Below are 121896 nucleotides of genomic sequence, written 5' to 3' on the forward strand. Positions count from 1 at the left end.
CAGATATCTTGGCCTTTCGATTGATGAATCCATCTTTAATTCCTCACATTCAGCAGCTGCTAAAAAGGCTAAGACTGAAACTAGGTTTCTATTTCAGGATTTCAGGATTTCAGAATCCCACCTTTCTTTTGAGTCCAAAAAGAGACTGGTTGCTGCAACTTTTATGTCAGAGTTGGAGTATGCTGATGTTTTTTATGCACACGCCTTGTCTCAGTCTACATGCTCTGGATGCTGTATCATGAAACTTTGAGGTTCATCACTAACTTAAAAGCCCTCACCCGTATGAATGTGTGGGATAGTCTTCTTTGTCTACATGTAGCCTAAAACACTGGCAATCCTCCATCTTCTTCCTTCACATCCTCTAACCTACATCAATCAGAGGAGCTCTGGAACCCCCTTATTCGTTCTCAGATGCTCTCTTATGGTCTGTCCCAAGGGTCAGAACGGAACTTGGGAAAAAGGTGTTTAAATTTGCTGGAATGGAGTACAAAAGGACCTCAAACTTCATAACTTGGTCTCACTGGACGCTTTCAAGAAGAAAAGCAAAAAACAAGAAGATTTGGAGGCAGACACATCTGTTTGTAGATGTTCTTTTTGATCTTTGGGGTTTTCATGACTCTTGTCCAGTTTTAACAAATATATTATTTATTTCTTGTTTTTTCCTTTGCTATTATGCTTGTACATAAGTGTGCTGCTAGCTATCTTGGCCAAGACAATCTTGAAAAGTTTTTTTTTTTATCTCAGCGAGGTATAATAAAATAAAATAAATAAAACTGGGATTAAAAAAAAAAGTATTACCTTATTAAGTGTTCTTAGATCTTCCATTATTTGTTCATCTGTTAACAAATAATTTAGCTGAGGTTTGAAGAGTCAAGGCAGACTTTGTTTTCAACATAGCAATATGGATAATGACAGAAGCTGATGTGGACAGCTGAACAATGCCAGTGACAAACTTTGGCCAATCAGAGACAGCCAGTAAAGGATATCTGGTGCAGGTTTTCGCCGCTTGTCTGGGATTGGAACTGGGTCATTTGGACGTCTCCTCAGCTTCCGAGTCATAATAGGTTTTACCTCCATCGAGTCTGTATACGACACAATAATGACAAACTGAGCACTAATAGTGACATCATACAATGCAATTTTTCCCAGAGCAAAACAATTTTGTTAAAACACAGTATAAATGTGAAGAATTCTCAAACTGAATGTTCTGAAAAAGTCCGGCTTTAATCAGACAGCTTAATATTAAAATATGAGGAGGGAAAACTCACACTTCCACCCACATACTTTTAAAGCTATTTTTTTTTTCTCTTCTGCTTAGTCCCTGATTAATAATCCTGCTCTGACTCCCTTACCGCCTGTAAGCTCCATTGTTAGTTTTTCGTTCTCAATCATCTTCTTCTTCTCCTCAAGCTCTGCAATTAGGTTTTCCTTCAGTTCAACCTTTTTGTCGTCAAACTCTTTCACCGCTGCCTTCTTCTCCTTGATGTAGTTCCTCTCCACCTGCTCGGTCTGCAGAGAATTCAAAACAGGAAATGAAAAAGGAAAAGGTTCTTCTAGTATACTAAAAAAAAGGAAGCAACAGTCCATAAAATGATTATATTCACCTCAAGCTGGAGAAACAGATCTGTAAAGGGGAGAGAAACACTGGTAAGTTAAGTATACTATTAACAACTTTCAAACACATCTATGAACTTTCTAAAGAGGAGGAAATTATGTTCCCTATGTTCCCAGAGAATGCATGTCTCACAGTTTTTACCCATCTAAAATGTTTTTGTTAGCTTATTATCCATCATTTGTCACAGCAATCACTAAACTCCACTTTTGAGGGTTTATTACCACAGAACACGATGGACTTGTCCTTGCAGTGAATTCTGGACAAAAGCAAAATAGTAATTTTATTTCAAAAAAAAAAAAAAAAGGAAAAAAAAGAAAAAACACATCAATTTTTTTAAGCCAGGAAAAGGAAAACTCTGATCACACACAAAAAATGGAGTCAAGAAAAAAAAAAAAAAAAACAGAACAATGTTCTTCTCTGTCGAAATTCTTTTCATTTACTGTTATAATAAAAGAATTTTCAGCTCAGTGACAGAAGTTTGCAATCTCCATGAAATCAGCTGAGTCACCCAGCAGTTAAGCTAAAGATGAGTTATGAAGTGCTAAATAAACACACATAAATAATAAGTTGAGTCAAATTGAAATTAATTGACATTCATATATATTCAGCTGCAGTATTAGTATTTTTGCCACAGCATTTCAACAACATATTTATGCTGCGTTCGATTTGTCGTCGTAACTCGTATTCCAACTTGTTTTCCAACTTCCGGCCAGAGTTGGCATTTGGAATGTCTCCCGAAGTCGTATTTACAACTCGTTCTTTCACAGAGCACACAGACGACACAATATAGTGGCACAAAGCATGAAGTGTAATAAAAGCTGTGGTTTTGACCTGTTTTTGGAACTTTATCTTTAGAAATTGTAGGCACAGCACTACCCTGCGGTTGCCTGTAGTCTGTAGCAATAGTCTTGTAATGCATAAAGTACAGTGCAATGTATTGTTTTATTTGCTCTTTGGCTAGTAAATGGTCAATTTTGCTAAAAACAATGACTGGCAAATGCAAGACCGACATCCATCGTTTTTCCAACTCATCGTGGTTGTGACAAAAAGAACTCAAACAACTAGGAAATACGTTTTTTCAGATGAACATGACGTCATTCCCAGTTCCGAGATCTGACTTACGAGGCGAATAGAAAGCATTAGCTTTCTTGTTTGGGAGAGAGCTTGTTAGGTGCAGCACTGAATGTCATCCAAAATTACGCAGAGAGATGGCATGGTTCATGGAGCATAAAGGAATGCCAGGGGGATTCAGATAGTACACGGACATGCAGAAGATTGACTGTAGGGGCTCATACGAGTTACAAAGTCCAGGTTTCATTCAGCAGAAGTGCTTAGAACTCTGATCAGGCTCCAGATTGTATGCTGTGAGCGAACTCTCCGTTATGAACCACTTTCTCCCTCTCCTCACTGGACTATGAATAGTTAACGTAGCTACTGATCCCAGGTCAGGTGAAATAACCCCGGTGTCAGATCAGATATCGTATAAATCGGTTGCTATTATATAAAAATAATACTTATGCATAATGAGTCATCAACACATATAAATTCATCAATGGTGGATGCTTCATGTGATGACGTCGACGTGTGACGTATCTGTGCTCAGGCCTGGATGCATTGAGCAGTGTGAGTGCGTGCCAAAGGGGGGACAGGAGAGGGGTCAAAAAGGCTTTAGGACGGTTAGAATATGGCACAGTACGGATGGCCTAGTGTGAGTGCGCCCTAAAATAAACTTGACTGCTTTTTCTGTACATTTATTAAACACAATATCTTAAATAGGGGAAATTTCATTGATACCCCAGCCTTATCGCTCCCTATCCATCAATGAAAGGTGTTCCTGGGGTATAGCAGCTGTAAGATGTGCAAGATACAAGATTGCTCTTATTGCAAAGTAGTAAGAAAAGTTGTAGCAATACTAAACAAACATTCTTAAGTCGGTGTAATACAAATCTGTGGACAGCAGTCAGATGACAGATTGAACCATGCATTAGCAAGAAAGCAAACCAAAATTCCCTACATGCCAAAACTAATTTCAGTCATTGCTAATGCATTCTCCATAGAACATAAACAACTTTAATTTAAACATCAGGTAGTTCTCATCTTTCTTGGAAATAGGGCTGAGCAATTAATTGAAATTTTGATGTAAGTGCAATATGGCCTGCTGCAATTTTCAAATCACAGAGAGAGCAATATTTCTTTAACCTGATATATGTGTTAAAACATCAGTTTAACACAACTTTTACAGCAGAGGTGTTATGCTCTACAGATCATGCAAAAATTCTTGTGTAATTTTTTACATAGTTTCCAAAAAAATCTTAATTTCTTTATTTTTGTATGTTTTTCTTAATCAAAATAATTCCCTTCAATACAACAATTTATATCAAATTTGCAGATATTTTAGTTAATCTAGTACTGTGTTGTTTATAACACAGAATCATTCATTGCTTGTGTTTGTTGAAAAATAAATCAGATGAGAAACTTAAAAAATACTTGCATATTAAATCGCAATCACAATGTAAAAAAAAAAAAAAAATGCAATTAGATCATTTTTCCAAATCAATCAGCCTAACTTGGAAAAGTATCAACATAGCATTATTCACACCATTGGTGGACCAGCTTTGCTGTTCATACTACAAAACGACATGTGCACGGGCATGCATTCACACCACTGATGCTCACGTTTTGTACCCAAAATGGCCTTCATAATACCAGTACTTTAATCTTGAATATGATACTAAATGTGTATGAAATCAAATGAAATTGTACTGTTATTGAGACAATATTTGGTATTTATATAATTTATCTATAATGAGAAAAGTGGGACAATCAAAAATAAGTAGAACCATTTCTGTCATTTGTTTTAAGGCATCATTAGACTGTGTAAAAAATCAGGAGTGAAACTGAAACTCGAGTTATTGCCCAGCACTAACCTCCATCGCAGCTGCTGCAGATGCATTTAAAGTTAAACAGAAGTGTGTTTGTTCTCTAATATGCCTCAACTTGCCTGCATTTCGAAGTCTCTCTTTGTACTGCTGATCTAACTTCTTCATCCTCTTCTGATATTCCTGCAGCGTACCTGTGAGGTGATGTCATCAACAAAAAGATCAGATGTATGAAATAACATTTTTTATTACTGTTTAATGGTGATTTACATGGTTGTGTGGCTAGAGCAACTTCATTCTTAACTCCATCACAAGCTTTTTCTTTTAAATCTGTCAATGTTTTCAGACAGCTCACCAGACTTGCTGCTTTCATCACCTTCCATCACCAAGTCCATACCAAATTAGACTAACACTGAGTCCACATTAGAGTTAACAAAGTGCTCCCAACATGTCTGTCAACATCAGTCTGAGAAATCAAGAGCTCATGTGACACACGGGCTACAGTACTTTAAAACAGCCCACCCAGACAGTGTTGAGATGGTCAATTTCAGTAAACAGTCAGACTAAACAGTAAAATAAGAGTTATGCTTGAGATCAGTAATCACTCATTTAAAATGGTTTTAAGGCAGTGATGATGGCTGCCTCTGAAACAAGCTTTAACTACCTGATGATGTAATCCCAAACCACAACCATTATGAGTAAGCAAGTTAATGTCTGTGTCCTTCAGAAGTCTCAAATGAGTCCTTTTCCCACTTCAGCAGCAGTTATTCAAGTTTCAGTCAAAAAGAACAAAGTGAATACCTTCTTGTAATTGCTGCAACTGTCGTTTCAGAGAGGCCAGTTTGTCTTGGTACATTCTGCAATGAAATAATAAACCAGAGCTTAAAATATCTTACTCAGGGTCACTGGGTACAGCAGGCATACATTCAAAAGTTTCACCTTCACTGATTTATTTTAGGTCAATGCAGCTGATTCATGAGTGGCGTAACACTTACTGTTCTTTGATTTCAACATAGTCATCCTCGTCATGCTTGGCAAGGTCTGTTTCACTGGCATCTTCAGTGTCTGGAAAAAGGGGTAACACAGGAGGAGAATTCCCCCAAATTTCACAAACTGTATCTAGACTTATAGTAAGAAGTAAATTTCACTTTTATCATTTTTGAATTTTGTACCTGGATATGATATCTAAGTTTTCTCTCTATTTTTTAACATTGTAACCAAGACCTGACAGACGGCAGTAGGGCTAAAGGACGTGGCACCGGTAAGGTAATGGTTAACACCCTGCTTAGGAATGCTCCCCTGTGTGTTAGATTGTGAAAGTAAGGAGCATCCAATTGTACCAGGAAAGATCATACAATATACACTAGTCTCGAGATCAGGAAAGAGTTCATGAAGGCAAAGTGAAGGTTTGGAGACTAATACAAAGCATATAAAATAGCGATCAAGATAATATTAAATACTCTGACTGGCAAGCATTTGCCGCATGGTGGGATTAACCAGTCTTGGGCTACCTTGATGTCAGCACACCTCTCTCCAAACAAAGCTAACATGTCCATGCTAACGCGATGTGGCAAACTTTGAAGAAGTTTATTGGCACCGACAGACCCTAGTAAGGTCAGTCAGCTTTCCATTCAACACCGGACAAATGAAAGAGACAAGGCCCAGCGATTAGAGCTGAATCAGCAGCTTTCATTTTCGGTTAGCATTTAAGTGTTAGCATTAGTTAGCTCAGCCTGTAGTTTAAAGAGTGACCCGACTCCAGCCCAAGTAGTTTAACACGTACAGAGCCGTCAAAACCTCCGAAGCACAAGAAACGTATCTTGTTGTGCGTTTAGAAATCAATATCACAAAACTAGCCAACCTTGTAGAGCTGTCATCTCCTTGTTCTCTCGTCTTTCTTTTCTTCCACTGCAACCCGTCCTGTCTCACTGAATAGAGTAAAAAGGGCAGTGCAGTGGACACAGCACGCAAGGGTTCGCTTCCCTGCCGACCTGTCAATACTAGGAGCTAGCGCTGCGTGGCTAACATTAGCCAATATACGAACAATGTGGTAACGCAATTTGAAATAAAAATGAACAAATGCGGTCTCAATGATATTGCAAACATTGTAATTTGTATGCTGCTACTCCTATAACAATTCTCACAAGTAATGTGGTGTAAGCGGGTTGATGTGTATCGCAACATTACGTTAGCTAGTTGGCACGTAAACAAATACCATTGTTCATATGACACTGTAACCCATGGACTCAGTTAACTGCACATAATAAAGACGTTTACCCAGTGTTAGACGTTTAAGGCGACTAAATCAGCAGCCCATTCGCTGTTTAATACGGCAACAACTTTGCCGATGATGGTGAACCGCCGTGAGCTAACGTATTATTGAGCTAGCAGGCTAATAACGTGTGGCTACTGCTAGCCTCCCACCATCGGAAGCAGTCAGTGATTGCTTTGGGAGGTTCTATAAAATGTGCGCCACACTTAAGAGGGAAACTGCGCTTGTACTCTAATTTAATATTTTAATAGCGAGATAAAGTGAGTCCTGGATTTAGAAATATTTCTGCAATAATTGCTCGCTTCCTCTCCAACAAGTAGACCGAGCCTGAGTTTTGGCCAATCCGTTACGTTACCTTCTTCCGAATCTCGTCCCCTGAAACTTCGATCGTCGTCTTCATCCACGCTATCAAGTTCTTCTTCATCGTTGTAATAATCCACCATAGGTGATAGTAAAGTCGAAGCCATTTGTCCACAGAGGAAATGTAAACAAACACAAAATAAACAATGGATTTGTGTTTTGCAGCTTGCTTGGAACAGCGCCTACAATTGGCAGGACCTCTAAGCATCGAGGTGGCTGGGATTGCGCCTGTATACAATTTCTGCAGTATTACCTCGTAAATATAAAAATAAACACAATAAATCCGTTATTTTTTACATTTTAACACGAGGTGGCAAAGAAAATAAGCAGCGTCTAGAAACCAGAGTATTTTTGAGATACAATTAAAACATTATAAAACAACATGTAAACAGGCAAATTTCCCAAGCTTTAGCGGTTCCTTATTTTGGCTCGCAATCGGTTTGCTTTCCATGAACTTTTTTTGCGTACACTGAAAGAGGTACCGCAATCATAACAGCATAAAATGTACAAAAATATCGTGTGATATTAAGTGTGAACAACGAATAACCCGGTAGGCGAATTCAGTAATTGATGAACTCTTCAAGATCTCAAATCAAATTTATCTTCTCAAAAATATTGAAAAGTTTTGCTGCTGTTTACATATCCAAGTACTGCTTTAGTTTAGCAATAAAATCAGGGTTTATATTGAGACAATTATAATATGTAAATCTGGAATTTTTCAAGAATTAAAATGAGTAAAATTATATAATTTGGATTAACAGACAACCTGTTTGAAACAAAATATAACATCAGATCTGGGCCATAAAATATACCCCCGCAGTCCCCGCGGTGAGGGGGCCCCGCTGCCCAAAGAGCCGCGCCATGGCCTGACGTATGGGATGTAAGAACCGCTGGCGCGGTGCATTTGGCCTCTGCAGGGCAGTGGTACAGGCATTTAATCTGACACACCGGATGGAATTGTTTCACACATCCGCTGGATTCTCCAGTGAAAAACAAGCAAACGGGCGTATCCATCTGCTTTGCAAGGTTAACGGGCATTATATGCATGTGAAATTATACAGAGTAACCAGTTACAGTAGATCAAAGATGTAGATCGCCCATGACAGAATACCAAAAGGATTTTAGTCTTCTATGGGCGATCTACAGTGGAAGGCCAAAAGCACTTTGCTGCAGGAGGTGTAGGCTAATACAGTTCAAAGCATTCCCAATAACTGCATGGCTTATTTCTAATACCAGTATCTCAGACAAACATGGTTGATCTTTAAGAATGCTCTCTTCTGTAAGATTGATGTTTCTCAAAAACTGTTTAGAACACTTGGGTAGGCTATTGCATCTTTGAAAATACAGTAGCATAACTTTAGGTGAGACTGACATCTCACATTTTTGACACTGTCCACTAACTAACTTTTTTAAACACTTGTGGGGACTTATGGTCAACAGAAAAGTTTTGTCTTTCAAGAAAGCCCCCCCATGTAGGCTATATGATCAGTAAAATGTGTGTGCTTCCCTACACTTTTATATGTGGCTCAGCAGCAGACTTGTTTTGGGTTTTTGTAATCTTCCAGAAATGATTTATGATTGTTTAGAAGACCTTGGAGTAAAAGTTTAGGTTAGGATACCACTCAGTCCATGACATCTACATTGCATTCCGGAAGTATTCAGACCCCTGTCACTTTGTTCTTTGTTGTTATGTTGCAGCCTGATTCTACAGTTAAAAAAGTTTTTTTTTCTCATTAATCTACTCTCAGTACTCCATGACAAAGTGAAAATAGAATTTTAGAAATGTTTGCAAATGTATAAAATATAGAAAACTAAAATATCACATTGACATAAGTACTCAGACCTTTGCAAAAACATTTGAAGTTTAGCTCAGTTTCCTCCTGTTTCTCGTAATTTTTGCTGAGATGTTTCTATGTCGAGTTTAGAGTCCACCGGTGATAAATTAAACTGATTAGGCATGATTATGAAAAGCACAGACCTCTAGAGCTCAGAGACAGGATTGTTGCAAAGCACAGATCTGGGAAGGCTACAAAAAAAAAGGGTTGCACTTACAGTGCCCAAGAGCACGGTGGCCTCCACAATGGAAGAACCAGGACTCTTCCAAGAGCTGGTCATCCAGCCAAATTAAGCAATCAGGGGAGAAGGGCTTAAAGAGAGGTGAAAAAAGACCCCACTTAGCTTTTAAATAGAGCTTTTTTCTTGCAAATTCCAATGGGGTTTTAGTCTATTACCTACTACGGAGAGGGTTCCATGCTGCCACTCTGCCATAAGCTCATATCAGTGGAAGGCTGCAGTGATATTTGTTTTTCTGGAACTTTGTCCCAATGCTACATTGGATCTCTGGATCTCCTGGTTCTGGATGTGCCAAAGTTCTTCTATTCGAGAATTATGGAGGCCACTGTGCTCTTGAGAACTTTCAGTGCAGCTGATTTTTTTTTGTAGACTTCCCCAGGTCTGTGCCTCGCAACAATTTTGTCTCTGAGCTCTGCAGGCAGTTGTTTTACCTCATGGCTTGGTTTTACTGTGATGTACATTGTCAGTTGTGTGGCCTTCTATAGAGGGGCGTGTGCCTTTCCAAATCATGTCCGATCAATTTACCACAGATGGACTCCATCAAGGTATAGAAACATCTCAGCAAAGATAAAAAGAAATGGGAGGCACCTGAGCTAAATTTTCAAGTGTTTTTGCAAAGGGGCTGAATACTTATGTCAGGGTGAAATATGCTTATTATTATTTTTTAATACTTTTGCAAACATTTCTAAAATTCTGTTTTCATTTGGTCATTATGGTGATGATTGTGATTGTTTCTTTTTTTTTTTTAACTGTAGCATCAGACAAAGCCCATACTAAAAAAAAGTAAGACAATGTAAGATATAAAGAGAGCAAACTGTAGTTTATGGCACCTCTATGAGTGCTGTGACCCCCAGTAACTCATCTTCAAGGTGAAGTCAGAGGACAAGGTGGCCTAATGGCTAAGGTCTGACCTGCTAAACAAGAATGCAGGTTTAAAATGGACTGAGGTTTGACCAGTTTTATTCAGGGGTAGGGTATATAAATGTGATTACTGGACATATATGACTCAGAGGAACTTTTTCCATGAACAGGATGCAAGTGGTTAAATTTGTGAAGGTGCCCATAAGACTAAAATAAGGCCTTTCTCTGTTAATGTACGATTATGCTATACAGTAAATTCATTAAAATGTTAAACTCCCAGCTTGAATGCAAATGCTTCATTTTGTTTTCCACTAAATGACTCAGTAAGGTATTTTATCAATTAACTTATTTCCTTGCATGAATACAGCAATAGTTATAGAACTGCAAAATACAAATGTACTCAAGCACCTGAGGCAGTGCGTTTTAGTGGTCATAGCCTATGTAATGTTTAAAAACAACTATCCATTTAACTTTTAAAGTTAAAAAGGTAGAGAAAGACTAAAAAAGGGAAAATATGTAAAGAAAAACACAGTTGTGTCTTCATGATAGTTTCATGTGAACACTACCTCCTTGTAGCTACATCCTACTCGTGGCTTTTGATGTAACCTTTATTAATGCATAATTGTACTTTTTAGAATCAAAGCCAGCACTCAAATCCAACAGCAGATGGCAGCATTGTAATGTATACATCTAGGTGGCTCACTGACATGCTGTCGCTGAAGTTGCAACGGAATCGGGATGACTCAGTCCATACATGTTTAATGATTTGCCAAGGGAAAAAAGGTGAGGGATTGTTGGTCATTTACTTCATCAGCACTTGTTATTTAAAGAAGCATTGTGAAAGAAATATCTGGTTATTTAGCCAGGATTTGGCAACCTCAATTTAGCACGGGGCACTTACGAGATACCCAGTAGTGGTTATTTTTTGATGAAAATACCTTCTTCAAATGCACATCCTCCAGCGGACACTCAAAGGCACGAGGCAACTTTATTTCCGCCTGTCTGTCAAACTAGCTGTCAAACACGGGCGCGAGGGGTTGTGCTCCCGCTGCTCCGTCATTCAGGAAGTCTAGACCAACTGACAGCACTTCACAAAGTCACATCGACATCTTTAGAGTCGGACTAAATATTCCCGAAGTGCTTTTCAACCACGACGACTTTTACAAAAGGTGAGTAGCTTTTTGTCCCCCTTCTGTGGTCGTGTTGCTGTCACTGTTAGTGTCCTCATAACGGTTAACGGCTCGCTCCATAGCCTCGCGCACTCAAACTGAAATGACACTTCCTCTTGTCTCAACGGCTAAGCTACCGTAGCTAAAGTCAAAGCAGTAAAAGTGGATATAAAGAAGTAGGGGTGCTTCATAGGTTGCACCTGAAGTTGTAAATAACCACCATTGTCTGGTTTCGACGTTGTTCGGCTTCTTGTTTGAACGCCACTGCATTTAGAGGTGGTGAGTATTGAAACAAGCGTATCAGTCCGCTGGGGTTAAGTGCGTAGGTTTGCTTTAAAAAGGTCTTTAAGCGAAGTGCTTGTTTGTTGATTGATGTGTTTCTGCACCTGCTACAAATCTACGCTGATATTTGGATACGTACGCTGTGAACTGACGGAGGAGACGCTTTGCTGTTTGGTTTGTTCCTTAGGGGGTGAGTATGGAGAGCAAACGGATGACAGGTTGTAATAAGGTGTACAGCTGAGGGGGTTTAATGCCGACGAAGCGGCTGCACGCTATGTAAACTTGCCCTATGTGTTATTTTAGCATTGTCATGCAATGTGGGCCACACGTCTGCCTGTGTGTCTCATGAAAAATGACTGTGGTACCTTCCATTGCATCCTACATTGTTGTGAGTGAGACTTTACTATCAACGTACAGTCACAATGGCATCGATTGAGGCGCTGTAATGTCCACTACACATGACCCGAACCACATTTTTACGACGATTACTACGTCTCTCTGTGCTCTTCCTTACCAATCAAAAGACCCCTTTCACTTTAGTGTTAGGATTCAATATTTGCCTGCACTCTTTGAATGCACAGACAGTAGGGTTACCACGTATTGTTTTATTATCTTGTATTTTTCTTGTTTTGATGCTACGTGAGAGCATCGCATGCATGGGGAATCGTGCTTGATGAAATTACCACCGTTATTAAAGTAAATGTAGGCTAACGTGACGCGCTCGAAATGGCAGATGCACATTGCAAGCTGAGCACTAAAACCCAAGCTGACCCAACATGATGTCATCTCTTGTGAGTACAGCGCATGAGTGAGGGGAGGCAGACGTGTGTCTAACTGCTGGTGTTTATTTGTCAAAGATCAATTGTCAAATGCATTTAATTCCGTATTATGGCGTTGTTTCAACTGTGAATCATTCATATCGATTTTACGTTAGACAAGACAAGAAATTATGTTATTTAGAGTTACCAGCAGGGGGGACTGCTTGGGTCAGATCAGTTTTAAAATAATTTTACACATATTTATTTGCAGGTTTTGTCTTTACATTACTCTGGGGAGGCCTTCTGATGGCAGTAGAGAATAACACTTTTTTACTTGATGCTGTTAAGAAATTCTCACTTCTTTCCAAAGTTTTCAGTATTGCATCTCAGTTCCAGAGGGTTTAGAGCCCTGCTTACTGTCATGCTCCTGTTCAAAGGGCACTGAAGTGTTGTGCAAGACACTCCCTTGTTGACATATCTGCTATTGCAAACTTATGGCCATACATTCAAGGGCAGAAAGAGACACATTTTGTTGTTAGTAAAATAGTAAAGCTTTTATGATTGCAATTTGACTCAACAGTTTGCAAATAAATATTTTACTCATGATATGCAAGTATAACATTTTTGCTAAATTTTTCCTTTTTCCAGTCTTTGACCTACATGAGACCACAAACATCTTGATAGTTTTTAGTACTGAGTATTATCATGGTTGTTTTTTTCCCCCAGCCTATTATACCAGACTTTCAGATTGCAAGTAAAAAGGAAGGAAATGGGAGAGACTCGATTTTTAAGTTTAAGAATCTTGCTCATTCAATACACTAAGTTTGGATGATTCAAACAAAAATCACACATTTTTATGTTTCTGCTCTGCCTTTTTCTGGCTTTTGTATGACGCAGGTCCCTGTATGTAATGTCACAACAAACCTCCCTCAGACAGACAGAGGCAGTCATAAGCATACTGCTAACACTCATGTCTTTTTATAGAGCTGTGTGAGAGATTATTGAGACACTAGCCAGGGGTCTTCTCATGAATTTGCACAAATCCCATTGGTGTTGTGTGTGGCTGTGTGTGTGCTGATGGATGCACTGGGAAAGGACACATCAGCTGCTCTTGACAATTGGCTGAAATTGCTGTCAGACCTAGGGGGTGGGGTCTTCTTGTAGCAGGAAGCAGGACTGGTTTAAATGGTGCTCAAGATTAGGCTTACGTCAAGTTGTCAGAATTCATTTACTTAGAGGGTGCAAACATGTTAGGAAAAAAGGTATCCAATTTTTCCTACATTATAATGCTTTCGGCACATTATGTTGTTCTAGCAGCTTAAACAAACCCAAACTTTTAAAACACACATTCTCATTAATTTCAGCAGTCTATAATGTCGTGGTTGTGTTGGCCAGCAATAGCCAAACATGTAAGCAGTACAATGCAAGGGCATTTTCATTTTCTTATTCTACAACCCTGACTATTTCTATAGCTATTATTTAGATGGACACTATTTAAAGTCCAGCTTATGATTCATTGTCAGACTGTTCCAGTTTTTCCCACAGTCTCAGACTACCCTCACATCTGTGATGCTCTGCCATGTGTGCTGCAGACAGTGATGAGAGTATGGCATACTATGGAGTTGAGACACCATCTTTTAGGCAACTGGTCACTCTGTTTCTAAACCACTCAAGCTTTGCTCTACATAGAATGCCCAGCATTGGAGTTATTTCATGTTTACTCTTCCAAATACATGATGATGCAAAATGATAATTGCCATTCATCTCTACATTTCTGTAGGGCAAGTAAAGACTCTGAAGTGCAAAAAATGTAGTGTAAGTTGCCTGATTCAGCAGTGATTGTCTTTAAAAAAAACAATTTTCTGCAATTAGAAAAGGAAAAGAAGACGTTCGCACCATAGGGCTACCTAACCTTTCAAAGCAGATAGATACGCCCTTTTCCTTGTTTTTCACTGGCGAATCCATCTTGTTAAGCTCCAATCTCAACAATTTGATCCCGGTTTGAAAGTGATAGGACCAATCAACGACGAGGTAGGACGAGGCAGTACTTTCAGGCAGGCAGAGTTGTGACGTAAACAAGCAGCAGCAAGGGGCCGGTGCAGTTATGGCACAAGAGCTTAGCATGGATGCTGCTAAAGCACCAGTTTTATCAGAACTTGACAACAATTCTTTGTTAAAAGAAGAACCAAGAACAGCAGAGAGTTGTTTTCTTTTCAAAAACGACAAAAGTCGAGTACTTACATGTCTATAGTCGCCATGTTTCATATTATTCCTCGGTGGCTGCGCACATGCAGCTTGAAAGTGGCTAAGTCACATGTTTTGTTGTTCTTATTGGCCTGTACAGATGTGACAGAGTGTTCATTCAATCACACTCCGAGTTTTTTTTTCAAAGCCTCTGCCTTTTCTCAAATGTTTCCTATTGAAGCTTTCCCAGATGGATGTGTGAAACAAATCCATCTGGCGTGTCAGGTTACTTACAGCAACTACCAGACTGTCTTCTTCCCTGCTCCTCTCTCAGCTCTGCTAGACTCAGCCTGTCTTTGCACAAAAGACACTTGGTGTTAGTTAATTAAAATTAAAAATACTGTAGTGTATATATTGGCTTTGGTATCAAATAAAATAAGTTTGGAAACATCAGCATTTTCGAAATTGGCAAAAATCCGATGTTCTGCATCCCTTCCTAAAACTATATTGAAAAATGCGAAAAAAAAAATCTTCCAATAAATTATCATAAGAGATGCACAGATGCATTAGTTTAATATCACTATTGGCAACAGCCATTGGCTTAATGATGTGCAGGTTTCAGTTACCAGTGTTTATCTGCTGTGTCCAATGCTGGCTTAATGCTGGCTAGCATAGTTAGTTCCTGAATCAAAGGAGAGATTTGTAACTGGACAGAAGAAGTGACCAGTTCAACAAACTCTGATGTGTTTTTATGGCTACAGTAAATGTGAGAGAAAATGCATAGTGAGTCTTACACCAAAAGAAGTGATGAAAGACACATTCAGATGACTGAAGGTCAGAGCAGCCAAGCAGCATGCTGGTTTGCATACAGCTTAATACCATCAGATGAAGGTGGATATCCAGGTATTTTTGGCATAGTGCATTTGACATGTGAGATTTGGGACTTAGTAAATCTTTTTCTGGCACACTAAATAGTATCAAGTATGGGTATTCAAACACAGACCCACTCTTTTCAGATTACTTTGAAGGGCATGACTAGGGGTGTGTATCGCCAAGAATGTTACGATACGATACGTATCCCGATACAGGGGTGCCAATATCAATATACTGCGATACTATAAGCAGGGCGATATATTGCGGTATATATATTTATATATATGTTTTATAATATATAGCAACTATGCGATTTTAAGTTAATATGGAATTTAACATAATTAATCTATTAACAAAAATGTATTAAAATTATATGTATAGTATATGAATACAAAATATATGTAATATATAAGGGTCTTATATAATATATTGTCCTGAATGCAATCTGATTTTTCCCATTTGTTGTAGTGAATTAAAATGCTTTCAGGATTTTAATGTGAAAATTGGAAAAAATAAATCAATATAGAGTAAATGTATTCAAATCGTTTATATTTCACTGTAGGCTATATCAGCTTGTATGTCTTTACATAATGACAAGGTGCTTGTGGAGGGAGACTATAGGACATAAGCTGATCCTCATGTCAAGCTTTAAGTACTGATGGACTGTGTGGTGAGGAGGACATGATGAAGTGACGGGCCAGTGTTTTGATTGTATTACAGAAGCCGTCATTACTAACATTCACTACACGGCGCACATCCTTACAAATAAAACAAAGTATTGACTGTATTTATGTTTGCATGAGTAAAAACCAGCGGTAGCTTCTGCAGGCTTCTTTCATGCTAGCTGTTAGCCGCTAAGTTATCGCTATGTTGTCAGGGCCGTCGTGTTGTCTGAGTACTTCACTCTGGCGTGCAAATGACTTGACTCCTGTCTGTGTTTTGGAAGCCAAAATAAATCCACATATCTGCTACTGAATGAATGCAGCAGAAGCTGCACTGCTGAATAGGCACAAGCAACTGGCTCGCTTAGACCGGAAGTCTCACGTGATCTCGTCTAGGCAGAGGAGAAGAGTGAAGAGTCAACTGCCTGCTGCCAGCTGGCGGTGCCTGCTCTCAACAAGTGGCCTGGGGGTAGAATTACACCACAAACTATTGCACCAACAAAGTAAATTATTAATTGAAAAAAATATCGATACTGCATTATAAAATATTGATACAGTATTGCGCCACAAAATATCGTGACGTGTTAGTGCATCAATATTTTCTTACACCGCTAGGCATGACCAATAGGCACAATCTTTGCTCAGAAACAAGACTAGCTTTAAACTTATATTCCCTGCAAATAAAGAAGTGCAAAATGTTTAAGCAGCGTTCTCTTAACAATGCAATGCGGAGATTTTAACATTTATTTGTTCCCCATAAACATATAGTACTAAGGGAATATTTACTTAATATTTTTTAACATAGCACACACCCCTGGCTCATGCAGGCGACAAAGAGACACACAGCTGGAGTGCACACACAGCTCTAACACGCTGGTCCTCCGTGGTCAGAGAGGAGCTTTAAGAGGAGAAAGTTCTGCTGTTTATCCTCCAGTATCCTGAAGCTTTTGCCCTCAATAGATAGAAGCCTGAAGTCTACACTACTGACATGTTAGCGTGCGTTTCAGTGTAGGTATGTGCGTGAGAGTTGTGTTTGTGTCACTCTTATGCAGCACGAAAGCAGACGAGGGTGAGAGGAGAGCAGCCGACGCTTCTGCGTAAAAGACGCATGAACTGTTAAAGAGAAAGGGACGATAGGAGAAAGAGTGACAGGGGGACAGGAGATCATGATGGAAAAATTAAAAAACAAAGGTTGTGCAGGAGTCTCAAATCACGAGTCTGAATCAAGTACAAGAACAGTGGTCCAGTTTGGAGTAAAAGGCAGTGGTCCTACAGCAACATCCAAGCTAACAGCTAACGCTGGACAATGCGGGACAAGCCCACCCCCATGATTGTAAAGTCATGCTGAAAGTAGAGAGTAGAGCGGGAGTAGAGCGAGAACATTTTTTTCTGTCACAGAACGCTTTCAGTGTTGCTCTCTGCACTTGTTTGGATTTAGACACGTCTGGTTCAGACAAAAGCGCCACTGCGGCTCAGTCCCAGCTAATGACTAGCAAGCCTGCTGGTGGAATCGTTAGCTGGGACACAACAACTCATTAGCTATATACAACAACTAACCATTTCCCTGTAACTATCATATAATCATGCCAAAGCGGGGCAGCACAAAAGCGATAACATCGTTTCCTGTCATAAAAAGGTTTCCGTGTTGCTCTCAGTGCTAACTGTAATGAAGAAATGAGTTGGTCTGGCTAAGGCCGAGCTAACGTTTGGCTAGCAGCCGTTGTATACAAGCACAACAAGCAACCCTTTCCCGCTTTAACTATCACACACTCACGCTGAAGCGGTTTGGCAGAAGAGCAAAAACATCCTTTCTGTTACAAAAAAGCTTTTAGTGACACTGTCTTCACTTTTAATGAAGAAATTTCCAGTTTTGACTGAAGTGCTGCTGTGACCAATTCAGAGCTAATCGCTCCAAGCAGCCAGCGTACAGAAGCATTTACACAAGTTACCTTTCCCCCTCAACTATCACAGTCATGCCAAAGCAGAGGGGTATCGCACAAAACCAGGATAAGGGATTAACCCGGTAAATATTGGTTATCCTGGATTAACTTAGCCTCAAGTCGGTTGCACGAAAGCAGGTCAAGTTTATTCCGGACAAGTAAATATGGTGATTTATTCTCCGCAGCTAGCCTGCTCCAGACCAGGCTAACAACCAGGATAAGAGTAATCCTGTGGTGGCTCTGCTGTCAGTACTGTGAGAAATGAGTGTGGTTTACAGCATTTCCATTGTTTTTCTACACGTTACATCATTTAATCATCCTGCATCAAAATATTATGACTGTAGTCATTTCATTTGCCGGTTGATTTTCAGTTTTAGTGTTATTTATTTGCACAGATTATATAAAGACAAAAAGCACAAATAAAAAGACAAAATATTTGAGCAATAAAAGTAAGAGGCTAGATGGTTTATTTGGAATCCTTTCCTTATTAATACAACACCAACATTGAAAGGTTCAAAAAGATTAAAAAAAAATCTGACCTTACTCAAATAGGTACAGCACAATACAGATGTTAAAAAAAAAAAAAAAGGACCCCATTATTTTTTGTAATTTATTTGGCAATCACCGTTTCTCAGCTTTGAGTCTGGAGTGGACAGAGCAAAAGTCACAAGGATTAACACACTCAATCACAAATATGGTTACAGTGTGCACTGCAATACTCACCTCCCGTTCCAATTTCTGGATGTCTAGTTCCAGTTTTCTTTGCTTTGTCCTTTTGATTTCAATGTCCAGCTCAATAGGATTTCGTTTCCCTCTCTGGATTTGGAGTTCTGCCAGCTCTGCCTGTTTCTGCAGGTGCTGGGCATACATGATTCTGATGGTTTGTGAATTCTGTAGAAGAATTGTCAATTAGCACAACAGGATTGTGCATCACATAGATTTACTTCAGTATACAGTATACTCACAATGCTACTAGCTCGCTTTTGAGGCGGTGCAGTCTCTAGGTCCTGTCACACATTTTTATTAGCACCACATCACTGACTTTCTATTCATTTGGACTAAGAATATATCTCCACAAGTTTGACATGATACCTCAAGCCTTCTTGAGTCCAGTGACAGCGTTTCCTCATCTGCAGAGGTACACTCCACAGCTGTAAATGTTCCTTCCCCCTGCCTTAAACAGACATGAATCAAGAGAACTTGTATTCACATTTGAAAAGACATGCCAAGCCTTTAATTTCAATAAAATGTACAGTACTAACTGGATCATCTTCTGGTGGCTCCAAAAGCACAACTGTGTCCATTTTCCATCGGTGATTCTGTGATCGATCTCGCGGTCTTCCTAAGAATGCCGTGAACACGCAGTTGTCCCAACGATCTACACCTGGCTTGACTAAACCGCGTCTTTTCATCCTGGCTCGGCAAACGTGCAACCAGTTAATCCAAGAAAGCGCAGACAAGGCTTGGTCAAGCCGCGCCTGCCCATTTATCCTGGATGTCTTTATCCTACTTTTGTGCAATACCCCCCAGGTCAGGAGAAAAGTGAAAACATCTTTCCCAACATGGAAAGCTTATAGAGTTGTTTTTATTCTTTGTCATACAGAAATGTGGCCCAGTTCTGGTTAAACAGAGGCCCTGCTAAACCTATATCTGAGTATTTACAGCAGTGGAGGCAGCCATTAGAGGGCTTTCAGCACAAGTAAACCCCGCCCATAGTGCAACTCTGTATGTATGGCTCTAGTTAACACAGGGTCATGAATGAAATATTTCAGATTCTAGCAAGAATAAAGCTCCATCATTCACACAGTCTGATGTTGCTGAAAGGTGAACCTTTAGATTACAGGGATGTGGTCTATTTTTTTCAAAAGGTGTTCACTTTTAATTTTTACACATTTTTGTTTGTGAGTTCATCCACCATAAAAATTTGACCTTTTAAGACCATTCACTGACATGGAGAACACAGTTTAAGGGATAAAGCTGCTTCTATGACCTGTTGATTCCTGACTGTATGATGATGAACTTTGACCTATTTAGTCTCAGTCATTGTCTGTGGCAGTAGCGGGTTTCTATTTAATTGGTGTCAATTTATTATCAGTATAAGTCTTATCAAATAATTCAGGATGCTAAAACTTTTTGAAAAATGTGCTGAACTTTAGATAATTTATTGTTAAATGTATAACGTGTGCACGCGGAAGATGGAGAGAGAGAGAGGGGAAAAGCACCAAAACAGGAATTGGATCGTGAAGCCTGACTGTCTTCTGTAAAACCAAAACTATGAAATTCCCTGAAGTCAACCGACTCAAACTGAGCGCTGTCTCACACCAACAAGTCATGCAGGTGGCGTGTAAACTTGGCAATCTGTGTGGGTTCACTGGTGCAGGCATAGGGCCATATCTGCTATGAAGCCACGGCCAGTGGATGTGTAAAAACGCAGGACGTGTGCCTGCCAACATCAATGCATCACTTTCTTCCCTCGTGATTTTCACGCCTCACATCAAAGGCTACATGTTACGTTATAGTAACAGCGAAAACAAGTGCATTGTGCCACACAAATAGCCGTGCAGCTCACAACGCGATGACCAAGACTACAGCGTGGATGTATATGGATACATGAGTGATTTAAGTGAAGCCTCAAGGCAGATAATTTGCCTCGAAGAATTTTTTGAATAGAATCACCCAGATAATTTGAGCAATCGTTTCAGCCCTATATAGAAATCTTATTGTGGGCTTGTCTCAACAATGTCAGTATGCTTTACATTGGCTTGAGGAGGTTTGAACCCCCAGCAATGGGATAAATACATGCAAGGCTCTATAAAGGATTTGGATTATGTTGGTGTTAAATTCAAGACCCAAACAGAAAGTACACTTGGCCTCTTTGCTCCAACTCAACACCACTGCTCAATTTTTCAGGAGGGCTCTTCTACAATAGTTTCAGTACTTAAAGAAATATTTTTTTTATGACAGCTGCACTTTTTACCCAATATTTGTAATCAGAAAAGTGATTGGTAGATTTGCTCATTTGCTCAAAGTAAATCCACTAGAAGCTTTGAAATTGCCTTTGACAGAAGGCAGAGAAGCATGGTATAGAAGAAGGAAGGACATCCATAAGTTTGATGATAGATAAATTCCCATCTGAAGTCCATATGCCTCTTAGGGGAATACATGATTCTGTTCAACCAATAATGACTGACACCCCATAAAACAGATTCCAGTCTTTTCAATTGTTAGTCTGACCAATATGCATCTGCTTCTACCCCACTGCTCTACGTATTTGATATGACAATGAATTCATTTTTTTCAGTCTCCATTTTTTTAAGTGTCAGTTAAATTCTCATGTGTTTAAGTACAACCAAAAGCAAACAGGCAGGCCTTACAGAACTTTGGACAGTTTTAATTAGCATTAAAGAGGAAAAAACCCACTGATGACCTCCTCCATCTACTCTGACCTAGTAAGTGATGTCTTACCACAGTCGGTTACTTTTCCTTCCTTCTCCTCCCCTTGAGTGGGGTCATGTGGATGTCAGAGATAAGAAGTTTACCTGCTCTGCTGTCAAATAACTATGCCAAGACCAGTGTTATATGCATATAACTTGTGGCTTGCCTACAGACTGTAATGACTTGACTGTCTGTGTGCCAGGTCAGCTCTGCATATCTGTGTGACAGCCATTAGGATACTCTCCTAAAGTTAAAATCCTTGATGCCTGTGAAGAAAGTCTTTGCAGGTTTTTGTTTTGCATCTAGGGCAACCTGTTGACAGCAGCAGTGAAAAACTCCTCCCTGCTGACTAATCCATCTCAGCATCCCTCTCAACTCTGCTGAAGGGATGAACTTTCCTCCGCTTCCAAATGACGGAAGGCTGACTTGTGAAAAATATATTACAGAATTGTCAGTATAGCTGCTGCTACAGAGCAGTTTGGTGGTTTATGCCACGGTAGCAGAGCGCATCAAATATTAAAGCGCTGCTGTCAGGCTTAATGTTCTGCAGTGATCTGGTTTAGCATGTCTAATATAGGAATGCTGTCTCAGATGACAAGGAGAATTATGCCCTCCCTTCCCCCTCCTCTCCTCTACCAGCAGATGTGTTAACATATACCGCTTTGTTAAAGACTCTAAAACTGTGCACTTCTGCAAGATAATGGTCTAAAGAAGCCAGCAAAACACAGAACTAGGGCAGATATTTGGTTAAAGGATTAATGTAAAGTAGCAGTAGCACTTAATTGAATTACCCAATCATGAGGACTGCATACACATGCCCATGTTCACAGCAGGGATATCCCTAAGCTTTCCTCTGGTGGACAACGAGACAGTTTTTTTGGACCCAGGGTTGACCCAGCCGTGCATCCTTTGAACTTCATTAAATTCATTTGGTTTTAAGAAGAATAGCAAATGTATGGTTCAACATTAAGCTTAGCCTTTGTTCACAGAAAGTTACTCTGTGGTCTCTTAAATTGGGACACAAGTTTGCACATGGGCAGTCATCAGAAAAGGGCTTCAAGTTGGCATAGTTCGTTGTTTCTTTTTTTATAGATGAATAACAAAATAATCTTTTCCGTGACACTGGTTATCTTCTAAAGCAAACCTGGCCCTTTTCCAAGTAACCTGTTGAAACACTGTTAGAGGAATAATTTAGTCATTTTAAATGTCTTTCTTAAAGCTGGACATGAAAAGCAAATCTAATATTTGTCATGTTTTTTGTTTGTTTGTTTGTTGTTTACTCAGAGAGGATTTAGGTGCATCAGTCTACCAGATGCTGGTCTTAAAGTTGTTGGCATCTGTACCATGTTTTGTTTAAGGTACTTTGGTTGTCCACAAAGTCATAATTGGACATGTTCTTGTGTATTCATTGAAAATGTGGATTTGCATCACTGACCAAGATAAGAGTCACAGGAAAAATGTGAAATGGATCTGGTCATGGCCCAGCAGCTGGTGCAGACCTGAGTCATGGCCCTGGTCTTCTGAAAGCTGTCTTGAAGGGGAGGAGGTCACAGCATAGCAGATGTCTCATCAACAAATGCCTCCCTGGTGTGTGCCACTTCTGAGGTTAACTCATCACCTTGCACTACCAAAATTTTATTTGTCTGACCAACCCTTATTAGATCTTTGGCTAGCTGTAGTATCCCACTGTGACATGAAGATGTGACAAGACAAATACAAACATTAAAAATATGTTTAAGTATCGTAAATGCAGCTTTCTGTTTGAAGGAACCTGTAATGCAGCTTCCCACCACTAGTAGCTGTAGATGTTCTTCATGACTGCAACCTTTCTGCCACAATGCTGTTTGGGTGGTGGTCTAATACATTTGTTAAGCACTGTGTATATACACAGTGCTTAACAAATGTATTAGACCACCCTAACCCTAACCAAAGTAAGGTTTATGCCACAGCTGCCATAAAATAACAGCATTGGTAATTACCAAAATCATTTTTTATGTTTCTGCAATGGTTAAAACACCAATATGTAGAAGCTCTTTAACCCAAATGATATTTTTAATGCTAAAATATAATAATTATTGTTATCCATTAATTTTCAAATTTACTGATTTACAAAAAACTGAAAAATAGTAAAGCACATTATTATTTCTTGATTAATATGTCAAATTATAGTTATTTACTTGCATTCCTGAACAGAAAAATGAGTTTTAGTGGTTGAATGTTATGCTTGATTAATTTCTGCCCTCTCAGAGAAGCCCAGTGAACCAGCTCAAATTTAGGTGAATTCAGTTTGAAATCCCTCATTCCTGTTCAAAATGGTAAAAAGTGGAGAGCTGACTGAAAATGAAAGAGTCCGCATTAAAGCACTTCATGATGCTGGATGGTCTCTGAGACAAATATGACAGGTGGTCTAATAAATTTGTTAAGCACTATTTCTCCTTCCAAAGGTTCTTCAATGATTAAAAATATTAATAAATAAATATTTATTAATATTTTTAATCATTGAAGAATATTAATAAATAAATATATTTTTGGATTACTGTTACTAAAATTTCCCAGCCTACTTGAACGCATCATCATACAACCATGCGTTAGCTTGTTAAGTATGCAAATTAGCGTCTTTCCTGCCAATTTCAACATGGACTTAAGCACTGGATTACTTTTTTAACCAATGGGATAATACAAAGTTTGGGAGAACTTTTCACACCCCATCTTGGCAGATAAAGAGGTGAGAGCCGTGTGAAATCTGAGGATAACTTTACCTATGACGCAGCTGCAGACATGAAGGAGTCCCCTCTCCCCCTCCTCTGAGGCTGACAGTTAAAGGTAGAAGTAATTTGATTCAGAGAGCCAGAGCACCAGCGTTATAATAAAAATGATGTTAAATAAGAGGAAATTCATAGCTGGCTAGTGAGACTTTTTGTTGTTCCTCCTCATTACAGTGACGCTCTTGTTTGAGTGGTGCTTTTTAAAATGCTTTGATTGGTCCGCTGGATGACGTGCTGTCAGCGACACAGCTGCTGAATAATGTCAGCACTACTGTTGTTGTCTTTGTCCACTGTTGTATTTTACTGGGTAAGAAAGTGTTCCTAAACAGGACACTTTTATCTGGGAATATTCAGGCTGTTGTTTGGTGTGGTTGCCAGGACAGTGTGACAGTGAGTTGCGCTCTGGTTTTCTGTCTGTGTATGAGCTTCGTTCCACATGTATTTGTTCGGTACACGTTTGTACTATTCCAAGAGGCCTGTACTGAATCAGTACAGTACGAATACTTGTGCTTGCCTGGCTTGTCGGCTTTTTGAAGTTGCCCCAGGCATTCGGGCAACCGTTAATGTTGGACCTTGCCACAGGTACACTGATTGATGCAAGTTGCAACATGACTGGTTGGTAGAGGCAGCAGTCTCTTACAGTCTTCTTCCAACTTTGGCCTGACTTGTTAGCCTCCCACAGTATTGATATGCTGTAAGAAAATGCAGAACAGATTGGCTGTTGAATACATCATTCCTTTTTGAGCATTACATGTGCTGTTCTTCCTCTCATTGTTTTCTTCTGGCAAACCAAACCCTCTGTCATGAGAGAGGCATTTTGGCAAGTCAGCCTATGTGGGTGTGGGAGGTTCGCACGAGCAACTTGATTACAGTCTTTCATTAGAAACCCGCCTCCAATCATCTGGCGAGGTTGCAGCTGTGACCATGAGTTGGCCCCTCACCCCTCACTGCTCTTTTCAACCCCCATTATGTCCAGCTACATCTGTCTTCAGCTCTCCTGTGAAATCTGCAAGCCTCCCTCTGCTCTTCCATGACTAGGCCAAGCTGAAGTGCTGGGAAATTCTGAGCAGCCATCATCACCCAAAGAGACATCTCCATTGCTGATGGCTGACTTGCCTTATCTTTGCCCACCACCACCCCTCCTGGGTGTACAGGGCTTAATTTAGCTCAGCAGAATGATGGAAGGGGCTCAGGCTGAGGTATTTTTAGAGCTACATGGTTCACTTTAATAGGAGCCTTTAAAAAATTGAGTGTCATGTCATAGGCCTGCAATTGCGTCTATCCCGCTGACTCTATACTGCATTCAAGTGGTTGGGAAATCTCCAGTATGCACTGCTAGCTTAGCAGAGTGGGGCATGTCAGCATGGCTCAGGATGCATGATTGTGATGGACACATTTGCTGATGTGAGTGGGGGTGAGGTAATACACTGCACCACACGGGTCTATTTTGGGAGCTTCCTTCATCTGCTCTGAGCGCTTTTGTGTCTGGCTGTTCAACATTTCTATTCAGTGCCTTTTGAAATGTTTTCTTGTTTTTTCTTTTATTTCTTTTAAGTGTCATCACAGAGGAAGTTTCATTGGTGTGTAGTTGGAGCATTGCCATGGCAGCTCAGCAGTGGTCAGCCAATATTGGTGTTATTTAATGCTGACAGACAAGCTCTCATTCCATAGCATTACCAAATTTTGGCTTTTTAATGCTTATTTAAACAGTTTTGGTTTTGAATGCAACTACAACTGATTTAATGCTTAATAACTCCTCTTTCTATGGGATATGAGTGTGTGCCAACCACCCCCCACCCACCCACCCATAGTCCCAGGAGAAACTAGGCCTCTACCCAAGCTCTGTACAGCCTTAATGCTGTGACTGGATAGCTTCCATTGGGTCAAGTGGAGATTTGCCTCTGATGAATCTGGGGGAGATTGTGTTGTGCTCTCGCCAGCTTGTAGCAACGATTCAGTCTAAATGTGACTTTGATTTTTTTAGTTAAGTCTGGGGCTCAGACTGGCTGATTATGTCAGGATTCCCCACTAATAGTGGACAGTTCAAGACAACATGACAAAGATGCAGGATATACAATTTTGGGGGGGGGGGGGTGATGGAACACATAGCTATTTCTGCACCTTTTGTATTTCCTCTGACCTGGGAAGGTCTGATGCTGTGTGCTGTTTTGGGGGCTATAAACCCAGGGGAGCAGATGAATTATCATTGTAGTGTGAAATAAATGTACAGCTGATAAATCCCTGTGCAGAGTCTCAGTGAAAAGAAGGCTTAAAGTAGCACATGTACTGTAGGCACTTCAGAATGTGTGGCTACTTTGTGGCTGCTTTGACTTTTCTCACAATCACTGTTATGTTAGTAATGTTATTCAAGTTACAGCCTTTTGAAGTTCATCTGTAAACTTCGCTACACAGAATCTGTTACAAAGTGCTGTTTGACCAAAGCCAAAATATATTATCTCTAAAAGTACATTCCCTGTTTGTTTTGTCTGACTGGCACAGAGCTAAGTGCAGATGTAGCCAGTACACAGGCACACACAGATCTTTTTAACGCATGGTGTGTGTATCTGTGTTTCCCCTACCATTATAGTAGTGTTGTGCATGAATCAATGTCCCGCTTGTTTTACGTCTGAGATGAACGAGCACTGAATTTTGGCGCGACACTAGAGCAATTGCGCACTATTACATTCTCGCAACAAGTCTGACACTTGTAATGCAGGAAAATTGCAATTCTCCGTATATCAGGCTGCAAACTGACAAACTGGTTGGAAACATGGTTAAATTTAGTGACAGTTTGGCTCACATCCGCACCAACTCCCTCTTGATCTTCTCACCACAGGAGGTAGAAATATGTCCTAGACAGACTGTGACCGAGTGGCCCATCCGCGGGTCACCTGACAATTATTTTATTATTTTAAAATTCATTCATCCAGGGACCAATAAACTGGTGGATGATCCCTTTTGTCTTCTTATTCCTAGCGCGCATGTTTCTCATAGCACCTGACGCTATTGGCTATATTAATGATCGATATTAAATAAACCTCGTCCACAAGCAGATTACCACAGAAACTCTCCAACTTTTATAAACGTGGGATCACAGAGGCATAAAGACAACAGGAGGAGACTGAGACATGCAATGTGTGTGAATAATAATAGTGAAGAGAGAGAAAATGAGTAGATAAAGTCAGTGGGGACAGATTTCATCATAAAGCACATTTACCAAACTATATAATCTTACCTATTATAAACATGTTATATGTTACAATAAACTGTTTCTTAAATAATTACTTGGCTATCTATTTGTTAAATCTTTCAGACATCAGCATGTGGGGAGGCCTTTTTGACAGCATAAGTAGAGTTTACACTTGATATTGATAGATTTAGCTGAAATTGTAGCAATGTGCCAATAATGAAGGAAAAAATTGATAATGTATACAGAATCATGATTTTTGAACATTCATCTTGGTTTGTAGTGTTTAAAACACACAGTTTTTCATTGTGGCTGGCAGAGGAGTATTAGTTATGCTATTTAGTTTTTGAATCTTTGATATAAGTATGTGTTCCAATCCAAAGCGAGAGGTTTTTGCAAATGTTGGGCAAAAGTCCATGTGAAAATGAAATAAAAGGGGCACCAGAGTAAAGAGGCTGTTGTCTTTGAGGTGGGTGGCCTGGGTTCGGACCCATCCTGTGGCTTCCATTGTATCGTTCCTCACTTTCCAGAGTCAGAGAAAGCGACAGCAAGTATGAAAACAGAAAAGAGAAAAAGTTCCAGCCACACTGGAGAGACAGCTGCAGTTGTCTGGAACTTGATGCAGCTAAAAATTAAGCATTTTATCAGATGCATGAACTACTGTCATATGTACAAAGATAAGTTGAGTATTGAAAAAATAGCATAGTTTTACATTAAAAAATATAGAATATTAGAAAAACGTAATGGGTTAGAAGTTAAATACAAATTACTTTTGCGTCATATGGGTCAAAAGAACGTTTGTGGAATGGCAGTTATGTGGTTGGACCAGTGATCTTTAAAACCAGTGACAAATTTAACCTACTGACAACCACTACAGTAGCCAAAGCACTATTGCATAGCAAGGACGAACATTAGCTGTGAAGTGGAAGCCCTAATAAGTCCTTTTCTAAAAGTCAACTGGTTGATGGAGGATGTCATTTTTGCTAAATATGGCACAGCACCCTCCCAGATTTTAATATTAATTGTTTTTTTTTATTGTTGAACAGTAAGGAGACTGACAGTCATAATATGGTTCTCCGCTTTCATCACATTTGCAACTTTACTCAAAGCAATATTACAACAGCTTATAAGCCTGTGTGGCTTCAGTGAAAATGGTGACTTAGTTCATGAAGTATTCTTAAAGTTTTCCTTTTGTTCACATGACAGGATGTAAATGGTGTGTCATTTTGAATGAGGGAACATAAGAGTTTCTCATGAGGGGAAAAAGAAGCAAAGAGAGCCAAAGCACGTACATCTACCACCCTTTTCTTGCTTAATAGTCCATGCAAGGAGAGCTTTGTATGCCTTTGCAAACCCAGAGAGCCTGGGGTTAAACTGAACAATGGTCCAATTAAACTGTGACTTGGAGGAAACTCTGCCAGTCAACAACACAACCGACTATCCCTCCTCATTCTCAGTCTAGTTTCTTGTCTGATTCTAAAGCACGTGTTCTCTCATCATACAGACAGACATAAATGAACCAGATGTGCAGTACTGCAGAGGCTACGCACCCTTGGATAATTGCAGGGATGATACTGTCCCACAGTGCCAATAAGGAAATGGTTAAATTATCAGACCATGAGGGTATCAAAGCAGCCAATGCACACACATCCTTTCCTGGCTTTTGATTGAGAGATGCAGTTTGACCTGTGTGAAATTATTGTTTCCTGGTGTGATACAGGGGCTATGGCAGAGAGGAAATCCTGTTGTGCAACCTTAACAAATTCACAGTAAAGGAGCAGGAAACAGGCCAGTGTTACAATCTGATTAGATGCCAAGGGTCAGGAAAATGTTCCAGATAATAATCACAGGCTGAATTTTGTTGCTGATGAACTTTGTAATTACTTAAATAATCAAGATTAAAAGTAGGACTGGGAAATTAATTGCAAATTAGATTAAATCGCAATATGACCTGCTGCAATTTATAAATTGCAGAAGTTGCAAGATTTCTTTAACTTGAAATCTGTCAAAATACCAGTTTAATAAATCAATTTTTTGCAGCAGCAGAGATTTTATGCACATTATGCAAACATTCAAGTGTCCATTTTTTTCATAATGGTTTACAACAATCTTCCTTATGTGTTTATGTATGTTTTTATTAATCAAAATGAGTGACATAAAAATGACAATGCCCTTAAAGAAAGCAAATGACATCACATTTGCAATATGAGCAAAAGTAGTAAGCTCATTCTGTCTAAAACTGATGAAGTCTAGCGTGACTTCACCAAAGTCATACCCAAGCTGCAATCAGCTGGTAGCCAGCCTCACCTCCCCCACCCCAGCTACCTCCTTTACAGCTTAAAGCTTGTTGCACCCCCACATTCAGATTCATGCTACTATGGATTAATTGCTTCAGAAATCATTTCATTGTTTTCAATAACACATGGTCTTATTTATGTAATTATTTATTGTTTGAATTTGTCAAAAAACAAACAAACATAAGATTAACCCAAGAATTTGCATTTTAAATCGCAATATTTGAGAAAAAAATCACAATAAGATTATTTTTGCAAATCGTTCAGCCCTAATTAAAAGTCATTCATTCATGGAGTTTTTAATTGCCATTTGTATTTAAGCATGGAGGTTTAATGGGAGTAAGAATGTTTGAGTTGTATAGCAGTATTAGAAAACATAACATCTTTTGAAACTTTAAGACTGCAAAAATATTGTAAATCCACAGTAGCCCCAAAACCATTCATTTAGTATTAATGTCATACTGAGCTGTGTTCCTCTTATAAATGATACTGTAGCAGGCCACAAAAGCATCCACCAAAGTATACTTGATGAATTAGTTTTGCTTCTTTTTTTTTAAGTTGTTATATGATTGACATCTATGAACAAGAGAGAAGCATCCAAATTTATGTCCGTACAGTTTGTGCACCATTTAGGAGCGATGTCTCGTGTTAAAAATTAAGAGTTACACAATTGTTTTAACATTTTTCTGTAGCTTTTTGCTGCTGATATCCTGTACCCCTGTACTCCAAGATGATGGTTGCAATGTGCTACCTTGTCAATAAGTCCTCATATTCATCTGTAATGGTTATGGAATATCAAATGAAGCCTTTTTTTTTAAAGACGAGTGATGTTATTTGAGCATTTTTATGCAACATACTGTTGATATACTGTCAAAAAAGTAGACACACAGATTGTCACTTGCACCATTGTTGTGTTGCAGGCCAAGGAGATGTCAATCAAAACAAGATCAGCCACTTCCACATGGTCTTAAGAAATCTGCAGAATGGGCTGTTTGTTGAACTGGGTTTCTCAGCAAGTCAATCAGATTTTATTGAATGCTTAACAGAGCTATTAGCTTTGATATTGTAATTCTTAAGTTTTAAAGAACTAGTCTTTAAAGAAGCTGGAGCTGAATGATAATACCTTCTCAAATTTGACTGTTATAATTCAATGTAACAATCCGGATGAAGGGCTATAATGTAGAGAAAGTATGAAAACAATTTGCTTTATTGAGCTCTGTTATAAACTAGGTTCCTGTTGTTTATTAATGGCCCTTCCTTTTTTCTCAACAAATAATAACAATATAAAGATTCATCTGATGTATTATTTATTGGTAATACTAAACAACATGGTTCTACTGACTACAGGGGTCATAATGTCAGATCTGGGGTGAGATCAGACCTCACAGCTGCAGCTGAAAAGTGTTTATACACATCTTGACTAATCTTGGGCAGGGCGCCCAGGTGTATTAACAGTATTTAACTCACGGGTAAAAGCCAGGTGAGCAGATTAAGTATTTTGCCAGTAATAATGATCTTAAACTACTAAATAGAGTTTAAATGGGTAAATAAGAAAATTAATCTGCACTTCCATTCTGTGGGAAACACTGAAGGATCAGGGACTTTGGATGGAAATTAGCCTACGGCTACAATCTGGTACATTTATATGTCTATGTTCATTGATGTGCACTGTCCCCTATAATAAACAAAATAAAGAAAAATAGTACCAGCGACTGCTCTCTATCCTCTTTTCCAAAGAGACAGGGTGTCATAGAGTTCACAAGAATTCATAGATCCCTCCTGGAAAATTACTCAAAACAGAGTTATAGTAAAGAAGAATACAGCAGGCTAATCAAGCTGTGAAGATAACCTGGCTTCTCCCGAGTGCCCGCCCAGGTAAACAACATACCAATCTGTTTTGATACTTGTACTAAAAAATCTATATTCCTCTATGTATAAATTTGACTTGAATGTGAGGATGAGACTGGGAATCAGTTGCGTGTGAGGCAGCATCAGGTTTTCCTTACTTTGTAAAAAGTGAACTTTAAATAGATAAAACGTGTTAAATATGAGCTGTATTGTATGTACAAATCAGACGAAATGGAAATCTTTTATTGGCTATTTCACATTGCTAGCATTGTATCTTAAAATAGGGGGAACTTTGGTAAACTGATAAAGTATTTCCTTAATAGCAGTTGAATTGAGTTGCCGGTGTGAGATCTGTGTAATTTTTAGGCCTGTAGCCCTGCACCGTGCTGTAACATTGCAGCTGCCAAGTGTCTATGGTGAAGACTATAGCTGTTACATTAATTCTGGAAGTTCTCCCCAGTATACATATCACTTGTAGTTGTATAAGTTGTCAGCATAACAAGCATGAAACACCTCCAAACTGTTTTGACATTATCGGTTTCCTCCATATGATGCACAGGCCTACCAGTGTATTGAGGGAAGTGATGTAGCATGCACATGTTTGCTGTATGCAGACTAGCATGGAACTGAGCCATGTAGATAGTCCTCAAGGGCTGGCCTCATAGCTCAGCCCATGTCATGATACCTGACCTCACCATTTGAGTCAGGATCGGACAGACACCAGGATGGTATTGACGCATCCCTGCGCTCTACATCTATTTTCAGCATGTGTTTAAAAGTGTCAGAAATGGCGCGCCGGTAGTCAAGTGGTTAAGGCGCATGCCATATACGCAGGCGACCCGGGTTTGAATCTGGCCCGTGGCGCTATTTCCTGCATGTCTCTCCCTGCTCTCTCCCCTGTTTCCGACTCTATCCACTGTCCTATCAAATAAAGGCAAAAAGGCCAAAAATAAATCTTTAAAAAAGAAAAAAAAAAAAGTGTCAGACATAACTGCTGAACCTGCAAAAAGGGAATTCTTTCCACCAAAACCGGGCAATAAAGGATACTCTAACAAGGGGCTTAGTTATTGTTTTGGCTATGATCATTCATAAAGTATGCCATTTTGTTCTAATACAAAACAAACATGTCAAAGACCTTCACTGCTCTCAGAAAGCGTGAGAAACCTTTTTCTTATTGATTACTCGAAAACATTGCCAGTAGTCTGGTTTCCAGTGGTCTGATTTTTACTTTTCACAAACAATTACTGAACAAAAGTCATCAGTACTTCAGTGCCTGGGGTGTCAAAGACTCAGCGCATTAACTGCAGTTGTCATATTGATTTTTTTTATGTTAAGGCCCTACCACTCACAGTTGCATACCCACTCTGAGCATGGAATTAGTAAACAATTTATTTACTCAAGTGACTTAAAGTAAACCACAGTTCTATGTTGTTGGTGTTACCTCAAAGTCATCTATGTGGGTAAAATCTATTGTCCACAGGGTGGATTTTTAATATTTCACTCCTTCTCTTCCTTTGTCTGTGTGTGTGTGTGTATGTTACTGTGTGTGCACGTTTAAAAGAGGCTTGGATGAATCAGATCTGAAAGAGGAAGGGGGGAGGCAAGTTCTGAGCCTGAATTAATTCCCAAACTAATTGCAGGGAGACTTTACAGGGGATAAAACACTGAAATCCTAAGTCCTAAAACCCATGGGCTCTTTCCCACTCTGAGTCAACCCCAGTGATGATGTACATAATTTATACTGTCAGGGTATATTTGAAAAAGGAGAAGAGTAGAGGCAAAACACACGGGAAATGACTCAGTGGCCTAGATGCATGTTTCCTTTTTGGGGTTTCCTCTGCTTGATTTCATCCCCTTTTCCTTCTCTTTCATTTGGCTGATCATCCTCTCTTTTCTTTTTAAGAGAGCAGAGGAGAGAAGAGAGTTTGCATACTAGCCTTGTCCACATCCATAGAGCATATCCTTTACTGTGTGATGGCTGGATGGTTTACAGCAGTGATTCTCACCCTCAGGGTCTTGACCCCCACTGGGGTCACGAGATAATTTCTCAAGGTTGCCATAGTGCTGGGCAATTAACCAAGTTTCAATTTCAATCACAATTTTGGCTTCCCATGGTCATGAAAACAAAATAACTGTGATTATAGGATTACTGTGCCATATGTGGTGTTATGCTTATCTGATCCATAGGTTTTGTCATTTGGTAAACTTTCAGTGTTTGCTGTTGTATTTCAGCCATGACAGTAACACTTTTTGTTTATTCATTATTATTTATCATTTCTATTTATTAATATTTTTCCACACACTTTTACCTTGTTTTGTTCAAAGTGATCAGAGTGTTAAAGTTTAAGAAATGCATGCTATGCAGAAGTTGTAAAATCAGTACAGATTGTGTTTGATTATTTTGATTGAACTACAAATTAAGATAACTGTGACTATGATTTTTGTCATAATTGAAGAGCCCAAGTTGACAGAGCAGGTGCTTAATTTACACAAAGTTTCAGAGGCACACATGACAAGACAGAGGCTTGAATATAGAGGTTTTCAAAGGACTATTCAACAAATCACTGTTCCTTACTGATAATTTAAAAATTAGATTAAAATCACTGTGTATGAAAATGAGGGTATTCGCTACATGGGGAAAACGCCAACATACTTTTCAAATGCTGTAAAGAACAACGGCTTTTCTCTTACCCTGATCAAATGAAAATGTGGGAACTGTGTCATGTTGGCATAAGCAATCAGGCATCTTTTTCTGAAGCCCTTACAGACATGATTTATTTCCCTTGCTTCAGTGTCAAATCAAAGTGATACATTAGTTAATGGAAGGCATTTTTACTCCATGTATGATGATACTGACTGCACTGGAAGTTCTAGTCATAAATGTATAACCATGAATCAGAACATCCTTACCAATCCCATGAGACCATGGTGAACAGCTGCATGACATCACTGTTTTCTCTCCATGGCCTCCAAGTGAGAGAGGTTGGATCCATCTGATAAGTCAAAGAATGTACTTCCTAAGACCTTTTCTATCCACTGTTCCTTAGCCCTGGAGAACAATGTCAAAAGGTCAAGGAAAGGTGGGAGAAGGAGGATAGTAAAGGAGAAAAGCGATGATTAAGAAATCCAACTGCACTTTACCAAGGTGGATGTTATGGATGTGATGTCCTTTTATTTTGCAACGGTATTAGTTTAATTTTATTTTATTCTCTACCTAGCCATTCTTTCTTTAATTCTCACATTTCTGTTAGTTATATAAGTCGACTCTAAAACTATAGAGTCGACTATAAAGTGCAAATTTAAAAAAACTTAAGTGGCTACAGATTTTTCGCGTCTTACTTTCATAATTATGATGAGAAATATAATAACCACAATTTGGAAATATTCCAACTTTATCACTTGAAATGGTGGTGATTTATAAACTTTCATCACACTAACTTTAACATTTCAAAATAGCAGTAAACTTAAAGATATAAAAAAGGCATGATGGACAATGACAACAACACTTTAGATTATTACCTACATGAATGAAGTTTTCACCTGGTGGGGGTGAAAGTTAATCTAGTCCTTTATTAATAAAAAATTCTACAAAAACACCAACTAGTTGTATGAAAATCTCTAATTCACGAGAAGATTTAGACTAGGGATGCACGATATTATCGGCCTGTTATCGGTACCAGCAGATATTAGTTAAAAAAGGCATATCAGTATCGGCAGTTATCAAAATTTCTGTTGATATTTAGATCTGATATTTTAGCCGTGAATATTATATCGGCTGTAAAATTTGTACATACTAATAAATTAGTGGAGTTTTATGCTGGACCAAGAAACCTGTTAAGATCTTTTTTTTTTTAATTTATCCTTATTCTTTAAAGTTTAAAGTGTGTTTAAGAAAAAAAGTTTGTTTCTTTTTTCATCCTCAAACTAGAACTGGACAATATGGCCTAAAGTTTATATCCTGATATATTTTTGCTGTATCCTGATACACGATATATATCGCAAATACTTTGAGATGTCTTCTAAGTGGCTGTATAATGTTTAATTCAGCCCTAAGTGACACTAGTTTGGTGATTAAAATAGACTGTTCTATTGGACTTTTAATAAAATCAAAATAAAGTCAAATTTAGCACATGGTTTTAGTTTGAAAAGGACTTCATTCAATCTTTTACTTATAAATCAAACACATAAATACATAAACCGTGAAATACTCGGTCTTTACAGTGTATGGACAGTTCTGAAATGTTTTCTGTGTTATGTTTACTATTGCTGATAATAAAATGATTATTTTCCTCATTAAGGGTGAAGCAAACCTAAACAAAACTCACCAATCCTGCATGCAGCCGATGGCTAAAACCCTGCAGTCTAGTCCACCATTCAGGCTCACAGCTGTGATTATATTGGTCTGTTATTTGTGCTGATGAACGCTGGACCAGTTTCTGACAAGTTCATAACATGGGAGCATCTTTAGAGCTTATTTAAGAAACTCTCCTGTGTGATCATGGGGGGAAAAGCTTGTTTGGAGGCAGAACTTTTTACCTCTGCGTTGTCGGTGTTTTGAACTGTTAGGCTGAGATAAGGCTCCGTAGTTGTGGAGAAGTAGTTCACAATTGTCCGCTGCTGGGCCATCTTCTCTCTGACATGTACGACTCTGGCAGGGAGTTTTGAACACAGTGCTCGCGCTCAGGCAAAACACATTTTCTAGGTGGAGTGTCCTTATGCAATTTTTAAATCCTGGCTTTTCAACAACACTGGGGTCATGTCTTTAGTGACGTGTTGAGTTACTGCCGCCATTATCTTGGAGTCATCTCGCGGCGTATTTTAAAGATTACCGTGTGAGTTTGACCTCTTCCTTTCTAAAACTGAACCCCTGGCAGATGGCAGACCCAGCGCTGTTTCTCATAGCCTGTCTCTGAACGTTGCTTACTAGCCACTAACTCACCACGCTGCTCTGTTTACCCACAGTGTTTACCTCGTCTCTCCTCCACTATCCAAAAATGTGCATGTGCGGAGGAGAATTTTCTGGATGGGAGGGGGAGTGATCTCTCTGCGTTCAGGGACAATGGGAAAAGCAAAACTCCAGTGAAAAATGCACGTTAACGACTCAGAACTTCCACACAATTTATACTTGGATGTTCGGGATATAGTCATTTTATACATCTTACGTGCCAAAAGCCGTGATACATTGAGTATACTGGATATATTGCCCACCCCTACCTCAGACCTTAAATTGTGTTCAAAGGATTGAATTTTTAGTTGTATAAAACATTTTTTTTTAAAGTTTATTTTGGGCATTTTTGTGCCTTTATTTGACAGAGGAGGACGGTGGATAGAGTCGGAAACAGGGATGAGAGCGGGGGAAAGACATGCGTTAAAGGGCCTCTGGTCGGATTCAAAACCAGGCCATCCGCGTACATGGGGTGCGCGCCTTAACCACTCCGCCACCTGCGCCCCGTGTTTTTAAATATTGGTATCAATATCAGTATGAACTAAAATGCATCTGTAAATATTAGCATATCGGACATCGGCAAAAATCCAATATTGTGCATCTCTAAAAGACTATTATTTCTTTCTTTATTTTTTTTTACCATAATATATACATGTGTTACCGTTTTTTCAGTTTTTTTTTAAAAGGCAGCAATTAAGAGTTTTTATATTTATATATATAATTTCCATATCATGTTCATGTGATTTTAGAGATTTTTGAAAAAAAAAAAAGCAAAATAATCATGATAATCAGAAAACCATGATCATTTTCCCCACTAAAATCATGGTGTTAAAATCCTTAATCATTGCATCAATATTTCAACATACTCTCTACGTCTATTCCCTTCATTTTGAAATAGGGCAGTGAGACATTAAATAATCGTTGGCTTAACATTGAAGTAATCACAGGAACTGATACCTTTTGTTTTTGTCAAATCGAACGAGGATAAATAAAGCAGATGTACAACCCTTTCCTGCTTTGATGTGGAAACTTTTCCACAAATTTATTAAGCACTCCTTTAGTGATGCATCAGAATCATATCCTGAAAGACTCTTCTCTCACCAAATACTCATTGTTCAATTAATAATCAATATATTATGCTATTTTGTAAGTTGCATGCCTTCCAGGTTTAATAACCAGCTAGCGATGGATCCTTCTAGCTGCAAAGAGTTTGCACTGTTTTCCAGAGCTTCCAATCCAGATAATGGGATTTTAAACCTGTCTGTTAATTTTGGTGTATTTAATGTTTAATAATGGATAAAAAACTTCAGCTGGGGCTGCATGTCTTGCTAACTGTCATAATGTGTCTTTTTCACTTCTTTTGCCACAGAGCATGCAATAGGCCTCTACTAATCTTTCCACTGCTCCTGATTGGAAAATCCTGTTGGGCTTTAGAGAAGCCCTTCACTCCATGCTCAGCCCTCCCTTTATACACGTACAAATATACACACAGAGAAATGCATACAAACACACACTCTGAGCTGAAAGTAGATCAGCTTGTGTGTACTTCCAGCAGAAGAAGTCCCTCTGTGTGTGTTCATGCACATTGCTGATTAAATGACTGCAGCGCTTCATGTAATGATTACATGCGTTCTTGGTGTTACGTGTGTGGCTGTGTGAGGCGTATTTGTGTTTGCACATTCTCTCTCTTACACTCCAACTCTCCGGTACCCTCATGCATTTTACATGGCCTTGTGGGAAAGCAGAATGGGGCTACAGCAGCAGGATGACTCACTTGCCGATGTAGGCATTTGACCACAGGCACTTGTTACTGTGGTGTTGGGGACACGATAGGACTCACCCTGCATGAGTCTCCTTCATGGCACACGTGCATAAAGTTCTTGAGAGTTTGAAAGGCCAGACACAGTGGGAGTAAATCATAGTTAATCTATATCGGCTGTCATTTGGCCTTGATGTCAAACAGCCCCAGACTGATTCCTCTCACTGCTGCTCTGTGCTGTTGACCACCAATGCTGATGTGCAAAATCTGAGTTTAAGTATAGGTGCACAACATGTAGGTTTTCATTCATTATGTGCACTTGGTTATTGTTTTTTCCTTCTCTTTGTTTGTCTCTGTACTATCATGTGTTTGGGTGTGCAACTGAAGAGTATTTTTGCAGCCACAATGAAAATCAATACAGCTGGGAATTGATAGTGTCATAAACAGGCCCTGGGTTATTGCCTAGTCGATATGGCCCATCTCGTCCCCACAGTTCCCAGCTGAGCTGGGCTTGCTCTAGCCAATGGCAGTGAGCGTTACACACACATTGATGAAAACACCAGCACTTATCGAATGTCCTGTCTTTGGTATTCACACCAGCACAAACAACAGCCTATGTGTTACCCAGGGTCAATAGAAATGACCTCAGTGGCTGAACCTAACTGACTTTTACCCTTAATTGTTGTGTTGTCTCTTCTCTTCTCTTCTTGCTTATTTTTCAATCGACAGCAAGACTATAATTGTATTTTGCTGATGGGAGCTGATTCAGATTCACCATTGCAACCAGCTGCAACATAAACTTTTGGACAAATTCTATTTATGCACTGTTTAATTTTCAACATATCCCTTTATTTTACCTTTCTAGTCTAACCAAGGATGCTTTGATTTTGTGGGAATGGCCTATACTGCAAACGAAAACTAATGAGCTTATACTAGTTAAAAACTGGACAGTGATAAATACAAATGCTTGAGAGCAAAATGTATACTTCTTATGCTAAAATGGCCATTGTATTTAAATTGACATTTAGATTTGATAAAACAAGAAGTTCTGTTAAAACGTGTCAATCAGTCTTTATAAGGATAGACTGAAGTGTTAATGTAGATATAACTATCAAATTTAAAATCTTTATTTCCTTTAATCAGCCTATTAGAATGCTAGCCAATCATTAGCTTCTTGATCCAGTGCTCTCTTTATTAAGCCTGATCCTCCTCACTGGTGAAAGTCCCAGCACTGTATTCCTTGATTTACCTTTATTTAAACCATGAGTATCTGTGTCAGAAATGTGTTGCATTAGCCGTTTTTGTGTTTTCTTCAAACTTAACAATCACAAATGAATATCCTTGTTAACATCTTTATTTACACTTTTCCCTTAAATCATAATCTAGCTGAGGGAATTATTTGTTTGTCCTATTTTGGATTATGCTGTCATGGTGTAAGCATGCAGGAGCAGGGGAAAAATGCCCTGGTGGGAAATCAGTCTAAAAGTTTTATTTTTAGAAGGGTTTTAATATTCTTTTCCCTGAAATGTTCTTTTAGTATTAAACTGAAATGCTTGGTGTCTTGTTTCAATGCTTGATTTTTCTTGTCACCCTTGCTAATGTTATTAAAATGTAATAACATTTGTATTACTCTGATCTGATTATTTCTACTTAAGAAGCTGATTTACCAAGTTTCCCCAAACAGTAACAGTAAACGTTGGGTTCATTATCCCTCTAATGCAAAACACAGTACCATTTCAACTACAACAGGTACTGCACATTTTTAATCCTTTGTAACACAGCGTAGCATTGTAGCTGTTCATTTTTGTTTTGAAGGCTTAACTGATACAGACAGATCCGGACAGATTCTCTGTTGAACCCAGTGACCTCTAGGTCAATTTTATGGATTAAATTTGGCTGTTGTGCAGTCCAGTGCTTTACAGATTACATGCTGTTAAACCCTCTGATGACTGGTCTCCAGTCCCCCAGTCTTGTCATTGACCCCTAATAAAAGCTCATGAGTCAGCGGAATCCCCACCTGAGCCAGCCACAAGTAAATCTAAAGGTTTAAGGAGAATATTTGAAGACAGTAGAACTATGCTCATGTAATAAAATACTACAATACAGTGCTGTGAAAAAGTATTTGCCCCCTTTCTGATTCCTATTTTTTTCTTTTTTTTCTTTTCTTTTTTTTTTTTTTTTTTTTGCACTGAAATGTTAAATGTTTGGGATCATCAAACCAATTTTAATTATCTCACAAAGACAACCCAAGTAAATACAAAATGCAGTCTCTAAATGATGATTTTATTTATTAAGGGGGAAAAAATCTTTACCTATCTGGCCCCGTGTGAAAAAGTAATTGACCCCCCCTTGTAAAATCATGAGTTCACTATGATTAACCACAGCTCTTGGAAATCTGGGTTCAGTTTCACTGACCACACCCAGGCCCGATTACTGCCCAATTTGTTGAATCAAGAAATCTCTTAAATAGAAGCTGTCAGACAAAGTGAAGTAGGCTATAAGATCTCTGAAAGAAAAACGCATCATGCCACGATCCAAGAACGACATCTGAAAAACTGCAGACCTCACTGGCCTCAGTGGAGGTCAGTGTTCATGAATCAACCATAAGAAAGACACTGGGCACAAAGGCTCGTCTCACATTTGCCAAGAAACATCCTGATGATCCCCAAGACTTTTGGAGAAATACTCTGTGGACTGGCGAGACAAAAGTGGAACTTTCTGGAAGGTGTGTTGCCCGTTACCCTCGGCGTAAAAATAACACAGCATTTGATAAAAAGAACATCATGCCAACAGTCAAACATGGTGGTGGCAGTTTGATGGTCTGGGGCTGCTTTGCTGCTTCAGGACCTGGACCACTTGCTGTGATTGATGGAACAATGAATCCTGCTGTCTACCGGAAATCTTGAAGGCCAATGTCCAGCCATCAGTTTGTGCCCTCAAGCTAAGCGGTCTTGGGTTATGCGGCAGGACAACGACCCGAAAACATACCAGCAAGTCCACCTCTGAATGGCTCAAGAAAAACAAAATCAAGGTTTTGGAGTGGCCCAGTCAGGGTCCAGACTTAAATCCAACTGAGATGCTGGGGTGAGACCTAAACAGCAGTTCATGCTGGAAAACCCTCCAACATGGCTGAGTTAAAACAATTCTGGGAAGAAGTTATCGCAAACGCTTGATTCAGTTATTGCTGCCAAGGTTCAGGGGGCAATTACTATTTCACATAGGGCCAAAAAGGTTTGGATTTTTCCCACTGAGTAAATAAACTCATCATTTAGAAACTGCATTTTCTGATTACATGGGTTGTCTTTGTGAGATATTAAAATTGGTTTGGTGATTGGAAACAATTAAGTGTGACAAATCAGGACTCAGAAAAGGGGCAAATACCTTTTCATGGCACTGTATTGTAGTGTACTGGGGATTTTTAAGGGGTTGTAATTTGAGAAATTAGCAAGATAAGGATAATGTTCAAAATACTCACTGCTTCTTTTCTATCTTTATTCCTCTCCTCATGACCTCCTTGTTATAATTTAACAGAGGGATGCATCATTAACACATAACACACATAAACATACACACACAGAGACACACAAAATCCTCCTTGCCCCGCAAACTCTGCCTACACACTAATAGAAAAGTGTCATTCCACATACTCACTCTGTGCATACTCTGACTGACCCACAGCCAGAAGCCATGAGATGTAAGATAGGATTTGTCCAAGTTAGCGAGGGAAGATCTGGGTTACAAAGTGTACAGCTGGTTATTTTTCTGTCGTTAGACTCAGCATTGTGCCTGAATGTCTCCTGCTGCATGCTGCTCTGCTAATGTGCTCCTCAAGCTATGCCCCATCTGTAGACAAGGTGCTATTGGGATGATTCAAGTGTTGTTTTTTACTCAGATTCTCATGGGGATAATGACTAAGGCATTGCTGCTGAAGTACAAGCACTTCATATTAATTGAATGGGTTTTTTGGCCTTAATTTTCATAAAATCCAACACGTGCACGTTGGTGTTGGTTCAGTGAGTCAGCTTAGAGGAGGTGGTGCTGGTGGAGTCGTGCTTTCAGAGTAATGAACGAGTACTGTACAGGGCCTACAAGGGTTTTCAAAAATAGAGTTTTATCAGCGTGATTGCCCAAGAGAAACAAATTTACATAAAGATCCAACTCCCACATTCCCATATTTGAACATACAGTTTGTCTTACTGCAGGCATGTCATGAGAGATGCAGAGCCTGGTTTATACTTCTGTATCAAATTTACACCATGGTATACACTGTAAGTTGGTGTAGCCCTGAACCTTTGCAGAGGCCTACACACTAGGGATGGGATTTTACAGTACTTTCAGTACTCGAGTACTCTCAGTACCTAATGAATAACTACTCATTACTCTCAGATCATAATTACTGAACAACATACTGTACATCATGCATGTGGCTGCTGATGGCCCCCTATGTTTTTATGGTGTACTCCTCATCAGCACTTCAATCCCGTTTCTGAATTAAATAAAAGGAAATAATGATGTAACTGAGGTTTATTTAAGTTTTAAATACTAAGAAGACATCACATATCTGCCATATCTGTCACTTTATCAACACGCTGCTCTTTCTTCATACGTCTCTTCCACTCTAAGCTATTTTGCATCATGATATCTGCTTGACAAACGCCATTGGCCCACTGAAGCCCTTCTCCTTCTCCGCTCTGGTATTGCTACAAACAATGTGTGCTCACCAGTGCTAACAGTATTTGTTTGCCCTTGGAGTTGTGTGTCCCTTGAGAGTTACCATAGCTTTTGTGAGGCTGTTGCTATGATCTGGCTTGCAGTTCTAATAAAGCCAGAGCCATGTCTGGATAGGGTTTGCCTTTTATTATTTTCTTAATTTTAATCATTTCTTACCAAGTACATTTAGTTAGATGAACCTGAAATGTTTTAGTACACATTTCACATCGAACCAGTCAGCGGCCACATCAAGTACTCAAAGCAACTTAGCACGTAGCCTGATGTGCACCTCCTCGAAAATTTCAGGTTCTAAATTTCTACAGGTCCATGGTCTGTACTCTGATGTGAGACTAACGACTGCAGATACCTACTATTTCATCAGGTCTTTTTGCTGACATCCCAAAATATCATAGGTGCATTTCCTCATTTACGTCTCTCAGTGGCCGAGCAAGCTCAAAAATCAGCACCAACAAAATACATCCACTTTCAGTTGCCATAGTCTCCCATGCAAACAAGCAAAGAACATGATGGGACAGGACACTGGAGATATAAGCAGGAAACTGCACTGTCTGCGCCTAGTAGTTTATTGGAGTTTTGTGGAGAGATGCAGTCATACCAAAGCAGAAGTACTATGTAGTGCTTATGACAACTTAGGCTGTTATATCATAGCTACACAGCATATAGGCTTTATATGCTGCAATAACATCTTGAGATTTGCATTAAAGAGTCAAGAGTAGAGATTGGATTTTTCTGACATCAGTTTGATAAAAGTAAAAAGGTTTTCAAAAAATAAAGAAGTTTGGTGTTTTACCATCTTATAACTCTGCTGGGCAATTTGGCCTGAAATTTGTTTAACAGATTTTTTCTTTTTTTGCCCTTTAATGTAACAGTATTTTATCAGGATATAAAATAAAAGGGACAAGGCATTTAAATGCATATTCAGATGCTGCCAGTCCATTCTCAACCTAAAAACAAGCCTGTGATGGTATACTAAGCTCATGTCTTTTCCCTGCAAAATGATTTTAAGTCTTTCTGTTCACTTAATTGTAATTACACCTTTAGTGTTAACTTTCATTTCTCTTCTGTTGAGGTGTGTCAAGCTGCTATTGACACCACCTCTTTTCCTGATGTGGGGCGCCACTAACCTTGCAAAGCAGATGGATCTGCCCGTTTCTTTGTTTTTCAGTGGCGAATCCAGCTTGCAAAGCTCCCATCTGAACCGTTTGGGCCTGGTTAGAAAGTGACAGGACCAATCAGCGACGAGGAGCAGTACTTTCAGGCGCAGCAGAGTCCTGACGTAAACAAGCAGCATCAAGAGCTGGTGCAGTTATTGAGGAAGAGATTAGCGTGGATGCTGCTAAAGCACCAGTTTTATCAGAACTTGACGACATTTCTTTGTTAAAAGAAGAACAAAGAAACAGCACTGAGCTGTTTTCTTTTCAAAAATGACAAATGTCGAGTACTTGCGTGTCTGTAGTGGCTATGTTCCGAATTATTCGTCAGTAGCTGTGCACACTCAACTCAATAGCGGCTACGTCACGTGTTTTGTTGCTCTGATTGGCCCGTAGAGATGTGATGGACAGAGCGTTCACCCAATCATACTCTGAGCTTTTTCAAAGCCTCTGCCTTTTCTCAAGCTATCCTACTGAAGTTCCTATTGAAGCTTTCCCAGATGGATGTGTGAAACAAATCCATCTGGCGTGTCAGGTTAGGACGTTACCAAAAAACAACAGAAATAAGAACTAAGGACTTTTATTGTAAAGAATTTGTCTGAAGTTGCATGTTTGTCATTGATTTAGTTGAGATTTAGCTTTGTCAGCTGAAGTACCAGTGAGTATGTGGAGCTGCAGCTGCTTCTCTGACCTCGTTTAACCTGCTTCTTGGAGTCATCATGGACTTAGAACGAGCAGGTCATCAGTTAAAACCCACCTTTGAACAGTTGCTTTAGCCTTTTATTGTATGGATTGTTGCAACGTAGACCTGGACTAAAGTTGTAACGACGCAGTCCGTTGCAGACAAACACTCGCTTCATTTTTCTGTTAATGCACATTTCACACTTGAAGGTGAAAGTACACACATTCTACCTGTGCTGACACAAGCAGGTGACGTTTAGCTTGTTACTGAGCTGCTCTTTGCTGATGATGGGACCAAGACTGAGCGGTTGTCTGTCACAAATCTCACTGTTTCACTGATTCACAAGGGCCTTTAAACAGTTTAAGGTGAGTAACAATGTCTTAAATTGAACGTTAGGAGATTAAAGGATACGTCAAATGAAAAGATATGTAGCATCCTCACTTTGTAGTGTCTTATTACCAGTTTTGGTTCAGTTATGGCCTCTTAATCAAAAGGCTCTATTCTCTCATTCTCTTCAGATCACTATCCTGATCTATGAGTGTGTACTGTAAGTGTGTAACCTGTTGCTCCTCGTAACACTCAATCCCCGCTAGTGGTACCCAAGATAAGCAGCCCCCTGCTCCTCCTTCTCCCTCGCTTTCTCTGATGTGTAAAATTGTCTGTGAGGGACTGTTGAATAATTGAACAGTGCCGTGATAGCGCTCTGTGACACTGCTCTTAGCTTGTTTCATTAAATGTGTGTGTGTGTGTTGTTTGTATTTATCTAAAGGGGGCGGGTTTGGAAAAGACACGGCAGGGATTGATTTTGCATGTGTAAAGGACTGTGTGGTTTTGGAATCAGCAAGACAGTGGACGGGACACACCATTGACCAGGTCGAAAAGAAAAGCTCAGCTGAAAAGGCGCGAGAGATAGTTGCCAGAGAGGATGAATGGCTTTAATAGAGAAAACTCCAGGCTTCACTCCAGGGGCAGGGATACACACTGACCCCATTGGATTCATGGGATTGCTCTAAAAAAGCTTTCACATTGAATGAGGGATGGTCTTTGTAAGGTAGAGTGTGTCTGTGACCAAAGCTGTGCCTATGAGTGTGATCTGACCTAACTTATGCTTTGTGATAGATTATCTCTGAGATTTTGATTTAACTGCAGGATTTTGCTGTGTTTCCCAACATCAGTAAACCCCAGGGCAGAGAGTGTATTTCTTGTTGTTTTTTTAACTTAGGCAGCTTTAGTGGTGGGAGGTAAACCAGTTTCAGTACCATCACCTGCATTATTTTTGCCAACATACGGATTTTTGCAATATAGTCACCACTGGTGTGAATACCCATGGTTGGTTGTTGTGCAAACACAGGACAATCCTGATGTCATTCATAGTTTAACCTACAGTGACAGTAGTTTATGATAGCATGACAGGGCTCCATACTGCCCTTAAATGGTCGCATTTTGCCCCTAAAATTTGAGACAGTGCGAGTAAACTTTTCATCTACTTGCACATGTGCGACCAATAAATTTGCCATTTTTAAAATTTTATTAAATATTTTTTGTTGCTGACAAACTTCTGTGCCACACTTCAGCACAGTTGTTGGCGATAATGCACAAATGAGCTGGTTTGCCAACTGACATTAACTCCAAAAGAAGTAGAAAGGAGACGGACACCAAAGAAGATGTGTGTGGGGGGGGGCAAGGCGAGTTTTGGGGTGAACAATGAACAATGGCGAAGAGGTCTATTGGTGCTTACTTTATCCCCACTAAATCTAGTGTGCCGGGGAGACAAATCCTGATGATGAGTCCGACTTGTTTTGTGAGGAAATGGTCATGCTGACAAAATGCAGGAAATTCGTTTTTTTGGATGAGTGGCTGCGCGAGTTCACCTGGCTGAGGTATTTCAGGGAGACGAATTCAATGAACTGCAAATTCTGCTGTCGATACCCACAACATGCGGGAAACATGAAATTTGCTGATAATACTGGCACTACACAATTAAAACACGACACTTTGAGCAAACACAATGCCAGTCTGAAACATAAAATAGGGCCCTATGATTTCTGCGTTAACGGAATCACGGAATTGGCCAATAAAAACAGAATTTACAATTTAATGCAGAAATTGAATGAATTTGACTGAAATGCTGTGTTTTTTTTTTAGAAAAAGGAACGTTTATCTGAGGAATATGTTCCTGGGGGAATACTAAAGTGGGACATAACTTGTCCCTCACTCACAACACTCACCCCGCCCTCTCCTAAACAATAACAGCATGTCAAAGCAGCTGCACGAAACACCGTCGAACATCACGTAGCTCAACACGGGGCAGTACCGTGGGACACAATGTGGCACCTTCAAGAAAACTCATCCGTGCTTCGAGTTATTTTACTTCACCACACCACCTGAGCGGTGTGTCTCACCTCACGCGAGACACGCTGCTCACCCCTCAGAGGCTAAAAATGAAGTTGGACGGACTCGAGATTTTATGAAGTCCCGTAGTCTAAATGATGTCAAATTCGAGTATCAATTAGCTTAATAATTCACCCCGTAGATACTGTAGTTCCCTGTGGTTGCTTAACCAGGAAACACATGTCTGTATTAACGTAACATTCTGATATGAGGCAGACGGACAGACAGCGAGGAGAGACAGAGAGATGAGGAGAGAACCGTTAAAGTCAGGACGAGAACACAATGCAGCATCAGACTGCATGCACTGTTACTTATTAAGAGAGCTTTACTTTTAACTATTTAACTTTAATGTGACCTTCGTATTAAGTTACTATCACTCTGTGTTTGAGAGAACAGGAAGATTTCTTCATTTACATTAAACATAAGTTAGGATGTGATTATACTCGTGAATCTGTCTTATAATGTTGGAAATATCTGACTGCTTATAATTATTTTATATCAGGGTTATCCAAACAATGGCTCCTGGGCCAAACTTTGGCCCTTTTTCAATAAAATTAAGGTTTTTTCTAGTCTGGAGCCCTGCATGATTTGTGTTGAATATCAGCTGAGATTGGGCTCAGGTCTTACACATATTTTGCTCTGATGCTTAAAGGCCAGAGCAGGTCTACACACTCACTATGGCACCGTCTCTTCCTGTTAGAGTTGTGTTGGTGCTTACATCAAAAGTGTATAAGGCTAGCATGAAATATCACAATATTTCACGGCATGATACTGTATTGATCTTTTAAAATGCAGTATTGATATTTTATTAATTAAAATCTAACTTTTTTGGGTAGCAGTTTGTGGTGAAATTTCACCCCCTGCCCGCTAGTTGACTCTTCCCTCTTCCCTCTTCTCTGTTCAGACAAGGCTTTGTTCGAAAGACTCAAAGTTCCTTGACAGTTTAATGAATGAGAAAGATGAGAACGGTTGTACAGTTTAGTCAAATACTTTGATTCTCATAAAGATAGCATGTTTGTGTAACCTGTGAAAGAATTTTTACATTATAACAATGTCTGAAGGATGTATTGACACAGTGATTTACTAATCCACAGCTCAAAGCTCCATAATGGAGAGGGATTATCTTTCCCCAAAAGCTCTCTGCCACTTCCAGACACCTCACAGATGCCACAGGCTAGCTTAATATTGCATGGCCACCACTTTACACTTGAATCCTATAAATGGACATGTGTGTTAAAAATGCAGTGTGAAAATATTTCCCTAGTGTGAAGGCTGTCATGATGGTAGTAGTCTCTGTGTATAGAATCTTGTTAGACTGCATAATTGCACGTGGCTTTCTTCATCAGTATGGAGATGATTGATATTGACCTGAAGCTTGAGGGCAAAAGACAAGCTGAACTCCTCTCATTAGTCCACAGATATGAATGGTTTGGTCAAGTACTACCTGGAGCTACACTTCATGTGTTCACTAATCAGTTTAAATCAGTTTTTAAAGGATTGTACGATGGAAGGTGATGAAATGTATGTATTCATCAAATTCACAGACGGTACACGATTTCATGCCTGTTCTTTTAGGGGTTCTATTTTAGATATATCCATAAATGGACAAGATTTGATCCTAAAAAATTAGAAATCCAGATATCCACTCATGAAATATAGGTAGAATATCCTAAAATGTAATCCATTTAAGGTGCTTTTTGTGATCTTCTCATAGGCCTATATTAAGTGCATTTTTGATGCACATCTATGATTATGTTTTGGAAGCTTTATAGGTCAGTATTTAGTAGGAGCCTAAACTTTTGGACTGAGCTGGGATAGATTTTCACATTATTTCCCTGTCTGTATACAAAGCTGAGTCAACCAGAAGTATTGGCAACAAAGTATATGTTGATTGTTTTTTTTTTTTTTATGTCTGGAAGAGATTATATTTTTGACTGTCTGCAGGTCTGTCCATCCAGGCCAACTTATGCTTACTGCATTATTGAACATTAACACTCTTGTTCAATTTTGTCAGTTGTACTTTTTTCTTTTAAGGGTGCCTCAAGAATTCCCCCAAGATGCTAGTTTCTTTTTCCTTCCTGCTGTTGTTAAATTTAGGATTTAAGTGTTTATAAGCTATAAAAGGTTGTTTGTAAAGTTTTGAGCACCCAAAACACAAGTGGAGTTGTAGCTGAGAAGTTTTGGGCATTTTTGCTTTAAGGCAACAAGAGGGGATATTTTCATATAAACTACTGATTTAGAGCCAGCCTGGGGTTTTAAAGTCAATGGATAGGCCACTTATTTGTCTCCTATTTGCCCCTCAATCCACCAACACCCACATTTATGTTGGCATTAGCCCTAAAGCTAATCTGAGAAGGTAACAGTCTTTGGTGAGTGTGTTTGTACGCATGCATGTCTCTATAGTGTCACTAAGCTGCAGAGATGAGAGCTGCCCCGAAGTCTCTAAATCCTGCTTTACAGCACAGAGTTTGTATATGTGTGTCTGTGTGCTGTGTGTGTATTCTTCACTGTGTGAAAATGAGTCAGAGCTATAAAAATCCACACCAGGCCGTCTTGGCAGGATAATAAGGACATAATGTTTAGTTTCTTTCTATCTCTGTGGATTAGTTTATTTTCATCCTGGGAGAATTTTTGCGTATTGTGAAATTTGCCTCATGTTTGGTTGTCTCAGCTTTATTTAAAGCAGTATTTTTACTGTGGGACGTGTGATTTAAAGCACACCTAGCTCCAGTGTGACTCATCAAAGGCTCACCTCAGTCATCATTCAGCACTCTGGGGATCCTTGAGTGATGCTGAGACTCATTATCATTGATGTAAATGCAGACAAATCAGGGCTCAAAGTTAAAATAAAGACAAAGGCAAATTAGAAAACATGTTGCATTTTTAAATGTAATGTTGTAAATGTGAAATTTAGTTAAGATCGACAGAAATGAAGTCCAACTATTTTGGTGAAACGAGGATAAGCACTTTTTGGAAAGTGTGCTAGTTTAGCAGGCTTCTCCATGGGTCTTTGGCTCCTTCTAGTAAAAAAGAATAATCACTTTTGACTCAGAATTTCTTTCAGGAAGTGACATCACCATTAACACCCACAGCAGCAAGGTCTTGACACAACGTATCGCAAACTTTATGCAAGTTTGTTTGTTTAACAACTGAACCAGAAAGGGGCCCAAACTTGACCAAAGTCTTGGCTTGATACCCGATGTTACATCCAGCTTGATGAATTGGTTGGCAGGTCCCCCTGTAAGCTGTTCTTTTGGATTGTTTTGACCATGAACAAAGATGCATTACAAGGTTGTTGAAACAGTTTACTTTGCCAAGTTCTGCTTCAGAAATCGATGGCTTGTGACTCACAATTTATGATTCATATCTCTGTGTGTGTCATGGAACAGGAGGAACAGAAAGTGGGAGTTGGATGTCAGGATTTTTATCATTAGCTCTAGCACCAACAAACTTTGTCAGACAGCCTGTTATACTTATGTGTAACAGACACGAGATGTTACATATGATACTGTACAGTATGTTCTTGTAAAATAAACTTAAAACAAAAAGTAAGGCAATTTGTTTTTGGTACATTATTTCTTTGTTGTAGCAATGCTTCTTGGTAATAAATCTTATACCGTTGGAAAGCCTGTTTATTACCCTTTTAAATGATGCCACATTTGTAAGGATCATGCATTTGTGGGATGAGCAGCAGAGCTGAGTATGTGGGTTGCACCCATGAAAAATGTGCCAAATCTTCTTACTTTTCCTTACTTTTTGTTTTAAGTTTATATTAGATAATATTGATCCCACAGGCCTTGAAAGAAGTAGGATGAATAATTTAAAATTATTTGGTGTTTTTGCTCTGAAATTCTGAAAGCCACATTCTTAAGGATACTATTTCTTTCTATTTCTCTAGCTTAGTATATGTTCTGTCTTCCCCCCTCTCGAGGATGTTGTTTGCAAAGCACTTGGTGAGCATTGAGCACTGTCAGATTTTTAAGCTGTTTACTAGGGGAAGTTTAGCACCAACCTTAAAGAAAACGAAAGGCCTTCATAGGCTTTTAAATTCCTTTACTCATTTTGGAATTTCTTTCTTGTTTAGTTACATTGAATTGCTGTTTTTCACATACGTGGTAGGTATGAGTGTTTTTCAGCTGTTTCTCTCTTCTATGTAACAAATGCCCTATCAGCTGCCTTCCAGACTTATTCACTATGTCTGTTTACATGCCTTTAACACACCCTGTTAATCTAACCTTGTTACAGTGTTCATTTTGTTGACTAAAACTATGACTATGTTTGTCGACAGCCTTTTTTTTCCAGGAGAAAGTCTAGACTAAGGGGTGTGTTCACACCAGAGCTGTTTGGTCCGCTTTGAACGAACTCTGGTCTGTTTTCCCCAGTGGAGTGGTGTGAATGCTCACACGAGCTCTGAACCAAACAAGCCGACTCTGGTCCACTTAAAAACGGGGGGTCTCGGTTTGCTTCCAAATGAACCCTGGTATGTGATTTAATACACTCAAATACATGTTGGTACCTTGCTTGGCGTCTGTGTAGCCATAGCAACATGTTGTAGTCTCTCACTCACATGTTGGCTTGCCTTTCTCTTTGGTGCAGACTTATTCGTCTGATGTAAAGAACGACATGTTGAACAGCTCACCGCCTCGCTGGCTGCTCATAATGCCCCATTGCAAAAGCAGAAACCCCAAGACAGTGTAAATGTGGTGTTTTTTCATTTATTATGTGGAAAAAAAGACCGGCAGAAGGATATGGATTTCTGGTTTTGTCTTCTGTGTCTCATTTTCCTCCTCACCGCTCTTCGTTAAGTAAAAAAAAAAAGTGTACCCATTGACACTGCTGCAGGTATTTTGTATTTTTTGGATGTTTCCATGTTTCTTTCCAATAGCTTCAGTTTTCAAAAGGTGAAAGATGTATGCTTTTTTGAGTTTCACAAAAATCTAGATTTTGTTATTTTACTTAAACCGCAAGACCAGACGTCGTTGGTTACTTCATAAACACAATAGATTTTAGTTAGAATTTAGTCCTTTTAATTAATTGATTTTGTTTGTTTATATTGATCACCTTTTATTGAGAATGATAACTTGCATACTTTAAATTTTTGTTATTTTATCAGGCAAAGCATCTAATGAGACTCTAAAACATCATGTTTTTTTCAATTCAATTCAGCTTTGTTTATATAGCACATTTTAAAAAAAGCAGCGTTGACCAAAGTCCCTCACAGTATAAAATCAAAACATGAAACAAGAATGCATCACTATAAAATAATAAATCAATTGAAATAAACCTTCATAAAATAGTAAAAGTAATAGTAAAATCTAAAATCTGTTGGGATAAAACAGTGTCATCTTGAACTGATAGCCAAAGCAAAGAGATGAGTTTTTAGCAATCATTTAAAATGGTCAGAAGTTTGGGCAGATCTTACATGAAAGTGTAACGTGGTTTTTAGCCTTGTTTTGGGCACTTCCATGAGCAGCTGGTTGGCAGACCTCAGAGCTCTGGTTGGAGAGTTAACATGAAGCAGTTAACACAAATATGATGGTGCCAAACCATGAAGCGCTTTAAAAGCTAACAGTAGAATCTTAAATTCAATTCTGTAGCAAACAGGAAACCAGTGCAGAGAAAGCAATACTTGGGTAATGTGGTCCCTCTTCTTTGTGTCTGTTTGGAGGTGAGCAGCAGCATTTTGGACCAGCTGCAGACGCTGGACTGAGGGTCCAAATCCACATATAAAGAGCTACAATAGTCACGTCTCAAAGATATAAAAGCATGCATCAGCCTCTCTACATCTTTGAAAGGAAGATTACTTTGGCAATTAGCCTGAATTGAAAGAAGCTCGACTTTACTACAGAAGAGATCTGCTTATCCAATTCAAAAGCTTCATCAAAATGAACACCAAGACTCTAACTGATGAACGTACACTACAAGCAGGCCTAGAGTGCTCACTAATAGATCAGGCTGACCAAACATGATGACCTCTGTCTTACTGTCATTCAAATTTAGAAAACTCAAGGTCATCCATGTTTTAACATTTTTAAGACAGTCAAATAGAGGCTGTAAGATCCCCCTATTTCTGAATTTAAGAGGCATGTAGATATTTTGATCACTTAGGCCAATAAATTAATGAACTTACAGACACAAATTGCAGATAAAGAGGTTGTGGAAAAAAGCTTGTTGCAGCTGTTATCAGTTTTACCTGCTTGTATTGTTAGAATAGGATCACTTCTGGGAGTCTTCAAGAATACTTGCACATTCTGATCCCTACACTTTTTTCTTTTCTTCTCTCTATCTATCTTTACCTTTCTCCCGTTGGTTGGACACAAATGCCAAGCCAGTTGGAGCAAGCTGGGCTGAAGAGAAGTGCAGCCACAACTTCCCCGGAGGCTCATGCAACCGTCAGTTTGTGTTATAAATCATTCAGGGACACTCAGAAGGGGCACACAATACATTTTATCCTTCCTCTCTCATCCCTCCATCCATTATTCTACTTTTATTATTGAATGCGGTTCCTCTGAGCACCCTGTCTGCTGCTCAGCATGATCAAAAAGAGGGTGGAGGTGGAGGAGGAGGTTGGAGGGGGTGAAACCAATAAGGCAGGAATCCAGGGTGAAAAAACAATTTCAGAAAAGAAAGAAGCAGTTTGATTTCTTCCAGGATTTAACGTTGTTCAAACCAAAGGTCACAAGGTCGTTTATGTTCGAAGTCTGGATTTACTGTACTTCCTGGTTGCTGGTCTGCTTTTACACAGGAGTTGGTTTTATGATGTTCTAATCTTGTAAATGGTGAGGCATCTATGGTTCAGGGTCAGGTTGTGCTCACTTGTTACGTCGTTGATGCTACAGCACCTGCTTGTCAAAGTGAAACACAGTCCAGTGGCTGATGGCGCTCTGCTGTCAGAACAACTTGCTAAGATTTGATGTGTATGTGTGAGTATGCTGTTTGTGTGCATGACACTGTATGTGTGTGTGGGAGACGGCAAAACACTGGAAGGTTGCTTGTGGGTGAGCGCGTGTGAAAGCTTGTTTGTCTGCAGCTCTATGCATGTAGTGTCCTTGAACTTGTATGTTTGAAAGAGGAGAAAGCAGGAGGTGTTGAGCTGCAAACAGGACGCCCTTCACTCAGAAAATGCCAAGACATTAAATGTGAGACACAGTAAATTATGGAGGATACTTTGGGCTTTCTGTGTCTGTAGAAATGGTGAAATATAAAAGGGCATTGTTGCAGATGGTTCCTGGATAACCCAGGGGACATAAATCACTAGTTTAATCACAATATGATACCATCATTGGAGCACGATTTGCTGTTTTCACAAAGTTTGCCATGCCAGGATTTTGATTCTGTTAACTTCAATGGCCTCGATATATATCTTAGGCCCCTTTGAAACTATGAACTTGGAGAAAATAAAAGTGTTAATTGAATATTATCTCTGAATTTCACCAGACATTTGATAAAAACTACCTTATGCATGTTGCATTAGCTTCAATATTTGACCCGTCTTTTCTTGGAACTCAACTTTTTCCACTCCTAATTTATTCCCTAGAGACTTTATGATCTGCTTTTTCTTGCCAATATCAACGTGGAGCTTAGAGGTGTGCTTTGACAAAAACAGTGACAAACGCGTGGGATGGGAATTAAAAGAAAAAAACAAGTATTTTGAGTAATGAGATGTATCTTTCTTTTCACTTTGTACTGATCTGCTGATCTTAAATATATATACATCACATTGATTGATCTTATACTGATGATTCTAAGTTCGGCACAACTTCCTTCAAATGAGAGCACATTTCTTCTGAACCTTGTGCTGTGGAGGTGTTATCTTCACTGAAGCTGATTAAAAAAAGGGGATCATGGCTGTGGATCCCAGACTTGTTAAGAGGATAATAACTGATAGTCATTAAAGAGATTTTCATTGGCCGTTGTTGAGTCATTTCACCATCTGCTATTGGTGAGGAAATCTGGAAGCTTTTTTCCTCTGTTTGTTCTGGAAGGACAGTGCCTTCATCTCACTTGTTCTGCAGTTTATGATCTTCAGCAACTTTTTATGCTGTAAAGTTTGCAATTTTGCATAGAATCTGACAATGAATTGTGAATGTTCCGAATGTTTAAACTGTAGGTGATTGTAGATAATCCAGTGGTCTTGTGATGGGTGTTGTGTGTGTTTTTAAACAGGCACACAGTACAGCATGTAAGAGTAAAACCAGAAAAAGGAAGTCAAAAAGTTTTTGACATTCAGGAGTTTGCAGAAGTTGAAAGAGGCATTTAAAATGGAAAGTGTCATAGGAAAGTCATCTTTAGGGCTAATGCATTTGAGAAAAAATTAACAACACTTATTACCCTTTCTCCGAGCTTCAAATTGCTTGTTTTGTCTTTACAGTGTTTTGACTTTTAATGACAATTTCTACCAGAATCGTTTTTTGGCAAATTCATCTGGAGTAAAAATTTACTTTTGTTTGTGTCTCTCTCTCTTTAACTTCAGGTGCAGAATTATTCCAGCCATGAGGAAAAACGGCCAGAAGCCGACACTGCACTGAATCTAAGAGGGCAAAAAAGGACGGAGGAGACAGAGGATCTTTGGACATATACATTTCCTTAAGGTAGGTTACACATGACCCTCTGGCCTATCTTCTCTATTTCTCTTTATCAGGACACCAAATAACTTTGCTTATTTATAACATCCAACAGATTGACAATTTTACTCTCCCTCCAATGCATTCTTTGTTCAGTAAAAGTTTTTATGTCTACATGTCAGTTTCCCCATCATGCTACAGTTAGACATCTAGCCCAGGCATCAGCTGCAAGTAAACTGGGTCTTCTTTGCCTCAAATCAAAGCTGGCTACCCTAACGGCTCTGTGATTTTCACAACAGCTAACCAAACCTCTGTCACACAGAATTAAAGCTGATTCTGGACAACATTGCTTTGCAAGATATCCTCATGTGTTTGTTCATGCATATTTGAACGGCTGTGTTTCCTGCAACAAAACTGTTTGTGGATTCTTATTGGCAACATACATAAAAGCACATTTGTGGGTACTTACATTGAAGATCTAGTTTGTTGTTTGTGTTTTTCTATTTTAACTGGTTTGATATTTCATGTAGCTATGTGCAGATTGTAATTATTGGATGTTTTATTTCGGGTGTCTGGTTTTGCATTGAAATTATTGAAAACAAGTGCATCTGCCAAGACAAGATTGTAGATTTTTTTTCAGATGACTACAAATCCAAATTTATTGGTGAAACAGGTCAACAGAAGTGTCCTAAAGATGATAATGTGCATGTTTCTAAGAAAATCAACATTTCTACTTTATTAGAATGCAGTCTGAAGTGTGTCCATGGTTTTTTGGGTGTACTGTGATTTGATAACCTGACACGCCAGATGGATTTGTTTCACACATCCATCTTGGAAAGCTTCAATAGGAAACTTTGAGAAGAGGCAGAGGCTTTGAAAAAACTCGGAGTGTGATTGGATGAATGTTCTGTCTGTCACATCTCTATGGGCCAATCAGAGCAACAAAACACGTGACGTAGCTGCTATTGAGCTGTGTGTGCGCAAGTACAGAGGAGTAACGCGAAACATGGCGACTATAGACATGTAAGTACTGTATTTTCCAGACTGTAAGTCGCTCCGGAGTATAAGTCGCTTCAGACCAAAAATGCATCATGAAGAGGAAAAAAACATATGTAAGTCGCACTGGACTATAAGTCGCATTTATTTAGAAATTGACACACCGTTGTCCGTGCTCTGATAGAGAGGCGGCTACGTTGCATGAAGCAGTAACACCAAGAAGGCCCGCCTGCAAACTCATTTATATTCCTCTCCTTGGCAACTACCAGGGCGTGGAGACGTAACTGCACCATTGACAAGCCTCTCCCGGCAGCACGTTGTTCAAGTACCCATCTGTGGACTCGTTCCTCCAGCTCTGGCCATCTTGCTTTCAGGCCGCGATTAGCTTTCTTTGTTTTCTTCATTGCAGTAAGATTAACCTTTGCTTTTCGCCAGTCCCTCACAAGTTTCTCACTCACTCCAAACTTTCTTTCTGCTGCTCAATTCCCGTTTTCGTTAATTTTTTTCATTGGTACAGGAGCAGCATATAGTTGTCACAAGCCTAGAGCTCTCGCACGGCTGTAGACAGAAATGTTTACTCCTTGTGCATGTCAGTCAGCATGAATTACCATTCAAAACATGTTAAATTATATATATTTGATATATAAGTTGCACCTGACTATGAGTCACAGGACCAGCCAAACTATGAAAATAAGTGTGACTTAAAAAAAATACGGTACTCAACTTTTGTCGTTTTTGAAAAGAAAACAACTCACTGCTGTTCTTTGTTCTTCTTTAAACAAAGAATTGTTCTGATAAAACTGGCGTTTTAGCAGCATCCACGCTAATCTCTTCCTCCATAACTGCACTGGCCTCTTGCTGCTGCTTGTTTACGTCACGACTCTGCCATGCCTGAAAGTACTGCCCCTCGTTGCTGATTGGTCCTGTCACTTTCTAACTGGGTCCAAACGGTTCAGACGGGAGCTTTGCAAGATGGATTTGCCAGTGAGAAACACAGAAACAGGCGTATCCATCTGCTTTGCAAGGTTAGTGATTTGGACAATGATGTAAAAACCCTTCTGTCAACTTGCTGTCATCAACACACAGAGCCAATGGCAAAGATTGGATTCAGTGGGAAGCCAGGCGTATATGTGTGATTATACTTTCTGGGCTGTGGGCAAATCTTGCTTTTGAGTCACACCCTGATTGGGAAAAGAGCTTGTAGTAGCAGGGTGTGGTGGAGGGGAACAATTTGGGTTATAGAATGACCAAGGGCTGATTTCAAATGGCTGGACTTTGTCTTATGTGCCCAAACCTGAGGGCAGAGTACCTGTGAAGTTTAAACTATCCTGGGCTGTCATGTTACACAACCAGGTCCACAGGAATGCTCATGTTAGCTTTGATGCCCAGAGCTTACCCATACAGGCCAAGGTAGGCAAAGGTAGGCAATTGCCTGGGGCCTCGTCAATAAGGGGGGCCTCAAGAATTTGCCTAGGTTTGTTTTTCTACAGTTATAGCTTACTTGTGTTTTTGCCACCCCAGGTCAAAGAAAATTATTCATAGTTTAACACTTAGAGCAGGGAGGAACATCGTAAAAAAGACGCACAGCAGAGCCCATAGCTGCGCAACTGCAGCATCAACTCTGCTCTCTCAGTGAGTCTTCTCCTGTCCACACCTCTAATTGGTTTCTTGCACAAGGGCCTTAACAAATGTCGAATAAAGAGTTTTTGCCCTGTAAAACCAAACTTTTTCCCCTGAGTGTGAATAAAACAGCTGCTCTTAGGATAACAAATACTTTCACTGCGTAATTGTCCCTCAGTCACAAACGTGGACATTGTATCTCCCTTTGGTGAGCGACTCAGTTCAATCTCCAGCCTGATTTAATCCCACATTATAATAAATCTGTATTGCCAAACTAATATCAACCAATTCTATTTACATATGATTTAATTTTATGTCAAGAAATGAAATTAAAACAGGACATAGTTTGTAAATCCTGTGGCTATTTAACTCCAGCTCTCATTAAATGGTAGAAATTATTCTCTTCATGGTTAAAATGACTCAATAACTGAACATTCAATCCTAATCTGGGCACAGGCTGTCCAAGACATGAGAGGTTGGCATGTTTGATCTTGGCGATGCGCTAAAATGCATCCAAAATACGCACGGAGATGCGCCAGTTCATCACGCAGGCAGGGATGTCACAGGGATCCATATAGAGAGGATATGAAGAAGAATGACTCTAGGGGCTCAGACGTGTTAAAAAGTCAAGTTTTCACTCAGCAGGTGAGGGTCTGCAGCTATATAAGAAGTAACAGTGCGATAAATCTCGCAGGTTCCTCGTCTCTGTCTCCGTCTCTCTCTCACTCATCTTCTCTCTGGACGCTGTGCGTGGATCCCAGGTCAGATTAAATATTGTGGGTTACAGGTTGCTGTTTTAAATCCATAAACAGTCACGTTGAATGTATATTTATAATAATATATATTTTAGTCTTGTAAATTCATAATCAGTAGGTCCTAAAAACGTTAAAATCTGTAAAAATGGTCATATGTTACAAGGGCAGTATATTTTTACCTCACCTGTTTAGATTACCTGCAGGTAAATTCTCTTTCTAAAGTAGCTAATTAACCCTTTAGTGTGCAAACATGCAGCACTCATTAGATGGTATCTGCATCTAATATTGGATCATTTCTCTTTATAAACATTACAGCAGCCTATATATCAGCTTTGGTCATATAGATGTTGCTAAAAAATTGTCCGGCCTGCAGGACATCTCACTGGAGCGAATCCGTCCCCTGACCCAAAATGAGCTTGGCATCCCTGTTTTGCTACAGTACAGTATGATTCAGATGAAAAAAATACTGAAAATAGAGCCAATTGTATTTTTCTCTTAAGAACATAATAAAAAAAACTCATGTAACGCAGCTGATTTGATGCAGAAATACAATTAACTGCATTAAGTTCTCAATGGGACCTTGGGCCAGATACACTTACTTAAGATATTGTATCTGAAAACATGAAACCCTAGAACAGGAGATTACGTGAACTTCAGAAAACGATGAAGAAAAGCCACAAGTTTGTGCATAATAATCATTTAAGTACAGAGAGTCTTTATTCTCCTATCTCTTTGGTGAAGATGTCAGGTTTACTTTTGTTTTTTTGATTCTCTAAGTTGGAAAAAGTTTGTCCAGCTTGATGTAACCAACTATTTACTAATACTTAACCTAACAGATGTTGGTTATAATGCAGATTTTCTTACACTGAACAGAGTTAAATGTGTTGTTAGTGGCCACTGCACACTGTGCTGCTTCTGTTAAATCACATTCATATGGCGGTCATCAAAGAAGTTGAGGTGACTCATATTAGGGGGGGCCTCACATTGATCTTTGCCTGGGGCCTCCAAGTCACTAAAACTGCCCCTGCAGGTATTCACACTTTTTTACCCAGTTGCATCTCTTTGAAGGGGAAGTGGAGATATGGACTCATTTTGTGTCTTTACTAGCCAGGACTTCACTGTGTAAAACATACTCAGCAACAGTAATACACAGGAACAGTTAGTTATTGCTAAAATGAACCCTTCACTTTGTTTTTTTTACAGCTTGAGCAGCCTTATCTTCACTGCAGTATTTTCTATGCTATGGTGTGATTAATAAAGTCATGAGGGTTTTTGGAGAAACTTTTTGTAGTTTGAATTTGGAAAATGTATGATTGACTTTTGATACTTGATGGGCAGCTGTAAAGGAATGTACAGCTCTAATTGCATTTTTGGTACATTAAAAAAATCACTGAAATTCAAGTTTGAGCTGCGACCACAGTAACAATTGTAACACCCACAGTACAACTGCTCTGAGGTCTGATGCCATCACTGTCCTCATAGGTAAATAATGACTCATCCAACTTGGAGTAACTTTGCTGATGATTGATTAAAATGGTAGGCTGTACAAAATCAACTACTGTATAAATGCCCATCCCTGTTTCATTCTCTGCAAATTGAATGCAAAAAAGAATCTATTATTTATAACAACACTGCATTATTATCTACAGGAGACTGAACATAATAGTTGTTAGCATTAGTAAATAAGATGCTAATGAAATGGAGAGGCCTGATATTGGTCTAGCAGTTAAAGCTGATCTGCTCTTAGATTCACTTCAACATTTTGAATAATAATATTAGATGTGAAGTTGATGTTGGTATATGAATGAGTTCTAAACAAATGATTCCACACAACAGGACATTGATGTTCTTAATAATGGAAATAGTTTGAAATTTTCAGGAAAATCCATGTAAACTAGGTGTGCATGGACATCTTATCTAGGGTTGTAAGGCATTGGATTTTTACTGATATCTGATATACCAATATTTCAAATTCATGTACCAATATATCCACACCTCTTTTTACAGTAAAAACACAAAGTGTCTCCAGTGCAAAGAGAGGCTACACAGGTCAAGCGGAGTTCAGAGAGGATTGGGAAAGTGGACAGTTTGGTAGTTGTTTTACATTAGGGACTTCATTCCTAGTGTTAAGGGCCAGGGCCATTTCTGGGCATAGGCGATATAGGTGGTTGCCTAGGGCACCACGGTGAGGGGGGTGCCGTCATGAGCCCTGAACATTTTTAATAGATCCCCCAGTGTAACAGATCATCAACTCCTGCGCTCCTGTAACCTCTGCACCCCTCGTTCGTGAAACAGTCGAGCCTCACCTCGTCGCTCTCTCTCTCTCTCTCCATGGCACACGCTCACTGGGAGCCCAGCAAGACATTGAGAGTAAAAGAAAAAAATTTTTTTTCCTTGTTCCCACAGCGCTGAACGGGCAGGATGTAGAGAGAGTCCTGCGTCGGGCAGCTAACACCCTACCTGCCATTCCCCCTGATTTCCTGATCATTATTGTAAGTTCGCCTAGGGCCTTGGTTCCCAACCTGGGGTCCGCGACCCCCAAGGGGGGGCGCCAGAGATCTTGGGGGGGCGCGAGGCTTTGTCTGCTCTGAGGCTGTCAAAAATAGGTTTGCAAATATTAACTAAAACCATGATAAAGCAGTTATAAAATAATTTATACAAAGGTCTTTTGTTAAGAAAAGTGTGCATGGACCTTTTTTTAGGGTTTTATCAGTGGAACAATTAAAATCTATGTTGATTTTTGGCAGCAGTGTGCCACTTTTTTTCTCTCTCTTGGGTCCAAGTGGGGCTCCACTTTTCTGAGGAGCGTGTAGGGGGGGCTCCAAGGAAAAATGGTTGGGAAACACTGGCCTAGGGCACCAAAATGACTAGAAACGGCCTTGTGCAGGGCTCTCAATGAGCCTCCTTGATTGTGTATGGCTGATGGTACATATCTAAATATTGCCAGTATTTAAGATCAACATACAGTCATGGACAAAAGTATTGGCATCCCTGGAATTTTTCCAGAAAATACACCATTTCTCCCAGAAATTGTTGCAATTACAAATTTTTTTGGTATCCACATGTTTATTTCATTTATGTGCATTGGAACAACACAAAAAATCAAAAGAAAAAAAAGACAAAATTGACATAATTTTACACAAAACTCAAAAAATGGGCCGGACAAAATTATTGACACCCTTTTAAAACTGTGGATAAATCTTTTTTTTTTTTCAAGCATGTGATGCTCATTTAAACTCACCTGTGGCAGTAACAAGTGCTGGCAATCTAGAAATCACAGCTGAAGCCAGTTAGAATGTCTAGAAGTTGACTCAACCTTTGTGTTGTGTGCCTGTGTGTGTCACACGAAGCATGGAGAAGAGAAAGAGGAGCCGAGAATTGTCTGAGGACTTAGGAAGCAAAATTGTGGAAAATTCTGAACAATCTCAAGGTTTCAAGACCATATCCAGAGATCTTGAAATTCCTTGGAGTTTGCAAAAATGTACTTGAGTAAGCCTCAATCCTTCTGGGAGAACATTTTGTGGACAGATGAGACTAAGGTAGAGAGAGCATTATGAAAAAGCATGTCATTCTGTTGTTTACAGAAAATGGAATGAGGCCTACAAAGAAAAAAACACAGTACCTACAGTCAAACTTGGTGGAGGTTCAAGGATGTTTTGGGGTTATTTTGTTGCCTCTGGCACTGGGTGCCTTGACTGTGTGCAAGGAATCATGAAATCTGGAGACTATCAAAAGATTTTGGGCCACAATGTAGGGCCTAGTGTCAGAAAGCTGGGTCTGCGTCAGAGGTCATGGTTGTTCCAGCAGGACACTGACCCCAAACAAACCTCAAAAAGCACCAAGAAATGGTTGGAGACAAAGCGCTGGAGAGTTCTGAAGTGGCCAGCAATGAGTCCGGATCTAAATACTGTTGAACACCTATGGAGATATCTTAAAACTGCTGTTGCAAGAAGCACCCTTTGAATCTGAGAGACCTTGAGCAGTTTGCAAAAGAAGAGTGGTCCAAAAATCCAGTTGAGAGATGTAAGAACCTTGTTGATGGTTACAGGAAGTGATTGGTTTCAGTTATTTTTTTCTAAGGGTGTGCAACCAAATAATAAGTTGAGGGTGTCAATAATTTTGTCCAGCCCTTTTTTTGAGTTTTGTGTAAAATTATGTCAATTTGGTCTTATTTCTTCTGATTTTTTTGTGTTGCTCCAATGCACATAAAGGCAATTAACTCATGTATACCAAAAACATAGGTAATTGCAACAATTTCTGGGAGAAATGGTGTAATTCCTGGAAAAATTCCAGGGGTGCCAATACTTTCGTCCATGACTGTATGATGTATACCATCAATATGTACAGCTGACCTGCTGATACTGATACCATGTCGATAATGTATTTCAACTAAAAACTAGTCCAAGACTATCTGATCTCTGGCTTCTGGCTTGATACTTTACTTATTTTTACTCCTTCCACCATCAGTGCCCTTCTCTGTCTTGTCGAATATGCCATGAGAAAAAAAGAGTTAAGAGTAATATGGGTTTGCCAGAGAATTGTACTGTAAAACATTGTGCACCTTTCCCAAGACGTCTTATCCCCACTACCAAAGTTAGAAGATGCAAGAGCAGGTGATTAAAGTGAGAGTTGGGAATACCAGAAGAAGTGTACTATAAGTTTAAATAGTTCTTCTTGGGTATTATTCCTATAAAATGTTGCTTTCATTTGGACTGTCACCACAATACAACTAGCATTGTGCATTCAGATGGGCCTTTGTACTGCATCTTGGATGTTGACCCATTTAAAGCCTGCAAAAGGCATGCACACATATGTACGTCACATGCACACATGCATGCGTAATACTAACGCATGCAGGACTCTCCAGGGACCTGCATTCTGGTGAGATCTGAGACTTATTCTGCTCACAATCTTTATGTTTTTATTAGGTATGATTATAGAAGTGCAATGATTTAAATATTTTCTAAGGGTGTGTTTGATCCAAGCCCATACATGTGCTCACTCTTCTACAGTTTATCCAAAGCCTTCAGTCTTCTTTTTGTAATGTCATGAATCGTTACGTAATTCTTATTCGTACTCTCTTATACACACCCTGCCATCACACTACGTCTCAAATCACAATTTGTTGGATTTACCAGTCCCTTTTTTCACTCCCCGTTTCTGATTAGAGCTAGTGATTTTAATCCTAGTAAGAATTCCCACAGTCTGCCTAATTCCTGTTCCTGCCTAAAGCTGGTAGGGGGTCCAGTAAGCTGCTAAGCCCCCCTGGCTATACACGCACAAACACACACATCAACTGACACACGCATATGGACACTCGTGGCCTCTCACTGGCATGGAGAGGCAGAGATATTTTCTTGCTCAATCTGTCCATGTGTATCCTCAGTATGAACACACATACATGAGAGCATACTTTCATAAAAAATAAAGTGTATGTATGCACATGCAGACACTGCCCTTCTTGCTCTCATGGGAGTTAAATAGACATGGGAGTTAAATAGAACATGAAAGAGAGTTGCAAAGAGGGGAGCAAAGTGTTTGAGAACAGAAACAATTAATCTTGAATAGCTCATAAAAGGGATGTTTTTATTTATTTGTGTCGTCCATCAATGGGAAACATAGGACATCATTGAATATTCTCTTCTTTGTCTAATATATTTCTGCTTTATTGGTTTGAGATCTCTGCCTTTACTTCCAAGTATTTTAATTTTTTTATGTGCACAACTTTAACATCTAGGTTGTCCCTGAATCATTTGAAAATTGATACTTGCCATCAACATTTTATACCACCCCTTTTTCATTGTTTATATGTCTCAGTCCGGTATTTAATTGCTTTGAATAGACAATGAAATGCCCCATTTAAATTTGTCTGGTGCATCACATGGTTTGCAGCCATATCCAGCAGCCTGATGGACTTTGTCCTGCAAAAACATGTTGGTACATCAATTAGTCATAACAGCACCAACAGGGGCCTGGGGGTGGCATTGTGTACAGTGTTGTTTGTTGTACATTTCTCCTCGTGTGTTTGTTGTGTAGCTATGCATATTGAACTTTGGCCCACATTAAACACGTGTATGATGGCTTGGGTCATGTACAGATACAACCGTTGGGGAAAGAATATTGTGTATTTTACGTTCCAGTACAAGCATATCTGAAACACTGGACATCACTGTTGGATTCCTCTTGATGCTGCCAGTATCGCGTGCAGGGAAAACACTGAGTTCATGTTCTGTTTAGAAATTGTCAAAACTTTAAGATAATCGCTTTGAAGACTTTCAGTACAAAATCCTTTTTATTATCCTTCCAAAAATGTTTGATCCTGAAGTGTGTGCGTGTGTGTAGTCAGGCCAGATTAGCATAAACCGTATAATCTCTTTTACATATAATTTGTTTTTATGATACATGGTTTATTGTATACAGCAAATCTTTTAGCACCATTACCCACCCCCACAGTAACCCCCACACACACTGTCTCATTAATTCTTAGACACCAGAGTGTGCATGCAAAGCTTTCACTTTTCCTGCACATACACACTAGTGCACACCTGCACATCAGTACTATATCTCACATGAGTGTGTGGAAGCACACGTAGTAAGGAAGTCACACATGCACACGGTGTTAAATCTTTCTAAGGTATTTGCCTAATCAGCTCTCTCTGAGCAACAATACTATTCACAGAAAAGCTACACATACAGTCTCTGTCCAGTGTCCGCACATACACTCACAGTTGACTGTCCACACAGTGGGCACTGCCGGACTAGTAACAGCTTTAGCAAGCCCACCGCGTTACAACCTGTTGTTGCCACATTGCATCACTTCACACATCTTAGAGAAGAGGAGAGGGGGAGGAAGAGTGAAAAAGAGGGTGAGAGGGAGGTGTGCAGAGTCTCCAGAGTGATCACATGACTTCAGTGTTCATTTGTTCCATTTTTATCTTTTACTCCCCCACCGACTCCCCTCATCAATGTGGTTCTAGTCTTCTTCGAAAGCTCCTTCATAAGTTAAACTGCTCTCTGAATGTCTGTACGGCCATATCAAACCCCATTTCTCTTTTCTCTCTAAATTACATTTTCTCATTTATGACTTTGGTTTGGTTAACTTCTCCTTGTCTCATTTTCAGTAAGATTAATCATAAGCTGTGCATGTGCATTTTGTGTGTGCTCCTTCTGTTGGTGTATTTTTGATTGGAAAAGGTTGAGAAGGTGTTTATCGGTTTCTATTTGGAGAGTAGAAGAGATATGAGACAGACAAGGCTGATGCAACCAGGAGACACTGACGTATTCACCAACACTCACAGACACACAAAAGTTAAATTTAGAGAAAAATGGATTAAAAAACACACACACAAAACATAAATACATAGGAAGGTTAGCATAAACAAACATTAGAAAAGATAGAAAAGCAAAGACTTATTTGGTGAATACGTTTTGGCATTAGTGTAAAAATATTGAGGAAAATAATCTTATTACCTGTTTTTTTTTACAATATTGTGGCTGTTTTATAATGCAGATATTTTTTAGGTTCCTCATCTTATGTATTTTCCAATAAACACAAGCAATATATCGGTCTGTACTTAAACAAACATAATATAAGGTAGATTAAATGATGCTGAACAATCTTGATACACTGTACCGCTGTATAGATGGGAATGATCAGTTTTGCTTTATTCTTATTTTTGATAAGAAAACATCCAAAACAACTTCCTGTTTCCTGCTGCTATAGTATTGTTCTGCAGTTGCTCATGTTGACAGAGCTAGTGCTACATTGTTTATTTTTCTTAGGTTTTTAACATGCAGTTTAATTTTGTCACATAAGGTACAATTTGTCATAATCAATGCATATCGTTTCCAATTATCTGTTATCAGTCACATGCTCTACTAATAATCAGTATTGATATCAGCCCTGAAATACTAATATAGGCTGACTCTTAATTTTTGACACACATTTCACTTGTCTTGATCTAAATTTTGATTAACTGCTCAGCCTTGGTTGGCACTGTGCTTGAATTAAGCCATTGCGTCATTAGAATATGTGCTAGTTGATAGCTGTCAGTGCTGTAAAACATTGATTGATCAGATGCTTGAATTACATGAAGAATCAAAGAAAAATCCAACATGTACCATTTGTAGTACTTTGTAGTAGATACAGTCTCCTCCCCATTAAGTTTTGGAACAGTGAGGCCAGTTCCTTTATTTTTGCTGTAGACTGAAAACATCAAAAGATGAATCTAAGACAAGAGATCAACATTTCAGCTTTTATTTCCCGGTATTTACATCTGGATTTCAAACACAACTTTGAAGATAGCAGCTTTTGTTTGAACCAACCCATTTTTCATGTGAGCTAAAGTATTGGAACATATGACTGACAGGTGTGTTTTGTTGCCCAGGTGTGTCCAATTACATTGATTATTCAAACAATAAATAGTGCTGAATGTCCACACTCAGTTTCAGATTTGGGTTTTGCCTGTGCAGACTGCATTTATAGTTGAGAGGTGTAATCAACATGAAAACCAGAGAGCTGTCTATGGGTGAAAAAAAAGCGATCGCGAAGCTCAGGGAAGATGGAAAATCAATCAGAGCCATTGCAGAAACATTGGCCATAGCCAGTACAACCATTAGGGATATCCTGAAGAAGAAAGAAACTCCTGGTGCACTCAGTAACAGACGTTGAACAGGTAGACCAAAGAAAACCGCAGCAGTTGATGACAGAAACTCAATGAGAGCTGTAAAGAAAGACCCTAAAACAACCGTTAGTGACATCAGCAATAACCTTCAGAGGGCAGGAGTGAAGGTATCACCATCTACTGTTCACAGAAGACTTCATAAACAAAAGTACAGAGGCTACACCAGAAGATTTACAAGAGAGCACAGAGATGAGCCTTGAAAATTTAAAAATTTTATGGACTAATGAGAAAAAGATGAACCTTTACCAAAGTGATGTAAAGGCTAATGTTTGAAGAAAGAAAGGATCTGCTCATGATCCCAAACATACAAGCTCATCTGTGAAACACAGTGGAGGTAATGTCATGGTTTGGAGATTAAAGAAAGATGCAACCAAACTGATTGTGAGATCCTTCATCGTGCAGCAAGATAATGACCTAAAACACACTGGCAAAACAACAAAGGAATTCATCAGGGGCAAGAAGTGGCTGGTTTTAGACTGGCCAAGTCAATCTCCAGACTTAAACCCTATAGAGCACGTATTTTACCTGCTAAAGAGGAGACTGAAGGGAGTAACCCCCCTAAAACAAACCACAACTGAAAGAGGCTGCAGTGAAAGCCTGGAAAAGCATCACAAAAAAGGAATGCTAATGTTTGGTGATGTCAGTGGGTCACAGGCTTGATACAGTGACTTCAAGCAAAGGATTAGCACTAAATATTAAGTCTTATTCACAAATCTATTAAAGTCTATCTGAATACTTTTTGCGCACCTAAAAATTGGTGTTCCATTACAAAATATGCTATCTTTTAAGTTGTGAATCAGATCCAGATGTAAATACCTGGAAATAAAAGCTGATATGTTGATCTCTTGTCTCAGATTCATCTTTTAATGTCAAATCCAAATGTTTTCAGTCTACAGCAAAAAATAAAAGGAATAGGCCTCACTGTTCAGTAATTTTGGAGGCGACTGTATGTTCATTTAACTCCCTCTAACCACTAATATTATATGCAGGGATCTGCAGCCTACAGGTTGCTTACATACAGTCACATTGCTTTGCTGTACTTGACTACTCATTCATTATTCGTCACACCTCTGTCACAGACATGGAGGTCTGAGCTGCTTCTCAAAAATCCCTCAAGAGTGACCGAGAGATGCCTTGAGGCAGGGAGCATGTAAGCCTGTATATGTGATCCTTCACATTATGTAAGCGGGTAAACTAAAACCATGCCTGGCGTTCATGTGACAACCCCAGCGTGGTTTCCAAGCACGTTCCGGAGCATTCTTAGAGAGAAATCAAAGCCTAATGCCGTGAAATTAGCTTTAGTCAGGGTGTAGTTCAACTGGCTGCCATTCCCAAAGCTGAGATGTGATGCTGTAGCTTTATAAAGCATTGCAAACATTGCCTTAGGAGACACTTTCATGAGCAACGGGTCACAAGCAGTATGCAAATCACAGCCTATTTTGTCAATTTAAATAATATCGTCATCTGTGTCATTCCCTGAACTCTTTATTTCAACAAATAGTATCTTGTAGGGTAGGCCCTCAAAACAGAACTATTTGGAACCGCTATGATACAATGTCACTGCATAGTACGCTGCTCTTTAAAGCTCCTGAGTTTTGTGAATCTCTTGCATTTTGCAACATCTAGGTCAGTATGTTTGTTTTAGTAAAGATCCCTTCTTACAGACTGTGTTCCACTTATGTTTTAATCCTGTAAGTGTCGTTTCTTAACTCCACTGTCTTGTATGCATAAGTTTGTCACTAGAGAGGTCTTTTAAAATTGCCCTACTGAAGAGGGAGAACTCAGTGTATGTCTCTAAAATTTGGGATTCAATATTTAACAGGGTGAGCTAGCTTTAGTGTGTAACAAGTCTGAAAAGCAGGCAACTATCTTTTTATACAACACTGCCAGTGAAGAAGCAGCTGTAGCATACTTAAAGTTAAAACTGCATACATTGCAAGTGTGCTTTTGAAATTGCGATGTTCCTATGCGTCTATTTCCCCATTATGCTAAATGCGCTTTTAAATTGCATTTAACTGACTTGTCTTAGGGCAGGGAAATACTTGGATAACAGTCGAATTAATCACAAGGTAACTATGTTAGCAGGTGTGATGTGATCCTGAAATATTCTGAACAGCATGGCTAACATTAGCAGCTAGCCCCACCAGCCTTTGTTCCTCTATGCAGGTTAATAGCATGCTATGATATATGGCCTCTTTTCACTTTTGTTGAGTAGTTATATGTGAGTTCAACCCTCAACAGTGTACGTACCACTTTGTTTTCATTTATTACTTAAAGAAGTCACACCGCACAGTTCCTCTTACTCTCTAATTGCTTAGCTTTTCATATTTATGTCTGATGAAGTGCTGGGGGGAGAGCTCAGACAGGAAGGCAGCAGCCAGTAACTGCAGCTAGAGCCACTCCTCAAAGTGAATTTTTCCTTGGTACAAATAAGGCCCAAACATGTTGCTGATTATTTCCGTTTTTCCTGCTTGGCAGTTTTCCATCTTGATGTGTCCTGCTCTGTAACCTGTCATAATTGGCAGTGGTGGGTAGAATGTAAGACTTGGCCCAAAGGTTGTAGATGGTGTAGATGTAGATGCATCTATGAGTATGTTTTTTAATCGGGTAGACTGTTTTCAAACAAATTATTTTTGACATTTTTATATATTACTGGAGGAACAAAATCTCTTAAGCTCTAATCAATGCATTTTGCAGATATGTCAGAAAATGACAATGAGTTGGGCTATGTCAGATTGACAGCAGGAAGATAAAACTCTAAATAATTCCATTAAAGTTCTTGTTTGAGTCCTCAATGAAAGAGCGCAGCCTTGAAAGCCTGGAGACTTCATCTTTATGCCTCTGGTACCACAGAACAGAGGGCACAGGACTTTGCCTTTAAGACTGATATTTTTGGAGTGGGTGTGATGGCTTAGATTCCTCTAAGAGCAAGGGATTAGGGTGATGCTGATGCTTAGTGTCTTGGCCTGTGTGCCTGTGTGTCTTGCTGCCTCTGCCTGTATGTCAGCTTGCTCTGTGTGGGGCTGGCCTTTGCTTGCTGCATCTGGCTGATGTGCACAGAGATTTCATGGTAGAGAGAGAGAGAGAGAGAGAGAGAGAAGCAGGAATGAGGGAGATGATGTGCGTCTGTGTGCATGTGTGCGACTATGTGATGCATGTGCAGTGAAGCTAACTGGAGCAGGGTGTCCAGGATGCATACACGCTTGACAACCTGGCTGCAGCCTTGTGATACAAAGCATTTAGTGTTTGCGTGTGTCTGCACGCACACAGGCAACTGTTACACTGTGTGCATGTGTGGGTATGATGCATAAGTGACTCAGCTTCAGCTGTCAAGAGTGTGTCTGTCTGTCTGCCTCTGTGTGAGTGGGTGTCCATGTGTGTGTGTGTGTGTGTGTTTACATGAGAAAGCGTGACTATGACTTGGATGAGCAGCAGGACCAGACAGCTAGCCGTCATCATATGACTGTCTTTTTTCCCCTGTCTTATCACCTATCAAGTGTCCATGAGACACAGACACAAAAAAGGCAATGGAAGCCGTCACACAAACACACACATGCACATAAATTAGGATATTCTTTGAAGGGCTTTGAAGCAGCATTAGATCAAACAGATGAGGCTGACCTCAAATGTCTGCATCTGTGTGTGTGTGTGTGTCAGTGCGATTTAATGCTTGGCACACATTATTGGTTAAACCTCAAACATTTTTTTAAAGATTGATTCACTCTACAGTCTTGTCATCAATGTTTTAATATTTGCTTACTGGGTTCAAATAAAATTCCTCCTTCTCACAGGGAGTATTCTGTTTTAAGTTTCCAGCTGACAGCTTGGTGTCAAATTGAAGGATTCTGCATATTTAGTCCAAACGACTCAAATGTCACAATCTTGTCCAGCTCAATTCACATCAATAAAAACATCATCAGCTCATCATCTGCCCTCTTTGCTCTCCTTTTGTCGCAGGTCTAGCTGGCCAATGCCGGGCCCGTCGTGGACATCTGGTGGCGGAAGCAGCAGCAGCAGTAGTAGTGTATATGTGAGTGTGGTGCCTGAGGCCTAGCCCATGTCCAGCTCATAATGCCGTCGTCCACACGGAAAGGGGTGCCGAAGGACCCCGAGCTGGCCGACCTCTTTTTTAAAGATGACCCTGAGGATGTCTTCTGTGACCTGCATGAGATCGGACATGGCAGCTTTGGTGCCGTCTACTTTGTAAGTGCTTTGTTGGGTTTTAAGAACATGGCTTAAAGGCCTGTAATTTAACTGTTCCATAGATGATCTCTGCTGAATTAGTTTGAAAGACAATATAAGTCAAGATCAGATGAGACACTCTTTAATCTCCTTGTGTGGTATTTTTTTTCTGAACTCTGTCCTAAAAATGCAAACTAAATCATGCATACTGCAAAGAAAGATGCACATAAGACACAAAACACTATAACATAAAAAAAATCATGTCTCACAGTTGCCACAAAAATTCTCAACCCTTTTGTCCAACACCCAGTGTAAATGTATATAAAAAATGACCAAATTGCTTTTAAGGTGTTCATAGGCCCATTTTATCAAGGCATTTCAGTAATCAAGATTTCCATAACTTCCTTATTGTATCTACCATACATTTTTGTGTTGAGTCTTTATTATACATTTATTTTGTGAATATGGCTGATTCGTGAAGTTGCTAAAGAGCTTTGCAAGTTCTTCTATTTGGTACTTAAATGTCAAAGCTCTTGTAATGATGCCATTAATGGTGGAATTTGTTTAGCAGAGGCCAGGGGTATACGGTAGACTGTATAAATGATATAAATTTGGCCTACGGAGGAGATTTGGACTCTACGGACCAATTGTGATAACGCTTGTTAATAGGGGTGTAACAGTACAGAAAAATTTCGGTTTGGTACGTACCTCGGTTTTGAAGTCACAGTTCGGTACGTTTTCAGTACGGTGATTGAAGCAGATAAATAAAATTTATTTTAATTCTTTAATTAAATTGTATTAAAATAGAAAGGCTGAATAAATTGCATTTAAATTATAAATAATGCAGTGACCTCCCTCCAAAAGTTCTTCAATTATTAAAAAAATTTATTAATAAATACATTTTAGGTTATTTTCATTGATATGTTGACATATTTATACCCATTCTTTAAACACAAAAATTTCCCAGATTACTTGAACGCTTCATCACACAACCGCAAGTTAGCTTGTTAAGTACGGAAATTAGCGTCTTTTTTGCTGATTTCAACACGGACTTAAGCACTGGACTACTTTTTAACCAATGGGACCTACTACAAAGTTTGGAAGAACTTTTCACAGCCCATCTTGGAGGATAAAGAGGTGAAAGCCTCCGAAGATAACTTTACCTATGACACAGCTGCAGAGTCCCTCTCTCACTCCTCCAAGGCTGAAGGTAAAGTTAATATGATTCACAGAGCCAGAGCACCATTGCTATACGGGTGTTTTAATGAAGCTGGCGGCTCTTCTAACTCCACATGCGCCATCACTCTTCTTCATTTGTTTTTGTAACTGCTCCTTCTTCTGTAATGACAGTTGCTGGCAGCTTTTAGGCTCATTGCCGTCACCTGGATTGAAGTGAGAACTCGACTTTTTTTTAATACTCACTCAGACGTATTCGTTGTATTACTGCGTGTACTGAACCATGACGGCCGTACCATGACGGTACGGGATGAATACAAATACTGTTACACCCCTACTTGTTAATGACGTCATCATGTCTGCCTTAGTGTGAGTTAGCAGGCAAAAACACATGTTTTTTCCTCACAAAGTCTGACTGCTGTACCGCAACTAAGTCTGTGTGCTGTCTCTGTCAGCCTGCCTGAGGCTGTAACACAAGCTAAGTGCTGCTTTAGCTGGTCTCAGAGCCCAGCGCTGCAGCTCTTCCTGTTACAACGGCATAAACAACCGTTTAAAAGTGTATTTTAACTTATGACTTTCTTTTCTAAGTCCACAGTGAGTCAAAGATCCAGGCTGCGATGTTAAATGAGGTCAGAAAAGCTGCTGTAAACTAGCCGTATTCTCCGGTTTGGCAGCCAAAGCTAAGCTAAGTCAATGCTAATCACAATACTTCCATCAAACTCTTCAAAATAAAAGTCCATGGCTGTTATTTTTTTGAAACGCTTTTATTGTGAACGCCTTCACTAGGAATTGTGTTCAAGTCATTAGCAGCTTAACACAACTCATCAGATTAGAGATGAAATGTGAAACTTGGAGTGCAGTTAGACAGAAGTAAACCTAGCGAGACTTAAAAAAAAAATTAAACATGTTTTCTGTGGGAGAAGGGGGTTGATAACACTTGAATTTGGATTCAAAAGCATTCTTTTTATTTTCGTAATACCATGCGTTATCGTCAAAGGCAAGAAAAATACCATGATATGATTTTTAGGCCATATCGCCCAGGCCTAGCAGAGGCTTTGTAGAATATAGACAGCACATGAATTAGGGACTTCCTTCCACATGATAGTTATTAATATACAAGTGTAGCTGTGATTTATTTATTAGTTACTCTACATAGTCATTTATCGATTTACTAATTTCTACATGTTGTGAGTGTAGCCCCCGCTACATTACAAGCTCTTTGAATGCAATGAAATGGAGACAGATTCCCTCTCAGCACTTTCTTTGTAGCCTTTCATATTAATCTCATCATCACTAATTACCCATCAAGCCTTTGATTCTAAAGCTGGGGGGGGGGGGGGGTTGAAAGCATGCTGCATGTCTCTGCTCTCTCTTTATTTCTTCTTCTTCTGTCATCATCAGTTCATTACTCTCCTCTTCATCTCTCTTCAGTTCATTTCTCTCCTCTCCTTTCCTCTCCTCTCCTCATTTCTTTTCCTCTCCTCTTCTCATTTCTTTTCCTCTCCTCTCCTCACTTCTTTTTCTCTCCTCTCCTCATTTCTTCTCTTCTCCAGATGCAGGGCTGGGGGCAATAAAGCCTCTCCACTCCCTCCTCAGACAGCTGTTTCTTGCTATGGAAAAACAGACGCTGTAGATAGTGGGGCCGGATTTTCTTGGCAGGGAGGGCTTTAAGAACCTCCTCTATCCCTATGTCATTTACACACACACCTACACAGACACACACATCTAGTGCATGCTCACAGACGGCCCCAATACATCACTAGCAGCCTTGGTGCCAATGTCCGTCTGGCTAACAGGCTCCAGAGTGCATCTAAATCCTACCCTGATGCCAGCTCTGTGCTCACTGACACACTTATTCTGTTTGCATTACAGCCAGTGCTCTGCTAGCTTTAGCCGTTAGCCTAAGCAGTTTTGAGGAAAGCAGTCCACACCAGTTTATCAGAATATAAAATTCAAAGTCTAACCACTGAAATTAGAAATGTAGTAACAAATTCACACTTCCCGTCCTAAAAAAAATTACCTCCTGAATTTAACTAAGCAGATAGGTAAGAGTCTCCCATTGGGTAACTAAGCATAGGTGATTACGTTTCAGCTGGCAATAAGTCATTTAACCCTTGATAGAATACTGCATAGTTTTATCAGTCGTTTTTGCAACATAAGACATAAACTACATGACCAAATAATTCAGCTCATTTAAGTTGTTATGCCTCCCTGCACTTATTTTTTAAAATTTATAAATGTCTTTGTGATTTTTTTATTTACTTTGCACTGCAATTGCTCTGCAATTTGCATCAAAAAAGTTGGTTCATTGTTAATATGAAGAAATCCCTTGTTGCAAAATGCTTATTTCACATCCCTTTGTTTTTTAGCAGTGACTTGAAGAGATTAAAATTTGATGCACGTTTCAGCCTGTTTGATATTTGAGCATTTATTTGTCTCTGATAACATATGCCTCATTTAAATTGCTTTTCTGAGTCTAGATGACATAATTGAATTAAGTAGTTTATCCTTTGTGTTGCAAATGAGAATGTGGATCAATGAGCAGATAAAAAACAATAGATAATCAGTTAACTTTTGGCACAGTCTGACCATTCAGATTCAAGTATGTGCATCCGTAGTGCAGGACACCCCTATTGCTAACAACTGATTGCAGCTCCCAAGCACATATTACAGTTAACATATGAGTTTGTCATAACTGGGTTATGGCAGCCAGATTGTAGGCAGATACAAAAGATTTTCAAAGAAAATAACAGTAAATTCATTGAAGACTTTGTACATTCCCAGTGGAAGTTTTGACCTCACATTTAACTCACTGTGGGAGATGATTTTTTTCTACTGAAGAAATACACTGAAGGAGTGATACTCACCACTGACTCAGTAAGAAGTGGCAGTAAGCTTTAATTTTACAGCACTTTGATTTAGAAGTCAAACATCAAAGAAATAAATTTCTGCAATATTAAGACAACTTAACTGTAATAAACCTGCGGATTTATTGCATGAAAACAGGGATAAGTATAGTGACTATGTACATAAGTGGGCTCATATTCCCTCACTGTATATGCATGAATTCATGCATTTGTATGTGCATCTATAGTTTATGCATGTGAAGATTAAGAAGGAACTCCATAATGGAGGAGAACAAGGGGAATTCCCCCTGCTGAGTTTGTAGGCCTAGCATCCAGGGATTTGAACACACAGCACTATAGCTTATGCTGAATGAATTACCCTCTCCTAATTATTGATACACTCCCATTTATATGCAGTGACAATTAGCTTGAATGTATTTCAATATTTCAGCATTACATGTTTTTGCCCCTTTTCTCTGTTGCTATCTTTCCACACTGCAGGGAAGGGCTTTTATACATGAACTGACAAGCAATCCTATGGATCAAATGAATCTGAAATATGTCAAATGGGAATTCTGTGTTGCCTGCTGTTACTGTAATTCCATTTGAATCTCAACATGAAATTCCCATTCATTTGTAAGTGGGATGAAGCCAAGATAAGGGCTTAGGCTGAGCCACAGCGGAGCTGTCCATGAGGGCAAAAGCCTTTGAGGTTAACACCACGGGTTTAGCATGGCAGTGCCGATGTGCACAGAAAATTCAAACACTTATCGCAGCTGCAGAATAACTGCACACCATTTACCTGAAGGCTTCCTCAAATCATGTCGTTGAGAGCTTTGATCAGGTGGAAATATGTTTGAATTCAAACACCCTTTTTGCTCTGTTGTACATGATTTGCTTTGTGCATATGTTATGGTGTTTTACATGCAGAAAATGTATCCAGCTCACCCCTGGCTAACCTTCATGGAAAGTTATCAACTTATTTTATGTTATAAGTAGGAAATAAATTGTTTATTTGTTCATAATGCTCTATAGCATGGGTGTCAAACTCAAGGCCCGGGGGCCAAATCCGGGCCGTGGTGCAGTTTTACCTGGCCCGCAGGATCATATCATATTTTAATTAGAACTGGCCCACAGGTCTGAGGTCTGCAGATTTCCTCCAATACAGAAATGAGGATTTAACCTTGAAGATTGAAAATATCCTTTGTTAAGTCATAAAATTTTTAAAAAGTAAAGAGTAAAAATGATGAGATGGAAAGTAAGGAATGAGGGACAGAAATTAATTTGTGTTTTCATTTTAACATTTCAATTTTCATTTGAAAATTCTGACTTAAACTTTGCATTTTGACTTTTTATCTAATATTGTGAACTTTTAGATTCCAATTTTAATTTTCTTTAAAAATTTAAAGATCATGATTTCAAATTTAATCTCATATTTTGACTTTTAAAACTTACAGTTTAGAATTTCATCTATATTTTGACATTTACGATTTAAAAGCTTACATTTGAAATATTGCCTAAGCCTTTTTAACTCAACACTTTGTCTTTTATCTCATATTGTGACCTTTTCAACTCCTAATTTTGATGTGTAATCCCATATTTCGACCTTTTAAACTCATGATTTTTTATTTTATCTCATATTTTTACCTTTAAACTCTTGATTTTTACTTTCTATCTCATATATTTGCTTTTTGAAAACATTATTTTGATTTTGTGTTCTGACCTTTTTAACTAATATTTTGACATTTTATCTCAGATTTTGAGCCTTTAAACTTAGCATTTTAAATCTCAAAATCATTTATCATCAGTTTTTCTCCCCCTTAATGAATTGCCTGTGAAAATGAGGTTTACAATTTATGGTTAAATGTTAACCCTGTTGGGCCCTCAGGTTAGAACTAAATTGGAATTTTGGCCCCTGCTGTGGTTGAGTTTGACACCCCTGCTCAATAGTATAGTTTTACAAAACAGATGAATGTGTGTCTCTATGTATGTGTCAGAAACTTCATCTCCCATTTGTTGCCATGGCTGGGGACTGGTGTATAAATGGATAATAAAGGACAGCATACAGTTGTAGTTCTATGAAATATTATGAAATACCATACTGAAAACAACAACTGGTGGGTAACACAGAACTGTAACTCATTCAAGCTTTTCCAAAAATGTTTTGTGTCTTCAATTTGTTTTATTTTAATGTGTTACAGATTCTGATTTATTGAAGCCAGACTCTTTTTATAGAATGTTATGGCCAGGCAACAAAAAACAATTAAACAGGCTTATCTTATTATGTGAGAAGATTTCTGTGTGTCATTTTGCGAGGGTTGACTTTATAAATTCATTAAAGATTGAACTTTAGAAGAGACTTTAGAAGACTCTGATCTCTCTCTTTTTCTCTCCAGGCACGCAACTCCTACTCCAATGAGGTTGTGGCCATCAAAAAGATGTCCTATAATGGCAAACAGACTACAGAGGTGAGAAAAAAGCATAACACATGTCTTTGGAAATGCATCACCCCACTGTGGTAGTTATCTCAGATTTAAGGATTAATAGACATTTTTTAGACCAAAGTTAGATATCATTCATTTTTATTTTTAAATATGGATATCTTATTAGTAAAAGAGCTCAAATGAAAAAAAAAACAAAAAACAAAAAAAACAGCATCATGTCATCTTGTAAAAATATTCACTCAAAATTTGACACGACAGTCGCTTGTGGGACTGTTTCATTTGTGCTGCTTACCCTAAAGGAACAGAAATAATGTGAAAATGATGAAAAATAATTAGCCACCACCAGATGCAAAGTGTGGAGAAAAACATGTGCTCCCCTCAGGCAAACCCCTGAAAAAGTTTATGCTGAGTGTATTTTAGAGGGAGCAATATGTGTGATCACGGCTTTCACTTCACCATTGCATATATCTGCTGTTTAGTAACCCTTCTTGGTTTTGGAATCCTGTGAGTGGTGGCTTTATCTGGGGACTCTTTTATGACTGTTCTTATTTGTGATGGCTCTTTGTGGCTCATCAGTCTCTCTGAATATTTTCAGATATTTGATTATTTTACTGCACTGCTCTTGAAAACTTCATTGTCTGTCTGTTAACAATTGCAACAGATGTATGAAGTCATTATACCCATTTGAGTGGTTACAACAAAGTAGCCGGCTGCACCGTTGCAGTCAAAGCCACAGCAATGCCTCCTTAAGTGTTTTTGTGAATGTACCTGTAGTGTGTAACCATCTGTGTATCTGAATTGAATCTTGGCAGAAGTGGCAGGACATCATCAAGGAGGTCAAGTTTCTGGGACAGCTGCGACACCCAAACACAATTGAGTACAAAGGCTGCTACTTGAAAGACAACACTGCCTGGGTGAGTGGATCCTTCTCCCACAACTGTTTTTGTTCTGGTTCCTCTCTTTGTTTCGGTCTTGCAACACTGTTAGTTTTATCTTTTTTTGCTCCCATCCTCTTTGTCTGATTCTTTTCCTCAGAATCTGTTTCCTTTTCTCTTCTCCTCAATGCATTTCCCCTTTGCCTGTGTCATAATCAGTACCACAGATGCTGCATGCATCAAAATGTAAAGTTTGAACAGAAGACAACTTTGATTGTGTACATAATTTACCTGAAGCTTGCTAAAATGTAGAATATTTTGTGAATTATTACTTATTCAGCTGTAATTGTGTTCTATTCCAGCTGGTCATGGAGTACTGCCTGGGCTCTGCATCAGATTTACTAGAGGGTAAGTGTTTTATAAATGTTTAATGTGAATACAAACAAACAAACCCAACAAACCTTTGCTTTATGGATCAGTGTGTTTATGAAAACTTTTCCCCAACTAGAAAAAAGCCCTTAAACATCCTTAAAAAAAAACAATATTTGGTGTGCAATTTGGGTTATTCTAAGGGTTAAACAAGCAATATTTTATGTGTTAATAAGTGAGCTTGATGCAAGGTGTTAGGTTAATTTAGGCAATTAATTTTGGATGGAACAACACAAACTGTTTCTGTTGACTGACATTGAGGACTGGGGTTGAAGAGATGATGAAGCTGTTGTGTGAGGATCATGGAGTGAAGAGGCTGACCAAACTGTCGAGACCGGGGATGATGGTTAATGGTGTTGTTTTGAAGGCTTGACAGTCATGGGACGTTGAAGGGTGGCTCGCAAACATGTCTTGAATTAACTGGTGGAGGAGAAAGCCAGATTTAAAAGGGGCAGCAGCGATATGATAGGCTAACAGTGAGGGTGTAGAGCAGAGCTATTGGATATTGGTGGCCAAGTGATGTGAAAAGCTGACTATGACATGACTTTGGGAGAGCATGTGTGGGGGAGTGCATGAAATAGAGCGGGGATGAACTATTAAACCATTGTGGAGTATACACTCACCGACCACTTTATTAGGTACACCTTGCTAGTACCGGGTTGGACCCCCTTTTGCCTTCACAACTGCCTTAATTCTTCATGGCATAGTATCAATGTGATTAACGCATTCCTCAGAGATTTTGGTCCATATTGACATGAAAGTATTACTCAGTTGCTGCAGATTCGTCAGCTGCACATCCATGATGCAAATCTCCCCTTCCACCACATCCCAAAGGTGCTCTATTGGATTGAGATCTGGTGACTGTGGAGGCCTTTTAAGTATAGGGAACTCATCATTATGTTAAAGAAACCAATTTTTGATGATTTGAGCTTCTTGACATGGTGCATTATCCTGCTGGAAGTAGCCATCATAAGATGGGCACTACTGATGTAAAGGGATGTACAAGGTCAGCAACAATACTCTGGTAGGCTGTGGCATTTAAACGATGTTCAATTGGTACTAAGGGGCCCAAAGTGTGCCAAGAAATATCCCCTACACCATTACACCACCACCAGCCTGAACCATTGATACAAGGCAGGATAGATTCATACTTTCATTTCATTTTCATTTACCAAATCATGACCCTCGATCTGTATGTCCCAGCTGAAATTGAGACTCATCAGACCAGGCAACGTTTTTCCAGACTTCTATTGTTCATGCGAAATGTAGTCTCAGTTTCCTATTCCTAGCTAACAGGAGTGGCACCCAGTATGGTCTTCTGCTGCTGCTGTAGCCCATCTGCTTCAAGGTTCGACATGTTGTGTGTTCAGAGATGGTAGTCTTTGGTTGTAACAGGTGGTTATTTGAGTTATTGTTACCTTTCTATCATTTTGAACCAGTCTGCCCATTCTCCTCTGACATCAACAAGGCATTTCTATCCACACAACTGCTGCTCACTGGATGTTTTTCTTTTTCAGACCATTCTCTGGAAACCCTAGAGATGGTTGTGCATGGAAGTCCCAGAAGTTCAGCAGTTTTTGAAATACTCAGACCAGCCTGTCTTGCACCAACAACCATGCCAAGTTCAAAGTCACTTAAAATCCCTTTCTTCCCCATTCTGATGCTCGGTTTGAACTTCATCAAGTCATCTTGACCACGTCTACATGATTAAATGCATTGAGTTGCTGCCATGTGATTTGCTGATTAGCAATTTGTTTATTGAACAAGTGTACCTAATAAAGTGGCCAGTGAGTTTAGTCTTCCTGACTGAACTTGCACTAAGCTACATTATAAAAGTGGAACTAGTGGTAGAAATGACTAAAATTTTCCTGAAACTAATGAATATTTTATTATTAAGACTAAGACTAAAATTAGAAATAGCTTTTTCACCAGTTAACACAGTCGCTAATTGAATCGATACACCAGGAGCATTACCTCCATGAATGAAAATTTTGTAGCCATGAAGTGCAGACGATGTGTTCTGACCCCAGCCGTCAGCCTGAGCTGATCTGATGTTACTATTTATTATTGATGTTCATAGTATGTTAGATCTTAACTCAAAAATAACATCATTGTAGGGCTGGGAAATAATCAAAATTTAGATTAAATCACAATATGGCTTACTGCAATTTTTAAATCATAGGAAGTGAAACATTTCTTTAACCTAAAATGTGTTTCAAAATACCAGTTACTTTTTTTAGGCAGAGATTTTCTCCTCAACACATGCAAATATTTGTCATGTTTTCTAGAATATTTTGCAAAAAAATCCTACTGTCCTTTTTTTTTGTCTTATTTAAAACGAGAGAAAAAATCATCACTCCCTTCAGTACAATAGTTCATATCTAATTTCCAAAGAGTCAAAATAATTGCAATTATTATCAGGCACACTATTGGGGAAAAATCATAACGCAATTATTTTCCCATATTGTTCACCCCTCATCATAACCTTCTTAAGTGTTTCCATGTTTGTAGTTTACATTTCACTCATCAGGTATTTGTACACAGCTTGACCTCTTTCATGTGCTCTCTAGTGATGTCCTTAAGTAACACGCATCACATAGACAAGTATATAGACAAGAATGCTCATAAGGCAGCTGGACGCATTTACAACGGCAAGGTGAAACAGCAAGTGCGTCTCTGGCCTTAGACCTTGATTCTTGAGATTTAGCTAAAATTTCATGATGAGATGTGATGGCTGTATTACCAGCTGAAAAAAAACACAAAAATGTGTGCTCTTTGGTTGTTTCAAGAGAATATTTTATAAGCCTGCCAATAGGGTGAATGCTAGCTTCTTGGTCTATTTCTTTCAAAAAAATCTACACATGGGTTTATGGGGCATGATAGTTCACTCTAAAAAATGAAATTGTCATATCTACACTTACAGATAGAAGACCATATCTGTGTTATTTGTCTTCTTCCAAAGGCCAATGAACATCCTCCAGTGTTCAATGCTTGACCTCCTTATCTGTTTACCCTCTAAGCATTCCTGACCTGAACCGTATGTGTTATTTTAAGCACCCATGTGTGTACTCATACACAGTCATGACAGTTGGCCTGTTTCTTTTTTTTTTTCTTCATTTTGCCTTTTTTCTCTCAATCATAGTTCTGCTGTGACCTTTTGTTTAGGCATGTACTGACTCTTTTTCTGCAACAGTCCACAGGGAGCAAATATCAAAATTATGCTTCATATGGAAGATGTAACAAAATATCTGATTTTTATACCCTCCAGGACATTGATCAGACATTAAGTCTTCACTGCGCAGCTGTATATTGAACCTTTGTTATGACTGAAGGCCTTTTTTGTAGAACCATTACAATTGATTTATATGTATTGAGTCTTTTAAGGGTTTGAGTGAAATTTCTCTTTACTTCTCTCTCCCCAAGTTCATAAGAAGCCACTCCAAGAGATGGAAATTGCTGCCATTACCCACGGTGCCTTGTTAGGACTGGCTTACCTACATTCCCATAATATGATTCACAGGTGAGTCAGTTTTTTCATCAATCCAAATGTTTCCCTACAGGGCTTTAGTTAAAGCATGATAAGATGGAGAGATACTCATGTTCTCCCTTTATTGCTGCGTTGACTCATTTCGCAGTAAAAGCTCACATCAGTACTTACGGTTTATCCTCCTAAAACATTACTGTTAGGAGGTAACTACCCTACTATCTCACTAAAGTTCATAGTATCTTTTTAGGGCAGACTAATATGATCAGCATCTAATAATGGTGCCAGTGAATCCTTTTACAGTTCAACACAAATCTTACTGCAGAAATGTAACAATATCTATAAATTTACCACATAAGTTTGTCATGTTTGTGAAAAAATGAAGGATAAAGTATAAATGTATTAAAACAATGAGAGTAGATTTATCTCATGTGATGTTTTTAACTCTCTTCATCCTTCTTCCTCTCCCCATCCAGAGATGTGAAAGCTGGTAACATCCTGCTGACTGAGCTGGGTCAGGTCAAATTGGCCGACTTTGGCTCTGCCTCCATTGCCTCACCTGCCAACTCCTTCGTGGGAACACCTTACTGGTCAGTATTCAGAAGATCAGGTGTGAGGTGACAACACAGGTGGTTCTACTCAAGTTAGTTTTATTCATTTATTTGCCTACCTACTTATTTGGTGAGTGCCTGAGTTCTGTTTTTATAAATATTTTGTTAATGATCCTTGATTTTTTTTCACCTGGAGCTGATCTCCATAAATTATAGGTATTTTTGTATGTTGAGTTTATGAGAAATTCACTGGTGGGTTTTCACTGTGAGAACAGGGTTGATTATTGACTAAACATTTCACCCATCCGATATTCCTCAGCTGTGGCCGTTGTTCAAACATACTGGCTCTTTTCATACTAGCTCTGACACAGCTTAAACTTAACCCTTTTGGCTGAATGACAAAAGGCAGCATGATTAGGCAGCAATGTTGATATATTCCTCTCTGAAAAACTCAGGTTCAGCTCATGTCTCATATTTATGTACTGAAAACACGAATGACCTTTGAAGCTTTTCTCTGATACAGAAATCACCAGCATGATATTACCCACTATAATATCCCCTTGCACACTTGATACAGCTTTTAGGGTGAATGAAAATCATCACAAAAACAGCCAAACCAGTGATGGACCCTCATCATCCCAAAAGCCAGCAGAACACAACTGTGTCTTACTTGTTACACATACACAAGTTTTCACACACTATGTTTGGGGACACACATTTTACAAAAACTGAGCTGCTATCACAGCATACCAGAGTCTTTAGAAGCTCTGAGAGGCTTAGCAGATTATAACATTTTCATGGATTTTTCTCCATACTTAATAAACTGAGTGCATGTGTCTATGTGTGTGTCTGTATTTGCATGTGTCTCTCTGTCCTCAGGATGGCCCCAGAAGTGATCCTTGCCATGGACGAGGGCCAGTACGAGGGGAAAGTTGATATCTGGTCCCTGGGGATCACTTGTATTGAACTGGGTGAGCATTTCCCTTTGATGACAATTAAAGGATCCATTAATAAACTAATAAAGTGTAGAATTCAACAGATTTGAGTTAATAAAACAAAAGGGAAGAAATCGTATTTGTTCCTGCATACTTCTGTGAATTTTTGAATGTGAAAACTCTGGCACTAAAGCCTCACTATTTTCCCATGTTTTCTTATTTTAGCGGAGCGCAAACCACCCCTGTTCAACATGAATGCTATGAGTGCCTTATATCACATCGCACAGAACGACTCTCCCACGCTACAGTCCAATGAGTGGTGAGTTCAAACATACCATCCATATCTCAACTACAATGTTGTGTTAGTTTTTAAATTATATTTGTAGTCCCTTAGTTAGAAAGCATAGTGTTTACTAAATGCTGTCAATGATTGCCTACAAAAGTACAAAAAGACAAGTATGCTATTCCAGTTGAATCCAGTGAAGCTGCTGCTATAATTCTTTCAGTCAACTGTGAATATTGCAGCTCAGTCGGATCAGGGCTTCATCAGGGTAAAGACATCCGTGTGTTAATCTTCATGACCTGTGATCCCTGCAGCAGGCATTGTGCAAGGTCTCACTTTAAGTCTCTTATGTAATTACTGGGGGAACCTCTGCTAAAGAATCACTGTGTAAAGAGCAACACCAGTTCTGCCTGGCTTTAAGGTGTACTTTAATTTACATCACACAAAAAATGTGAATTATTTCATTTTTATTTCCAGGGGTTTAAAATCACATTTTTATGTTTGTCATACTGATAAGGATGTTTCTCTGTACACACACTGTGTTTTAAAGGGAAAACAGCCTGCCTTTTGCATTTTTATGTGCTGCTCTCAGCCTCACAGTTTATTATTGGAGATACTAATAGATTCTCTAGAGACTGTCCTTTCAGACATCAAAAACTCTGGGCAATTAAATTTAGGCCAGCAGGTTTATGAAAAAAACTGCTGTGTCTTTGCAGCAGCATCTCACGTACAGTGGTGGAAGTGCACCTTGTTTCAGTAAGAACTAGTTTTTCTACTGGAGACAGTCACGAAACAAGATATTTTTATCTGAGTTCATCTTATAAATAAAGCAGTGGTGTGAAATTGTTCATATTTTCTCATTTTGAAAATGTTTCAGTCTGTTATTAGGCTTTTTTGTGTTCTGTTTCTCTCTTAAAAGGATAGAAATAATATCTTAGAAGATTATTCTGGAATCTGGATGTTGTTTTTAATACAAAAAGGTAAAGAACTTACATTGGCTATCCATATAGTCTCACTGAACCAGTAAATAACCCCTGTACATTTACAATATCTATTAAGTGAGCTTGCAGATAACTACTCGGTGTACCCATCAATATGAAATATATACCATAATACTTAGCTCATGATTAATTCAGATGCATAAGTACTCATATGAGATGTAATAATGAAGAATTAGGTCAACTTTACATCTAAAGCAAAGATGCATGCATGCATTTCTAAAAATGTATCGATTTGTAGATGGTAATTGATCTAATTGGTGAAAAAATGGTATTTAAAGATTGGAACAGGACATTAGCAAGGCAGTAAATATTCTGCTCTTGCCCTGAGCGGTTGTAGTTCACACATTGCATGTGAGGTGGGATTCTCAGGGCGGAAATAAAGCTCATGAAATATTAAAACAATGTTTGCTGCTCTCCCTATAATTTACCTTTTGTACACTCCTTTCATGCTCTCACTCCTGTGGTATGAAGATGAAGTTTGCAGGCATAGTCTTGTTAGTGTTTGCTCCTTGAAATATTTTGCAAGAATGTATTTGAAAGAATGTGTATCTTCAGCACAGAGGTTGAATTATGTTCTCTACCTGCCTCAGAGCACCCTAAAGGCATCTGTGGCCTTTACCCGAGCTCTCAATTAAATAAAACTTCAAAAGAGAAAACTTAGTGTGGGTTCTTACAACCTGAAACAATAGAAACTTGACATTTTCTGCCTTTGAATGCGCATGGAGGATGCCTGCTGTAAAATTAGCGTTTTTTGAAGTCATATTGTTCAGGCGAGCAATTGTGTGGGGCGGTACAGGTTTGTAGTATTTTTGGAGGAGCTCCAGCGGCCTGAGGCTTCAGCAACATCCCGCCAGATGAGACTAGTAGAGACATCAGCCTCATAGTGTAACTCCAGCACACATACACAAGGAGACACTGTACACACAGTTGCGTGACATACAAGTGCACTCATGGACCTTTGCTAACCACAGAAGACACTAAATTTAGAGCGTGAAGAGGAGCTAGGTGTAAAACAGTGTACTTCCTGACCCTACAATGGCCCTGCATGTGCATACTGACTATCAGAGTCTTGTATATCACCACAGGCTGCTCAATCCTCATGACCCATAGCTGCAACCCAAACATGTTATCATGAGTTTATTTTTAGATCAGAGTCAGTGGCACGGTGCTCCACAACTCCAGTGGCCTATATTTTTATTGCTCCACATATTTACATAATCTATATATGGTTCATATACACTTGGAGATTACATAGGATTGTTGTACTTTAACTCATTGATATGATAAAGGGCTGCCCAAGAGAAGATTACACATCATGTAAAGCATTCATTTACATTAAATACAGGAGGGGCAGCCTGCCATTACATTATCACTGCTATTTCAGCTGAAGTTATTGTGATTAAATGCGTGTGAGTTAGAAGGGGAATCATTGACCTCCATCTCCCCATCCTCTTTCCCCAGGTCTGACCCCTTCCGAAGCTTTGTCGACTACTGCCTACTGAAAATTCCTCAGGACAGACCCTCGTCAGGGGAGCTGCTACGAGTGAGTGGTATTTCCTTTGTAATCCCTCCAGCTGTGACCTCACTTCCTGTTTCAGTCACTCCCTAAACCATGGGGGATGAGTCACTCCCGCCCACCCACAGCTCCCTAATATGCAGCGTCTTCCTGACGGACCCCCACTGAGAATAGCTTAGACTATCTTTCTATTTTGTATCTCCAATTCCTGTGCATCCCATGGTCCTTAAAGGCTTAAAAGGAGCTGTTTTTGTTCGCTGCTTTCACATCATTCCTTTGATTAGTGCCAAGAAATACAGACTTGTAAATATTGATATGGCACATATATATGCAGTTACTTTTCCTTTCACTGTTTTTTCCATGCTCAATAAAAGATTCGGACATTCATCGTGAAAAAAAGAACTAATAATACTTTTAAAGCTGAAGATAAATGTTTTAGGAGAATTTTGTGCCTCCTTTACTGGTTCTTTGACAGTGCAGCCATAATGGGATGTAGAGAAACAGCGATTGGGAGAGACATGAAGCATGGATCTCTGGATAGACAGGAACTCAATACATTAGAGTTCATAGTTGTCTCCTTTAATTACACCCAGGGCCACCAAAGTGACCAGTTTTTCTTTTTTTGTAAAACATGACAACAGTGTTATAGTTTATAAGGTCCTCTAAGTCAGTCCTTTCACAAGACTAAATTACCTAAAAGTGGACATAGCAAGAAAAACTTCCAAAATCAGTAATGAACCCAAAAACCAAAAGTTGGACGAATTTGTCTCGTCCCTACCCCTTTTTTTCTTTGTCTTCATGTCTCTTCTCTCATCAGTTAAATAAAAGGCGAAACAGCCCATAAAACAAAGCTTAACATAAAAGGTAGCAGCAAGCCTGCCTTTATGACATTTTTGGCCATTGTTCCCAAAAACCCACTGAACTTCAGAGTTAATCTGTGTGTGTTCATTGTGTTTTCCTGCAATTGAAGAGTTTATCTTTTTGTTTGTCGGACTGCCAGGTAATCCTATTGGCCTACTAAGAGTTTTATGTTCTGTGTGATAGGCTCAACGGTGCGGAAGCAAGAGTTTTCACACCTGTCTCACTTTAGGAGTTAAAAGGGAAGGCATAAAGCAGTGGCAGGCAAATATACAGGGATCTGGCCTATTGTCTGAAAAGACTTCATTCTTCCCAACACCCCTGACCCACATCCTGTCCAAAAAACCATTAAAGAGGGATAAGTACTAAACAGACTTTGGATCAGTGTCCAAGGGGCTGCTTCATAGTGAAGAGCTTGGGGGGCTGGGGTGTTAGCTTATGATTAATACCCCACTTTCTCTTCTCACACACGCACACACATGCACAAAATCACTCTTTCTTTGAGTGTATACACACAGAAGCACAGACACACGTCCCTCCAAGCTCTTTAAAGGGGAAATCAGGTCACTAATCTGGTGGCCTTGAGCCATCAGTGTTCTGGCTTCAGGTTAGACACCCTCTTTTCCTGTAAACCTTAGTTGGAGTAACCGTAATTAATAACGTAATAACCCCACTATGAACTTCTATAAGATCCCACAATTTATGCAAATATACTTGAACTGATTAACCATTACAAATTGCTGGGTGTTTCACTGCTGTGTATTTTTATCACTCCTGGAACACCAGAAAATTAGTTTCAATGATTTTTTGTCCAACCATCAATAAAAATATAAAAAAATATTCAAATTAAAATGATATAAATCCACAAAGTCTAGCATTGGAAAAGCTAAACCCTGTAAATATTTTACATTATCCACTTTCATCTTGATGTTACCTGTAGACTAAATATGAAGCTGTAGCAGCAAATGCTTAGCTTAGCTTACTAATAAGACAGCATACATCTGAAAATAGTTAGCACTGTGCAAATGTACATAATTTGATTCATAACATGTTATTAAAAGATTAAATTTGGTTTCTAGACTTTTAACACTGAAATGAAAGAAAAAAAGTGTTATGTGTCAAACATTGACCTTAAGAGGTGTTAACTTTGGACTGAGCAAGGCTATTAATTTTCCTTCACTCCCAGTCTCCCCAGTTAGCTAAGCTAACATACTGGCAGCAGCTGTTTGTTTAATTTACTGTCATAAGAGTTGTGTCTGACTCCTTCTCTAACTCTGTTTGAATGATAAGGAAAATATTTACCAAATGTTGCTGTCTGAGGATTTTCACCACTGCTTTTGTAGCCTAATTGAAGTAGAAGTAAATGAGATGGATTAAGCCAGGTTGGTACACTATAAAAGTTATTAATAATAACTCCCATAGTAACATTTGCTTCATAAACTAATGAGGCCTAATGGTGTTCAACCTCTGTGGAGGAATCAGTGATTCTGGTCTCAGTGCACATCCAGTGAATCCAGCGAGGATGCTGTGGCAATGTTGTCACTTCTTTTTAACACTAAACTCCTAATAATGAGGAAGAATCTTGGTGGATGGGCCGGGGTGGCCAACCACCCACAATCTGGTGTAGTACCATCAGAAAACGGGACAAATCACTCTCAATTCTATTTTCAGAGCATGATGTCACTCCCCTGTGTCCTGACTAACCCATTACACCAGCATCTGTCACATGGACAGGAAGGTGTGCAGAGAATGAGAGCCAGAGATAGACCTAAAAATATGCTTTGAATCTTTTTCTCAACACAGTATGTATATTTCAGTCCTGTACTTGGAGGTTGCGTACATTTCAGCCATCTAGGCATGCAATATTTTATGAATGAGAGTGACTAAGAGGAGGTGTGAAAATGTTTGATGTTATATGTTTGTTTTTATTTTAATATTGGTGTCCGCAATATTTATTTTAAAGATTATTTTTAAAAAAAGTGCACATTACCACCTTCTCCATCCTCTCTGACCTGCTGGTTATGTAACAAGTAATTACATGAATGCATTATGCCCTAACCTTCAACAAATTACTCCGCCATTAAATTACACAAAGGTCTGTACTTTACAGTAGAATGGATCAGTGTTTAGAAATGTGGTAGAAGTGTGTTTAATCATTGAAAAAATAAACTAACAAAGAAAACTGACTTTTGTGTTATTTTCATGTTATTGGAATTAAACTTAATTTCCTTGTTTTTCTTCACACTCAGTCAAACTATGAATTGTCTCAAAAGTTATTAGTTCTCTTCAGCCAGATTTTTCTTAAGGCCTTGAAACTAAATTTATCAGGATTAAAAGGGCAGCACCCCTCTTATAAATTATCTTCACATTACTTAACAGTTGTTTTGTTTCTTTTTATGATTTAAGTGATGCTGTCATTAACTTCTTCCCAAGGCAAATCCAGTTAAAACATTATTTATTGAGATGAAAAGGATTAAGAGTGTTTTTGAAAATCAATTTTATGGACAGTCTTGCACAGATCCCATGTGCAGTGTATGAGAGAATGAAGAGTGCTGGGACTCCCAGTGCCAGCTGAACAACCTAACAGCACCCCCTAGTGATAGAAACAGATTTATTAGTGACTGGAAATAAAGCGGGTGACAGAAGTAAATGGCAGTGCAGTCAAAGTGAAAAAAGGCTTCTTTGCATGCCTTATACATGTGATCTTTAACAACAGTGTAAAAGCTTGAACATTCTGCAGATGTTGTTTATGGCCACAAAGAAGAAGCTATTCCATCACCTTTTTTTATTTTCAGGAAAAATGTTTACTTAATGTTTTTAAAGTAGAAAGTTTTAAAAACACATGACAACACAAGCAAAGTAAGGGTCATTTTTAGACATGCTATTGAACTGTTTTGTAAACAACTAAAAGTAAAAGTCAATTACATCATGAATTCAGCTGTCATATTTTGAGAAACATCCATCCATATTCCATCCATCCATCCATCCATTGTTTAATTTCTGAACAGGTTCTTTACTGCTATTATCCATCTTCAAATAACATCTGAACCATCTATCAAACTTTACCACTTACTTTGTCTTTCTTCCCCCTCTCTCTAGCATGATTTTGTTCGACGGGAACGATCGCCACGCATTCTCATTGACCTCATCCAGAGGACAAAGGACGCGGTGCGCGATCTGGACAACCTGCAGTACCGCAAGATGAAGAAGATCCTCTACCAGGAGAAACACAATGGACCCATGGGAGAGAGCCAGGAGGAGGAGGAGGTGGGAAGAAGGGGAAGGGGGGGAGGGTAACCAAGGTTAATGTTAAATTTAAGTAAGAGATAAAGAACTGAAACAGAGAGAAGAATGCAAAATTTAAAGAGGAATAAGATTAGAAGTAGGTGAATGGAAAACAAGAAGTCAGAACATAAAACCAGTTGAGTCAAAGGTCTGTCATCACTTTTTTCTTTGTGGATTTAGTGGAAAGCCGCTGTCAAGTTAGCTTGACTGTCAATCAGGGAAACGTGTTTAAAACAGACATACTATTAGACTACAGTGTATGTGTAATGACAGCAGAAACAATAATAAATCTAACTAAGATGAAAGACACTTCACAGCAGTTACAGCAGCACTGCAGCTAACAGTAGCTTTTACTATTGTTTAATTAAATAGTCTATGAAGAAACCCATACTAAATTAAAGGATAACAGATCTGTCAATACTAAACTTGTGGAAGAATTACTAATGTGGTTGCAAAGTGGTAAAAAGATTTTTAAATGATCATATCTGGATGTCCAGACTGAGATCACCAAAGAAGAGGTCATTTAATCAGGATTCTTTGGGCTCAGATGCTCACAATGCAAAGGCTCAAGATGAGACTTTGTCTGAAATGATAAGATGAGTTAAAGCCTGATAGATGAAAGACCTAAATACCATGTTTTTTTTTTCCAAAGTGGTCTGCATAACTGCTGTTTTTTCACTCCTAATAATATTGGCTAGAACACCGAAATACAGCTGACGGCTGCTCACAGCAGTCTAGCACTTAGACATCACAACAAACCTCCTCCAGCCACAGAAGCATGACATTGAGATGAAATGTCCCTTAGTTGACCCAGCTCTGAGGCAGCATGTAGGCATGGGCAGCTCAACAGCCATGGCAGCAGTGTCATCCTACACCACAGGAAGAAAGTAAGAGCAGCTACCAGAACCCCCTGCCATAAGATGCTGCTACAGTTTTTAGTGACAAAAATCTGCAGTCCAAATCTTGTTTTCTGGTTTCAAGGGAAGTTACAGAGGGTGATTATAATGCTTATGTGGTCTGTTGCTACAGGCTAAGCCAAATCATCTGCTGCATCAAAATATGTAGATTTCTCTATATCTTTCAAGTTAATACAGAGAAGTTTATAGGGCATCTTTGCTGAACCAATATGTATATGAGAATTGATACATGAATGATACAAACGCATCAGAACTATGTGAAGTCAAGAGGAATTTGATTCTACTATAATCCAGAGTTCATTTGTTACTTTCTCTGCATTGCGATTGCTGCATTTAAAGGCACAGTTGGGAGAGGCCTGTATATATGAGGAGTACAGGATAGTACATGCTTATGTGTTTGATTACTCCTCGTTTAGTTTTAGTGGCATGTGTTTATGAATGCCTGTGTGTGGATGTTCTCTTGCAGGACAGCGAGGCAGCCAGCTGTAAGATGAACAGCCTGGGCAGCAACCACTCCATCCCCAGCACCTCAGTCAGCACGGGCAGCCAGAGCAGCAGTGTGAACAGCATGCAGGAAGTGCTGGATGACAGCTGCTCCGATATGACAATGATGCACCCGCAGGACTATGGCAGCACCCTGGACTCCTCCCCGCACACCAAGAAGGTAAAAAATCAGGAGTGATGGTTGATATGATTTGGCTGTTGGTGGTGAGTATTAACGAGTCAAAGTGACAAATAGAAAAACAAAGAGCTAAAAAATGGAGACAAGAATGAGCAGACCTCAGTGATTCTCCCCATTTTTTGTCTGATAAAATAAGAGGATGAAATTCTCCTTCATTGAAACCAGCTGCCGAGTTTGAAAAATTTCATTATGTACTTTAATGGCTTTTACTAAACATTATCCAACAATGTTCAATCAAACCGGGCTTTCTTTTCTCTTACAAATTATCTAAAAAGACACAGTTAGACCTGACTCATGCTTACAAGTTTCACAAACTTTAGTAATAGCACATTATTTAAAGCAGGTACTGAATAATTAGGAAAATTTCCTCTCAGTTAATTATCACTATTATGCTTGAGAATCTTTATCTGTATGAGCACTTATCTTGATCTGTATCATTAGTTCCTCTGATGACCTGTTATTGGTCAGTTTTATTGACTCTTGTTAAACTGTTTTTACTTTATTATGTGATAAGTGAAACATTACTCCTTCTACTGTACTGCTGTTCTAGAAGACACCCATAATTCATATATTGCTTTAATTAGCTGTCTTTGATTGAAAGCAATGCCTCTTGAGTGTGGTGGGGAAGTTTAGCAGGCGTTCTTTCTGTGAGTAGCCAAAACTTGTGACACAGAGTCCACTGTACAGCCATTTTATTTTTCACTGAACTTTTGTTTAATCAAGAAAACCTCACTGAGATAAAGAATCTCTTTTTTAAAATTGTCCGGGCCAAGACAAGACAAGCAGCAGCACAGTTAACAAATTTAATGACAATAAGCTCCATACACAAGCATTATAGCGTAGGAGGACATGTGACAAAATAAATGAATAAGCAGATATTTTCCAAAGTTATGCTATACACATTAAAAAGTATGAATCAGGCAGAACATGTCATATTTTGAGAAATGTATCTGCCTCCAAGTCATTTAGCAGCCAAGCAAAAACAAAAGCTATCATAAAAACAGGGTTAATACATAGTGACCAGAATTAAAAAAGACAGATTTGAGAGTCACTGCTTGCGATTATGCTTTTAATAATTAAAATTGCATCTCTGTCAAAGAACGTGTAAAAACCAGGTCCAGACTATCCTTCACCACAGATAACAAATAGGAAAATATACAAAATATAAATGGTAAACACCACAAAGTTAAGATAACTTACAAAATCTGTTGGCAGCAGGTGAGGGGCTCTAAGAATGAGGTGCTGTAATTTCACAAGTCTAAATACTGTCTTTAATACAACAAGCGCTGTAAAACTGTTCAGTTAACTTTGATCAATTACTCACAGGGGGCAAATGTGATTAAATGTATGCTAACTCATCGCATTGCTGCCATCACACAACCAGGTCAGGTAGCTTTGTAACACAGTTGAAACACATGTAAAAATTCACAGAAATCCACAGATTAATGCCATCCTGGATTGGCTTGTAAGTGGACAATCTGCCCTCGGTCATGACTTCTCCTGCTTCAAAAGCTTGTAGAAAGTTTTGATGTTATTCAAGAGCATGTCCTTTCTAATTGTTTTGCACCTATTATTATTAAATCTACCAGTAATGCAGTCTTTCTCCAATTATCAACATATACGATTCATTGCAATTAATTAATTAGATAATTGATTTAATTGATTGACAGCACTAATATTTGTCTTATTGGTATTGGCAGATACGAAAACTTGTGCCGATATTTACCGCTGATATATCTGCCATAGATATCGACAGTACAAATATATGTTGACCTTAAATATTGGTAAATTATGCAAGTGTACCATTAGGTGTAGGTGATAGCCTAGGAGGCTACACACTCAAGGAAGCCCACCATCAGCCATGATCATTTTGACAGAAGCCCTAAACATAAAACATCTATCCCACTACTCTCTCAGCTCTGCTTGACTCGGCCTCTCTTTGCACTAGATACACTTAGTGTTTTTAACAATAAAAAGTGTGTGTATATCAGTATTGGCTAAAAGGAGTTTGGAAATATTGCCATAATGGATTTCAGCAAAAATCCAATATTTTGCATCTCTAACTGTAACTAGTCCAATCTAGTCATTCGTTTGTTTACAAAAGGCTTATCTGATATAAATCTGATATAAATAAGAAAAGAAAATAACCACTAGACAGCATTAAAGAAAACCTTCCCAGATACATGTCAAACCTTATCACAGATAAGACATATTTTTTCTCTCTAATAACTATTATTATAATCTTTGCTGAGGTTTTACTCTGCCAGTTGAAAGCTCTTACCAAAATGCCATGATTTCTAAGAATGATAGGCCTCAGTAGGAACATAAAAAGACATATTTTACTAACAGCATGTTATTAGTGCAACAGCTTCCTTTCTGGGGTAGTAACTGCACTCTAAAATTTAAAGGACACATGGCTGTGTACAAACTTTCTCTGGATTTCATGAGTATACATTTTCCCCTCACCCTCTTTGAAACCATGGAAACCATTGACACAGCCTCCTCAGTTTGGCAGATCACTTCAAGTTTATCACCAACACCGTTAACACTGTGAGAACAAAAGCTGTGTACGCATGTTGACAAGCACCACACCGTTCACATTTCCCCAATAACAGGTCTGTCGTCCTGCACGAACACACGCTATGTACACAGGTTAACACAAAGCCTGACATTCTCATTGAATACCTCATGTGACTTAAAAATGAATGAGCAGAGGGCTGTCACTGCTCTATCATTCTCTTTCTTCATCTGCTCTTTGTATTTTGACAGTGACTGAATGAGATTGTCACTTCATGAACAGACAGACAATGTGTTGTTTCAAGTTCAGGGGCTGAGCTGAGAACAAATGAAAGCGACATACTGTTTCAAATGCTGATGAAGTTCCCTCCTCACATGAATACACTCTTTGGTCGCAAGCCCTAAAAGGAGGGACTGAGTGTTGACATTTCATCATGTTGTAGAGGTTACAGTTGACACAGTTTTAGCTAATGCTGAAAATTCCTTTTTGAAATGCAGATGTTGTAAGATTTAAACCAGGGCACAATTTTGTTATTTAAAATTTCAAAGAAAGATGGTGAAGTGTTTAAACACTGAAACTGTTTTTTTATAAGTTGAAATGTCTGATATGACATGTAGCCCTGCGGTTTTTACAATTTGGTCACTTCATATATGTTTATTTTACAAAAGAGATAACTCTAAGAGGTAACTTCTACATCTTGACTGAATTTTCCCTGCTTTCTTTTTGTGTTTGCTTCATCCAGGACCATCAGTACAACTGGGACGAAGGGATCCACAGGGACCACCGTTCTGGGCTGAGGCCAGCCTCCTCTGACAAGAGTAGCCAAGCCCAAAACTACAAGAACCAGGGACGCTTTGCCACAATAAAATCAGCCTCACTGGTAAGATTGACAAAAATCTCACCTCTTTCTACCCTTTCTCTTTTTTGTGTATCCAAAAACATGCGCCTTAGGAGTTTCAGTATCAATCATTTGCAGAAGATTCACCTTGAAAGATGTGTTGCTTTGACAGAGAAAAAATAGAAAAAAAGATATCTTTCCAAAGCCAAAATCTTTCTCAGAGCATTATGTTTACACCAGAGTGGCATACAAGGGCACAGACGGGGCATTCTTTTGTTTCTCTGAGTTAAAAATCTGTCTGAGAATGTGCCAGTTTTAAGTCGAGTCTGGCTGTGATTTTACAGTTACCATAACTGACGTCAGTGCTAAGAAATGCAAGCAAAATACATTTAAGCAATGTGGATCCATTGCTACCAAATTTATATTTCAAAACGACATAAAAGCAGGACTGTCTCTAATTTTTGGGCACTCCTTTTGCGGAATTTTTTAATGTTTTTTTTTTTTATGTTTTTTTCCACCATCAGTCCATCCTTGGGTCAGATCTCTTACTAGCTCTTCATCTCTGCTTTCCAGTTTTATCCCTGTCGGCAGCAAATCTTTGTTTCCCTACTTTCTTACCTCTCATTCACCTCTCTCCTTTTGTTTCTTTTGTAGTAAGTGTCACATTACCACTCCCCTACCTCTGCCCTCTTCTTTTTTTCCTCCTCCTCCTGTACTTGACAATTCATCATGCTTAGATCTTACTCAATATTCTGTGTTGGAGGAGCTCTCTTTCTCTCTACCTCTCTCTCTCTCTCTCTCCCTCCCTCCCTGTCTGTTGTCATGGTTACTGGCCCTAGTAACTTGTAAGTAGTTGTGTTGCTGTGTGTAAGTATATGTGAGTGTGTACCTGCTTACCCATCCGTGACCCATTGGTTTTAATTGTGAGTTCCTCCTGCTGTCAGGTCTTAAACTCGACGTGAGCGAATGTAAGAAATAAGACACATGCGTGTCCATGTCCTTACACCGTCCTTGATCAGAGTGTGACACACTGAGACTGTGATGGGTGTTTGTTTCTGGATGACAGGTCTTCTTTATGTGTTGTCACACATTATGTTAGTTTTAGTTTATTAGTTTATTTGACAGGGGCCATGCAAAACAAAACTGTTAAGCCATAGTTTGCTATAAAGCTAATTTTCATCTGGGGTCCCTGGGCAACATTTGTGACATTTGGTTAATCCAAGGAGCTGCAAGCTTCTGTTCAAGAGTTGTAATGTCATAAAAGTTTGAGGATTTGAAATAAAAACATCCCACCTGGCTATTAGTATGTCAGACCTACTCTCTCACATGTTTGCTTTCTGTAGGACTGTCTCAATAATATCCTCAGAAGCCTTTGAGATACCACAGTAATTCACACTATTTTGAAATGTAACCCTTAAAACATAATATTTACTGGTTTTACTCTCACTAGTTGTGCCTGAAGAATGTTTCTGTTATAAAAATGTGAAATAAGCCTGAAAATAGGAAGTGATCTGGTAAGGCTAACAGTTAAAAATGGTCCCATTAACATGCAAGTACATATCCTTAAGGCTGGATATATACTTGCCGTTTAACCTTGGGTTCATATATGTTTAAATCTGCATCATGGAATGAACTTGTAAATATACTTGCCTGTTCCCGACAGAGGACACATGTGAGAGCATAGGCTGTATACAACTTCGTGATGTGTGGGATGTAAACTAGTAACATTTATCAGTTTAATCATCAGCCATATTAACTGGTGACTTTCAGCAGACTACATTCACAGATTTCGTCATTATAGCAGCTGATGAAAAGAGTAATCGTAAATGTGTCTTTTAGTTTTTTGTTATTATGTCAAAGTATCATCATCAGATATGTATAAGGTATTGCTATTGAGAACAAACTAATGCTGTAATACGATTTTATTTAACATTTTTAATGGTCTTTCTCCTTCAATATACTCCTCTTCGGCATCAACACATCGCTGTATTCAGGTCTTCCACTGAGCAGAGCAGTAGGTCTTCTTTAGACAGTTGTCTCAGAACCTCTGTCGTTCTTTACTTAACTTCCGACATGTTCCTTTGAGCACAGATTTGATTATAAGAAAGGTCAAACAATGTTAGATCAGGTGAATAGGGAGGGTGATCAAGCACTGTGCTTTGTTTTTGGGACAGAAACTGCTATACAGAGAGAGCACTGCGCGACGGCACTTTGTCTTGATGAAGAATGAAACCATTTTTCCACAGTTGTGTTCTGTTTCTTCTGACTCTTTTCTCAGTTTTTCTAGAACCTGTTTATAATAATATATAATGTTCTGCTATCATTTTTGTACTGAGTCGTCAATCAATTCAAATTTGTTCAGTTTGGTGAATGTTTCCATAAGTTTTTGATGTGCATGGGTGCCCAGAACGTTCATCATCTTTGACATCCTCTCTGCTTTCACAGAATCTTTTGTGCCATTCATACACGTGCATGTGACATGCAGTGCTACTCATACACCTTAGTTAATGTACAGAAAGAATCGGCTGTTGTTTTGTTCAATTTCACCAAAAATTTTAAGTAAATGCATTGCTCAGCTTTTAGGCTAATAATTTTCCACAAAACAAGTACACTTAAAACTTATAGCAGTTGTGGGTGAATACCCAACTTTTAAAATGTTACACTCAGTGTGACTGTTAATCATGTGATTTTATCCTCATAAGTGCAGTCTCATTATTAAATGGCCGTACTGACAACAACAGACATAGTCAGCCGAAAGTCACCAGTTTACACAGTCACTTTTGAACTGAAAAACTGATCTAATTTCCATTATTTTAACAGATTTAAACAACTTCTAAAACAGGCTTAATCTGTCCCAGCTGGTTTGACAGACACATCGCTGCAGGGACAATAACACATCCTAAAGATGTGGAGAACTGTGGACTTGGTTTATCAGTCTGTCTTTAAAACTTTATTTGGTTTTGTCCCTGCTTTTGTGTTGACTGTCACACCTTTTCCACATCCACACTGAATGTGAATACTGCATCTCATGTCAAACTTCACAGCAAGTGTATCACCTGCCTCATTTTCATGCATTAGCATCAGAATATTACTGCCCAATATTTGTCAGTGACCTTATTCAGATGTATGATCTCATTGTTGATGGAAGCTCTTACATCTAACTCTTAAGTCCATTTGGTTTAGAGAAAAATGAATTGTCAGTCCTGCATATGATTTTCTTCTTCTTGCCTCTATTATTTTCCTGACTGCTGATACAAGCTCTCATTTTAACAGTACAACTGAGCAACCTGATGACATCACAGGCTGAGTTTGTCAGCAAAGTTTACACTTTACTACAGATGTTTTTTGCTGTTTCTGTCCACATTCAATAATCTTCCCTAACCCTGCTGATAATTTTAGGTCTGAACTGCAAATTAGCCAGGACATCTACCAGAATTGTGACCTTGTTTAACCATTTCAATATCTTAATGCATACATACTTACATACAGCTATCTATGCATATTTTGTGCAATGTTGCATACGTAGATACTCTTATGTATGCTTTTCCAGTGCAATAATACATGCATAAACACATCTATGAATGCAAACTATGTGCAATAGGGCTATGTACAATAATATAAGCACTTTAACTAACCAGGCCAAGGGCGATTTGTATTCTCTCCTTTAAGCACACTCATGATCATGTGCAATATGTCAGCACACTTGCACTTTTGCAGTACAGCACTTTACCGTCTGCCTTATACACTTTAACTGCAATGGTCACTTTATTTCTGGTCTGTCTTAAACAAAGGTCATGCAGCAACCTACTGTATTGTTATATTAGGGTCTTTGTAATTATTGTACTATTTATGCTATCTGGTTGTCTGATTTTTGTACTCTTTGTTGTATATACCATCAACCTGCTGGGGACTACAGATGGAAATTAGCCTATGGCTACAATCTGGCCAGTTTACATGTCCATGTCCATTAATGTGCATTGTCCCTTGTAAAAAAAGAATAAAAAAATGCAAGTTTCATATACATTCCCAGTTAGTGCTTAATTTAATAAATTAAAAGAATATGACCGATGCTCTATTGATCATTACCAATTACAAATAGATTTAATGTCAACTGCCATCCAAAACTACTCTGAATACAACTTGTCGACATCTGCCATGTCCTTGTAGCAGTTTCTTTCCATTTAACACTTAAAACACTCTATACTCTACACTTTATACCCTGTGTGTCATGTAATTACATACATTTTATAAAAACATGTATAAATCTCCCCCTTCCCAATTCTTTGATTATTGCTTCAAGTTGTTACCTTCTTGTTCGAAGAATCAATGAAACAGAAATATTGTAAGTTTATACATCAAAGTTGACGCTCACAATCACAGTCTTTGCTTATTGTGAGTTGCTGTGGATTATAGTCAGAATGAAATACCTCAGATGTAAGCAGCTGTGGTGGCTGCATCGGCAGCTCTGTGTACCCGAGTGTCTGTCTGTCTTAAAAAGAGAAGGTATCATGTAAACCTCAGTATCCGTGCTAGTGCCAGTCCTACCCACTGGCGCTTTGAGGGATGACATCATCTTTTTCTGCCGAGCGCAGATGTCCTTAGATTGGCCTCGACTCGCTGAGACTGGAATCAGCAGGTAGACAAAGAGAGAGAGAGAAGAACGGAGGGTCCAGATGGAGAGAAAAAGAGAGAGGAAGATGAAGAACAGGAAAAGAAAGGAATAAGAGGAATGGATTTAAAAATGGATGCAAATCAAAAACATACATCCTAAAAAATTACTATGTCTCAAGATTCCCTATTGATAAAAATGAGCTCATATTTCCAAAGGACAAGGGAGGAAATCAGAGTGATGGAGACAGATTTGTAAGGATTAAAGCATGAATGAAATGAGATGTGCCTGGAGAGGGTAAAGGCGAGGAGCAGGACACGGACGACAGATATCAGGGGATGAGAAGGATAGATAAGCAAACAGAGGTGAGACAAAAGAGCAGTTGCAGATTGAAATCTGGGCAAAGAAGGACGACTCAAGGGAGAGAAAAAAGAAAAAGTGTGATGGGCTTGTTTCTCAAAGGTTAAATGAAGCAATGAGACAATCTGATGTAGAAACGAGAAAACATGATGAGACAGAGAGGAAGGAAAGGTGTTAAACCTGAAGAAGATGGACAGTACAACAATGGAAGGAAAAAGAGGAAATGAAGACAAAAGAAAGAGGAAAAATTCTGGAGGAAAAATGACGGATGTAAAGCATGAGCAAATGTAGGACGTAAGAAGTGTGTGAGAGGGAGGGCTGGGGTTATTATAGGTCAGATGAAGTAACAGACTGAAGTGTGAAGCTGTTTGAGAGACGACCATGTAAACTGTTTCACCGCATCTGCCACTTGACTCTTCATAAGTTCTAACTTTCAGGTTGTAACCTGACAGCCTGTAAACACACCACCATGTCGACAGCAGAGCAGCATATCACTGAGAAGTTTTGGTCACATAGAAACATGCACCTTATGTCAATATGTTCTTTTTTGGCTGCAGTTGAAGCTTAACACTCAAAGACACATGCTTTATTGGTGTGTACTTTAAATTTTGATAGCAAGTAAAAATGGATATTTTCCTCTAAGGTAGTATTTGGAAGTTGTGGTTAATCCTTATGCACCCCTTGTGCATTTGCATCCTCTTCTTACATCAAAATACACAGCATAGTAAAAGAACTACTTCTCCTGTTTACAATAATGACTTCACCATACGTTACTACACATTTGTTTCAACATTTAAAGAGCAACCCGATCTTCTATCCCAGAAAGAACATGACAGAGCTGCAAGTCTTTTGGCCATTAATATATATTCTTTTTTTTTCCTCAGCTTAAAAGAGCTGCTCACATATATTGTAACATGTTTTAAATGCTGTCTTTCACTCATTTATCATCTGGCATAAAGGATTCAGAATTCTGCAGCACATCTTTCATCTTCAGCATATTGAATGTTTTCTTTTCAGACCTAAATTCTTTCATGAAAACAACCTTGACCTGCTCTGTCACAGTGCTTTTACTTTATCATCAATAACCAGCTCTACTTGTCTACCTGATACTGAAATTCTTACATTTCAGTTTTTTCAGTTCTGTTCTTCCTTTCTGAAGCATTTTACTCTGCTTTAGAGAATGATGTGCTCCTAAAGGTGCTGGCTTTGAGGTGCAGACATGGGGTCATTCCTATCCACTGGCACGTGACGCTCAATGAATGAATGAATGAGCAGAGCTCAGTCGTCTTAGTGAACTTTGCCGTTTGTCCAAAAATAAAATGCAGGTAAACAAACTTCATTGTTATTGCAAAAATCAGTCACAATAACCACCTGAAGTGTTTCATCATCCTCAGTAAACACATTTCTTTCACACTGATCCTCAAAATAAGCAGAGTAACTAAGCTGCTAAAATATGGCTGATCTCACTGGAACATTCACCTTTTGCCTCCATGCCCCCCAACCCTCCCTCCCTGAATCTGATCCCCTTTCCCGTCCCTCAGCCTTGTGTGAAAGAGGCCATCACATGACGTGACTTGGCCCTTTGTGGCAGCATGCAGGGTGGCGGTGAGGCGAGTGACTGGGATTGGGAGCTGCTGTTACAGTGAGGTATTGATTCAGCACAGATTAAGGAAAAGTATGGGGGGGCTCAGCTTCCACTTCTTTGCAAAGACCCCCCGCCCCCCTCCCAATTATTACCTATAGGAGTTCATATTTTTTTCTGGTTATTTCCATTTTTTCTTTACCCTTAACTCTCTCCCAGTCACTTTCCATCTGCTGTTTCTCCTTTGCAATCACCTCCCCCTCTGCCTGCTCCTTTCTGACCCCCCCTCTCCAACTTCTCTCACTCTTTCTCAATGAGGTATTCATGTGACCCACCTGCTGTCCGCCGCTTAGCGTTAGCCTGACTAAAGAGCAGCTCTGTGCTCTTGTTGGCCCGCGCCGTCAGCCAGCCTCATTCACAGTTCACACGCCTGCCTCAGCCGCTGCATGCCCAGGGTGCAAACCAAGGAGAGGGAGGGGTTAGCAGTAGGGGGGGGTCGTGGTCCAGTTAGGGTGGGGTCTCTTGGGTGGCATTGGAGCGCAAACTGGGTTCTGTCGGGCATAGGATGCTGCGCAAGGTTCCTTGATGCTGGTGCACTTGGCTAAACTCGCCATCATGTTTGGCCTGAGGAGTTCAGGTGGAAGTTACGAGAAGATGCGGAGCGAGTACCAACTAGACGTGGAGAACCCTTTCAGCCTGGAGGTTGGTTTATTGGGTTTAGGGTTTGCTTTAAAAATGTGTGACATTGCTGTTGAGAGATGTCACTTGTCTTTGTATATTTTTAATACTGTTTTTAAAAAACTTTTCTCTCTCCATCCAACTTTATCTGCAGATCTTTTGTGGTTGCCTGATATATGTGGTGACTGTGATATGTGAATGTCAAAGAGCTTTTGTTTGCCTCTATATAAAACAAACCCAAAAGGATTTTGTGGCATTTTTTCCTGTTTTAGAGTCTTTTTTCACACCTGATTGAACCCTCTTTTGTTCCTTTGTAAAACTATGTTGCTGAATAAGTGCAGCTATTGAACGGAACTGAATCTGTTTTTCAGTTCTTGTAAAAGCAGATTCTTTAGCTATTTTTTACAAAGCGAAGGTGAGGCGTAAAGCACCTTTATTTTAATTCTCCTCAGTTGTTTCCTATAAATTGAAGAGTTTCATTTTCATTGTGATCAAAACATCGCAAACAAATCTTCCAATTTCTCTTCTTCCACAGGTGACCAAGCAGATCCACGAGCATGAGCAGGAGAGCGAACTACGGGAACAGATGTCGGGCTACAAGCGCATGCGGCGGCAGCACCAGAAGCAGCTGATCGCTCTGGAGAACAAGTTGAAGGCCGAGATGGACGAGCACCGACTGAAGCTGCAGAAGGAGGTGGAGACGCAGGCCAACAACGCCTACATCGAGCTGGAGAAGCTGGCCAAACGCCACGCCGGGCAGACCGAGAAGGAGGTGGGATATGTGAGGAGCTGAGGGGGGGCTCATAGGACATGATTGGAAATGCATGAGTGGATGCATAAGAACAGTAACCTCTAAGTTATTTCGCAGATGATCAAGCTGACCTTCATGTAACAGGCAACAGTTGGCTGAGGGATAAGGTGTGCTTTGGAAAAACCGGGGAGGACATAATGTTTGATTCTTCAGCTGCTGTAGAAAAGCTTGTTGAAAAGTGAAACTCAGTTCAACATGTGTCTTTTTTACCTTAATCAGCAGCATCACTTTTACCCTGAATGCTAAGGAAAGTTTTGACACGCTGCTGCCACCCAATGATTCATGAAATGAAAGACAAGTGCAGAAGTGGGTCACAGAATGTCACGCTCTGAAAAACAAGCTGCATATCTATTGTGATTAGCAGGCAGCGTGCCGGACCTGCCAGGGAGATAGTGTATCTGTTCATGTACAGTGGACCAGGATGCATACATAAACAGCAACATAAACACAATTTTACATGTAGGAGGCATGTCACTCAGTTAAACCGATAAATATTCCAGTAGAGCAGATATTGACTTTCATTATCAAAATGTCCATTGATTGTAAAAAGATTGCTTTAGTAGTATATCTGCTCTCCATGACTTATATCTGTATATCACTTAACCTGTTTAATAAGTATCGGGCATCATCAATTGCCTATTTTTTTCCTAAAATATATGCCCATATTGAGTTTTTCTCTAATTATGTGTTAAATATATTTAACGCTGACATTAGACACGGAAGAGAAGAGTTCTGCCAAAAAGTTGTCTAGTTTGTATATGTGTTTTTTTTTTTAAATATATACATGAAAATAAATCCAATCAAAAGCCAGTGTGATATTTTGGATGGGATATAATTGTTTTTTGTTTTGTTCTTTTTTGTCGATCAACGTGGAGATTATGATGTTATTAACTGGATATTTATTTTGATAAAATGTTGTCTGAAAGCCCCCCTCAATGTTCATACAGCCTCAAGGTGTCAAGAAATACAATTTCTTCTATCTTTTTGATATCTGACCAAAACTCTTACTTGTTATTTTAGCTGTCAAGTGATCTAAAAGTTTATTACGATTCATCTCAGAATTTTGCATTTCATTGCTTTTAATCTCCTTTGTTACATTATTAAATTACACTATTTACATTTCAAAAAAATTTTAATTCATTTTTTGTACATAAAACTAAGGGTAATCAACCTCCTGTTTGAATACAGACCTTTTATTTTTAAAGAAAATTTTTGTGTTAAACTTTGGGTTGATTGAAGATTATGGCATTAATTTAACCTACGAAGAAGGAACTTGTCATGGATTGAAAAGGAAATAAGGGAAAAGTAAAAAAGTAAATATTTGATACCACAAGGCACAGATGACTTTTGTCTGGTTCACTGAGCTGTCTGTGAGTTTTTAATAGTTAAATGAGACATTAGGGAGCAGTGGTGGACATATTTTAAACCACTGTGACTGCTTAAAAAGTCGATGCACTAATTGTGGACCACATCAGGATTAATACATTGATGCTGACAGCCCTACAGACTATTATCACTCTGAAAAATAAATATAATTTATTGCAGGTATTTTATTTATTGATTGTCTACAGTATAAATGAGGTATTTCATGACTGTGTTTATTGTTCAGTGGTGAGTTTGTAGCCTGTCACCAGTTATGCTGCACATGCTAAACTAAAAGCCTCTTCTCTCCCGCTCTGTCCCCTGCAGATGAAGACAGCGTTAACAGATGAAAAGAAGTTCCAGCAGCAGATTGTGACCCAGCAGAAGAAGGAGCTGACCACCTTCCTGGATAACCAAAAAAAGCAGTACAAACTTTGCAAGGAGAAGATTAAGGAGGTGAGACACATTTCCTTTTCTTTTCTTTTTTTTCTTTTTTTTTTTTTTTTTACTTCTTTGTACGCCCTCTCTCATGTGTCACACATGAGGTCGTGTTTACTGTTTACTGTTGAATCAGCCCTCCTCCACACAAACGTGCACATTCAGTACCCCTAAAAACACCTTTCTGAGATGTGTTGAGTCACTCAGCCTACTCACTATGTTCCTACACATGTGAAAAAAAAACACATTCAGAGTACATACAATGTGCATCTGTGTGCCTCCTCAACCTTGAAACTGAGAGAAAATGCTCCTGTGGGCTGCCAGTGTGATACTCAGTGTTTTCCAGTCACTAGATAAGTGACTAAAATTAGGTCAGCACAGTTAAAAGAAAGCGTCACTGGCAGGGAGAGATATTTCCCACCAACTGAGGGCTATAACAGAATCAGACACCACAGAGAGCAGGGATCAGGCTCATGTGTTAAGTGCATTAGCCTGAGTTGTAGATTACCTTAAAGCCCATGAAAGAGAAAGAGGAGTCATACTGAGGAGGAATGGATGCGGCTGAAATGTTTTTCCCAACCCTCCTCTGGCAATGAAAGTCATTGGTGGTGTGAAACAAAAGGTCAAATGGAGTTGGGTGTATGTTCGCAGCAAAATACAAAATGTTGTGGACTCTATTTTATGTTAAGGAGATTTGTTTTCATTAAAAACATGCATTTATCTCCATTATTTGGACATGTTATGCTTGTGATAAAACGCATTTGCTTGTAAAGTGTCCATTGGTTTTAGGCTTAAATTTCAAATAATGTTTTGTTGACTAGAATAGGACAGTGACTAGATGAACTAGATTTTTTCTGCGCGAATAACTATTTAACAGATATATCACACAGAATTCCACGCAGAATCCACCTGACATAGCTGAATTGAACATATAAATAGGCTAAAGTCATGTGCTAACTCCTATATTTTGAAACCTTGTTTCCTCTCAGGAGATGAATGAGGACCATAGCACACCCAAAAAGGAGAAGCAGGAGCGCCTGTCCAAGCACAAGGAGAACATGCAGCATTCCCAAGCTGAAGAGGAGGCTCATCTCCTCGCACAACAGAGAGTTTTCTATGACAGGAACTGCCGTGGCTTCAAGCGCAAAGTCATGATCAAGAGGCATGACTTGGAGCAAGAACAGATTCGAGAGGTGTGAAGGACGTACATTTAAAAAAAACACCACATGCAATTCAGACACTAATAGTAAAAATTTCAATTTTTTATTTGAAAATAAAGACTTACTTGACCAAAACTCAGGTTTACCAAACCAAATTATGTCCATGTCAAGAGTTTAAATTGAACTGAAACCTCTTGCTTATTTGGTAGTTGTTTGTGATGAGGGTGTAAACGGGCCTGACAGGATTATAAAACAAAAAGCTGTCTCTGTCAGCAAACTCAGGGTTTTTCTTAATAGTTACAACCATTGTTCTTCAGATCTGTGAGGTGTTTCCTAGTAAGACTAAGAAGATTATTGCAGGGTAAAGCAAGGCAACAATTTCATAATCTGTAAAAGCCGTTGTGTAAATCTGACAAATTATTAGAAACTTCAAAACCTGTCTTTAGCAAAACACATGAAACTCTAAGTCACGTTTTTGATAACAAAATGTTTCAGTGGACAGAAAGCGAAGTTTTTAAATTCAAAATGAATCCCAGTGATTTAAACGGAATTTGTAATTACCCCAAACCATTTAATTTCAAGTATTAATTGATTTTTTCATCTGTTAAGAAAAGCCAACGTTAGTAAGAACTGAAACATGGAGAAAAATGAAGGATTCCTTATTGGGAACATTTTTATGTTATATTAGCATCACCCTGCTGTAAGTCAACCCCTCTTCCTCCTCTTCTGTCAGGAACTGAACAAGAAGAAGACCCAAAAAGAGATGGAGCACGCCATGTTAATCCGCCACGACGAGTCCATGCAGGAGCTGGAGCACAGGCAGCTCAAGACCCTGCAGAAGCTGCGGATGGACCTGATCCGCCTGCAACACCAGACCGAGCTGGAGAACCAGATAGAATACAACAACCGGCGGGAGCGGGAGCTCCACCGCAAACATGTGCTGGAGCTCCGGCAGCAGCCCAAGAACCTCAAAGTGAGTCAACACAGAGATGGAAGAATTTCCCATGCAGTATATTTAGGATACTGGTGATTGAAATGCAGGGTGGAAGCACCTTTTTGGATTTCTTTTGTTTAGAGATTCATTTTTTAAATTCTACTTGTGTATTTGAAATGCTAAATATGTTCCACCTCTTAAGATGGTGCAAGCCATGAGCAACTTCCTTTATATGTGGAAGATTTTGATATAACACTGATGCAAGATGGATGTAACAAATTAATTTGAAAAAAAATGTGCAGAACCATAAAAATGAGTCATCCCTGGATGTCATCTCAGTTTGATTTGCTTTTGAGGATAATAAAGAAGAGAGCTTCTGCCCCCGGTCATTTTAAACCTTGAATCTTAGCAGTAAAATCCTTAAAGCAGAAACTGATTGAATATGCTCTTAATTTAACTGTAATTTCTCATTTTTTTCTGCCTGTTTCTTCCCCTTCACCAGGCTCTGGAGCTGCAGATCAAGAAGCAGTTTCAGGACACATGTAAGGTGCAGACTAAGCAGTACAAGGCCCTGCGCCATCACCAGATGGAAGTTACGCCCAAGGCCGAGCACAAAACGGTGCTCAAGGCCCTGAAGGATGAGCAGACACGCAAGCTGGCCATCCTGGCTGAGCAATACGAGCAGAGCATCAACGAAATGATGGCCTCACAGGCGGTGAGTGGAGAGACGTTTTCTAGATGGTTTTATATCTGAGCATTCACCCTCTGTTTTTGGACACTGAAGGTGTCAATTTTAGAGATATAAAATGTGTGCTTGTTGAAGATTTTGAGGCCTTATTTTTACTGTTGCTTATGACTGTGTTTTTCTTCCCTCTTGTTTGTCCTCGTCTTATGTGTCTTTGCCTCACATCTCTCCTAAATCTTTATGTCACCCTTCATGTTTTTTCTGCACCCTTTCCACTGTCTGTCCCCGTTGCCCTTCCACTTTCCTCTTTCCTTCCTCCCATTTTCTTTCTTGTTTATCTCTATTCCCTCTTTCTCCTGTCTCTTTCCATGTGTCTCTCCCTCTCTTTTTCTCATTCTCTCTCTCTCTTTGTACCCCCCCCCCCCTTGTGGCCCATGGTCGGCTGTGTCAGCTGCGTCTGGACGAAGCCCAGGAAGCCGAGTGCCAGGCCCTGAGGCAGCAGCTGCAGCAGGAGATGGAGCTGCTCAATGCCTACCAGAGCAAGATCAAGATGCAGACCGAGGCGCAGCACGAGCGCGAGCAGCAGAAGCTGGAGCAGAAGGTGTCGCTGCGCCGGGCTCACCTGGAACAAAAGGTGTGGTGAAAGAAACACTCACCATTTTCAAAGAGACATTTATATAATATATTTCAGTACTTCAGTATTTTACTTTCAAGTTTAAATGGAAAATGATGGAGAAAGTGTTACTAGTATTCATGATATAAGGAAGAGGTCTAGAATTATCAAAGTTAGGCTCTTTAAAAATGTATAGACAAGGAGAGAGATGTCCCTCTCTTATGTGAAGTACCACATTCCTGTTGGTGGGAATCTGGTGTTAAACTTATAGAGAACCATTTTAGAGTTGAGACAAATCTAGTTCTCAAACTGAGCACAGTTTGTTTTAAACTTCTAAAACCAAACAAACCACACATGTTGAAATAACAAGGACGTAAATGTAAATTTGTGACAACTGCTTTTAATTTAAACTTTTTTTTTTTTTTAGTCAGATACAAGGCACCATGGGTGATTCTAAACCCTTTTCAAGTGTGCTTAAGAACCCCTAAATTTCTTCCCATTATCCCAGCAATTAGGGACAAAATCCCATCAGATTTTTTGGAATGTGACTGAAACCTTTCAAAATATTTTTTTTTCCAGCTCTCATTATGAATAATGTGTAGAAATGATCTGTAACAATTTAAGTCAGTCATATTCTACTCATGCCATACATTATATCATACCCTAAACCCATTTACTATCATTGATTTGGATATTAATGTACTTTAGTAAAAGTAGTTTTGCACTGTGTCGAGATGCAATGCTCCACAGAAAAAAATCAGCATTTTAAACTTGGTTGGTCTAGTGTATTGGCATTAGAACTTGGCTCAACAGTAAGTAGTATATCCTATCTTACTGGCCTATAAAACAATGTGCAAATAGTAATTGGAATATAACACCAGTCAAATTCAGTACTTTTGTAAAAACAGTCTGTTCTACAATTTTTTTTTTTTTTTTACAAAATATTTTGTGTTGTAAACCTCAAGTTACTGCATTTTGCTATTAGGCTATTTTTCTCTAAATTATCCTGCTGAGGACTGAGGACTGACTATTTGCAAGGAGGGCTACATGTCACACTCTACAGGAGCTGAGTTCCCCTGAAGATCTGACCCTAAAATTCCCTCTTCAGGGGACCAGAACTTGAAGTTAGTAGTTGTGCTACTGAATAGTTTATTGGTATTTACTTGGTTAAGTCCTGACGTGTTTTAAATGAAGTGCAGCTTGTGAGCCCCACAATCAGCCAAAATGTAACTTCATGAATGCATCTGTGCAATTTCCTAACATGACATCCCTCTTTTTAACAATCATTTGGTTGTTTTTACACACATTATTTCTGCTTCATGTTGACCTCTTTTTAAAGCATAGATTATTTTAAACATATATATTTTCATAGACATTGTAGCCTGGACAATAATCACTAACTAAGCAGCGCAATGGAGAAGCCTTACACAAAAATCAAACCAGATAAAAATGCCAAATCATTTTCTGGCCTTCAACATCCTCAGCTGTACTTACTGTACAACACAAAGAAGGGAACACTGAAGTGTGCAGACAAACACAAACAGACTCAAATGAGTAAACATATAAATGGTCCAGGTGCTTTTTAAAGCACATCCTGGTGCTCATGCGGACAGGTCTGGATACACATTTGCATCCACCTCAGCAGGCAGCACGGTTGTTGAAAAGCAACCCAGACAGACAGTCATGAGTTCACAGAGACACGCACACAGATTTCCCTCACCACAGGTGGTGATGACAGTGGTATGCCTTCCTGCAGGGAGCAGACAGTCATTTCTCTCCCACACACTCATAATGCTGCTGAAATCTCCATAAGACAGTATTTTTGTCTTATTACCTCATGGTTGGCATTTCCAGTTTATTTTGTAAAACAATGTGCAAAGTTATTTTTGCTTTTCTGGAACATTGTGTTGTTTTGTCAAAACTGGATTTTCATACTAACTCATAACAAGGGACTTCAATTATAAAACCACAAGTTTTTTTGTAAGCTGACAGCTTGTCTTTATACTTAAGTTTAAAATGATGCTTTTCACTTAAGAATGGCACAGCTTTTTCAATCTGTGCCCCTCATAATTTGGTTGCATGACACTGATTGAGATGCATAGTTTATGAGAAAATTGAGGCCACCTGTCAAGCATCATGTGTTAAGATTAAAAAATGGTTAAGTCCACATCCTTCCGAAGTGACCGACGTCATCGACACAGTCTAGCAGACAGCACTCCGACAACAAAGGAAGAGACGTTTGAAATGCAGCCCTGATCCAGTTCTGTTGGGTCCACTGGTGTCTGCAGTGAGCCGTGGTGGTCTGTCGCCATCTACTGGCTGCGACCAGACATGCACTCTGGGACTGGGATGATGTCATGCTTTTCAGAAGCACTATTGTCCTCGGGTTCGGTTCATGGTCAGAGTCTGGACTTTTCTGTGCATGCTCAGTAGTTGGTCGGATTGCCGTATTGCGCCATGCAGTGTTTTGTCTGCACCTGTGGATGTGAGTGCCGAATCAGTGTGGGAGCTCGGCTGAAAGAGAAGGCAGACACAACTGCCAATGCAAATTTAACACAACGAAACCTTCACAAGGCATAAAACAATAGTGTTAAAGTCAGGCATCATTTACGCAGGTATGCAATGCGTTGAGGTCAATTTTTAGGGATATTAAGTAGATAGTAAGCCATGACAAAATGATAATTGCAGACTGCAACATGAAAAGCTTTACAATGAATTAAAAAAAGGATTATTACAAAATACACTTATACAGATGTTTTCATTCATTTTGCATGATGAGATCATTCCTTATGGACTGTAAAGGCATGTCTGGGCTAATATTTAGGTCTTTTCTTTATTGAATAGTTTGGGTTTTTACAATTTTAATGTTGTAATATGAAGAAGTACTTGGTGAGCAAGAATAATTCCTGCATACAATTTACTCTAAAACAGAAGCATTGATCGGGCATTCATAAAAATGACAAAACCTATACTGGTCTAATTACTTAAATCATTTTAGCATGTATTTATGCAATAAAGTTATAACTGGAAAAAAAGAAAAACAGGATAACTTTGTATCATCATTAAATAAAACTGAGTCCATTATGGTAAGGCCAACCAAGCTTCACTAAACAAAAAATACACTTTTTAGAGGGTCTTCTTGAATATAATGGCTATTTATGACTCAAAAAAAAAAAAACAGAAAATGACAAAAGTGGACCTCAAAATAAACTCTGGAGATGCTTTGGGCTCTTAATGGCAGATCAAACTCTCTTCTCTTGGTCCTTTTCTATCTTTTATTTGTTACAGGCTCATTATCAAGCCATCATTTGTTATTCATTACATTTTGATAATGAGTTCACCTGTTTTTTTAATTTGAAGCTGGGTTTTAAAGAATAATATTAGCAACAATATTATGACAGCAGGGAAACAGGTAAATAAAATAAGCCCCCCCCCCATGCTAAATTAATAGAATACAAAACAATAAAAATAAAGCTATTACCACAAACCTGTGATGACAGGTAAAAAAAACATTGAAACAACATTTCTGGAAGAGTGTTATCAGCTTCTTTGTGACAGCTACATTTACCCGGCCGTGAAAAAGTATTTGCACCCTTTCTGATTCCTGAGTTTTTGCATATTTATCACACTTAAATGTTTCGGATCATCAAACCAATTTTTATATCTCACAAAGACAACCCAAGTAAATAGAAAATAGAGTGTTTGAATGATTATTTCATTTTTTAAGGGGGGGGATCCAAACCTATCTGCCCCTATGTGAAAAAGTAATTACCCCCCAGCTTTTTGGAAAGCTGGGTTCAATTTCACTGGTCACACCCAGGCCTGATTATCGCCAGATTTGTTGAATCAAGAAATCACTTAAATAGAATCCAAAGAAATTCAAGAACAAATGAATAAAACAAAGTGATTGAAATCTCTCCATCTGGAAAGGTTACAAAGCCATTTCCAAGGCTTTTGGACTCCAGCAAACCACAGTCAGAGCCATTATCCACAAATGGAGAAAACTGGGAAAATTTGTTAACCTCCCCAGGAGTGGACAGCCAACCAAAATGACTCCAAGAGTGCAAGAACGACTCATCCAGGAGGTCACATGAGGACCTTGAATGGCATCCGACCTGTAGGACCACACTGGGAGAGTTCCAAGGCCAAAACCACTGCTGATAAAAAAGAACACAGGAGCCCGTCTCACCTTTGCCAAGAAACATCTTGATGATCCTCAAGACTTTTGGAGAAATATTCTGTGGACTGACGAGACAAAAGTGGAACTTTTTGGAGGGTGTGTGGCCCGTTACATCTGGCATAAAAATAACAAAGCATTTGATAAAAAGAACATTATGCCAACAGTCAAACATGGTGGTGGTAGTTTGATGGTCTGGGGCTGCTTTGCTGCTTCAGGACCTGGACCACTTGCTGTAATTGATGAAACAATGAATTCTGCTGTCTACCAGAAAATCCTGAAGGCCAATGTCCAGCCATCAGTTAGTGCCCTCAAGCTAAGCGGTCTTGGGTTATGCAGCAGGACAACTACCTGAAACATACCAGCAAGTCCACCTCTGAATGGCTCAAGAAAACCAAAATTAAGGTTTTGGAGTGGCCCAGTCAGGGTCCAGACTTAAATCCAACTGAGATGCTGTGGTGTGACCTTAAACAGCAGTTCATGCTGGAAAACCCTCCAACATGGCTGAGTTAAAACAATTCTGGGAAGAAGAGTGGGCCAAAATTCCTCTAAAGCGATGCGAAAGACTCATCACCAGTTATCACAAACGCTTGATTCAGTTATTGCTGCCAAGAGTGGCACTACCAGTTATTAGGTTCAGGGGGTAATTACTTTTTCACACAGGGCCAAATAGGTTTGAGTTTTTTCCCCCTTAAAAGATTAAATAATCATTAAAACACTACATTTTCTATTTACTTGGGTTGTCTTTGTGAAATATAGAAATTGGTTTGATGATCCGAAACATTTAAGTGTGATAAATATGCAAAAAACTCAGGAATCAAAAAGGGTGCAAATACTTTTTCACGACACTGTAAGAGCAAATTTTTGTGTAGCACAGCCATGTTGGAGTCTTCATGGGGCTTACTTAATGTAAACTATTCACATGTAATGGGCTTTGTCTGAGGGTAGTACAGTTTTTGAAAAATGTTTATTTGTCTATAAAGAAAATTCTGTGCTGTGATATACAGTACACTGCATATTAAAAGTATTCACCCCCTAGGATGTTTTAACCTATTTGTAAATCAGTCGTGGTCAATATAGTTTGGCTCTTTGACAAAAAAAAAAACAAACTCTTTTAATGTCAAAGTGAAAACTGACTTCGACAAAGTGTTGTTGATTAAACAAAAATATGTAATGGAAGTTAAAATAAGTGCATAAATATTCACCCCCTTTAAAGTGACTGACCTAATTCAACAGAGGTCCAGCCAACTGGTGTTAGTAGTCTCACAATTAGTGAAATGAGGATCACCTGAGTGCAGTGAATGTGTCTCAAGGGATTGTAGTATAAAGACACCTGTGTCTGGAAGGTCCAGTCACTGGTTAATTAGTATTCCTGGCTACCATTACACCAAAAAGACAAAAGAAAACTCCAAACAACTCAGAGAAAATGTTATTTAAAAGTCTTAGTCTTGGGTGTGGATATAAAAAAAAATTCCAGGGCACTTTACATCCCTGGAGTTCAGTTAAATCCATCATCAAGAAATGGAGGGAATATGGCACGTGTAAATCTGCCTAGATCACTCCGTCCTCACAAACTGAATGACCATGCAAGAAGGGGACTAGTGAGAGATTCCACCAAGACACCTATGACTACTCTGAAGGAGTTACAAGCTTCAGCAGCTGAGATGGGAGAGACTCTGCATACGACGACTGTTCTTCATGAGTCAAAGCTTTATGGGCGAGTGGCAAAGAGAAAGCCACTGTTGAAGAAGACTCGAATAAGATATCAACAAGAGTTCGCCAAAAGGCATATGGGAGACCCCATGGTCAAGTAGAAGAATGATGTTTGGTCTGTTGAGACCAAAATGCCAAAATTAACATTTGGTAACAGGATAAAGACTGAATCACTGAATTTGAGACAATCCAGGGCTCATGATGTTGTGTCTTTGTTGTTATTGTTGAAGTCTTGCCCTTTTTTGGAGAAAGACTGTAAGAATTAAGTATTTTTTTAAAAAAAGAAAAAAAAACAAGATTGTTAAAAAAAAGAGCATTTTAAAAAGCTAAGCCTGACAACAGAAACTACAGAATATATGCTTTGAAGATGTTTATGTTTTTAGTGTATATATTTATGATCTGATCTCTGCAGATTGAAGAGGAGCTGGTTTCCCTTCAGAAGGAGCGGACCGACCGGATCAAACACCTGCTGGAGCGTCAAGAGCGAGAGCTCGACAGCTTTGACATGGAGAGCATGCGGCTGGGTTTTGGAAACCTGGGCACCCTGGACCTCCCCAAGGATGACTACAGATGAGAGGCTTCTGTCCCGCTGCTGATATCGCCGCCGTAATCTCCCCCAGGCGTCTGTCGTCTGCCTCAGTACACCCCTCCCTCTCCTCTGACCTGACCGGACAGTGCAGGTGTTCACTGCTGCTGACGCCCACACTCAAACACACAAGGACGCAAAAAATATCAACAGCTCCAGAATCAGCTGGTCTCTGAGCTGGTCAAAGAGTTGACGGCAGGTTTTGGCGCCCCAGTAAAACCCACCCAAACTTCCTCCCCCTCCTTACCTCTTATGGTGTCACAAGACGACAAAAAAAATTATGCTGGATCCTGTAGTTGTCATGTTTTTGTAAGAATAATGATAACATCGTTACAGTGTTTCTTGTTTCTTGTGCAATGATGACACTTTTAGTGTGACTAAAAGTGGAAGAGGAGAGAAGGAGGGAGAGAAAAATGACGGGCAGTTAAGCGAGCAAAACAATCGCTCCGCAAACATGCATCTTTAGAGGTGATCAATTCTTTCTCTAGTTTGTTCTTCGGTGCAAAAAATCTCTCAAAGCGATAAATCAAACAGCCGATCCTTCCGCAGCCACTGTTGGTCTGTGCTGCTTCTTTCAACACTTTTGGTATTTATTCATCAGGACATTTTTATGACAAATTTGAGTAATTTGATACTTTGAGAGACAAATATCACTGTACATAGAGGTACGCTTCTGATAAATGTGACTCCTTTGGGTGATTTCCAAGGGGAGGGTGAATCATGGTACTCTATATGTGTATCGTACTGATTTCTCTGCACTGGCAGTCAATGTGAATAATAATAGTACATGTGACACGTGAAATCCAACTCCCAGCTAGCACAAAGGGCTTCATGGGGGGAGGGCTGGGGGGGGGGGGGGGACTTGTACTTTGTGTATAGAAGGATTTATGGAGAGCTTTTACTTATTTTCGTATCGTATTTTAAATGTCACTGAAATCAAAAAGAATTTTTAAATGCGCTTTTTCCCTCCCCGTCCTCAGATAGTATTTGACGTTCAGTCATCCATCAATGGGACTTTTTTTTTTTTTTTGCTTTACACAACTCTCAAGCTGTGTATTTTCTTACAGACCAGACCAGTATGATGCTTTATTATTGCATGCACTTTAATTTTTTTTTCCAGGTTAAAAGAAAGCATGATTCTGTCAGAGCTTTTAATTATATTTGTAAATAAAGTGCTCATCACACAAACCAAGGACGTGGTGGTAAATATATCCAGTGTGAGTTCTTACATCATAAACATAACCTCTTTTTTAAAGATTATTTGTTGGGGCTTTTTACCTTTATTTGGACAAGACAGCTGAAGAGAGACGAGAAACTTGGGGAGCGAGAGATTGGGGAAAGACGTACACCAAACAGCAGAGAGACCCAGAATCAATCCTGCAACCAGTGTATGGAATACCACAGCTTCTGGGTGCCTGCTCTACCAACTAAATTGAAATGGAACCATAAAATAGGCAAATAACTGATAAGCTTCAGATACCAGGAGAAAATAAACACATTTTGTCCATTAAGTGAAGTTTACAAAGGTTTTGAGCTTGGACCGCCAAAGATGCTGTGGGGCTCTAGTCTCTGGTGTTTGATTGGACAAGATGCTTTAACAAGTAAGCACAAGTAACAGATAAGTTTGTAATATTCTACCTTGATAAGGTGTTTTTCTTGCAATTTCTTTACAGGTTTTCATTCCTTTTTAAAAAAAAATATTCTTTAGATCATTTCAATAAGTTATGTAAACAAAATCTCCGCACAAAAATAGTCAAAAAATGAGTTATTGAAGTTTTATTATACAGGTGTCTCTCCCTTTGCAGAAAGGTTAAGGGCAAGCTGAAGCCCCAGGACTAAAATTCAAGAGAAATTTACAACTTTTAAGATTCTAACCATGAAAATTGAATTTTTCCAGACTCATAATGTGTTTATCATATTTGTGTTACCTTCAATGCAGAGTACACAGGAGATAAGAGGGACATAAAACCATCCCCTTTTATCATTTCAGCTCCCCTGGAAGATGGCAATTTCTACTGCATGTGGTTAAAATAATGAAACAAAAATCATGCATGGATTATGTCATTTCAAATCATTACAGATTCTTGGTTTTTCCATTTTCCTCAAAAACATGCTGGTTTAACATTGAAACCCTGCATGACTGAGAGGCTTTTAAGATCAGAGGTTACTACACTGTGTTAGATAACACTGACCAAAGTTTGAGGCAGTCCCTTTTTTTCTGCACTACTGCAATCATCTGACCAGATCCCATGCATTATACTCTAGAATCACAGGCCAGGTAGAGGGTATGTTTCATGTGCTCTTTTGCACGGGATTCATAAAGTCCATTAGCCATCAATCAATTATTAGTATACTATATATTAAAGCCAACAGCCATGCTGATTACTAATGTCTTCTTCCCTGCTACATAGACTTGCTAAACTGTTCAAATATATTAAAATCTCCCTGTCATCAGTTGGGTTCTCCTGATTCTGATTACACTAAAATAACTTATGTGCACAAACATAATCATTTTAAGGAAAAGTACTAAATTCAAACAGCAGTTACACCAATCAAAGTGGGCATTTTCTGCAACCACAGTTGCACTATTAATCGTTCTTTATTGAAACTGCTTTCTAAATGCCAAAGTTGACCCACCAGCACCAAAAATCAAATAGATATTATTTAGATTAACATTGAATTTTTTTTTTTAAATTCAAATGTCTCAATAGGCATGACCATAGTACTTTTTTCAGTAATGTTAGAGCAAAATGGGTGTTATTTTTAGCAATTAAAAACTACAGAGCACAACAGTATCAGTGTGTAACAGATTTATTGCAGACACGTGCTGTTGACTTAATTTTCAATTTAGTAGGCATCAATTGAGGGAAACAAAATACTATGCAATGGCACACAAAAACAAATGCTTTCCCTCTTCTTTTCACAATAAGGGGGATTTAGTACAAATCACTAACTTTAGTGGGAATTCCTAGTGCTGAATGCATAAACATGGAGTCTTCCCTCCAAACACCTTTGGTGGGAATTCCTAGTGCTGAATGCTTAACCATTTAGTCTTTGTTTATTTCCCAGCCAGTTGCTCGTACAGTTTGGGAACATAGTCGTCCCACTCGGCCTGATAGCAGGTTCCTGCCACTGGGGCTCCCAGGTTGTACTTCTGCCTGAAGGTCTGGATCTTAAACTTTCCTCGTCCTTCTCCAGAGCGATTGGTGAGGCAGGGCTCTGAGCAGTCCAGGCTGCCAGACTGCTCATACACCAGCCAGACGTACCTGTGCAGACCTGAGGGGGCAAAATCTGAATTTAACACCCCTAACACACAGAGTAATTAATTTTAGTTTGATAAAAGTTTCATTCATACAAGTTAAAATGTACAAGTGTGAAGGCTGGGACACAATCCAAAGAAAGACTTCATTCTACTGTAAAACATGCTATATCTTTATTAATGTTTTGAGTAGAGCCCGACTGATTTATCGGCGGGCCGATTAAAGTGTATCACAGATTAATCAACATCGGCCAATATGTAGCTGATATATTAACTTTTTGCTGCGTGGGGATTTTGTCTCTGCTCCTGTCGCTCTGTGTGTGTCCCTGCTGAACTCAGCCACATTTGTGTTCATGTACAGTATATATCCTGTGTATATCAATGTTTTTATGTTCATATATCGGCCAGTATATGGGTTATCGGCTGATATACCGGATATTGGCTTTTTTAGCCCCCCAGTATTGTTATCTGCATCGGCCCCAAAAATCCCATATTGGCCGGGCTCTAGTTTTGAGCTTTCACAGCACATTCAGTCTCTTTGAAAAACATGTAACTGTTTTTTTTTTTTTTTTTAGTTTGCACTAGTTTTGCAAAGTATCCCATATATTCAGTAAAATTCAGTACAACATTTTCATCTAGAAATTAACGGACAGTGCATGTCTGAAAACCATCAGTATCCTTTTACAGTCCCTCTCTTACCTGTGTTCTTTGGAGGACCAGAGCCCACGTAGTCTGACATGACACTGCCAGAGGAGACGTCATTTCCCTTCATGTTGACCACCAGGAAATGGTGCCACTCCCTTTAGTGTAAGGAAAACAAAAAATATCTTGATGTTTTTAAAAATCCAGAAAAGTCCAACACAGAAACAGACTTACTTTTGAGGAGGTGATAGATAAATAAATAACGTTTCCTGTGTTTTGATACATTTGATACAAGCTTTGACAAAACCTTCATTTAAAACTTGACTTGTGACACTGATTTGAGCTTCATTTGAGCAATGATAATAGTGACAATGAGCTCCCTTAAGGCATGTTCTGCATTATGATTTCTTAATCATGACACTCTCATAATGAATACCTGAGTCAGGGTCTACGTTACAGATGATTATGTGCTTACATGAAAACTATTTCGAAAAAATCTAAAGAAAGGGGAAGCTAATTTTCTGGCAGTTACTTTGATTTAAAACTACAAGACATGATTGAAATGTATGGTTTGCTTTGGTCCCTAAGAGCAGCGATGTACATGATGCACAGAAAAAGACAGGCTTCGTAATAGAGTCCTGATAATTCCTGGCGATACAGACTATTCTCCAATAAAACAAAGGTCCCATTTATAGAACAATGTTATTGGATTTTAGTTAAAAAACATAGTGATGTTTGTTGTCATGAATGATTATTTTAAGGCAGCGCTCTTGCAACCCTTATTTATCTACATGTTGTTGAAATTACTTAAATTGTTACCAGGTCTTCTTGCTTCACTCACCTGAACTTTGGGCTCTCCCTGCTGGGGGCGTCAGGATCGGTCAGGGCCAGAGTGTACATCTTACTCGGGTCACATCCTGCCCATTCGATGCAGGTGGGTCGGTTCTGCACCTGTTTGTGAGAACGGTTATAACTACGAGCAGTAACTAAAAACCAGTGCGTCAATGTGCCGTTTTGGTGGCCTTGTGCCACGATTGCAACTCTCAACTCCAGCCGCTTAGAGGCAGTATTATCAATGAAATACAGCTGCGTGCATGCTTCAGAATGCGTTGTGTAACCTTATTCATTGTTACTTAACATCCATAAACTCACCGATACCACTTAAACATGTTAAACATCACATCTGCATACATGCTACACTTGCATTACAGCATTAGAGCCAATCGCATTAGAGCAGAAATGATGCTAACTTAGCAGAGTTGTTAGCCTGACTAGCCCCTAATAGTAAGCTAGCTGAACAACCTGTGTTGGAGTGAGCACTTTGCCGAGCTCATCGATCTCTACGGAGCCGTATTTAATCGTCAAAGGTTTCGCAGGTTGTTCCTCAACATCCTGGAGGGCCAGAGCCCCGGTCCACTGGCTCAAATCTACGGGCATTTTAACTGACGGTCCGCTGCTGACGGTACTTGCAGGCACCCCAAAAACTGTCCAAAGTGCTGTGTTCAGGTACAACCGGAAGATCGCAATACTGACGAATGTGTACGTCTAACGAACAAACTGTTCTGTCAGCAAACAAAATATATTTCTTCTTTTTAATTTTCACATCTGACAGAAACGATCTGTTATAAATATCTATGTGGTTAAATGTTTTTGAGCGTCATATAAAACTCGGTCATTTAAGTTAAATACATATTCATTGTTATGTATCAACGTTTTGTCCGATTTGACTACA

The 121896-nt window shown here is 39.1% G+C and overlaps 3 protein-coding genes across 7 annotated transcripts in view; 1 reads left to right on the forward strand and 2 right to left on the reverse strand.

The window, feature by feature from the left end:
* Window positions 1–7332, reverse strand: part of suds3 (SDS3 homolog, SIN3A corepressor complex component) — a 16984-nt gene extending 9652 nt beyond the window's left edge. The window contains exons 1-8 of one of the 3 annotated variants that reach the window (XM_041788054.1): window positions 7122–7332; window positions 5490–5559; window positions 5296–5351; window positions 4617–4688; window positions 1605–1624; window positions 1353–1509; window positions 987–1082; window positions 799–860 (exon numbers count right to left, since the gene is read on the reverse strand). In XM_041788054.1, coding sequence (XP_041643988.1) covers window positions 799–860; window positions 987–1082; window positions 1353–1509; window positions 1605–1624; window positions 4617–4688; window positions 5296–5351; window positions 5490–5559; window positions 7122–7233 — 645 coding nt within the window. In that variant the 5' untranslated portion in view covers window positions 7234–7332. Of the gene's footprint in view, window positions 1–798; window positions 861–986; window positions 1083–1352; window positions 1510–1604; window positions 1625–4616; window positions 4689–5295; window positions 5352–5489; window positions 5560–6355; window positions 6729–6771; window positions 7030–7121 lie in introns of those variants that run through there. The other 2 variants (XM_041788056.1, XM_041788055.1) reach the window with 2 other exon arrangements.
* A 3742-nt stretch (window positions 7333–11074) lies between these two features.
* On the forward strand, window positions 11075–117493 carry taok3a (TAO kinase 3a). 3 transcript variants are annotated; one of them, XM_041787309.1, is made up of 21 exons: window positions 11075–11229; window positions 55590–55707; window positions 71693–71938; window positions 78336–78407; window positions 79196–79297; window positions 79621–79666; window positions 83111–83207; window positions 83648–83761; window positions 84602–84693; window positions 84883–84976; window positions 87403–87484; window positions 91415–91582; window positions 92984–93181; window positions 96460–96597; window positions 104320–104556; window positions 106285–106413; window positions 107385–107588; window positions 108289–108528; window positions 108992–109204; window positions 109626–109808; window positions 116090–117493. In XM_041787309.1, the coding sequence occupies exons 3-21, from the start codon at window positions 71807–71809 to the stop codon at window positions 116249–116251; spliced, it is 2703 nt and encodes a 900-aa protein (XP_041643243.1). In that variant the 5' UTR covers window positions 11075–11229; window positions 55590–55707; window positions 71693–71806; the 3' UTR covers window positions 116252–117493. The 3 variants fall into 3 exon arrangements, with proteins under 3 accessions (XP_041643243.1, XP_041643244.1, XP_041643245.1); XM_041787310.1 differs by lacking the exon at window positions 11075–11229 and adding an exon at window positions 11627–11701; XM_041787311.1 differs by lacking the exon at window positions 11075–11229 and adding an exon at window positions 51578–51596.
* A 1565-nt stretch (window positions 117494–119058) lies between these two features.
* Window positions 119059–121675, reverse strand: pebp1 (phosphatidylethanolamine binding protein 1). The gene is made up of 4 exons (XM_041787694.1): window positions 121467–121675; window positions 121006–121115; window positions 120222–120322; window positions 119059–119539 (listed from the first exon to the last, which is right to left on the reverse strand). Exons 1-4 carry the CDS (start codon window positions 121599–121601, stop codon window positions 119322–119324), a joined length of 564 nt encoding a protein of 187 aa, XP_041643628.1. The 5' UTR covers window positions 121602–121675; the 3' UTR covers window positions 119059–119321.
* Between the last annotated feature and the right edge of the window lie 221 nt (window positions 121676–121896).

The sequence above is a fragment of the Cheilinus undulatus genome, linkage group 5 (assembly GCF_018320785.1).
Source record: "Cheilinus undulatus linkage group 5, ASM1832078v1, whole genome shotgun sequence".
Lineage (NCBI taxonomy): Eukaryota > Metazoa > Chordata > Actinopteri > Labriformes > Labridae > Cheilinus > Cheilinus undulatus.

Coding starts and splice junctions, on each gene's coding strand:
- pebp1 (XM_041787694.1), bottom strand. CDS start 121,601: ATGCCCGTAGATTTGAGCCAGTGGACCGGGGCTCTGGCCCTCCAGGAT. Junction 121,116..121,466: donor AAGTGCTCACTCCAACACAG/GTTGTTCAGCTA, acceptor TCTCACAAACAG/GTGCAGAACCGACCCACCTG. Junction 119,540..120,221: donor TGGTCCTCCAAAGAACACAG/GTAAGAGAGGGA, acceptor TTGCCCCCTCAG/GTCTGCACAGGTACGTCTGG.
- taok3a (XM_041787309.1), top strand. CDS start 71,807: ATGCCGTCGTCCACACGGAAAGGGGTGCCGAAGGACCCCGAGCTGGCC. Junction 71,939..78,335: donor GCTTTGGTGCCGTCTACTTT/GTAAGTGCTTTG, acceptor TTTTCTCTCCAG/GCACGCAACTCCTACTCCAA. Junction 109,809..116,089: donor GGGCTCACCTGGAACAAAAG/GTGTGGTGAAAG, acceptor TGATCTCTGCAG/ATTGAAGAGGAGCTGGTTTC.